This window comes from Sander lucioperca, chromosome 1 (genome assembly GCF_008315115.2).
Source record: "Sander lucioperca isolate FBNREF2018 chromosome 1, SLUC_FBN_1.2, whole genome shotgun sequence".
NCBI classification, from domain to species: Eukaryota; Metazoa; Chordata; class Actinopteri; order Perciformes; family Percidae; genus Sander; species Sander lucioperca.
In genome coordinates, this window is record NC_050173.1 from 33824189 (window position 1) to 33968367 (window position 144179).

General features: G+C 41.2%; 3 protein-coding genes and 2 long non-coding RNA genes across 11 annotated transcripts; 2 read left to right on the plus strand and 3 right to left on the minus strand.

Moving 5' to 3' along the window:
* Positions 1–316: 316 nt before the first annotated feature.
* LOC118495441 lies at positions 317–24292 on the minus strand. The gene is made up of 4 exons (XR_004897858.1): positions 24179–24292; positions 23438–23597; positions 1369–1452; positions 317–835 (listed from the first exon to the last, which is right to left on the minus strand). It is a non-coding gene; the product is annotated as an uncharacterized LOC118495441 (long non-coding RNA).
* On the plus strand, positions 16667–26330 carry fgf18a (fibroblast growth factor 18a). 2 transcript variants are annotated; one of them, XM_031303451.2, is made up of 5 exons: positions 16667–18307; positions 21863–21902; positions 22044–22221; positions 23932–24038; positions 24202–26330. In XM_031303451.2, the coding sequence occupies exons 1-5, from the start codon at positions 18276–18278 to the stop codon at positions 24472–24474; spliced, it is 630 nt and encodes a 209-aa protein (XP_031159311.1). In that variant the 5' UTR covers positions 16667–18275; the 3' UTR covers positions 24475–26330. The 2 variants fall into 2 exon arrangements, with proteins under 2 accessions (XP_031159311.1, XP_031159310.1); XM_031303450.2 differs by having other exon boundaries at positions 16669–18307; positions 22041–22221.
* Positions 26331–37501: 11171 nt separating this feature from the next.
* fbxw11a (F-box and WD repeat domain containing 11a) lies at positions 37502–56002 on the minus strand. Of its 4 annotated transcripts, none has more exons than XM_031303245.2 (14): positions 55824–55975; positions 53328–53432; positions 50106–50174; positions 49005–49224; positions 48314–48500; positions 47914–48004; positions 47119–47256; positions 44417–44535; positions 40914–41163; positions 40485–40603; positions 40131–40241; positions 39972–40047; positions 38983–39147; positions 37502–38804 (listed from the first exon to the last, which is right to left on the minus strand). In XM_031303245.2, exons 1-13 carry the CDS (start codon positions 55860–55862, stop codon positions 38986–38988), a joined length of 1686 nt encoding a protein of 561 aa, XP_031159105.1. In that variant the 5' UTR covers positions 55863–55975; the 3' UTR covers positions 37502–38804; positions 38983–38985. The 4 variants fall into 4 exon arrangements, with proteins under 4 accessions (XP_031159105.1, XP_031159104.1, XP_031159106.1 ...); XM_031303244.2 differs by having other exon boundaries at positions 39969–40047; positions 55824–55974; XM_031303246.2 differs by lacking the exon at positions 53328–53432 and having other exon boundaries at positions 39969–40047; positions 55824–56002.
* Positions 56003–56839: 837 nt separating this feature from the next.
* On the minus strand, positions 56840–65841 carry etf1a (eukaryotic translation termination factor 1a). Of its 3 annotated transcripts, none has more exons than XM_031303249.2 (11): positions 65664–65841; positions 65158–65268; positions 62830–63005; positions 62078–62217; positions 61804–61942; positions 61456–61646; positions 60332–60461; positions 60040–60213; positions 59863–59927; positions 59621–59768; positions 56840–58214 (listed from the first exon to the last, which is right to left on the minus strand). In XM_031303249.2, exons 2-11 carry the CDS (start codon positions 65241–65243, stop codon positions 58132–58134), a joined length of 1332 nt encoding a protein of 443 aa, XP_031159109.1. In that variant the 5' UTR covers positions 65244–65268; positions 65664–65841; the 3' UTR covers positions 56840–58131. The 3 variants fall into 3 exon arrangements, with proteins under 3 accessions (XP_031159109.1, XP_031159111.1, XP_031159110.1); XM_031303251.2 differs by having other exon boundaries at positions 65668–65809; XM_031303250.2 differs by lacking the exon at positions 65664–65841 and adding an exon at positions 65400–65656.
* LOC116052498 lies at positions 59253–59499 on the plus strand. Its single transcript, XR_004105596.1, has 2 exons — positions 59253–59382; positions 59417–59499. It is a non-coding gene; the product is annotated as an uncharacterized LOC116052498 (long non-coding RNA).
* Positions 65842–144179: the final 78338 nt, after the last annotated feature.

Sequence of the window (144179 nt, forward strand, 5' to 3'; positions counted from 1 at the left end):
CCCTTCTTCCCCTGTTTTCACTTAAGTTTATTCCTGTATTACCCAAAATCCCCCCACAGCCACATGTGGAGAGCAGAACCCAAATGTCACAAAGAAAACATGATACCAGCTGAATAGTTCAGCATTGCCCAGAGAGAGGTCAGAGTGTTTCTTGGGCTCGGCCAGCCTTTGGCCCTGGCTGGATGAGGACGTGTGTGTTGTGGCTGAACCAAAGGTAGGGACATTCTTAAAAAGTCTCTCTCCCTGTCTTTTTCCTCTGTAATGCAGACCTATGTCTCCAGGCTGATACAGCATCTGTGCTTTGTTAAACATACAGTATTACTGTTACGCAAGAATCTGGGGCAAAGAACAACAACACTTAAATATTTTGTTTATTGAAGTTAAAAATGCATTCAATTGCGGTCATGAATCCTGCTTGAGAACCCTTCACTCTGATTAATCATGAAAACAAAGCAGCCTTTAAAAGGAAAATAAACCCAAGGCAGGCCACTGGAGGAGAAATCGCCTTTGGTGTGTACCTGACTAGGTTTGGATTCGGGCCAGAACCAGGCCAGGAAAGCAGGTCAGAGGGTGCTGTTCTGTGGGAGATCTGTTTGGAGTCTGCTCTGTGTGTGTTTTTGTGTTTTGCATGGTTTAGCCAGTCTCCGAGTTACAAACATTTAAGGCCCCGCTGCTGCACTGTTTCATTTTTCATTTAGTCGCAGCCCAAGGCCATGTCCCAGATTGGAGACTGCTCCACAGCACACCGCTGCGCTCTGCACCGCACCAAGCCGCTTCCCCTCCTCATCGTCTGGTCTGGTCTGAGGAGATGAGGACCTGCCGGTGACCCCATAGCCTGCAACACACACTCACATTCTTGCACATTTCTATATGCACGCTCACACACACATAAACATAAGCAGAGCGCAGACATATTCCTGCTCATGCACTCAAACACACACAAGCGAGCCAAGAAAACACAGACAGATAGGCAGACAGAACACACACACGGAGACAACATACGGAACAAGCCATCTAATTCCACTAATACGAAAGAATCTGCAGAGGCAGACAGGTATGACACAGCAGCCACTACAAACACAAAGAGATTACAGACACTCTACTGCACAGTCGTGTGTTTAGCAAGGTTAAACTCACATAGGTACACACACACACTCAACACCGTATAGCCAGTCACATGTATTATACCACATACAAACACAAACATGTACAAAAAAACACAGATGCATGACCAACACATTTAAACCTACTCACACCAAAACAGAAATGTGTACCCACAGAAAATGTACACACACACACACACACACACACACACACACACACACACACACACACAGTAGGTACAAGTGTGTGCACACAAAGACACACCTGTGGTTTCAGACTCGAACACCGAACTCCTAAGTCTTCGAGCTGTCTGTCCCACTTAAAGTGAGCGCTGCTTGTGAAGAGGACCTGACAGACAGAGAAAACACACACACACACACACACACACTGTGATGAGTACACTGCTGGAGCAGAAGACCTGACTAAGCTGAATTTCCCCCTGCTCCCCTTTCCTATTTTCCATCGGCCTCAGCGGAGGAGAACCTGGGGAAAAATAATGCCCACCATACACACGCCACACTTTACTTTCTCTACTTGCTGTAACACTCCTTTAAACACACACATGCACATGCACACACACTGCTAATCCGCTCCCTCAATGTCTACAGTTTCCTCCTGCTTTCTATTCACTGATTTCTTTCCATGCAGCCTCTCAGTATTCTGTCTTCACTCATTCTCCCAATTTCCCTAAACCCACCCTTATCTCTTATCTCTCCATCTCTCCTCCTCCCCTCCCTCCATCCCTTTGTCATTTCTGTAGTGCTGTGTAGTTGACCAACAGCCAGGGAGAGACAAGTGCAGGAGTGCCGGCCAAACTTGCCTGCCTCTCCGCCCAAATTACATGGGACAGTCCCAATTACCCTGTGGCCAACCAAAGCATTTCCTGGGTTAGCGCTGGTGACGCGTGCCCCCCCTTTGCTGTGGTTACAGGGGGTGCCATTAGACGCTTGTTTTACTGCAACCCCAAGAACGTGCCCGCCGGCCGCATCCACGCCACGGGAAGCACAACTGCAACGTTCCAATAACTGTGCCGAGCCTGATGGATAACAAATGGGAGAATGTTAGGGGTAACGCTGGAGCTTGTAGTAAATTCCTGCTGGCCAAGAGGGAGATGCAAAGGGAACATTGCAGGGAAAATAAGAAATTCTAGAAAAGCTACTATGACTTTTGGGAAGCTGATAAGTGTAAGCTGTAATGTTTTGTGGGATTCAAAACACTGGTAATAAATATAAAGGGCTTTTTGGACAGGTTATCCCTAATGCTATGCAAGTAAGATACATTTCACAAAACAGGTTGCAATAAAGCATACAGCTGTAGGAGATACAAATTATTTGAATGATAAGAAGGCAGGAATGTTAAAGATAATTTGAAAAGGAGGATATGTTATGTTTTAGGCCCTTTACAATGATCTTTATGCATACATACAGTACAGTAGGTGTCCATAGATACACATATTTGTGCAGGTCCATGAGTGAGGGCGCATGTGCAAACAACTAGTAATAATTACATACTCAAGTACTAAATACAATGTTGACATACTTAGCTTGAGTATTTTATGTCACTTTGTACTTTTACTCCACTGCTCCATAGAGGACAATATTGTCCATTTTTAACTGACTACATTTATCTTGCAACTTTATGTACGAGTTACTTTGGAAATTAAGTTTTTATATTCAAAATATACCACCAGTTTATAAATATGACTCTATATTATATGACTCACTGTTAAAGATTTAACAGCCCCAAATTTTATAAAGTACATCAAATTAACTTCACCTTAACCAGCTTCAGCATTAAAATGCTGCTTACACATTAGTAAATTGGAAATAATAATCCAATAATAGCATTTATTTAATAATATTATATTTGACTAGGGCACGTTCTGCATAATCAAGGATTTTACTTTTGATACGTTAAGTTCACTTTGGTAATAATACTTCTGTGCTTTTACTTAACTTGACTTGAACTTTGAATGCAGGACTTTGAGTATTTTAAAATTGTAGTGTTACAGTACTTCAGGATTTGAGTACCTCTTCCACCACTGCATGTGAAACTGCACAGATGGTACAGTGTTTCAACGTAAAAATCAAAAACATAAACCGAAGTTCCATTTAAAAAAAATAATTTTTTTAAAATTAGAACCAAACCAAGAGTGAGCGTAGGGAAATGAGAGAAAAAGAGAGAGAGAGATGGATCTAATGCAGGAAAGTAGGCAAACGGAGAAGGGAAAGAGTAAGCGACTGACGCACAGAGCAGGATGAGGGTTTGGAGAGGGGGTGTCTGGCGAGAGGCAAAGTGACGTAATGGATGAGAGGATAGAGGGATTAGCTGGGTGACAGAGATGAAGGGATGCTCTCTGGTGTCACCCGTCTTCACTCTCACTCCGTCCATCATTCATCAGGAGCATCATGGGGCTCCAGAGTGTGTGGCAGTTGTGCATGCAAGCTGTGCGCAAGTGTACGTGTGTAATCAATTTGTTTGCATACATTTCAAAGTCTGTTTATGCACGTGTGTATTGTATGTATTAATAATTCTTCTGTCAATATTAATGTGCACCATGTGTCTGTGTACATAGTTTGTGTTTTGTGTGTGTGTGTGTGTGTGTGTGTGTGTGTGTGTGTGTGTGTGTGTGTGTGTGTGTGTGTGTTTGTGTTTGTATCTACTCCTAGTTGCCCATCTGGTGCTGCTATGCTGTGCTGCTCAGCCAGCTCTCTAATAGCTCCAATAAGCCTGTGGTTTGCTGCCTCATACACACATGCACACATACACACACATATATACACACAGATATGCACACACTGGCGGATGAATACACACACACACACACACACACATATGTGCACAGTTAACACAAACCTTTACACACATGCTCCTCTCACTGATATTTTTCTTCCAAGAGAAAGAGGCCGAAAAATGACCATTTATTTACTTTGAGCTCTGGGGCTGCGGCAACACAGCCTGCCAGTACCAGAAAAAAGAAAGAACGAGTCAAAGAGCAGAACAGAGGAGGGAGTAAAAAGGCAAAGGTAGACAAACAACAGAAGAGGACAGAGGGAGGAGTGGTGGACGAACAAGAAAAGAATGAGCCGGAAGGAGTTACAGGTTGAGAGAGAAGGAGAGAAATTCCTGGTGGATGTGGAGTTGCGAGCTGTGGTTTGGTCCGGTGCAGCATTTGGTTGTGTTACAATCTGGCTGTGGCTTGTGTGGGTTGGGCTGAAACGAGCAGGGAAATACACCCGGGCAAGAAAGTAGCTGAATTCACTCTGAGCACTTGAAAACACATATTAGAAGTGCTTAATAAATGTATCTTTCAAGTGATTTCCGTCCACATTGAGGTTGTGAAAGTGTTTGAGGAGACAAATTAAGGTTCACCTCATACATTTCAAATATTTTGAGCTGTTTATGTTTGTCCAGATCTGCTGGAGGGAGCACTTTGCCCTGCCCAGCCTGGCCCGGCTATTGGATCTCCGATCAGTAGCAGAGTGTCTTTCCAGCGAACAGCCACTCTGGGTCTAGTTCCTTATTTACATTCTGGAGGGAGGGAGGGGGGGAGTACACCTTTTCAAATATGCCTTATAAGTCATTTCTACCCAGATAAATACAGAGGTAGAAATGTAGAAAACACTGTAAACAGGACAAATTGTCAACTTTACTTTGACGTGAATCCCCTGGATTTGGTGGATTACGCTCAGATTCAAAGCCAGGTTGTTCCAGTTTATTCAACAAAACAGGTCTCTCTTCAACTAGATGTTTATTCGAATCCCCTTGGGAAAAGCCAGGTGTTGCCAGTGTACACAGGCCTAATGTGGTTTGGGGAGTTTACCTTAGAGTGCAGACTACAGGTGCTTATAGGAGTGTGCTGCACTGCTCCGAAGATAAGATGCTGAGATGGGAGGTGAGCATGTGTCCCACGACCCCTAAACAATATGGGCCGAGTCAGCACGGAGATACAGACAACCAGATTGACTGACAGACTACACACACACACACACACACACACACACACACACACACACAGCTCTACTCTGAAGGCCAAGGTTGCCACAGTTACCTGCTCTCTTTCTGTTCCTTCTTCTGCCTTTTTTTTTTTTTATCCCTCTCTCTCTCCCTCCCTCGTCTTCTGTTAATCTGTTACAGAGCATTGTGATCACATGAAAAAAAAAAAACATAGCAAGTGCACATATTTCCCCCTTAGCCAAGAGTGTGTGTGTGTGTGTGTGTGTGGGGGGGGGGCTATGATGGAGAGAAAAAAAAGTGAAATAAACTGTTTATTCAAAGGCAGCGCTGAGCCCTTTTGTTGTGGTGGGGACCTGTCTTTTATTAGCAGCCTGAAAAGCCTTCAAAGGCTGGAAAGACAGAGGACATGCCAACAGACGAGTGTATACAAGGCAGAGGAGAAAGTAGGGGAGGGGGAAGTTGGGAGAGAAAGGGGGGACATGAAGGGGACAGGGCAAAAAGGTTTAGAAAGGCAAACGAATAGGGTCTAGGGACATGAATGGGTAGAAAGGTCTCGGGGGGTGGTGGAGGAGGTGACAGAGGGTTGAGAACTTGAGATTGTGCCACTGGCATTGAGGACACAGAGCGAAGGCCAGCGCAGGAGGAAAAAGGGGGTGCTGGGACAATTCCAGATGGACCATAATATGGGGAAACTGTTCAGAACTGTTTTCATATGTTTTCAGCTTTTTACACTGGCAGGACTTTTACAGTTTGTCAGTGTGTGCATGTGTGTCTGTTGGGGAGGTTAAGAGGAGAATGATGTTTTATATCAGATCTTGATAGTTAAGAAAACAGTTCTGGCAGAGATTATTTGGTGTGTGTGTGTGTGTGTGTGTGTGTGTGTGTGTGTGTGTGTGTGTGTGTGTGTGTGTGTGTGTGTCTATACATAAATCTGCACACAGTTATGAGTGTGTATTTGTCTGCATGCTGTGTGAAAGGTGTTTGTGTGAATAAACGTACATGTGTGAGGGAGATAGATGTATTTGGGGATAGCTTGGAAAGGCAAAGGAGACATTCCCTCATTGCGTAACTTCATCTCTCTTATCTCTGCTCTCAAAGCAAACTGTCAATGCTGCGTTCCCATCTCTCCCTCACTTTTTTCCTCTCTCTCTTTTCTTTCTCTCTTTCTGGATCAAGTCTTCAGGGGCACAACCTTTTTGCTTTCCTCCCCTCTCATCCTGCTTTCCATCTCATCTACTGAGTATTCAAGCTGTTTGTCTACTTTGGAAAAGTGCTGTTAAAGTACTGTGGCCACTATGATCCAAGCACTGTGTGTGTGTGTGTGTGTGTGTGTGTGTGTGTGTGTAGGCTCAAAATATGCTGATGGTATGAACCGTACATGTACGTATATGCATAATGCGTGCAATCTATTTTAGTGGTTGTGTATTGTGTGTATGCGTGCGCACAGTGACCGCTCTTGAAGCCAAATCAAAGTGCTCTGCTTTCAATAAGAGTCACAATCAGCAAAGTGGCAGCAAGCAATGACATCACTGCAGCTGGGTCCCCAGCTGGAGCACAGAAAGGACTTTGGCAAGTATGTGTGTAAGAGTGTGGACGTATGTCTGTAACAAAGTCAAAGACCACTGTATGCATAGTTTATTTGTGATATGCATATTTCATACAATTCGTAAACTCTGTGGTGAAGCAAAATGCAAGCAGGTCCATGCCAATGTAGAACCTTTCCTCGCAGCACTCGTGTGTGTGTGTGTGTGTGTGTGTGTGTGTGAGAGAGACTTCCAACCTCAGTCATCCCCATCAGTCTCTCTGCACATTCTGTGCCTTGTTTCTATTGGAGCAGACAGTGCTGCGGTGAGAAAAACAACAGGAATTTCATCTGTCATTGATTAAGCCCATTAACGGTGGTGTCTAATGTCTTTTACACTCATTCCACACACACCAACATGCAGCTGCACTCACAAACACACAAAGTTACACACACACCCTGACTACCCCCACATTGTACCGCTACCAAGACTACCATACAGTAACGGACACACCATGGAATATTATCAAGATACACACCATTTGTGTGTGTGTGTGTGTGTGTGTGTGTGTGTGTGTGTGTGTGTGTGTGTGTGTGTATGTGTGTGTTTTGAGTGTGAATGGATTTTCACACGCTAAGTCATGCAAGCCGGAAAATACTGATCATAAACTTCCAACCAGCATGAGCAACCAACAACCCCACAGAGAGCCAACACACACACACACACACACACACACACACACGCCATGCTACTGGACGCACAAGCTACTGACACGGTCTACACACACACACGCACACACACACACACACACACACACACACACACACACAAATTGTAAACTGCCCTCATATGAACAAACCATGATTTCAAACACACACACACACACACACACACACACACATACGGCACAGCCACTGAAAACACACTGCTACTGAGCATACCGCGCAACCAGACACTCCAAACTCACTAAACAAATGTCTGATGTTGTCACTCTGGTATTTACCACTCCACCACTGTCATTTTATAAGCCAGACTCACTACTTTGAAAGTGCAGGCATTGTGATTTTAGCTGCATGCTGAAAGTACAGCTCACATAATGTGACAGTTATTGGTTAAAAAAGTGCTACAATTTCACTACGTCGACACGGTTTACATCGCAGAATAAAAACAAAGGTGAAAACTTCATGTTTTAGTGATATACCTGAGCACCTGAAGTGTTGATGTAGACATTGTGATTTTTGTCACAGAAGACACAGTCCTCTGTCTGTTCAACACAACAAAAAAGTCAGTGACCTTAAAGTAAAAACACCTCCCTGCAACCTCTCCGCCACACATAATCCTAAAATTCAAATGATTCTGCTGTTGTTCAAACAAATACAATTTTACAAAAACATCTTAACTCAAGGTCCACTTACTTTGTATAGAACTTTCAACCACATCTCATGGTCTTCTTCAGCAGATGGCGATGGCTCAGTTCTCACCTCTGTCTGGAACTTCAGTCTTCAAGTGGTTGTTGTTCAAGTGGTTGTATACACAACACAGACCGTAACTCATGTCGCTGTTCAGATATGTTCTTTGTCACTTAATGATATCTTCATGTCAGGCAAACTCTTTCCACTGAGGAAGTGTGCAACTGAAAGCACCAGAACAATTAAGTGAGTGGACCTTGAGTAAAGATTGTTTTGTCAAACTACCATTTCCAAGTCAAAAATTAACTTTTCTATTATCTGTCATGCAGAGTACAGGAAACTGTGTATTAAAAGATGCATACGATATCACTCCACTTGATTGAATGCTGAAGCCAAAAAAAAAATCATCTTGGGTTTAATATATTTTATTCAGCACTGTAAATGTATGAAATAGTTGGCATTGAAGCTGTTTCAGACTCTAAACTACTGGAGGGATGAACACCGTTCTACCAAAAGATGTTCCTCATTTGGTGTTTTGATGATGGTTCTGGAGAGTGCTGTCTAACATGTCAGTCCAAAACCTCCCACAGGTATTTAATTGTGTTGAGATTGTGACTGTAAAAGCCATAGCATATGATTCACATAATTTTCATGCTCATCAAACCATTCAGTGACCCCTCGTGCCCTCTGTGGAAACATCTGCATCCGTTATGTTTCTCCATTCGTTTATTCAGGTTTCTTTAACTTGTCACTCGTCTGTATATGGAAAATGTCAATTATCAGTTTTATAGGAATGTTCAAAAAGCGACGAGGCTCGAGTAGCTTCTTAACTGCTGTGCAACCTTTGAAAATGCGTGGGAATATTCTCTTGGCTTTGCACAATAGAAATGAATTTCAAGTAGATAATTTAGTTGTGTATATTATGAGTTTCTCTGTTCCTTTTCCATTTTCAGTGTTTTATCCAATATGTAGTTGATTAGGTATTTATAGCCTCTGAAATTTCCTTTCACTTCGGGCAGCGCAGTTCTCACAGATCATTTGGGTAGTAAATAGGATAGTTCCTTCATAATAAAAATAATTTTCCTCTATCCAAGCTGAATACAGGCCATTGAGCTGAAGAGAATAATTTTAACCAAGTGGTTGTCCACCAGCTGTCACTGCTTGATTTATTCATTTTTGTATTGCAGAAGCAATGGGGAGTTATTACTTGCAAGATATAAAAATAGAGCTTTCAGAACTCATGAATTTAATCATCCAACTTTGAGCTTCAAACCAGTCAAAGCCAACAATTATCTGTATAATTGCTCTAGTTAGTCATACTTTCAGCAACAGAATAGAATAGAATTGAGCACACAAAGCATATGGCAGAACAGGAGAGTGGAGTAAAGCCAACAGCAGAGACCTGGGGGAACAGACCAGTGATGAGGGACGGCTACCAGAGACACCCATCAACTCACATGGGTGTGCACAGCAACCCACAAACACCAGTGCACATGGGCCATAAAGAACACATGATTATACATATAGATACACAGGCCAGGAAAGGGCAAGCGTGCAAACACACACAAACACCAAGCCACACTCTCAAGTACCTGCACACATCACACCTGTATTGCACATGCATATCCACCTTTGTTTCGGTGCACATTGAGCACATAAATTCATGCTTGATCATGAATGTTTCCTCTCAACTTTTTCTCTGTGCTTCCATCTTTGTCCTTCTACTTCTATTAAATTCCAGAGATCCGTCACATTCCATATTTCCATCACAGGAGACAGCCCCACGGCCCTGCCGCTCTCCAGAAGTCCAAAGCTCTGTCCAACACACCAGTCTGACTCCAGAATCCTGACATGTGCTATAATTTAGCTCTTTCCAGAGCACTTCACGTTCCCTCTGACTGTCACTTCCCATATATCACTGTCATTCAGCTCATCTGTCGGGGGTCTGGGAAAAGGGCTATCGGTAACTGAGCTGAGGTGTCATCAGATTCCTGTCTGAATCTTTTTTTGGTTGTTTCCTCTGCTCATAACGCACACACATGTAAACTCACATATCTAACCTAAGTCTGAATGACAAAGGGCAGAGTGGAAAGGCAGGTGGGTGTACATGTAGTGAGAGGTTGAAGAGAGAAAGGGAGGAAGTGACAGAAGCCAACAGAGAGAGTGTGAGCAAGGGGGAAAGAGCGTGAGAGAAAGCGAAAGAATGAGAAGAAAAGGGAGAATAAAACAACAGGCAAAGTGGGAGAGAAATGGAGAGGGAGAAAGCCTCCGGAGTGCTTTTTCACTCCAACGGGACAAAAGGTTACAGCATGACGGGGGTAGGTGTCAGGTGATGTGTGACAAGTCCAAATTAAAGATGACATAATGGCAGGGGCCCGGATGGGGTCCTAACTTGGGGCTGACTGAGGGTGGGGGCAGACCGTGGCAACCAAGTCGAGCTGGGCCATGCTAGGCTGGGCTCGGCTGAGGCTGGGCAGCAGGGGGCTACCCTGCAGGCTCCTCCATATGGAACGCGTTAGCCTAGCGATTGCTAATGAAATGCAGGCTGACGTCAGGCAGACACCCACCCATTGTTTTGCTGCTTAATTCGTTATAATATTTGTCTTATAAATGAGGATTTTGCAAGGACAGAGGAAGAATAAGAGGCTACAGCCGCAGATGAACAGAGGTGGGCAAAGGGTATTACAGTAAGAGCCCAATATTAAGGCAGCAAATGAGGTTTGAGCATTCACAGTAAAGATAGAGAAAAGCTCTGGGACTTAGCATAAGTGCTAACACAAGAAGGGCCAGGGCCTCAGCTGTCTAAGTGGGAGGTACGTGACCTGAGGACTAGCATGGGTGGGTGCAGTGGAAAGGGAGGGACTGCTGTAAGAGGATGTGAGTATGTGTTAATTTCATATGGAAGTTTTTTAACATAAACAAACATTTCTGCATTACTCACAACAATTTGTGTTAGGAATGCACCATTCAGGCTACTCCTGTAGCTGCCTGCCTGTTTTATGCATCCTCATTTACACTCTTTCAGTAAGAAATAAAGAAAAGTAAGATTTTTTTATAAGCCCCCCCCCCTCTTACTCTCCTTCAAGCCCATTCACCCAGTTTCCAACATACAGAGAAGTCTTCCTAAAATAGGCTCAGTGGAGCAAGTTTAAGAATGCTTTTGTTATTCCAAAAGGAGTTGTGCTGTAATTGACCACCACCTGGGCATCTGGCAGAAGTCACAGTGAGCTGGAGAGAAGGGGATGCAGAGGGAGAGGAAGGAGCTGTGGATGGAAAGAATGAAAGAAACGACAAAACAGAGATGAACAAATGGAGACTGAGGACAGACAAGAAAGGAGGAAAGATTAATGGGGGAGGGGGGGTGAATGATGGAAAGTGTGTGTGCTATGTCCCTCTCTCTCTCTCTCTCTCTCTGTCTCTTGCTCTCCCACTCTGACATGTCAATTTGAAGGTGCTTTATTGGCATGAGTAATGATGGGAGGTGTTGCCAGGGTAATTACATAGCACATTAAAGGGTTTCATAAACATTACAGTTCCTCCTCTGCCCGGTGGCAAGGCTAAAGGGGCAGAAAGAGGGGAAAAAACAGAAATGGACACAGTAAGAGGGAGCAGAAGCAGCACAAAGGAAAGCAGAGAGGAGGATGGAAGAGTAAAGGGCACTTAGTGGAGAGGAGGGGGACGAGGAGAGAAGGGAGGAGTGTGGACAAGATGAACAGAAAAGATGACAGGAGTGAAGGTTACCATGATCATGGATTCCATCGCAGAGTGCTTGAACATGAAACAGGAAGAAAAAAAACATGCTGGAGCAGCGTCCAACACAAGCCACAGCTGCAATTCACATCACTAGGCATGGCGAGGGTAGGATAACTCTCTCTCTCTCTCTCTCTCTCTCTCTCTCTCTCTCTCTCTCTCTCTTTAACACACACACACACATGCATGCTGCAGTCATGAAACACACCTACACAACTTTGTGCATACCCTTGTTGATGCAATATTTGCATATACTTGTAACCATTTACACTATAGCCACAAACTCCACATACTCAGCTGTGCACATTCTGTCACTGAGGGTCATGACACTCTAACTCAAACAAACACACACAACCACGAGGACCATAATTACACAAACATCAACCCAGTCGCTGAGTGTTGCATATTTATGTACAACCTCATTGGTCAAAAGCAATTATCTTTTTCTTCTTCTCTACATCCTCACATAGCGCACTAAACAGCCCCTGCCAATCAGTGTCAGACAGCATGCAGTGCCACTGCTGCAGTAAATCTCTATCACACAGGGCTTTTTGTGTTTACCCTGCAGTGTTGTAACATCTTATCTTTAGTTTTGTGCATCTAAAAGTAAAATAAAATATTTAGATGGTGCCTAATAATTTCATTGGGATGGTCAGAGGTTCTTGAATTGTTGGTCCCTGCCTAAGGTTCTGTCATGAGTTCCTGATGATGCTGATCCAGGTGCATGAAGATGGCTCCTTCCAAGTTTGATGTCTTTATGATTTTTACGAACCACCTCATCAATGCAAACTGTCCAAACTTCAATAAGCGGCCTTGCCAGATGGCACCGAGGTGAAGATGAGACAATCTAGTTGCTGGATTTCAAATGTTGGCAAACCTCATTCACAACAATGACAATAAACTCCTGAAGCCACTGAAAAACTTCCATAATGAAAATTGTATCATGTATCACGCTAAGAAGGCAGGTGTAGCCCAAAGAACACAACTACCTGATTCACTCTGCAAAACCAGGCTTTGGCCTTACAATGACAAGCTAGATTACATGAATAATTACCCTGACACAAGTCCAAAGCAGCATCAATCCGTCCAACTTGAAAGTGTCAAAGTAAAGTTATTCCAGTGCTTCAGCTGTGTTATGTATAGAGACAACAGCTGCAATGGATTGTGCATCGGAGGAGAGTAAACGTTCATGCTCACTGGATTAATCTTGCAGGAGAAGGGAGCAGGCTGTGCACCACCAACATCGTCGCTAATAAAAACAATATTTTGCTTTTCTCTTCATCTCAACCGCGGCTCACTATCGCACAAACGACTCTCCGCTAATTAATTCCTGCTCTCACTTAGTTGCAGCTGTCGATTCTCTCATCTCGCAGACGCGGACAAGTGGCGAACAGGTTCTCATTTCAAAGCCCAGCACACTGTACGCATTCCTTGACTTCGCATGGGCCCCCCTGTCATCAAAGGGCCTTTATTAAGTGTCTCATACATTTACACATTGGGGAACAGTTTAAACTTGGCTGGTGATTAACAGAGTACGGATATCTATCCCAGAAGCCGATGTTAGCCTGACATCTCAACATCTGATGTGAAGTTTAAGGCCCTTGTCTGCAGGTATTAATCAAAGCCAAAAGCCTCTCTCCCTCCAGTGATCCCACATATACACAGGCCTGCTTCCCTGGTCCTTCCTCCCATTTAAACATATACAGCCAATACCTCATAGACACAGCTAATTGGACACAATCCACTGCACTTGACACATCTGAAAACTCCAAATCTGTGTGTCACCAGAATGATGGATTGCATTTATACTGTTCAAAGTTTTCACAGTGTCTAACACTTAAGAGTACACAGCGGGGATATTGCCTGTCTGCCAACTTGTATTTCACTACATCCAAACCAAGGATATCTAAACTTGACTCCTCAACCAAACCTCTACACACACACACACACACACACACACACAATTGTCATAATGAGCCAACAACTGGCCCGTGGCTCAGAACGCTCCGAGCTCTGCATTAGGTTCCACTCCAGTCACCCATAACATAGAGTCCAGCACACCATGCCTCTCATCCATGATGACCTTGGGGTCAGGCCAGAATGCTCTCATATAATGAGAGTGCTGTTTGGGGATTTGTTGGGCTGTGATAGAGAAAGGGCAAGCACACGCAATGCACCCTGGGTCTTTGTCTGGGTGCTGACGGTATTGACGAGCGCTGATCGATGTTAATTGCTAGACAGAATGGCCATATTGACCAGGCTCCCTGGATGAAGAAGCCTACAGGTCCAATCAAAGAGAGAGAGAGAGATACAAAGTAAAAGCGGCTGGGCCCAGACCTACAGCAGCTAGGGCCCCAGAAACACACACACACACACACACACACACACACACACACACACACACACACACGGCTCTCATTCACTTTAATGAGTCGAGAGAGGAGCACAAAGGCATAACGTCCATCAATGCCAAGTCTATTCAACACAACAGAGGGTATATGCAAAAAAATAGGTGTCCTGCTGTGTGTCTCTTTCTGTATGTTTGTGCACATGTGAGTGCAAGCATGTGTGCATTTATGAATAATGTGTGTGGCAAAGTTGGTCTACATGAAAATAAGATTTTTGAGGGCGGAGAAACGGAAAGGGGACATCCATGTGTTTGAGGATGTGTGTTGTGCACACAAGTTTGTGTGTGTGTGTGTGTGTGTGTGTGTGTGTGTGTGTGTGTGTGTCTTAGCTAGGGATCAATAGGCAGAAGCTGCAGAGGCAAAGACATGGGCAATCAATATGCTGGCTGCAAACAGAGGGAGGGACAGAGTGAGCAGATAAAAAACAGCCGGGGAGATTAAAAAGACAGATAGGGAGGACAGAAAATGAAAATGAAAAAGAAAGAGTGATGTGACAGAAGGAGAGAGGGAGGAAGAAAAGGCCTTGTGTGCCTGGTTGGTTTAAAAAAAATACTTCCCCCTAACTTTGTTCTTTTTTGGGTAAGGTACGTGAAATGTGATTTCCAAACCCAGGTAACATTTCTGCACAAAACTCCACAGAAAGAGCAAGCTATAAGTAATTTCTGAGACTTGCTGCAGGTTTGTTTAATGAGTAACCAATCACAGTTACAATTGAGGTATGAACAATATGTTATTATAACTGTCTGTGACTCCAGATGTGAATGGGGCTCAGTTTAATTTTGTCCTTTATTTTCTTTTTGTATTTCAACCACAACACATGTTCATACTGCTGAGCCAGATACACTAAGTCTTGTTTCCCAGAAGAATCCTAGTGTAACATAAATTTGCCAGATTTACAATGGGAAGATCATCTCAGCATCAGGATCCTTTTGGAAAATCTACTATATCTGCAAATCCACTACTACTGTTAAATCAGGCTTTTGTGCACAGTATGTGAATGGAGTTGAGCTATTCTGTCTGCTTTTTCTTACTCCAACATTGTACCAAGATGTGCTATAGTCCCTGTTCTGAACCCTTTCATCTGGGCTTAAGAGTACCAGACGGGCCTCATTCCTCATTACCAGAATGTGGTTCAAATCCCTCTCCACAACATTTACACTTGTGTCCCTTGCAGCAGTGCGGTGAGCAGCGAAAAAGCACACAGACACAGGTGCAAAGACACAGAGAGCCAGTAGTAGGAAAGAAGGCCAGAGGCTTGTCTATGGAGCATGACTGGAAAGGCATTCAACCACAGTACCCATACCCAGCCCAGCTCAACCCTGTCCAGTTTGTGTGTGTGTGTGTGTGTGTGTGTGTGTGTGTGTGTGTGTGTGTGTGTGTGTGTGTGTGTGTGTGTGTGTGTGTTGTGATTTGAAAGTACGTTGAAAAGAATAACCCTACACTTGGAGCCAAGATAACTGTCCCTGATGACTCTTTCTCTCTCTCTTTTACTCTATTCACTCTCTCTGTGCAGTGTGTGTGTGTGTGTGTGTGTGTGTGTGTGTGTGTGTGTGTGTGTGTGTGTGTGTGTGTGTCTGTCTGTCTGTCTGTCTGTGTGTGTGTGAATGAAAGGTATGGCAGGAGTGTTGTGTTGGCTTGGCTGACCGTCTGCGGTTGTGCGGCGGTGAGAGGGAGTTTTGGGAGCGCAGAGCGGGCGTTGCTGCCGAAATCCCTGAGAAATGTTCGTTTTGGATCCGTATCCGTGCTTACATACCGCCCTCCCGACTGTCTCTCATTCTCCGTTTCATTTCTCCCTCTTAAGGTTTAACTTAAAAGTTATGAAATGGGGAGTCAAAATACATCACTTGAAAGCGCTGCGGCTCTGAAGGGTGTGTGAGTGCACTGCCCTCCACCCTGAGTCCGGGGCCACTGAGGCTGCAGGGGTAAGGTTATCTTCAGGGGAGATAATGGAGGGCAAGACGTCCGCAAGACAGATGTTCATTTGACTGAGGCAGGTGTCTTTGTTTTGTGGAGATATTTAAAAAAAAAAAAAAAAAAAAAAAAAAAAAGATAAAGTTTTTACCTTCTCTTTCTGTCACAGACATTAATTTGCTCTGAAATCCACTTGAAAATCGTATTTTCTTGAAACGAATGAATTCCTCTCGATACTATGACACCATTCACATTGTTTCCAATGCATTTAGCCTACTTGTTTCAGGAATTTCCACAAACAAATATAAGTTGAAACAAGGCACAATAACATAACGGGAAAATGGCCTGATTCGTGAAAATTAAAGAAACAAGTTGATTTGTATTGTAGCCTAAACAAGTGAAATTATCTCACCTCATTAGCAGATGTTTTTCACAGAACGGAACGCTTGTTAAAATGAATATTTGTGCAGTGTAAGTTGGGTCGGCATCGCATAGCGACTGACTAATCCCATTTTGATCCAATAAGTGTGCATGTGCGTGTGTGTGAGAGGCAAAGAGAGGGGAGCGAGAGAGAGGTGGGAGGGAGTGAGGAGAGGAGGCAGGGAGGGAGGGAAGATTGATCCGCGTCTGTTAAAATCTTGTTCTGGTTTTTCTTGGAGTGAGGTCTGTGCCTGCCGACGCGCCTCTCCTATGCAGCCCCCTCAAGAAGAGCTTTTTATGGAAGAAAACATTGGCATTTTTGAAAGGGAGAAGCTGCATTATACCAGTGAAGTGGATAAAACGCACGACTGGGTTCTTTTTGCGTTCTCTCTTGCGTTTTCTCCTCTGGTGTCTGAATGAAACAGGGAGACAAACATAAGGGGAAGAGGGACGGTGCAGGTTCTGATCTGGGAGTTGATCTGTCATTGTGATTTTGGGTAGACACGTTTCCAGTGCGCACGTTTTAACTTTTATTTCTTCAGAAACTGGTGAGCTCGACTCCTCTCTTGCACCACGGAGTTCGCTTTTCTCGGAACGAGGAGACTTTCGAGTTTTTTTCGTCTTCGGAGAAACTGCTTAAACTTTCTACGTTTAAAAAAATAAATAAAAAGATCGGATTGCATTTTCCCCCTTCAAACATTTTTGAGGTGATGTCATCGTGCTGTGTTTTGGCTGGTATTGTGTCGAGAGGGCGCAGGGAGGACTACTGCAGCCAGGCGGTTACCAGCGGCTGAGGCAAGCGGGGAAGTCCAGAAAATCAGGTGCAAAGTGCGGCTGTCATTTCCTCGCTGTGTCGCGGGAGGCTGAGTCCGCCACCCAGTCACAGCTGTTCCCATCCTCTCCAGCCACCCCTCCCTCGTCTTTCTTTCCCCTTTATTATCCTATTTTCATTCAGCACTCTCCATATACCCCTCTGAGCTGGACCTCTCCGGAACCTTATCACCCTCTCTGTTGGACACTGTTGGTCGGTGTTACCTGAGCCACAGACCCGTTGAGCCAGCGTGGGGGCGCAGTCATGACCGAGGCAACCCTGCATTACCCTGCGCCCGCAGAGCCCCCGTCTCCAGCTCGCCGTTTGCTCCATCAGCCAGCCCAGGTAGCCCACCTCCAACAGCTCCTGACCCTGGTCTGCTGGGACTGAACCTGCCTGTTACTCCTGCCTGTGCCGGAACAAACACTCCACTTTCTGTTATCATCTCACCGACTACAGAAATTATTTTGGTGACCAGAAACTTGCTGTTGCGCTGAAACGTTACGCATTGGATTACGTAGAAGATTACGCCCGCACCGCATCTGTCCACAGGGCCGAGCATCACTCTGAGGGTCAACAAGGTCGATTGCAGTTGGTTATCTGTGACGCGTGAGCGCGCTTTCACCTGTTCCTCTCCTTGTCGAGGACGCGCAGCCTTTAAAGCCCTGACCTTCCCCCTTTGCTACCCCGCCCATTCGTCTCTCCACCGGTCTGGACAGCTGTTAGAGGTTGCCCGGCGGTCACAGTGGCACAGTTACCCCGACCTCACACCCCAAATTGCCCGCGCCCGCACATTTACCCACACCGGGAAAACCTGGGCACGCCGCCGCCGATGCCAACGGGAGTGTCCGCTGACTCTTTGACTCTGCACTACATACAGCGGATTCAAAACACAGAGGGGAACTCTCCGGACTGTCGGACTGGCCCAGACCGAGCGAGGAGACTGTCTCTGGGACAAGTTCCATAGTGGAGGGGGGAAGCAATGTGGCCCCTTCTTTCCACGCTGACCGTATTGTAAGTCACTTTTATCACTTTATCGTGTAATAATCGTATTTATCCACTCAGGTTCTATGTCTTTCTATAGTTGTTTGAACTAGTTTCCTGGCAGGTCTAACTACATACGAAGATGATGGAGAGGAAGGTTGCAGTGTCTAACGATTACATCACTCCTCATCAGTCCCCATAGAAAACATGCCATGGAAGGCCCTGTTTTGATTGGCTGACAGTTCAGGGTCACTGGGTCAGAGTCAGGGCCCTGTTACTCATAAAACCTGCCATAAACATCTCCATCACCATCTGCATTTACTTCAGGGATGGCCAGGCTGGCTTAGAAAAAGGCCATTTTCCCATCGCCAAGAAAATGCTTTTTTTTTTTCCTTATTGAAAATATTTCAGAAGTTGAGTCAAATAACACCGGCTTTATCTAGTGAGCTAGGAAAATGATAAAGTGCCAAGAGCAAATATAAGGGAGGAGGATACAGACTCAGGGGGCTTGAGTTTGCCCATTTGAGGTGTGTCTTGTTAAAAGCCAAGGGATTTATTTTTCTTTCTTTGTGTCGGCTGTACTTCTCCCAGATGGCAGTCATCTCCAGATACTTCTCATTCCTCACACAACCTGGACAGGGTGTGTGCTGCTGCTGCTGGTGTCTGCCTGACTTTCTCTCTCTTCGTGTGTGTCTCCCTCACACTCTCTCCACTTACCCACCTAACTGCCTACATCTGTCTTCCTGTCTTGCCTATACCCCGTTTTTCCACAGATACTTGCTCAGATAAAAAGTATGAATTAATAACTGATGAATGATGGCGCCCCTGGCAGTATCCGAGGAGGAGCAGTCTCACTGTTTAGTCTGCTGGTTTTAGTTTAGGTCTTTCAAAGCCAATCATCTTTCCATTCATTTCCTCCTTGCCTATCAGTTTTACCACAGCCATGTCACTTCATCCTTGGTGTATGATCATACTGAAAGTCTTTAGCCAGTGAGAAAAGCCAAGGGCCTTTTGCCCCAACAACCTGTTACTGCTCTTCTCATAAAGCCACAGCTCCATTATGAGGCCCTCTGCTTCTCTAACCATTGCTCCACCATAGGCCTATTACTGCTGATACATGTACCACTCACAAACCCACTAGCCTAACCACTATTCTTTACCGAGGCCCACTGCTGAACATCTAAAACTCTTACACCATGCTGAAGCCCACTGCTCCAGTGTTGGCCTACCACGCTAACCACTGCTACACACAGCTGAAACCACCGCTCTGTGCTGAGTCCCACCAGGCCGACCACTCTCACTCCATGCTGCTGCCCAGTCCTCATTGCTGAGGCCTGCTAGTCTAACCGCAGCCTCCATATGGTAGATCTGCTGGGACGCAGGTTTATGATGTCAGACCCTTGCTTGTTTTGGCAGTCGGCCAACGCGCACCGGGCTTTCCCTCTCTCCATACCTCCTCCTGTCTTTACTCTCCCCAACTTTTACTCAGCGCTCTTTTATTCTCTCATTTTCTCATCCCTCCCCCACCCCCGGCTGATCCTGTCTCCTTCTTCCTCTCTCCTTCTCTTTCTCTCTGTGGCTGGCATAATATGGAGTGTCTGTGGCTTTTGTGGGAGTGGGGGAATCCAGTGCGAGGCACTTTTCCTGCAGTGTCCTCGGTGGCAGTGCAGCCGTGGTGTTTTAACAGCTGAGAGTCCTCACAATGCACAGGCGCTCAGGTTTTTTCGTCTGCACAGGCAAAATGTGAGGGCCAACTCTCTACTGCATTGCCCAGGATATCTGCATCTATTAGAGTGACTCAGGGGCCAACACACCAGCTATGGGAAAGAAATGCTAAGAAACACGAGGGAAGGGAGAATATGTACAGTATATCTATATGTGTGTGTTAGTCAGGAGGAAGTGACATGTGTTACGACGTGCATGAGTTGAACCCCCCTCCTCTTTCATTCCCATATTTATCTTTTTGTCTACTTCTCATGCCAGACCACACTCTGTGGTTACACTACTGTCTCTCATTTTGCCACTTTTTCTCCTCCTTCCTTCAAGATGTAACCTTCGTCTTTTTTCACCCTCTCCTTGTCACATCTGTGCATCTTCTTTCTGATTTTATCTCTCACTTCTCTCATTATCTGTCAGCCTTCTCTTGCTTCATTTTACATTACATGTCATTTAGCTAATGCTTTTATCCAAAGCGACTTACAATTGCTATATATCAGAGGTCGCACGCCACCATCTCCCCTCTATTTAATCTTACATCACCTTCCTTCTCCCTATCCCTTTGTGTACCTTTCAGTCTACCCCTCTCTCTCCTCGCTATCGCCCTCTCTCAGAAGTGCATATGTCTTTCCTTTGGCCCAGCTGTCAGCTGCCTGCTCCTCCTGTACACACACATACACCCTGCACACATCGGCACATCTGTGTGCATGCCCATGACAGTGTGGAGGAGTCACCTTACTAACCCCCAACATAAAGGGAGATAGGAGGCAGGGAACGATAGGAGAAAGGTAGAGTGGACAGAGAGACAGAGAGGGAGAGATAAGGTAGGGAAGAGATAGGGAGGACAACACATCAGGGAAAGTAGAGAGAGAGAGAGAGAGAGAGAGAGAGAGAGAGAGAAGAGGCATGCAGAGAGATAGCACAAGACGAGGTGGGGAAAGACAAAATTCGTAGAATTGCTTTTCAGCCCACACACTTGGTTCTGAACTTCATCATGTCTTCAGCCACTAATTCAGAACAGTTCAAGGACTGCCAGAGTAGATTTTGCGCAACACTATCACTCCCTTACTAAAGTTGTGAATAACATTTGATACATCCAAGGTCTACACTTCAATTAAGCAATGTGATAAAGTGAGACAAATTTTAATTCTAACTGTAACCAGCTGTTTAAATCATAAATGTCCTGATCAGACGGATAAGTAAGTAATAAGAAATAATACACATGTTGTATTTTAATAAGGACAATACATATTAATTCTGCATGCTACATCACTGCCATTACTCCCCACCAATTGATTCCTCCATAAATTATTTTTCTACACGTTTTGGAAGCTCGTGTTCTCACTTATTCATAGCATCTCTAAATGTAACCACAGTCCGTCACTCTCCAAAACCACATCACAGTGAAGCCTACACCTGTAGTCCAGCCCAGCTGTCTACATACACAGAGCAGCCAAATAAGCCAGCCCAGTCCCTTAGATGTCCAAACCAAAACATGTTCTAGTTGTCTCGGCATGTTTGCCATTTCGCCATGGTCCAATCAGGTCATTTGGAGGCCAGATTTTGGTGTGGCGAAAGTCATGAACGGGTCAGAAAATGGGTTTGGACAGAAGGCTGGTAGCGTAACGATAAACACTGTTCTGGGTGTTTTCTGTCTGCCGATGCCTGGACATCTGCCTGTCTGTATGTCATGTCTCTGTGCCAGCCACACACCCAGCAGTGTGAGTAATCACCCAATAAGGAAAAGAGATGTTGAACAGAAAGAACGGCAGAGAAGAAAGAGATGGAAATGATGGTGTCACGCATAACTCTTCCAACATTCAATGTTGCTTACATATTTCTAAACTCATCTGTTTCTACTTTTTCTAGATGTATCCAGATGTTGCTGGTGATGTGCAATCCATTACAGGTAAGATTCATGAAAGTCGTGCATGACAAAGAGCAATCGTACATTATAAAGAACAAGTTGTATATTGGTAGTACGTGCAGTTCATTAAGCCTGATCGTAACTCTGGGTGTGTGTCTGCCTTGGTGTGTGTTCTCTCAGCAGGTACTTGGTGTGGATGGGGTCAACTTCAGTGTGCATGTGGAGAACCAGACGCAGGTGCGAGACACCATGAGTCGGCGACACCACCGGGTCTACCAGCTCTACAGTCGCACCAGCGGCAAACACGTCCAGGTGCTAGGACGCAAAATCAGCGCTCGAGGAGAAGATGGAGACAAATTTGGTAAGACACACACAGTAGAACACAGCCAAACACTTTGGTACATGTGAGTGTATGCACAGTTAGATTGTTTCCTGCACACACATGCACATTCACACAGACTAACGGCTGCAAGTACAAAGACTTGAAGGTTGACCAAGTGCATGCATGAATGGATACAGAATGCAACTGTGCAGGCACACTCACAAAAGCACACACACATGCCTCCCCAGGCTTTGGCAGAGGGGCAGTGGAGCTTGTCTTGGGAGTACAAAGACCTCATCGACTGGCTGCTGACTCAATGATTCACAAGAGAGCAAAAGAATAGAGAGAGAGAGAGAGAGAGAGAGAGAGAGAGAGAGAGAGAGAGAGAGAGAGAGAAAGAGAGAGGTGGTTAGTGAAGGTGTTAGTGAAAAAAAGTGTGAGTTAGCGGGTGAAGCCTGGCAGGTAGAGTGTCGGACCGAGTGTTAGAAACTCATCTCCTTCATCGATCCCTCCATTGATTTCTCATCCTCCCTGTTGTCTCCCCTGGATTTAAAACAGCAGGCTTCCTCTCCCTACCTCCCTCCCTCCCTCCCTCCATCCTCCCTCTGTCCATCCCCCACTCCCTCTTCCTCTCCACCTTTCTCTGTCTGTAATGATGTCTAACCCATTCTTAAACCCCACACAGAATCAATGGGCAGAAGAAAGCAAAGCAAGAAAGCAAGAGTTCATATTTCTGCATGTGCTCCAGCGGTGGCTCATATTGCACATCCCGTCGATTCACAAACATGTCAGGTTGCTAACACGCCACTTCAAGCCATAGATGGGACCGTAGATGCACAAGCCTGTCTGTTTATTGACAAATACCACTCTTATAGGGCCTACTGAACACTCCATCCAAAACTGACCAACTATGGCGATGAGATATTACACAGGGGAACCAAGTGCAGAGAGAAGAAATAAAGCAAAGAAGAGGCAGGTGCATGAAGGTATAAACATGAAGCAAAAGAGCAGAAGGGAGACGAGAGAATAGTTGGGGGAAGAGAGCGGAAGAGGGCAAGAGGGAGGGAGGTATTGATTTCTCTTGACCCCTTTTGTTGACTAAGGTCATGTAGGAACCATTTTAGGAATTTATTTTTAAACAGGCACAAGCGCTCTCTGAACATGTGTAGTTGGTGAAGCGGTATTGCCTGGAAGGATGAACATGCATGCACCTGCACACACAAATACACATAGGTGCACGCGCACATGCACTTACCTTTAAACAACAGTATCGCAGACACTCAGTCTGAGTGTTCTCCCGCTGCTCTCAGCCCACCGTGCTCCGTCTACTCTTGGCTGTTATCTTTTTTTATGAGGCCCATTTGTGGTCAGTGGCCTTACATCCATGTGTGTGACCAGGCTTATCTGACAACCATCTGTCCTGCCAGAGACATTTACATCGGCCTGTGATTTATCAGCACATTTAATAGCAACTATGAATCCTAAAACTGTGATTTAATGTGAATGCCTTATCTGGTTTTAAAAAGCCAAATTTTATTTATTGGTGGCTCGTAATCTGTGCAATTAGTGCCACACTACATGGCCATGGGCTTGTTCGTGTAAGCTTGAATGTTGTCTAATTCCTTTCTCTAATTTTTGTGTGATACAACCTAATAAACCTCTGAAATCCTGCAAACACAACAAACTTTATTTCTCTGTATTGCCTGCGGCTCTAATGTCTGTCTGTCCCTCTGTCTGTCCCTTCACAAGCCCAGCTCGTAGTGGAGGCTGATACCTTTGGTAGCCAGGTGAGAATCCGGGGCAAAGAAACCAATTTCTACCTGTGCATGAACCGCCGCGGCAAGCTGGTAGGAAAGGTAAGACTTCTTTCTTTTATCGACATTATCAAAAATCTAATTATCTTAGTTTTCTGACCAGCCTCTCTTTGTTTCTCCATGTGTGTGTGTGTGTGTGTGTGTGTGTGTGTGTGTGTGTGTGTGTGTGCACGTGTGTGTACCTGTGGTTTATCTGCTCTCTCAGAAGGCCAGTAATCGAAGTGATGACTGCGTCTTTGTGGAAAAGGTTCTGGAAAACCACTACACAGCTCTGATGTCAGCGCGCTACACAGGCTGGTATGTTGGCTTCACCAAAAGAGGGCGTCCTCGTCGTGGCCCCCACACTCTCCCCAACCAGCAGGACGTACACTTCATGAAGCGCTTCCCGCCTGGGGAGCAGCCCGACCTCACCACCCCCTTTCGCTTCACCACCGTCAGCAAGCGGGGCAAGCGGGTGCGTGCTACCGGGCCCCGCTAGTAGTGGCTAATGCTAGCACCCGCTGTCTTGTCATCTAAAGCCTTTACCAGAGCCTGCTAATGGCTAACCCAATCATCTCCTCTGTCACACACGACTGAACACCTCCCTTCGTTGGGACAAACATTGACCAGAAACTTGATGAATCATTCATGGGGTTTAGCTTTACACCTACTAATTTGCCACTAGTTAGTGATCATTCCTCTCAATTTTAGTTCCCTTACTGGACCAACTGGACCATTACTGGACTGGTCCATCGCTGGAAGCTCTATGGACCTGGTCTGCTTCCCTTCCTAGGCCAGAAATACTGACAGGGAACCTGAAGTGCAGCCAGAGTCCCAGGCTCTACGAAGGCCTTTATTCCACAATCTCAAAAACCACAAGGCCTTCATGTCTCCTTTTCTGGACCAGCTGGATAATGTCAAGTATGGGATTACAGCTGGACCATACAGAGGGAGAACAAGGGTGGGAAAGACTGACTGAACAAGAGAGTGGGTGCTTAGCCTACGGATAAAGGGAAAAAAGGAAGAAGAAGAAGAAGAAGAAGACAGGAAAACGGCAGAGTGGACAAAGGGATAGAGTGATCTGCACAGATCAAATGGACCAAAAATGGACTGTTGACATGTGACACACTTATTTTTGTCTCACTGCTAAATTGGTGTGAACCTGTGAGACTGTTGGATGAATGGATGACATAAAGATGCATGAGGGAATGATCGAGCAAGTGACTTACTGAATAAATGCGTTTGTAAGAACAAGACGATGAACTGTATGTAAGAGTGTGTGTGTGTGTGTGTGTGTGTGTGTGTGTGTGTGTGTGTGTGTGTGTGTGTGTGTGTGTGTGTGTGTGTGTGAGCGAGTGAGTGCACCAACAACCATGAGTGAAGCTCATGGATCACGAGGGACTCCGAAAAGGGACCATCCAGTCCTGCATGAACCTGTGACAACTCACTGCAGGGACTGAAGCTTTAGGAACTGGAATGTATAAAAACCAAGCTGCACCAAAAACAGCCAGCCAATCACAGCAAACCAAACCAACGACAACCAAAGACAACCCCCCCCCCCCCAGGACACTCTCAACTTATAGGTGCAGAGGATGACGAGCGCAGGGGCGAGGACGGCGGGGAGGGTGCCTTGTCTATTAGCATTGCTATAGAAACGACCCAGGGGATGATGCTCCCGTGCGATACCGTGGATACAGAATGCTGCTACCAGGACATTCAGTGGAACAAACCAAAGTCTCATGCATACACACAGGGGAAAAAATATTAAAGGGAACAATTTATTGAAAGTTATATATATATTATATATAAAAGAAGACAGAAACCCTAAATAAGCAATCTTACTATGATGGTTATTATAATTATTACGATAAAATTATTTCATTTATTTATTTCAGCTCTGTGTGCAGCAGTCTTTCTCGACTCAGTAAACCTTACAGAAACATTTCTTGTGTCTCCCAGCATCTTTAAACTGCTTCTCCACCTGCTTGATTTTCTGTCAAGGATAATATTGTAGAAAGAGATTCAAGTTTGTGATGTTGTGGGCTGGCTTTTTTGCTCAATTAGTTGATCGACACAAAAATAACTGGAAACTATTTTGATAATTAATAATTGTAAGTCATGTATCAAGAAAAAAATCCCAACATTTGCTTGTTCCAGCCACTTGAACATGAGTGTTTGATGGTATTCTATGTTTTGTAGCCCTCTAAATGGAATATCTTTGGGTTTTAGACTGTTGGTTAAACAAAACAAGAAAACTGAAGCAATTTCTTTGGGCTCAAAGAAATTGTGATACGCAGTAGAATTGGGCATTATGATGATATGTACAATGATGCAATATACATTTGTCAACCATCAGAGATTGTGCCATACTATTTATACCAAGATTTCTATCCCTTTAATATAATTGGTTGTATTAAGGCTCTGACACACCAACCCGACGGCCGACCGTCAGCAGAAAAGGCAGTTGGACAGATCAGTCGGCTCCCCGAGGTCAAAAAAGTGCCTCAGAACACACCGCAGCGACACCGACTTGAGCGTACGTTCTGCGCGTATTGTCGCCCAAAAAATTAAAACCAGAAATGACGGTACATCTCTCTAGACCTAGTAAACACAGAGCACGCTGTCGTCAGTCATTGTTTTCATCAGAGAGTGTTGATAGTAGTCAAGAAAGATTGTTGTTGTCATTACTAGCTGAACGGAAGAAAATACGATGGCTAGTAATAAGAAGATACTGCCGTTGTCAGCTCCGGTTTTCTTGTGCACTGATCGCCAGTCAAGGGCTAGCACTCCACCAATCAGATTGGTCATTGAGTCCGACTGCCCACTGGCCGATTCAACATGTCAAATCGGTCAAAATGAACGCCAACAGTTCCTCTGACTGACAACTGCACGGAACACACCAAACAGACTCGAGTCACCGACCTCGCCAGACTGTCCGACGGCCGATAATCGGGTTGGTGTATCAGCGCCTTTAGACCATTGCTGGCAATATTGCAATCAATCAGTGTGCAGGGATAATGTATGGCAATATTGGGTTTGCAAGAGTTTTGCATCAGTGTACCTTCATTTTTCAGGTATTTAATTCACTTTTCATTTGAATTCACAGAAAATTTACTGTATCACGATATGTATTAATAGTGTGATATTGAATTACATCTACTGTGATGGATTTTATCCATATCGCCCACTCCTAAAAGGCCTTTTCACTTTTATAGATGAAAATTGAAAAGACATTGATTAATTGAAAAAATATAATAATAATAATAATAATAATAATAATAATAATAATAGACTGATTAATTGCTCATGACATTTACTTAGTTGCTGCCCTGGCTGGCTTTAAAATGATTAGAAAACTACATAACTAATTTTGTAACCTCTGAAGTATCAAGGCCTGATAGCAAACTGTCACTGCAAAACTATGAATTCAGCATTTTCCACAAGAATTCATCTTACAAACTGGGAAAAGTTCCTAGACTACTTCAGCACTTTATATCAAACCAGCAGATTTCTTATAGAGACAAGGTGCAAGAACGTAAAGAAGAATGGATTCTGTGCTTTCCTAGTTCTTGTCGGTATGAGTTTAAGTGGTCACTGAAGCTCGAAATTCAGACATTAAATTGCTATAAGAAAATATAAAATATCTAATATGGACCAGCCTCACTCATGAACCCTTCAAAACTGCTGAGCACCAACTGTTGTGCAAAAATCAACAGTCACCTCCACATTTTAAAGTGTTGCCATGAATATACAGCATGAATGATCACAGTGGAAGGGAAAAATGCAGTAGTGGGATAGAATTTCATAGCTGCTTCTCCTCTCATCTATCCTGCTCTTATCCCCCCATCCCTCCCCTTCCTTCCCTATCCTAGCGGGAGGTCACTGAAGAGATGTCTCTGCCAAATGACCCAATCATGCCGGCAGACACAAACAGCTGACTCAGGGGGAAAAAGGGTTGTACCAGAGGATTCCTATTGCAAGGCAGCAGGAATCTGTGCTGAAGGGGGGTGGTATAAGGGGGAGACAGTGAGGTGGGAGGGAAACGAGGTGTGGGGGTGGGATAAAGAAGAGCGAGTAAGGGGTGGTGGGGTGAGTTGTTCATTTCTGGAACGTTGCTCCAGTTCCACTCGGGAATGATGGAAATATTCTGCTTAGCCAAACCCAGAGTGGAAGGTGTATGGTAATCATGTCGGGGAAGGAATGCCAAATATGTGCGTGAGAACGGAGCTGTGACCTGAGAGCTGCAGGAATTATGGGCCAAAATCCCACAGACCCAGAGGAAGCACACACACCCATATCCAACTCATACACACATCATATACTGATGGTGCTCCACCAAGCACAAATCCATCCCACATAACTTATTCCCAGAATTTGAAACATTCTACTGCACTAAACTAAACCCAGAAATTTAGGAAACCAACTCCCCTCCTTCTCCTTGTCGAGAGAATACACACTGTACAACCAGACAGACACATTTTAGAGCTCAATTATGCAAGCCAGATATTTGCTATAAAGGCACCACTCTAAGCATCTTAAACATACATTCCTCATTCACAGTTGCAGTGTTTACAAGACGGAGTATGTGATCTACTGTAACAGGTTGTTTAGACTCCAAACTTGGCTACCAAACAGTCAAAGCCAAAGTCTCATAAACAGATGAGAGATGTGGGAGATAGCTGAGTTTATACTCCCATCTGGTGGCCATTTTTAATACACTGACATCCCCCAATAGTTTAACCAACATTTGTTTCTTGTTAAATGACTTCAAGTCAAATTTGTTAACTAGAAAATGCATTTCCTGCAGAAAATGCTTGTGAATGCTAAAAAGCTAAATTGGTGAAGTAGTGAAAATAGTTGGAAAAGTGGGAATGGTTTTAATTAATATGAATTTCATTGAAATGTTGAAAAATACCAATAATGTATTAAACAAAAGTGGAATATTTTAAAGTTTTTGAAAAAAAAGTCATAGTATAGGTATGTTAAAAAGTCATAGTACAGGTATGTGGGAAAAAGTAATAAAAAAGTCATTGTATAGTATATCGAAAAAAGTAATAAAAAAAGTCATAGTAAAGTATGTTGAAAAAAGTGATAAAAGAGTCACATATAGTATGTTGAAAAAAGTGATAAAAAAAAGTCATAGTATAGAATGTTAAAAAAATCATAATATAGCATATCCAAAAAAATCATAGTATAGTATGTCGAAAAAGTGATAAAAAAGTGATGGTATACTATGTTGAAAAAAGTCCTAAAAAAGTCATAGTATAGTATGTCGAAAAAAATTATAAAAATGTCAAAGTATAGTATGTCGAAGAAAGTGATAAAATAGTCATAGTATGGTATGTTGACAAAAACTGTTACAGTTACAGTATAGTATGTAGAAAAAGTGATAAAAAAGTCAAAGCATAGCATGTTAAAAAAAATCATAATATAGTATATCGATAAAAGACATAGTATATAATGTCATTAAAGGTCATAGTATAGTATGTCGAAAAAAGTGATAAAAAGTCTTGTATAGTATGTCAAAAAAAGTGATAAAAAAGTCACTTTACTTCATATATTGAAAAAATCATTGTATAGTATGTCGAAAAAGTGATGGTATAGTGTATAAAAAAAACTAATTAAAAAGTAATTGTATAGTATGTTGAAAAAAGTCATAGAAAAGTCTTTGTATAGTATATTAAAAAAAAGTCATAGTATAGTATGATGAAAAAAGTGATAAAAATGTCAAAGTATAGTATATCTAAAAAAGTGATGAAATAGTCATAGTATAGTATGTCAAAAAAGTCAAAGCATAGTATGTAAAAAAAGCCATTAAAAGTCATAGTATGGTATGTTGACATAAAGAGTCACGGTATAGTATGTCGAAAATAGTCATAGTATAGAATGTTGAAAAAAAATGATTAAAAAAAAGTCATAGTATAGTATATCTAAAAAAGTGATAAAAAGTCATAGTATAGCATGTCAAAAAAGTAATAAAAAAGTGATGGTATACTATGTTGAAAAAAGTCATAAAAAGGTCATAGTATATGGAAAAAATTTATATAAAAGCCAGTATAGTATGTCGAAAAAAGTAATTAAAAAGTCATAGTATAGTATATCGAAATAAAAGTGATAAAAAGTAATTGTACAGTATGTTGAAAAAGTGATGAAAAAGTCATGGTATAGTATGTCGAAAAAGTGATGAAAAAAGTCATAGTATAGTATATCAAAAAAAGTCATAGTATAGTATGTCGAAAAAAATCATTGAAAAAAAGTCATAGTATAGAATGTGAATGATGGTGTAGTATATCGAAAAAAGTCATTAAAAAGTCATTGCAAAGTATATTGAAAAACGGCATAGTATAGTATGTCGGAAAAATGATGGTATACTATGCTGAAACAAGTCATAAAAAGGTCATTGTATAGTATATCTAAAAAAGTCATAGTATAGTATGATTAAAAAAAAAAGTGATTAAAAATGTCAAAGTATAGTATGCCGAAAAAAGTGATAAAATAGTCATAGTATAAATATGTCAAAAAAAAGTCAAAGCATGTTATGTAAAAAAGCCATTAAAAAGTCATAGTATAGTACGTCAAAAAACGTGATAAAAGAGTCATAGTATGTTATATCAAAAAAATCGTAGTATAGTATGTTGGAAAAATTGATAAAAAAGTGATATAGTATGTCAAAAAGTACCTACTGTCGAAAAAGGTCACAGTATAGTATATCGAAAAAGTGACGTTATACTATGTTGAAAAAAGTAATTAAAAAGTCATTGTATAGTATGTCGAAAAAAATTATTAAAAAAAAGTCGTACTATAGTATGTCGAAAAAAGTGATTAAAAAGTCATAGTATAGTATATTGAAAAAAGTGATAAAAAAGTCATAGTATAGTATATTGAAAAAAGGCATAGTATAGTATGTCGAAAAAAGTAATGAAAAAGGCATGGTATAGTATGTCGAAAAAGTGATCAAAAGTCATTGTACAGTATGTCAAAAAAGGGATGAAAAAGTCATAGTATGGTATGTCAAAAAAAAGTCAAAGTATAGTGTGGTATGTTTAAAAAGTAATGAAAAGTCATGGTATAGTATGTCAAAAAAGTGCTGAAAAAAGTCATAGTATAGTATGTTGAAAATAGTCATAGTATAGAATGTCGAAATTTTTTTATAAATTAATATATAATTATAGTATATGGAAAAAAGTGATATAAAAGTCAGTATAGTATGTCAAAAAAGTGATAAAAAAGTCATAGTGTAGTATGTGAAAAATAGTCATAGTAATGTATAGTATGTAGAAAAAGTAATGAAAAAGTAATGATATAGCATGTAGAAAAAGTGATAAAAAAAGTCATAGTATATTATATCGAAAAAAGTGATAGTATAGTATGATAAAAAAAACATGATAAAAAAGTCATAGTATAGTATGTCGAAAAAAGTCATAAAAAAGTCATAATATAGTATATCGAAAAAAGTCATAGTATAGTATGGTATGTTGAAAAAGTAATGAAAAAGTCATAGTATAGTATGTCGAAAAAATGATGGTATACTATGTTGAAAAAAGTCATAAAAAGGTCATTGTATATAGCATATCGAAAAAAGTCATAATACAGTATGTCGAAAAAAATGATAAAAAAAAGTCTAATCTAAAAAAAGTCACAGTATAGTATGATATGGTATGTTGAAAAAGTGATGAAATAGTCATAGTATAGTATGTCAAAAAAGTCAAAGCATAGTATGTAAAAAAAGCCATTAAAAGTCATAGTATGGTATGTTGACATAAAGAGTCACGGTATAGTATGTCGAAAATAGTCATAGTATAGAATGTTGAAAAAAAATGATTAAAAAAAGTCATAGTATAGTATATCTAAAAAAGTGATAAAAAGTCATAGTATAGTATATCAAAAAAAAGTCATAGTATAGCATGTCAAAAAAGTAATAAAAAAGTGATGGTATACTATGTTGAAAAAAGTCATAAAAAGGTCATAGTATATGGAAAAAATTGATATAAAAGTCAGTATAGTATGTCGAAAAAAGTAATTAAAAAGTCATAGTATAGTATATCGAAATAAAAGTGATAAAAAGTAATTGTACAGTATGTTGAAAAAGTGATGAAAAAGTCATGGTATAGTATGTCAAAAAAGTGATGAAAGAAGTCATAGTATAGTATGTCGAAAATAGTCATAGTATAGAATGTTGAAAAAAAAATTATAAAAAAAAGTCATAGTATATGGAAAAGAATTATATAAAAGTCAGTATAGTATGTCGAAAAAAGTGATTAAAAAGTCATAGTACAGTATATCGAAAAAAAAGTGATAAAAAGTCATTGTACAGTATGTCAAAAAAGTGATGAAAAAGTCATAGTATGGTATGTCAAAAAAAAGTCAAAGTATAGTGTGGTATGTTTAAAAAGTAATGAAAAGTCATGGTATAGTATGTCGAAAAAGTGCTGAAAAAAGTCATAGAATAGTATATCGAAAAAAGTCATAGTATAGTATGGTATGTTGAAAAAGTAATGAAAAAGTCATAGTATAGTATGTCGAAAAAATGATGGTATACTATGTTGAAAAAAGTCATAAAAAGGTCATTGTATATAGCATATCGAAAAAAGTCATAATACAGTATGTCGAAAAAAATGATAAAAAAAAGTCTAATCTAAAAAAAGTCACAGTATAGTATGATATGGTATGTTGAAAAAGTGATGAAATAGTCATAGTATAGTATGTCAAAAAAGTCAAAGCATAGTATGTAAAAAAAGCCATTAAAAGTCATAGTATGGTATGTTGACATAAAGAGTCACGGTATAGTATGTCGAAAATAGTCATAGTATAGAATGTTGAAAAAAAATGATTAAAAAAAGTCATAGTATAGTATATCTAAAAAAGTGATAAAAAGTCATAGTATAGTATATCAAAAAAAAGTCATAGTATAGCATGTCAAAAAAGTAATAAAAAAGTGATGGTATACTATGTTGAAAAAAGTCATAAAAAGGTCATAGTATATGGAAAAAATTGATATAAAAGTCAGTATAGTATGTCGAAAAAAGTAATTAAAAAGTCATAGTATAGTATATCGAAATAAAAGTGATAAAAAGTAATTGTACAGTATGTTGAAAAAGTGATGAAAAAGTCATGGTATAGTATGTCAAAAAAGTGATGAAAGAAGTCATAGTATAGTATGTCGAAAATAGTCATAGTATAGAATGTTGAAAAAAAAATTATAAAAAAAAGTCATAGTATATGGAAAAGAATTATATAAAAGTCAGTATAGTATGTCGAAAAAAGTGATTAAAAAGTCATAGTACAGTATATCGAAAAAAAAGTGATAAAAAGTCATTGTACAGTATGTCAAAAAAGTGATGAAAAAGTCATAGTATGGTATGTCAAAAAAAAGTCAAAGTATAGTGTGGTATGTTTAAAAAGTAATGAAAAGTCATGGTATAGTATGTCGAAAAAGTGCTGAAAAAAGTCATAGAATAGTATGTTGAAAATAGTCATAGTATAGAATGTCGAAAAAATTTTGATAAATTAATATATAATTATAGTATATGGAAAAAAGTGATATAAAAGTCAGTATAGTATGTCAAAAAAAGTGATAAAAAAGTCATAGTGTAGTATGTGAAAAATAGTCATAGTATTGTATAGTATGTAGAAAAAGTAATGAAAAAGTCAGTATATTATATCGAAAAAAGTGATAGTATAGTATGATAAAAAAAAGTGATAAAAATGTCAAAGTATAGTATGTCAAAAAAAAGTCTAAGCATGTTATGTAAAAAAGCCAATAAAAAGTAATTGTATAGTATGTCAAAAAACATGATAAAAAAGTCATAGTATAGTATGTCGAAAAAAGTCATAATATAGTATATCGAAAGAAGTCATAGTATAGTATGGTATGTTGAAAAAGTAATGAAAAAGTCATAGTATAGTATGTCGAAAAAATGATGGTATAATATGTTGAAAAAAGTCATAAAAAGGTCATTGTATATAGCATATTGAAAAAAGTCATAATATAGTATGTCGAAAAAAATGATAAAAAAAAGTCATAGTATAGTATATCTAAAAAAGTCACAGTATAGTATGATATGGTATGTTGAAAAAGTAATGAAAAAGTCATGGTATAGTATGTTGGAAAAATTGATAAAAAAGTCACAGTATAGTATGTCGAAAAAGTGATGTTATATTATGTTGAAAAAAGTCATAAAAAAGTCATTGTATAGTATATCGAAAAAAGTCATAGTATATTATGTCATAAATAGTCATAGTATAGTATAGTATGTCGAAAAAGTAATGAAGATGTCATTGTACAATATGTTGAAAAAGTGAAAAAAATAGTCATAGTCTAGTATGTCGAAAAAGGTCATACTGGGAATCAAAACTGGGTCAGAGTCTGCAGTTACAACTTGCTGGTGTTATTTGGAGTGATGTTAACCACTGAGCCACTGTGATACCAAATAGAAAAAGTTTAAAACAGTCATAGCATAGTATGTCGAAAGAAAACATTAAAAAGTCATAGTATGGTATATTGAAAAAAGTCATAGTATATTATGTCGAAAAAAGTGATTAAAAAGTCATATTATATTGAAAAAAGTGATAAAAAAGTCAGTATAGTATTTTGAAAAATGTGATAAAATAGTCATAGTTATTGTATGTCAAAAAAGTGATCAAAAAGTCATAGTATAGTATATTGAAAAAAGTCATAGTATAGTATATTGAAAAAAGTCATAGTATAGTATGTTGAAAAAAGTCATAGTATAGTATGTTGAAATAAGTGATGAAAAAGTAATTGTCGAAAAGTGATAAAAAAAAGTCATAGTATAGTATGTTGAAAAAGTGATTAAAAAAGTCATGGTATAGTATGTTGAAGAAGTTATGAAAAAGTCATAGTAAAGTATATAAAAAAAAGTCAGTATAGTATTGTATGTCGAAAATAGTCATAGTATATTATAGTATGTTAAAAAAAATTATGAAAACGTCGTGGTATAGTATGTTGAAAAAGTGATGAAAAAGTAATATTATAGTATGTCAAAAATAGTCATAGTATAATATAGTATGTCAAAAACGTGATGAAAAAAGTCATGGTATAGTATGGCGAAAAAGTCATACTGTGAATAATAATTTTAGTGAGCTTAAAGATAATTTTGAGCTTAATGATTTGTGTTTCCTGCAGTACTTCAGCTCAAATCTATAATGCAGAAATTTGTAACTCTAGGCACTGTACTGGCCTCAGATGAAGACACAGATAACACACTGAAAGAGACTGTAACAAATAGAGGGACAGTATCCAAAATGTGCAGATATATATCTCGCTTCTCCTGTAGTGGCATGGATAAAGGTAAATTACACTGGGAACGTGGTATGGGAAAACACTTACCACAAGAACAATGGGGCACTATAATTAAATATACAAATTATTTATCAAAATGTGTTAGATATAAACTTATACAGATGAAGATTTTACACCATACATAAAATGAACCCAAATATGTACTGGAATGGCTGTGGAGAAAGAGGAACTTTAATTCATAAGTTATGGTACTGCACAGAAATAAGAATATTTTTTGGAAGGAGTCCAAAATATGTTATGGGTTATAGTAAATGAGGAGGTATCACTATGCCTAGAAGTGTGTCAAAAATACACTGGAAAGTCTTACTGACAGGTGCGTAGAATCAAATGAATTTATAACGCATATAAAATGTGGTTACAATTAAAAGTTGACTGTGACTTAAAGCGTAACTCTCGCCAAAATGCAACCTAGGGTCTTTTTGTGAATGTACCCGAGTCAAACCTTTGTTTAAAAGCATATTTAGGACGGAAGCGTCACTTTTAAGATGTACCGTATTTTTGTTTTTCGGTCAAATGGCCTTTTGAATGGGAGTAATAGGGGCACTTCTATGATAACCTCAAAATAGCTATTTTTAAAACACTAAGAAGGCTCGACACAACATGAACCTTTGCTCGAAGTATCACCGGGAGCTCTACACCTTAACTACACCGGTGCACAAGGGATATACTAAATCTGTGGCTACTTGTTTTGATATCGACTCGTTTTGACTGCCGAGGTGGTAGCGGAAACGAGCGCTACGGTGAGTTGTTCAAAACCTTCCTTTTTAGTAAACTCTGGGTACACAAACAATGTTGTTAATGCTCGAGTTCATGTGTAGAGCCCCTGGTGATACTTGGAGCAAAGTTTCATGTTGTGTATAGCATAAAAGTGCCCCTATTACTCCCATTCAAAAGGCCATTTGACCGAAAAACGAAAATACGGTACATCTTAAAAGTGGCACTTCCGTCCTAAATATGCTTTTAAACGAAAGTTTGACTCGGTTACATTCACAAAAACACCCTAGGTTGCATTTTGGCGAGAGTTATGCTTTAAGTGCAAACTGGCCTTATTTTACTATTTACAACTTTTGACTGTCAAAAAAAGGGGAATTCTAAACATTTGACAATGTTGAGGTCAACTTTCATTCATTTGTGCCAACATATATTTTTGTTACATATGTATTAGAAAAATTATAATTAAAAAAATGGTGTTCTTCTACTTATATTATATAGTATGTGTGTGATGGTACAAACATGATTTAAAACTACCTACTTAAGTGCTGCTATCCACATAAATTCTACAGTTGACAAGAGGCTTACATATACTTCTCACCCATAGAATATCCTTTACATTAAGCTGCAGCCAGCTACAGCAAGTTTGTGTATTGAGTTCCATTTTGAGAATCTTCACTGATGCAGTTTTAAACCTTTATGACATCATGAGTTATTTGCAAATGGTCTTATGACCTGACATCAGAAATCAGTGAGCCTGTATCCTGGTGATGTGATGCTAACGTATTGTATGTCGTACATGATGGCTGAGATGGTGATAAATAACAACTGTACACAGATTATCAAAAACCTGGATACTGTTAGAAGCATGTATACAGGGATATGGATAGCCAGGTTTTGCATGTTCTGTGTAAACATCAAGATTAAAACCAGGATGAGACTCAAAACTGGGATAGTAGTGCCCTACATAAAAGGAGTGTGTTTACACACCAACACACTCCGTTTTAAGTGGAGCGTGAGCGGTCTTTCTTGACCTTAGAAACAGTTTGAACCAAAACATAAAATAATCTTTACTCAAGGTCCACTTTACTAGTTTTTTTTCCACCAATCTTTCAACCTTCCACCTTTGTCCTCCCCAGCAGATTGAGTTTGTTCAGTAGAGTTGCTGTCTGTTGTGTCAACTGAGAAAACTCCACTCAGGAAGACCACAAAATGCTGTGATCTCCAGAAAAACCTAGTAACTGGATGTTGAGTTGGGTTATTTTGTTTTCAGAAAAAAAACATCATGAATTCCACACATTACAAATAAATATCTAAATTATTTGTCTTTAGGACACCGAGCCACTGACTGGTTCGTCCAAAAGAACACAAAAGACGTACAAAAGGAACAAACTACAGAGTGTGGTATCTACATGTCAGATAGAGAGGCAGCATAGCACAAATCCACCCACACATGCACACAGACAGGAACAGACAGACAATTAGACACTCATTCATGTTACAGTTGGCTCAACACTCCACCACTGTCAAGTACTTTATTCACAATAAGGTCATTTTCTTCTTTAAAAAATCATTTTTAATATACAACACAATTTTTGACAAGACAACTCCGTTTACAGCTAAATTTGAGCTCTTGAGTTCCAGCTTCTCTCATAACCAAAGCAAGCACGTTGATGATTGGGGGAGAGAAAGATGGAGTGAAAGGGACAGATGAAAAAGGGTCGAAGTTAGACGAAAGAATGAGGAAAAGACAGTAAGAGAGGGAAATAGAAAGAGGACTACGCTTAGTATGATTTTTGTACTAAGAACCAAAATACTCAAATAAAATGAGAAAATAACAGTAATAAAAAACAGTAAGAAAGTAAGAGTTAAAGAGAAAAAAAAAAGCAGAGGTGTACCGGGATGCTGTATCCAAGGCAACCTCACATGCATGTCTGTCTGTTTGACGCTTCTGCTCTGTTCTGCCGTTTCACAAGTCCACATACACAAACACACACTCACGCAAACTTGAGTGTGTGCGCGCCCCCATATTCCAAGTGAGTGTGCATCTCTGGGGGTTAGAGGGGGAGGGGGAGGCGAAGGGGGTGGAGAGAGAGACAGGGAGGAGTGTGAGGGAGTGAGAGGGAGCAGGGAAGCGGTCCCCGACACATTTCCCCCTCGTTCACTCCCTCCATCTCCCATCCTTCCCTCCTTTCCTAGAGCTGAGTAAAGAGTCTCTGTCTCCCGCATCACAGCTCCGGTCATCCTCTGTCCAACTGTGCCATTTTGTGTGTGTGTGTGTGTGTGTGTGTGTGTGTGTGTGTGTGTGTGTGAAATACATGTATAAATATATATCTATAAGAGGTTCCATATCTTTGGAAACCTGGGGTTGAAAACTGAGGGGCAGAAGCTGCTTTAAGTTTGTATCAAGGGGACAAAAAGGGAGCTTGTGACTTATATAAGATTAATACTGCCATTAGTGTACTTTACAAAACATAAATTAGTAGTAGAAGGTGAACTTCTTGGGAGAGTTGTGTTGGTTCTGTAGTAGGGAGTCCTCATCAGTGTTGACCTGTGTGTGCGTGTCTGTGTGTGCATGTCACAGTACTGGCAGGCAATGGGCACAAGCTCAAGAGTCTGTCAGAACGGGCAGGGAGGTGGAGGTGGCGGGGGCAGGGTGGGAGGTGGACAGAGAGATGACGAGGAGGAAAGAGAAGAGATGGGCTCCTTTCCATGATGGACGCAGCCATCATCCATCAGCCAATAAGCCCTGGGCTCCTCCAAGAAAGGGTACCGCACCCTTTGGATGGCACCACCTGGGGGGTAGAAAAGAGTCTGCAATCACACTTGGATCTGCTCAACAAGCATAAACATATTGACTGAATATGATTCTCCAACTATGCACACATACAGAGCCTCATGTGTGATGCAGACGAAACATTTTTACAAAAAAGGTCTCATCAGCCAAGTGTGAATGTGTGTGTGTCTTTGTACCTGCTATCTAGAAATGTAGGTGTAGGTGCGGGAGGGAGACCGTCCCTCTGACTGGCCATTGGTCGAGACGTTCAGGAAGTCCCAGATCAGAATGGTGTCGTCGTGAGAACTGCTGATGATCTGGAACTCATCGAACTGGAGACGGAACACGCGGCCAGAGTGCTCCTGAAAACACAATGAATTAAGAGATTATATTAACATACTATGCATACAGGCAGACAATGGGCTCTAAAAAACATGGACACGTGTGATGTCACCAACAAATTGCATGCATTGGTTGCAGGTTGAGCGACCAGTGTCGGAGATTGTTACATTTCATATTAGCAGCTAACTGTTTTGCAGCCGACTCTCAATGTTCAGTGCTGTTTGCAGCACCACATCCCATTCCAAGACATCACAACTAAAGTATTTAAGTTGGGGAAACGCTGCTTATATGAGAGTACATTTTGAAACCACCTTCGCAGTCCAACCTCAGATACCATATATGGAGGTGTTTTGTCCACCCCATTTAGATCAATGAGGGTAGAGGTAAACACTGGATACACCTTTCAGTATAATACAACATAATTCAACAGCAACAAGGCCAGTGATAAGAAACTTTAAATCCCAAACTCAAACAGTTTCAACAAAAACAAAACATTATATTCGTTGTGACGATGGTAGGGTTTACTGCAGGACTATTGAAAGCATTTATTTTAGCTAATTGTACCTAAAATTAGCAAATGAGTAGTCCTTTCTTTAATGGTCACAAAATGACCAACAAAATACACATTAGAAGAACTGAAATTAACTATCAGTGACAGTTATAACTATTGTGAAAAATAAAAATAAATGTTTTGTGTTGTGACAAAGAAGGTAGGAGTTTGAGTAGAGATTTTTTTTACATCTAGAGTGCTTTAAAGAAACTGCAGTTTAAGAAACTTGTGCATAAGATCCATCAGTCACTCATGTTTCAACTGTTAGACCTGTAAATCAAAAGGTCTCACCACTAGAGTGCGCAGACATAATGTGCTGGCGGGGGCTCGTGGGTCCAGGGCTGCCTGCAGGTCCCACACCTTGATCTTGCTGCAGAGAGAAACATGAGACGACACAGTGTCAGAAACAAAATGTGCCTCTGTGGCAAAGCTGTGTGTGCGTGCGAGACTGACCCGTCGTAGGCGCCGCTGACAATCCTTTTGTTGTCGAAGCGAATGCAGCGCACCAGCTCCTCGTGACCTTCCAGCACTCGCAAACATGCCCCGCACTCAATGTCCCATAACCTGGAGAAAGAGAAGCCTTAGTAAACACATGAGACAACATACACTGCAGTATTTTTTTTAAACAATGACATCTGAGTACAGGGTTCACAAGTGTTTTTGACCGACTGGTCAAAACTGTCAATCCTCTTAGTACATTTAGAAAATTGTCAAACAGTTTAGCTTGATGTGATTTTAACAATGTACATTGAATATAAAAACTACATAACATACAAACCATATACATCTTTAATCTCACACACGTACCGGATTGTGTTGTCAGATGAGCCGCTGACCACCAGACGATCTCTGTACTGTAGACAGGCAATGCCCCTCTTATGACCATTTAGAGTGCGCACAAACTCACAGGTGCTGGTGCTCCATACCTACAGGGGGGCAACACAAAAAGCTTTGTGAAACAATGGCCTGGATTTATTCAGATGCGTACAGCTAACCAAAACATCCACTTTGAAACCACGTGGTGGGTTTGAAACTATAGAACAAGTCTGACATTTCTAGTTTCATTTAAAATGTCTTAGCCTTTATAATTCACAGTATAGTCTGTTCAACTATCATAAAAGAAATCCATGCGTGTGCTCCAAACTTTTGCTATACAAATAACATTTCATTAAACCCTACCCTGCAGCAACAATCAGAAAAATGTTTCCCAGGAACCACCTCTTCGTCTCTCGTTACCTTGATGGTGCGGTCCCCTGAGGCGGACACGATGTACTTGTCGTCAAAATCGACCACGTTGACAGCAGCCCGGTGTCCCACAAGGACACGGCGTAGGCTGATGTCAGTAGGAGAGGCCATGTCCCAGACGGCAATTGAACGGTCCTTGGAGCAGGTGACCATCAGGCCGTTGGCGAAGCGCAGGTGAAGAACTGCCTCGTTGTGGTGGATCAGTGTGTTCAGTACTTCACCCGTCGTCACCTCCCACACCCTACAGAGGATGGAGGAAGAGAAAAAAGAAGGACGGAGGAAGAGAAAATAGAAGTAGGGAGAAATGAGATGGTGGCCAAATGATAAAGGCAAAGGTGACAGAGAGAGGAAAAGAAAAGGCAGGAAAGGAAAATGGGCATGTGGAATGGGAGGGGAGGGGTGTGAGACAAAGGGAACAAATGACAAAGGGGTGAGAAAAGTGGAAAATGATAGGAGGAAGGGGTGAGTAGGAAAGAAAATGAGATGGCAGCGGAAAGAGTGGTCAAAATGAAAGAAGAGAAGGTTGAAGATGGAGAACGGAAAATAAATGTAATGGGAGAGAAGGAAAAGGGGAAACAATGGAGACAGGAGAGAGAATTATATTTATTAGTTTTACAATGGAGAGTAACTCAGAGTTCACAACTACTGTATGAAACACACACACACACACACGAGAGGGGCGGCTGTGAAGAACATGTTACTGAATTGCATCGCTGGGCATTGAGAGTCAAACGCAGAACACACTGGAAAAGCTGACAACCAAACCTACCAAACAAAGTGCCTGTCAAGCTGTTGCTAGGGAAGTGAAGTCATATTTTCCTTGGATACTGCACAACAAGTACAACTGAAGTGTGAAGTAATAAGATAATTAATGTTGAGCTTCTGTGTGCAGTAGCCAACCAAGTACACACACACACACACACACACACACACCTATCTCTAGTAATGATAGTAAATCTAACTCATAAAACGTCAACATTTATATTTCCCTTGCCAGACTGAGCAGCAGCTGTAGGTTGGGTAAACTGGGGACAGCAGTAGGTATTTTGGTCATGACTGGGCGGATTATAAGCATACAGTATGTGAAATGATAGACAGTGGCGTTTTTCCATTACATGGTACCTGCTTGACTCGACTCTACACTACTCGACTCTACTTTTTTGGTTTTCAATTATGAAAAAAAGTCCCTGGTACCTGCCAACAGGTACTTTTTTAGTATCACCTCCGTCGAGGTTCCAAGCGAGCTGAGGCGATACCAAAAGGTGACGTAAAAACCTGCAGACTACTGATTGGTCGGAGAGAATCGTCACTAATCACTGCGTCATCATTGCTAGCGACAGACGGGGGTGTCCTGAACAAACCCGCCATTTTTAAATTGTTTAGCCAGCTGTGGTTTTTTTTGCTGCCTCCAGCTTCTTTTGAAACTAAATTTGTCTTCTGGCTGTGGCCACATGCCGAGAGTCAGTGTGTCGCGTCAGGTCACGGCAGTTTCCTGCAGCGTCGCTATGACAACCAGCCACGCTTGCCTCACGCATGAGGCGGTACTAAAATCTGCAATGGAAAATGGAGGACAGGGCACCGCGGCTGAGTCGAGCTGAGCAGAGCTGGTACTAGCAGTGGTTAAGCGCCATAGGTCTACAGCCATAGTACTATACTTTGAGAGCATTGCAGGGCATAACAACCTTGGTGCAATATGGTTAGGAACGCACATTTTATATTGTTAATCAACTGATGTAAAAATTAATTTTCTACATTTAATATTAATTTATAATTAAAATCAACTGCACTTAACCTGTGTTTTAATTAACCGGGTTTGTTGAATACTCCATTGTGATTGTTCGATTACGGCATTCTACGGTCTGTTATTTCTGCAGACCGTTGCTATGGACGCAGTTCTAATCATAGACTCTCGAGGACTATTTTTATATTAGTAAAATCATTTTTAAATCAATATTTTGTGTCAAATGATTGGTTCCTTCAGTATGTAGCCGTGTAATAAGCGGGATAATGTAGAGCCTGCGGGTCATTATTGCAAATTGAACTTCTAATTCGCAATAATGAGCAGCTCGCTCTACGTTACATAGCAGAGGTGTATTTTGCATCAGATATTTGTATAAGGCTTTGAAGCGATAAAACACCGTTTCAGGTGATAAGAAAACACGTTGTCTCCTCATTCAAACGGTACAGTATGTAGTTTTGTACATTTTGCTCTGTGGATGAACTATTCATTATATTCAACAGATGCACTCCACTTGACTGAACAAACTGACCAAATCAAAAACTGAATAGCTACTACTGAATAGCGAAAGTGTGATCATGGCTTCTAAAAGTACATCTTTCAGTCAAGTGACTATTCTGTCATATAAATAACAATACTGCATAACATATCATCCAATAGTTGTAAAATGCAAGTAACAGCCATGTTGATTGCCCAAGTAAAGAGATGCTGTATGTTCAATTTATTAGCCAAACTATAGTTAAAGCTGCATATTTGTACAATTGTTGGGATGAATGTATTTAAATAGAAATAGTGGCTATGGAGCCAGATTGCTCTCCTTTGGCTGTAACCGCTAAATGTAGTAAAGTGAGAAAGTTGATTAGTTAAAGACTTTAGCTACTTTAAAAGTCAGTGCAGTCAGTCAGTCAGTCTATTCACTAAGAGCAGGGATGCAGCTTTTGGCTAAAACCAGTTCTTATTTACAAAGTTAAGCCATTTTTTTTACATTACATTACATGTCATTTAGCTGACTCTTTTATCGAAAGCGACTTACAATTGCTACATATGTCAAATGTCGCACCCCTCTGGAGCAACAATGGGTTAAGTGTCTTGCTCAGGGACACATTTGTTGATGTATCGTAGTGGGAATTGACCCCAGATCTCCCACACCAAAGGCATGTGTCATATCCACTGCGCCATCACCACCGATGTGTATGAAATGGTATCATTTAAGTATATCCTTGTGTATGACGCCCAAGCTCTAGTTTATAAAATCAACTATTCTGCTTTTGTACACTTTCGTACATCAAACAACCGTCTCATGTACTTGTGGCACCAATGCCTTCAACACTGATGTTGGTGTCAACTTGTATTTACAGCCTAAGTGAGTAATCAATTCAAAAAGAAATATAGAGATGCTGTTAGCTGCTAGTTTTGACTTATAACCTGACTGTTATACAGATTTTAGCATAGTATCTATTATTGCCCATTTACTATTTATGTCATTATGTTGCAAAAATTAACCAAGGATGTACCGTGTGTTCAAAACTAAAAATAGGTTAATAAAGATAAATAGATATATGATATAGATAAATAACTGACATCTGACCCAAGCATAGTTGGGCAGTAAATCCTCTTAAGTCCTCCAAACATCCAGCCTGATTAACACGGAGTAACAGTGTTACTTCATTTAAATATTTTTTTATCTTGCTGACACTACTCACTGGTCTTCTCCAAAATACAGTGTGTTCCTTCTGTAACAAGATGTGTGTCGTACCTGACAGTTGAGTCAGAAGACCCGGTGACGATGACCCTCTCATCATACTGCAGACACAACACTGATCCTGTGTGACCAGTCAGTATCTTCAGACACTCCAGAGACTGCTTATCCCAGATCTATCAGGAGAAAGGACAGGAGTAGAGGAAGATAGAGAAGGACACAGAGAAAGAGGAGAAATAAGTTTTGTTTTTAAATTTGGCTCATGCTAAGAATGGCCGATTCTCACATCAGTGTTCATGGCCCATTTCCCCACTGCTGTGCCATGCTCTACATGTGTACGTAAGAGCCATTCAGCTTTTCCCTGGTGTGCTTTAGCCTCCTCCAGAACAATAAGAAGACAAATCCGCTCTTCTCCTGCCTCCATCCTCCCCTCCTCTTCATCTTCTCCTCTTCTCCCAGGCCAGACAGATAAGTGGAACACGCAACATGTTTGGAGCTGAGCCCTTTTATCCTATATTCACTTGTGTTCTGTCTCAGTGTCTGCTGGATTAGCTCAGCGCCATAGACAATAAGATGATAAGCCATACTGAGCCAGAAGAAAAGATTTGATTCATAAATTAAATACACAAACCCAGGTAGGCAGAAAACAACCACAAAGCCAAGATAGCCCTAACTACTGTAGCCGAGGCAAGTGTAAGAAAATAAAAACACGCATGCTCCGTAATCTGAACCAGTGTGAACCAAGAAAAGCCCAACTTAAATTCACTCAGTCTTTTGTGAAGAGGCAACTCAATAAAATAGCTTACACTATGCCAACAACAAAAACTAGAGCCGTGAAGTGTAGATTTGTGCCTGATTGCACGCCTGGCTGTTCATAACAGCCACGTCACGCATTTCCCCGCGTCGGTCCGTGTGCCTGATCGCGTCTCGATGTAGACACAGCTGAGAAGTCAAGACAGCCAAAATCACCGTAAACTTGGGTGTTTTGAAATTTATTTCATTTTGTAAAGTATCCGGCTGCACTGTGGCCTTACTGTATGTGATAATGTGCCTGGCTTGACACATTTGCTCGCGGAAGAAATAGAGGAGACGCCGTAACGATTGCTGCAGTGCACGGGACAGGTAATGCTGATCAAAGAAAAGGTTGAGACTAGAGCTGGGTGATATGACGATATACATCGTCAAAATGATATACAAATGGCCTAACTGCGCAACAGCAATATTTATGGCATTTGGGCAACACTTTATTTTCTGATTCTTGCATGTTATGTTTATTTTGCAGTAAAAGTAACCAATGCTCGATTCAATATTCGATACCGCATGTTTAAAACGTTACAATCTTTGTTAATTGTACATTTGATAGTATCGAAAGTATCGACGCTATAAAAAAAAAAAAAGATCTACATTCAGATTTTCAACCCAAGGCTGCACAGATTATATCAACTGGTCCTCAACATGTGGCTGTTACTGCATTCCCTCCAGCCACGAACCACCACATGACTGGAGGCACAAGCTGATTCTGTACCAGCAGGTTGATCATAAAAAAAATATCTTATATATCTTTTGTGTCCCTAGGAAATTTTCTTTTTGGTATTGAAAGAGCTATTGAGTATCAAGTGTTTTTTTGTGTAAGTGACTGATGGGAACAACAATCTATGAAATTGGTCCAGTATTAAGCGAGAACACTGAGCCAGCAGCCGCAATGCTGCAATGTAATCCTATAAGGCAAATGTGCATCGGCAGTTTTGTCCGCTTGAAGTGCTGTTTTTGCCACTGACAGGCTCAGATTGTTATTATAAGTGTCTGACAACATTATGGGAAGGATCCCTACAGATAAAGGCCTTTTTAACCTATTTAATACCTTTTTGTTTAACCAGAAACAGCTCTGAGATCGCTAGTGCTAAACCCACCAGACTGCCTGTCAATGGCAAAACAAACACTTTTGTGAACGTAAATTGAAGGTGCGCAATTGGCCCATAACTTACATTGTAGCTTGTTTGGCTAACTACTGACAGCAGCAGTCTTGCTTAATACTGGACCAATGTCAAAAATTGTTGTTCCCATCAGTCAAAAAAACAAAACAAAAAATCAAAGTTACCCTTTAATATACTATTTATTATTTGAATTACCAGAAAACATGCTATATCATGATATACAGGTATATCTCTAGAGATGACCTATATCAAGATAGAAGATGTTGGCCATATAGCCCAGCCCTAGTTGAGACTACTCTGCTCTTCAAAAAAGATGGGTGGGGATATATTTTGTACAGTGAATGCAGTTATCATTAACGTGTGAGAAATGTGGAAAGATGCGGTATAATGGCCAAAGAAGCAATAACAACTAACCTCACTCACTACTTTGCAAGCAACTGGTCCTGATGAGGGTTTCCCGCTCTGCTGCTTTGCTGTTGTACAGAACAGGTGCTACCAGCTTAACTTTTCTAGGCAATGAGTTTTTGTTTCCAGGAGCTGTCAGTGCATTGCCTGTTCATATATGGTCCACTTAGACAATGATGACAGGGGTGATTCGACATTAGAACATAAGGAAATTATACCTGACATAATAAACCAAAACAGCCTTTTATCAATTTTTAAATCAAAGTACCTGCTAACATGTCAACTACACAGATCTGAGGCAGTTTTGGACCAGAACGTTTAGAAAAAAAGCCAATGTGTGGACGGGCACAGTGGTAAAGACAACAATAAAGTGGGCCAAGCTAAATCACAGACTGTCCTAGATGTTCAATACACACGTACCTTGATAGAATTGTCCCTAAGGCCACTGATGATCTTGTCGTCGTCGTACTGGAGACAGTAAACCCCTTTGCTATTTTCTGAGCGACACTGAATCCTCTGCAAGTTGTGTCTGCCACATCGCCAATTTGCCTCAATAGTCTGGAGAAAAGAGGGAGAAACGATGAGAAACACAAACACAGAAAGCAACAATAGAGAAAGAGAAGCACTGTAGTTGAACAGAAAGAGAAGATGGAGGCAAATATGTGATGTAATGTTATTAGAGGGGACAGTAAAAGATGTGATCTGTTCATGAGATTATCACGCAATTAGAATAAGACTCAACGTTAACAATTAGTTGTAATCAACATTTTCTATGTGTGAATGAAGCAACATTTTCAGACCATTCTGTGTAAAAAAAAAAAAAAAGAAGCTGCTTCAAAGTATGAATACATTTGCTATATATTAAAACACTATTAGATAAACCAATGGGATATGTAGTCAAATTAGACTTTTCCCACCTGTTTTAAGGTCAATAAAAAAAAAAAAAAACACGTGTTGGTCAGTCATGCATATACTCTGAAAAAAATACATTATTTTTGTTTTTTATAGTTTCAAATGAGTCCATTTGAACCGATTCATGTTTTATAGAGTTTTAGCTACAATAATACATTCCCTGTAGCCAGCAAAGGGATTTTTAACAACGAAGGAAAAAATAATCTGATGCAATAATGAAAGCTGCTCTTTTTATTGAAGTCAATTCCTGAAGTCTACAAAACGTATTCAGTTAATACTGACATCCATTTCACTGTCTCTTACCTCTATGTCTTGGATGATCTTAGGATAAAGGGAGTGATAGTAGGAGTTGGGTGGGACTTCTGACGTGCGGTTCTTGAACAGATATTTCTCCCTGGGGGAAAAAAATATAAGAATGACAGCTGCTTTGTATCCACTAGGATTTCCTTGCATCTACAATAGACACTCAAGACCAACCAAGTATAACCTTACTTTCTCCTTCTCTTACTTTCCTTTATCCTAAATTAAATGCCAAAAACTGAAGACTAACAAGCACACTGAAAACAAATAGTTTACCTATATCCTCAGATAGCATCCTCTTAATTTCTGCCAGAGCGTCGGCCATTTTTAGATCTTAATGTAAAACCAAAGTAGGATAGCTAACCCTGTATGTGTGTGTAAATGGATCTATGTCCATTCTTACCACTGGTGTCTCTCAGACAGGCCTTTCCAGAGCGGGTCAGTGCGGACCATGCGTTCGATGAGCTTCTTCCACAGCATACCCTCAGAGATGACCCTCTGCCACTCCTTACACACCAGCTCTGCCGAACACAGCGAGCGTGCATCCAGGAAAGACAGGATGTTCTCCGCTATGTGATCCAAGCCTTGGGCTAAAAGGGAGAAAGAGAAGAGGCTGAGTGAGTGTTTGCAAAACGAAAATGATTTTCTCTGGTCAGTTTATCTGTGCCTGGGGTTCATTATTTTCAAAAGTAATCCTTGTTTATTGGTATTTATTTCAAATATTAAAAAATGCCTTAAAAAAAAAAAAAAAAAAAAAAAACAAACTTAGGTGAAAGTTTAAGGAAAACCTTTTGTAGTGCAAACTTATACAAAAACAAAAGTTATATTTTTGTTGATGTGTTCAGAAGGTCTCATTTACTCTAAACTACAATGGTCGTCCTTATCTAGCAAAAAAATACTTTTGGACATAAATCAAAATCACTTTGAAATAATTTCTTTTTCAAATAAAATTTAGCATTTTTAAGGGAAATCTGTAAAAAAATGAAATGCTGCTTATGTGTGCCTAACTGTCCAGTTACCCTGCGGTCAGGGGAGATGGGGGCTCACACTGGAGTGGTTGCTACTAAACGTTGCATTTATATCTGGAGTTGTACCTGGCAGCGCAGTGATGAAGTCCCTCTGCAGCATGGGTTTGAGGTAGGAGTTGATGTGGCCGTGCTGGTAGTGGCACATACGGGAGATCAGGCGCTCGACAAACTCCACCTGGTCGGCCTCCGACCACTGGTCAAACAGGGCGATGCAGTGTTCCTTCTCCTTCTCATAGTTCCCCTCTGACGGACGCTTGCGGGACCCCACAACAGGACCATTACTAAGCTGTAAATTTTGAAAACATACCATTTGAATTCAAATCTAGTTATTACAGTAACAAACACAATTTCCCCTCAATTACTCTAAAGTCTTTTTTCCCCATCCTTCTAAAGCCCAGTTCAGACCAAAGATTTGCGACCAGACAAAACCGTTTTAGAATTTCGCAGCGGTCTGAACTGGCCCGTCTCAGCTCGACTCGCCTGCGACTCAGCTGGTGAAGTTGCAGAGGCTGGTTTTAGAACGTAAGGGACGTCCCCTGTTTTAACAGCCAATAGAGAAGTCAGCTTGTAAAGTCAGCTACAAACTACAGAAATAAAATGATCCATAATCCATTTTATTTCTATGTTAAAAACTGTTAACTGGTTGAAATGGCAGCTAGACGGAGGCTTAACATGCGCCCGCAAGCACGTACGGTCGAGCAAGCTACTGTAGAGAGTGACTGAAGAGAGGGAGCGCCTAGGACAAAGTCGTGAATCAGAGAAATAAAACGCGTTTTTCGCCGATTCATCTGTCATCAATGTAACTGTAACAAGCATCTCACTATCACTAACGTTATCGACATTCATATTTAGACGCAACAAATGATCTATTCAGCTACAAAAAGCCTGGAAGTTAGAATGGAAGTACTAAGACTTGTTGCTATGGAGAGGATACACATTGCATTGGTGTGAACTGGCAGGTTTTAGAACGCTGCAGACTGGTGCGTTGCAAGTAGTTGCAAGTTTCAACTCGTCTCGTCGCAAATCTTTGGTTTTAACTGGAATAAAAGAAGATATAAGTCTGTGAAGAGGATCAAGAGGAGTCGCTTATTGTTGCAGAATGAACCAAGTTAAACATCAACATTCATTGCTAAGGGGTTAAAGCTCGTTACAGATACACAAACACACCTTGAGAACTGTGTTCTTCTTTGGCGACAGATCGTCCACGAGGTTCTGTGACTCCATCCCTGATGTGTTCTGTAAAAAAAAGAAGACAAAGAGAAGGTGTGCATTAGTGTTTTATTCTTTTTGTATCTGTGTTAAAGGCACTGTGGGAGCCAGGAGCCAAGGAAGGGTAACCATCATGACACCCGTGCGCGCGCGCACACACACACACACACACACACACACACACACACACACACACACACACACACACACACACACACACACACACACACACACACACACACACACACACACACACACAAAAAAACAGTGTTGCAACAAAAGGAATCTATTCGCTTGCTTGTCTGTGATCTGGGCTAAGTAGTCTGGACAGGAAATTAAACTGCAGCATCTTGGGTATGTCACTGGCAGCAGCTCAGACGTGACTTTAATGAAACTAAAATCAAATAGTAAAGCATATAGACAGGATAGAAAAAAATAACTGGGAGGTAACCAGATCCCACTCATTGTATCATGACTTAATTCTAGGAGTGTGACGAGACAACATTTTAACACTACAGTATTTTAAAGAAAACTTAGATGATGAAATATTTTTATTCAATCAAGTCACAAAACGAAAAATGAGCACTGTGAAAGGTTTTGCCACAAACTCAGATGGCTTCTCTCCTGTATAACTAACCTCTTCAGACCTAATAACTAAGGCGTCCCCCTCTCCTCCCTAACCCATTAATTAAAAAAATATTAATTTCTTAGCCTTACACTTTTATTCTTGTATTTGTATCTTATTCTTTTTTTAGCCTGTTTTATTATCCTAACAGTTTTTAATTGCTCTTTAATGTTTTATGTAAAGCACTTTAAATTGCCTTGTTGCTGAAAGGTGCTATATAAATAAAGTTCTCTCGGCTTCCCCTACAACCTCAGCCTGTCAGTCTGTCACCAGGGCATATGAATGTTTTTGTCTTGTGCCTGTCAGTCAGTCACCAGGGCAATAGAGAACACCTGTCTGTCTCATAAGTAAACATTAACTGCACGGCGATCTCACTATTATATTATATTGCAGTAAACGATGTCTGCGTGAAGTTTTGAAAAGTGTAACCACACCGTGACTCACTGTGACTTTAAAAAACTGCAGAGGCAAATGTAACTTTCGCTCCATCTGTGTGTGTGTGTGTGTGTGTGTGTGTGTGTTGGAGCTGAGCCCCGCTCTCTGTGAAAGATGCAGAGAGGACAGAGAAGCTCTCGCTTATGCGCTCTCATGTACCAAAATTTGGCACTGATTGAGTTAACGCGAATTTGTCCTCGTAGTACCGACGTAATTCTGCACTTTTGTAGGCCAACTGAGATCGCGAGACAACTTTTAACCTCAACGAGAAATATCGTAACGTTTTAATCTCTTCACACCTCCACTTAAGTCTCTTACAAAGTGCATTGCAAATAAGCTACAGAGACTTGAGTCATTTTACAAAGTTATAAAAGTTATGGCCCAAATCACTTGACTGTAAAAGGCTGAGAGGCTGACCATTTAGTCTGGCTCTTAACACTTAAATCATGAAATATAATAATAATAATAATAATAATAATAATAATAATAATAATAATAATAATAATAATAAGAAGAAGAAGAAGAAGAAGAAGAAGAAGAAGAAGAAGAAGAAGAAGAAGAAGAAGAAGAAGAACTTCTAAATAAATGGCAAATAGCAGGTTCATTATAGCATATACACTTCTTTGGGAGTCATGGACAGTCAGGCAGCAATATTATAATCTTTCATACAAACCCAACATGGAGTCCTTCATGTTTTAGTTGTGACTAAAGATACACTGGACTATTGATGTCAGGAGACCACCTTGAACCAACATGTTTGCACACTGTAAAATCAACATTTTCATCAAACGAGCTTATTCCTGAATTATGGAGACTCTTTAAAAAGGATACGCTGCAAACTCTCCAGAAATGAGCAGGAACAGCACAACTACATATGAAACACACCAAAACGGGACTATTGCACCAGTGCTATTATTTGCAGGTTCACTCCTAAGTTTAGATTTCCCCCCCCCAAAAAACTATGTATATTCCCTGTTTGCAGATATGTTAAAACTAATTTGGTGAAATGAGACACACAAGACCTTTTAGCTGGGAGAGGGTCAATGCTATTGCATATCTGTGTAGGTGATGACTGAGCCGAGGTCAGTCTTTGAAAACAGCTATGTTGGCGAAAAAGCTAGAATAGAGGTCTGTCTGTCTATTTATTTGAATAGCCTATCTGTTGGTGCTTCTCCAGAGGTGGAAGAGTTGCCATTGATGGGCAGAACCTGGGGCATATCTTAAAAAAAAAAAAAATTACATCTAATTATATAGATATTCTTTTCTCAGTAAAACCCAGAACCCCTGAAGAGCTGTTCCAGGTTTTGCTCAGTACAGTTATCCATATAACTTGGTGATGTAGCTACATGTGGAGAGCAATACCACCAAAAACATATCAGTGGTTGGCATTAACACAACCACACAAACAAAGAGACAAACGGCCAGGTACCAAGACCAAAGCAGACAGGACAAGAAGCCAGAATGGGCTTGCTGGTGTTGATGACCATGCAGAGCAGAAGAAGAGAAAAGAAGGATAAATAAAAACAGACAGACCAGGTTTGGCCAGGCAGAAAGGCAAGCAAGCATGTAGCCTTTCAGAGCTTGAAGGAAGACCCCCCACCTCGACCCTCACACCTCCAGGTAGAAGGGGAGAAAACATTACTCCTTAGTGCGGGGTTATTCTCTGGTACCCCCTCCATCCTTCCTCTACTCACACCAAATTACTTAAAAATATAGTCTACTATTCAAACTGATTGTAAAAAATTCCACTTTTCCTTATATGGCACAATCACTGTTTGACTTTTTAAGTGTTCTGGGGCCTAATTTAGATGCAAGAACTGTGATTTGACATGATTATAAGGAAGTCAAACACAGTTTATGAAGCTACAATTCTGTGTCAAGCAGAGAGTTTGAGGACGCACCAGTGAAGAACCTGAGAGCAGTGTGCTTCCAACAGGGAGGAAAGGACAACAAAGGTGAGGAGGTAGGAGGGTGACGGGGTGAGTGGGTGCTGTCTGCACCAAGGTGGTAATGGTAGTCATGTGGAGGGGGCGAAGAAAAGTAAAGGGTGAGAAGATGGAAAGGGAGGAAGGGAAGGGAGAGGAGGAGGAGCAGCAGAATTAAGAGGAGAGAGGCAGAACCTGGTTGTGAGCCCGGGTGGAGGGGATGCTCTGCAGGCACCTGAGTGCACACAAACTCTCAGCCACCGAGGAGCAGCCCAGCCAGAGAGAGCGAGGCACAGAGCACTGTGTGAAAGAGAGAGAGGAAGGGAGGACGGGAGGAGGAGAACGAAGTGGACAGGGTGAGGGAGGAAGAGAAAGGGAAGAGCGAGACCAGAGATGGGAAGTAAAGGAAAAGAGGAAGGGGGGTTGATGAGGGAAGGTGGGAGGAGGAAACCAAAGGAGATGAGTGAATGGATGGATCAATGAATGGACAGATGGATGGAAGTGGGGAGGAGTTGGTGAGAAACAGGACAGGTGGTGTGAAAAAGTGTTAAAGTATAAAAATTATGAAAAAAAAAAAAAAAAAAAAGGGTTAATTGAGAGGAGGTGGGTGTGTAACCACCAAAGGTGAGGAGAAGAACAGGGGAGGAGGTGGGGGATAGTGAGGGGAAAAACCAGTATTAGAGCTAGACACACATTGGCACAGTGAGCGCAGGAACACACTCTTTCACACACAAGATACAGACTAATAAACATACACACAGAAGCATTATTAGACACAAACTGGGCAGGGATAGGTGGAAGAGAGGGAGGGGAAATGGGAGTAATTGTCAGTTATTGTCACTCTTTTTGACAGAAACCCCACCCACTGTTCTGTCATCCCCACTATCATGAGTGGTGAATAACACTGGGACAATAAATAAAATCAAAATAAACACAAAGACACAACCCACACAAAATTAAAAATGTTTTGTAGGTCTGCAAGGTTCCCAAACCCTGCACAAATGTATATTTCCTCCATTTTAATATGTGTAATCATTCTTCAGTGAGAGGAAATAGATACACTGTATAAATCAATTAAGTCAATTGGCTACATGCAGTATGGGCTTGTTAGATAAATTACTTTTTATACTAATCTCTATTCATTCTTATTCTGTAGTAAGTATGGGTACATTTCTGTTTTCAGTCTTTCTATTTATTTATTGTAACTTAGAGACCAAAATAAAGATGAAACAACCAATGGAAGATTTGTAAAGCAATGTATCTAAAGTATTACATTGTAATAATTAGTCTGTCTTCACTGTGATTTTAATTGCTGTTTAAATTTAATGAACTTTTAAACACCTTCCTAAAGTCTGGCGAGTGTGTAATATAGTGGCTTTCTCCATTACTAATTTGGCACTTTAGTGCTATCTTATTTCTCTCAACGATGGTTATTCACGGTCTGTAAACATCTGTAGTAATTGTGGATACGACCCCCGAACTGCTCCCTCAGCCTGTGTCCCACAGGAAACGTACGGTCCATATAACGTTATCTACGAAACAACCTAAGATGCTAGGCCTAACTTTCTATGTCAATAGCAAGTGTGACAATACAAATGATTTGTTTGTTAGAGAAACAGAGGGTTTTGCGGTATTTCAGATATGGAGTAGGAGTTACGATACCTCCAAACGAATGGAAAGCCTACCAGTGTGTAAGTTAATTGACAAAACACGTTTGTGTTTTATCTTATTGGCGTATTCCTTGAGACCACTTTGACCCCTGTAATGTTAATGTTAGCTAATACGAAGCTAACCATAGCCTAGCTGGCTAGCTAGCTTCCCAAGATAGCTAGCGAATCATTTCACAAGAAAACGATGTTACGTGTAGACCAAATCTAACCGCCTATAGAGGAAAGCGATATTATAATGACAGTTCATGTTTCTGGTTAACAAAAGAGATTTTACCGCCCTGATCAATTGACTGTTTTGATATGGTAATGTCTGTCAAAGTATCCCCAGCATTTCTAGCATGCTAGCTAGCTATTAAGCTAATTGCTACCTCGCTAATCGTGGTAACGCTAACGTTATGTGAATGAAAAAGCAATACACTTCCTTCTACGCACTTTGGAAATATAAACAGAGAACCAGCACATAGTTAAGATTTTAGCAACATCCCGTTGTATTATGAAACCTATTTGACTGTTCCACATATCTATTATCATGTGGGTTGTCTCAATATAAACTACATAATATAACATAGCCGTAAATTGACGTGGTTCATCGCCTTCTAGCCTGCGTTAGCTGGCTGGCTAAGTATCAGACAGGGCCCAGTTAAAGTGGCGCAGCGTCACCGCAGTGAACGCTACCCCGAGAATCCTCGGCTGTCTTCGGCCGACGACTGAACATCAACATTTAAATTTCCCTGCTGATCACCAGTTTTATCCAAAACAAAATATGTTTTACATTTATCAGATGTTGAAGTCCAGGTCTTGGTTATTAATCCGACTAGTGTGCGGAGCATTCTTAGCAAAATGTATCGATAATTTCAGGCCCTCCCTCTGTTTTCTGGTCACCCCTCCTTTCTCCTCCACCTCTCTGAAAAGCCGCTTCAGCCCATTCCTGCCGTCGAATCGAGCCTCGGCGGTTCCACCAATATGAGAGTGATACTGAACACTTCGAATGTTCAGGATGCCATAATGAAACGAATCTTACCATCAGTTCCAACGTTTTGTCCTCCATCTCCGGCTCCATGTTGACGATCCCCCCCGAAACTCGCTCTGAAAATGGAAACCCAGCCCTGCGTCGGCGGCCCGCAAATGCAGAGACGTCATTCACTTCGCTCAACCACACAGCTTTGGTAGGGCAGTGTCAAAGGGGTGGGTGGAGGGATGGTAACGCCCATGCTATGAAAAAACGCGCTGATTGGACGGATTTTGTCAAGAGAGGAGTGATTTAACCGCTTTGCTTTTTATTGATTGGCTCACCGTGCTACCAAGACTTCCCCGGTGACTCCCCCAAACAAAAGGGCAAATGGATGAAGATGCTGTTGCTATCCTGAAGTGGAATACACTAAGGCAAAATCAATCATCCGCATAGCTTTGGTATGAGATGCTGCAAGATGTTAGCTATTTTTAATATGTCATGTGTGAAAGAAAAGGAAATAGTAAAACAGTAACATAAGTTGTGATGCAATGATTTAAGCTATGTGTTCGTATAGCTTTGTGATAACATGGTCAAATACAATTTTGAGAAGAGGTTTGGGTTGGTTCAGTACATTATCATTCAATTGCACATTTTAGTAAATACACACACGAGGATGCATGGTTAAAATGAATGCAAGTGAATAAAGAGAGTGACATAATAGTTACACTAGGGGCCTCTTGCAAAAAGCGGGTCAGAGTTAACGGGATAACTTTGAGGAGTAAAACATGGACCTACATGAACATGGATTGATGTAAGAATTCCCGTTTCAGGATTTAATCAACAAAGTAATCCAGAAAACTCCGTAACCCAGGTACTCCGGCACACTTTAAGTTACCGCCATCCTTTACCTTAGTTCACTCTTTCCTATGAATCCGATAGGCTGAATGTTAATGTCTCATAGCTTTAATCCTTGCAGGACATGTTTTAAAGCTGTCCTTCAGACTCAGTGCCTACTCTGAGAATGAATCAAGCCTATCTAAAGCAGTTTTCCTTCCTTAGCTTGTCCTGTGAATCAATGTGACTCATTTTTTTTAAAGAGAATGGATAAGTGTTTGATGTATTTAACAAGGCCATTCTTTAACAACTCCTTGGGTAGATCTGTCTTCAACATTTCTTCACAAAGCATTATGAATGAAAACTCACTTATCTTTTAGCTCAGTTCCCAAATACAGGAAAGCAAATGCCAAATCTCATTTTCTAGATGACCAACATATCACATTTTAAATTGTATCCGCAAGAATGGATTGACAAATTCAGATTTTAAATGGATTTCTGAAAACATGGAAGCGGTCACAGATTTACAAATGCAATCAAATATGTCACAGGTGGAATCTTGTAATTGTGATTCAGATTCTTAAAAATTTCATAAATCAATTTTCTAATCTGAACACATCTCCTGGTGTCAAGGGGGGACACTAATACATACCAAGAGATCTGACACCTTTGCTTTCTGCAACTCAAAATTAATTCAATTTCAACATAACGTGGATCTTGATGAACCAATTAAACATAATCCACTAAAAGCAGTTGTGCATACTTATCGCTCACACAGGACTAAAACAATATATTGATTTAAAGTCAGGAAAGCAGAGAAAAAGTCTGCCTTTCCAGGAAGAGGACAGAACAGCACAGGATTGAGACCACAGCAGATGAGGAGGTAGCAATGGTTTTCAGCAGTTCAAATTTAATACTTTGTCCCCCTTTCTCTACAGAAACCCAGGTAAAAAAAATCCCCCACTCTCATAAAATACAACAGCAGCAGTTACCAGTAAAAAAATGAAATGCAAAAAAAAAAAAAAAAAAAAAAAAATAGAAGAGAGAGAAAGCATAGGGGAAGAGAGGGAAGGGACATGATGAAGCAAGAAAGTAAAATATATTTTCTATATGTGAGGAGTGAGTCCAAAGTTCATCTTCAGACCGGGTTGGGGACAGCGACGAATCTGGAAACTTGCTGTTGTGTTCATTCAAAATGGAGGGGAGGAGAAAAAAAAAAAGAACAAAATGAGTCGAGTCCAATCCAACTAGGGGAAGGAACAAGCACTCTAAGGCAGGGATTTATTCAGGAAGGGCTTTCTCCCTCTCTGGATGAAAGAAAATCTCACTCCTCTTCAGCCTGTGTGATGCATTTTGTTGTGTGTACAGGTGAAATGTATGCGCAAGTTTGTGTATGCAACAGGTAAATTGGAAGGTGTGTCTGTCATATATATGGTCATCACGGTTGCACCTCTCACTTGCTGCAAGAGAGGTGGCATTTTTCTTTCCTCATTTCTTCATTCATTCCTTTGCTTTTTTTCTCCCAATATCAGTCCCCGACTACCTAGTAGTCATCCAAATCGAAGAACTCATCGTCCTCTCCTTGGTACTCCATGCCCTGGAAATCCACCCTGTACCGCAAGATACCTGAGGAACACAAAGATGATAGATTAGCAAGGATAATATGATGGCTGGCCATCTTATGTCCTGTTTGGGTAGATTGTGGTAGCATTAAAGGAAGAATTTGTATAAGTATAAGCTAATCCCTCTTAGCTATGGGGGTGGGAGTATTTGTATCTAAAAATTATGAATTCATGAAATACTTTTTTTTTGTAGTACTTACCAAATTAAATAACATACCATTTACTTTTAGGTTGAGGAGAAAATGTACAGGGAACTAGTATTTGTTGTTTCCTAATTTAAAATATGTACTGCCATTTAATTAACTTGCCATCACCAGCTCTACATTCTAGACCCTCAACGATTCCTGCTTAACGTGCAGAACGTTCGAATCACACCAAAGATTTTGCATGATAAAGGCCTCTGTCATGCCAACGTCTAGTGGACAACACATCAGTATGAAAAGGACTCGCATGTAGCAGGAAACCATGTTATATTATATTTTGAATACTTGTTTACTACTCTTTAGGATAAACAAGTGTTTGAAACAACCTTCAAACACTTGGAACGGAAAGGATAATGTGAAACCTTCATTGATCCCATAGGGAATTTCTACCTGTCCTGTCCTCAAAGGGGAGGACATACAGTGCAAATACAGGACAGTAACATTAGGAATTCAGGGTGCTTTTAATTTGCCTTCACTATTCCTCATTTCTTTACGTCCCCGTCCACCACGTGTCTCCTAAAAAAACTCGAGGTTGGCCAGAGGACACGAGGAAAGTAAAGAGAACCGAACTGAGACAGTCTGTCCCCTCTACTGTATCAAAATCCATATCAAGTGGCCCAATGACAACTAGCCTATTTAGTTAAAGTGCAAGAGTCTAGTACTTCACTCTGCTGTAGCCATGGTTATATGTAAACAGTTATTTCCTAAAAGTAGTCCGAAATGGCATCCTTTAAGGCAAATTAGTCATAGCCATAAACTACTATGTAAAGGTCATAGTCTTGAGTCAATGGAAGCAAGCCAATGATTATTATTAGCCTGTGACATTCTTGCAATCATATAGCCATGGCTATCACTGTCTTAATTGTTGCTAATCTCAGCATAAAATTATTTTTGGTAGAGCAGCTTTCCTGAAAAGACACTTGTATTAATTGATACAAAGCTGTTATGTGGTCGATACTGGAAAGGCTCGTTTCCTACACTGTTCCAAGCTGCAAATGAAAAGCACGGTGGAAACCTGAAGATACATGACAGCATGAACCTGCTCCCTCTAGTTTAAGAGCAGTACATTTACCCACTAAGTCACAGAAAAAATTTAATGAATGTAATACCACTGAACTACACATATCCTCCTTTCTTCCTAACTTAATGTTGTACAAATGTATAATTCAACAGTCATAAACCTTATCATAAACAACAGTGTCCTCACCCCCAATGCCTCCAAAGCCCTTGACAAACTGGGACCCTTCCTGGCTCTTGTCTGTGACTATCTCCAGCGTGGCTCCAAATTTCTTGTAGTTGTTAGCAAACCACTCCAGCAGTGGCATGCTCTCGATCAACTCGTGTTCCTGCCCCGTCTAGAAAAACAATCAGAGTCAGAGTCACATGGCATGACGGGTAGTGGATCCAATTTAAAATCAAAAGGATCTGTCCTTTTTTGGTAGTGCTCACCTCCTTGTCTGTAAAGTGAGACTTGTCTTTCTCCTGCTCTGGCGTCAAGTACAAAGTCTTCTCATCTGAAAACCAAAGAAGACGACACGAAGATTATAGCTGCATCATAGCATATTATTTCTTTTCAATATATTAGTTTCTCAGCAATGGTAGATGTGATATTTGTGGTTTGTGTACCGTTCTCTGCTCCGTTGCTCTCTGCCCCATGTACACGTAGAATGTAACGCATGGTGTCTAAGTTTTCGTAGACTATGAGGATCTCCACTGCTCCCATCTCCAGGGCTTTAAGTGTGTCCTCCACACCAAAACAGTACTTCCCCGTGTCCTGACTGATCTCATCAAAGTACCGCCCTGGAGAGACGGACAACCATTAAGAAAATCTCTACCACAACATAAGCTTTTGTTTCCTTCAGCAGTCATTGGAGACACCTAAAAACAGTTGCACCAATGTGTCAATAGGATGACTTACCTATGAGCTTCTTCTCCTGGATGAACTTGACGTTAGAGAGAACCTCTGCAGAGAGCTCAATAGCCTGGTTGAAACCATTCTCTCCACCATAGGAGATATCCACCAGCTTCAAAACCTTGGCCTGTAACCTCTGTAGAAAACAAACACACACACACATAGATAGGTTAAACACACTATAGAGATAACCACACACAGATATGTTATATACCATACTTACGTTACGTAGGTTTTTCTCCAAACTTGACAGCCTGATGACTAAATCTTGGCATTTTCACCAAGTCCTTAACATGAGAGCTAATGAAAAGACTGGATTTTGCTCCCACCAAAGATGTGGCAGGACATCTTCGGAAAGCTCACTTTACAGTTACCAATGTTAAGACTGCCAGTGCTCAGAGGTAAGCACACCCAAAGAACTGCTATCCTTAGCTCCCAATAAAGTCTGGGATCATTTTCAAACATGTTTGTTGTTTTTGTTGATCATGTAAATATTCAATCCTTTTACTAATACACTATGTACTTAACATGTTGTCCTATTTAGTATAAAGTGTACTGCCTAATAATGTATGTAAAGGTTATCGATGTTGGGGTGTATTGTGGTGCAAGTCAACCCACAGACAAGAGCAGATTGCACTAAACGGCACAGTGTAAATTATTTTTCAAGGAGGATTTTAAAACGGGGTTGATGGAGGTACTCTTCACTATACTATGGCTATATACAGTATACACACACAGTTTAAAAGAACTATTAGCATTTGGAATAAACTGCTACAAGTGCAAGAAACACCCAGTTAACCCCACTGCATTTACCAAGAATACAAACAGTCCTTTACCTACATGATGCAGAAACTATGTAATTCTTCACACCAAGTATTACTTTATGAGGGTATTCATAATATCTATTTATTGTTGTACAGCTAGTGGGTTTGTTTCCTAAAGCACAATATTAAGGTTATAAAGATAATGGAGTTGTAGTTGATTTCATTTTGTATTTTCGTTTGGTTGTATATGTGTGCATTTGTCTGAAATCAATGTCTTTTTCTGGCGACATTCACATTAATTAATTACTGATATATTACATAGTAAAAACTTAATTGGTACTGCTTTTTATCATAACACAGACTTACTGGGTCGAACATGTCCGATTGGCTGAGCTCGGTCTTGAAGTCGGCAGAGCCAGCCAAGACCATTCCTGCCACATTAACTTTGTCGTTGGACACAAAGAGCTGGACAGCCGTCTCAGCCACCTTTCTCACATAGTTGTGTCTCTTCTCCATTCTCAGACGAGCAAAACGCAGAGCAGACTGCCCTCCTCTGCCTGAAAGAAAGACAAAGAACCACAATCTTTTGAATGTTTCTTTATGGGAAAAACTAAGAGCCACAGACTAATACACAGTAATACTTAAGCAATGATCCTTACTGTGCAGTTGAAAATATCAAAGGTTCAGTGTTTTGTGAGTATTGTGGGTCAGTACCGTGCTTCTTGGGTAGGTCCACAGTGAACTTGTGCAGCACCTCCCTGGTGTTGCCCTGCAGCGTGCCAAACAGTGCCCCACTACCGTCGATCACAATAAAGCCAAACTTACTGTCATCAGAGAGCAGGGCTGTCAATGCCTGTGTTAGGGGAGAGTGATGGAAGAATGGATGATGAGAATGTGACAGAAATCAAGTGCAATATAGATACAAGAGAAGTTTATGTCTGTACAAGAAAGATATCTGTGCAGACAGAAACCAAACAAAAGCTCTCACCTCGGTGTGGAACTTATTGTCGCAGAGGTACAGGGAGGTGTTGATTGGCTTAAAAGGCTCAAAGTCAATATTGACTTTCTTCTCCTTGCCTTCCTCGGTCACAATGGTGCCACAGTACACGACCAAACCATTGGGTGGCACTGGCAAGAGAGAAAGGTCAGAGGCCAATAGATTAGACAAACATTAGGTTTTTGTACAGATAAATAAACAACGTACAGTTTCTTAAGGGGAGGCCAGCATCATCAAGCTTTCTCAAATATGTTAATTCACATTTTGCACTCTAGGTTCTGAAAGGCCACAACATAAAGGCCACAAAATACTGTGACAAAATGTCCAATGTCCCTGGAATGTTTTTCTATTATGATGTGATGTATGCACTGTACTGATAGGTACTACACACTATTCTCTCATGCTTATAACAACCTACTTTACAATTTAATGCTACAACCACCACATATTGTGGTAGAGGTGCATAATACACCATATATGCATGGTCAAAAATGTACACGCTGACAAAGATGTTGGACAATTACATTTATATAATTTCCAGTTCAATCTAGACCTATTGTGACTGAAAACCCAAAACCTGTTAAATCTGGACTTCTGTTATCGATTATTATTTAGCAGCTTTTGAAATATCTTTGCATCAGTAACATGACTAAATGTCATTCATTTTGTCCAGCTGCCCCTGAAAACAAAATCCCACATGGAATTCAGTAGGGTATTATGTGGGTTTTCACTGTAACACATACCCTTGTTGTAGAGTTTTAGTCTTTGCTGTACAGAGGTGATGGCTCCGAGAACAGAGAGCCTGTTGACTCGGCTCTTAATGTTAGAAGCGGTGCCAAACTCATCAGCCAACATCTTGGCCACTCTAGATATCTGGTCCTTGGGAGGGATGATCAGTGAGATCATACTGGTGCCATTACTAGAAAGACAGAGAGGATTTAATGTTAACGCTTACATAAATACTTAGGCACCAGGGATGTAACGGTTCAAGTAAAAAATCTTAACTGTATGGTCCGCTAGTCACAGTTCCAATATGATGCCGCATTTACGAAGACATAAGGCCAGTGTGTCCGTTGACAGAGCAAGGAGAGTCGGGTAGGAAAGAGTAACTGCTTCTCCCAGCATCATGTAAACAGCCTCTCCATGCAGATTCAGACAGGGTAATCCAATTCTTAACTAAGCATTGGGTGCAAATGATATGCAGTCATGGAGGACGCTGGATTTCAGCATATGATTAAAGTACTTATGCCGCGCTATACTATTCCCTCTTGCCGACATTTTAGCGACACAGTAAATCTTGAACTGTGTTTTTTTAAACGAAAACATGAAAATAGAATGAATAGAGCAGTGTTGTTTTGAAAAGAGTGTACAATGTGTGTTTGGGTTATGTTGCATTTAGTGTTTTATTCTTTTAATAACACTGTGGCACTTTTCCTTTTGATTAAAAAAAAACTCCAGCAATATTCCTTTCATTGTATTTAAAATATTGCATTTTATTTCAAGTAGAAAAACTAATATTTTTAAGAACTGACATGTTATAGGTTACTGTTATTAAGTGCTGTTTAAGCTTATGCTTCACTTAATGTTGATGGCCTCAGTCTATAATGTGGCCATTTTTATATTAAAAAAAACAAATCTTCATTTTTGTTTGCACCTATGAGAAAACCTATTCTTTTAATAAAGATTTGAGAATGAAGAAGTGTTTATGTTCCTTATGTTCTAAGCCAGAATTTTGTTAAGGCAAATAGTTTTGTAATTGGCAATGCCCTGCTCTGTTCCAAAAACATACCGAACTCAACCGAAAAACGTGATATGAACCGGACCGTGAATTTCGTAATCCATTTCACCCCTATTAGGCGTACATACCCAAAAGATGCTATGTGATGCAGTGTCAACTCACTATAAAAATTAGTGCTTTCCCATTTCAACAGTGTAACAGAATAAACACAGCAACATAATTCATATATGTCAAAATGACACTGAAACCATAGGTGTTATCCAAACTAGCTATATTCAACGTTCATTATTTTGACCTGCAACTTTGACCTGTTCATTTGTATTACCTTCAAGGTAACACCAATGCCTCTTGTTTTGTAAACAAACAACCTACCCATGCAAAGTATCACCTTGACATGGTCTGAAAGGTTAATAGACGTTTAGTTACACAGTAAACAATATCTGCCCTTGAAGCGATGACTGTTTCAGTTCCACACTCTCTCTCCATTCACTGCCAGTCAAAAGACAAAGCATACCAATACAGGCTGACACTGCACACCCACACGGGAGCAGGTAGCAGCGGCTGGATGAATATAGGGCAAACGGTCAACTGTGTGTGACATGGCAGACGGTGGAGCACAGGACAGCAGATTCTGCGCAACACTGAACGGAAAGCTGTCGCAGAGCAAGCTACAAGCAAGTGTAGTAACACCCACATTTCGTGTTTGATTGGCCATAATGTACCTACCAGCTGAAATTCTTTTCAACTGACCATTTTGTAGCCAGTAAATATTTTGTGTAAATCAGAGTAGCCCGCCTGCCATGAGGTAACTAACTTAGTGGAATAAGAGGCTCTGCATATAAAAAGGCCAGGCGGACTTCTTTGAAGTTGTGGAACGAGTATATCGGAGCATGTGGAAGTCCAACTGTAAGCTAGCCGGCCTCCCTCTCTCATCAACGTGCTTTCTTGTTAAAGACACCCATGGCGGCCTCATTCCAGATATGACGTCTATTAGCAACATAGCTAACAACACCGTTGGTAGCTTTAAACGCTTTGAAGGGATTTGAGGCAACAGTCTCCGCAATGTCATCCATGACACAGACATATCGAAACATACATTCTTCCATATTAACCTCCAGATAGCCTAAAGGCGACAGCAGTTAGGGTTTTAGCAATTAGCAAGCTAGCAGCAAAACCTATGGTAAGCTAAGTTAGCTATGCGCTAAGCTAACCACTCCCAAATTCGGCCCCACTTATCCGATCTCCAGCTGTTGTGACGGTCAACATTCACACCATCACCTTGTACAGGTGGCCGCGCCACTGAACTGGCTCACAGTTCAAATCGATCCCTTACCCACGGGCAGCTTCCAAACTTTTGATCAGCTTCTTGATTTTCCATATCTCCACGTTCCTGTCCGCCGCGCTGGGGTCGTCCGCCATCTTTCTGCTGTAATCTGTTCAGCACCTGAAAAGACGTGAAAAAAGAAGAGTAACAGTTATGCGGTAAACCGGCAAGTAAAGAGATTGGCCGATATTCACAGTCTTATTAGGCTGGCAAAATGTGTCCTAACCAGCTGGACTAGGTAGCTCTCCAACCTAGTGGCGCGGTGTTCGTTATGCGCCTGACCAGTTAGCTACGTTACTGGCAGCTGGGCTGACCGTGAGGGAGAGACTCTACCCGGGCTGTCTCTCTCAGTACAGTGCGCGGAGAATAACAGGCCTACAGTCTGCCAGGCCCTAGCGTCCACCATGTTCTTATCTAACACGACCTACTTTCTCCCCTAACTTTACTCCTGCAAACCAACTGTCAGCTTTTCATATGTTGAGTATACATCAGCATAAATGGAGCCGGTACAGTACCTGCCTCGGACAACGCCGCTCCGCTCCGCTATCTGTGTATCCGTTGCGCTACGTCGAGTCGGTAGTCCGAGGAGTGACGTTGCCTTCCCGACCGGTTTCTTTCCTCCACACGCTGCGCGTGGTGCTAACGGCTGTGCTCACATGTGGGAGGTGGTTTGAATTGTAGCGTTCACTTCCTGGAAACCACATAGAAACCAATAGCAGTTCTTGGCTAGTACGTCAATCATAAAAATCGAAGCAACAATTGGACAAAAGCTAATAACATCATCGACTTTTTTTTTTTTTTACACTGTTGCTTCTATTATAGTTTGTACTAAGCAGCTATCGATGCCTTTGTGTTACATTGTCATTAGCCTACTTATTATGTGAGAGCTGTCCATTTAGCCTATTGTGAAATGTGACATCTGCAGACCACTAAACAGGTTTGCCAGATAAACTCTACTTTTCAATCAGAAACAAGTATCCTACATCAACTGTTCAATTGTTTCATATCCTTACACATTTCCTCTGACAAATTACATTTTCTGAATGTGCTGTGGAGGCAAATTCCACATGTTGTTAAAGAACATTATTATAGGCCTAATCTTCAGGTTTGACTTGTCAAAAATACAGAAGCAAGATTTTTTTTTTTAACAAACAACATGTATCTCTCTTGCTGGGGTCCTTAAAGGATATAGGTTCACTGTGTTTCATCTTGCTTCCCACAATCTTGCTGATAACTTTTAATTTTGAAAAACCAAACACTTGGGCTTAAACATTGTCCAATGGGAGAAACATCTGGCCCTCAAAAACCAGCAGTAAACTGAGGGGAGAGGATAGTGACTCAGTTTTCTGACATATTGAGAAGTACAAATAGTCTCATGTCAATTAAAAAAAAAGTTTATAGCAGGAGTTACCTTTGGATGTATTAGTCATGTCTTATGTTCTCAAAACTGAATTCTACCCACCCACCTACTGTACACAACTATTTTGTGATGAGGTGTCTTGAATGTTTCCTTTGTATATTCAAGTCAGCAGGGTTCAACCATCCTTTTAAGCCTATGAGTGTTGCGACAATGTGGCTTCCAAACGGCTGAGTGGGCTCTTTCAAGCCAGAGAAAGGTTAGCTGTCCAATTAGTGTGACTGGTGGTATAGAAGGCTTTAAAGAAAAGCTAGGCCGCTCAGTAATCTTATTTTGTTGAGGTTGATGATGCAGATGCATATTATTGGGTGAGATGCTGAGTGAGCTATGTGTAAGCACAAGATTGCAGTGTGAGGATGGTGTAAGTATAGTGTGGTTCTGATTAGGGTTATAGGTCGCTCCGCAACACAACAATTAACTGCTGAGCCTTCTGTAGATATGGTGGGTCATATTTAGTGAAATATATTGGTTTGTCCTTTTTACTCTGAGAATATTTTGTCTTCAATTGATATTTGGTACTTTTTATAGGAGAAAAAAATATAGAAATGGTGTTTAAAGTGCTCATATTATGAAAAAATCACTTTTTCTGGGATTTAGGGTGTTATGTTGTGTCTCTGGTGCTTCCACACACATACAAACTTTGAAAAAAATCCACCCATGCTGTTTAGAGTGAGATACGGTTTCTGAATGTGTCCTGTCTTCAGTCTCTGGGTGAGCTGTTCAAAATCGGCACGACTTGTGACGTCACAAGTCGAAACGAGCAGGCTAACCGCAACCATTAGCTCATAGCGTTAGCATGCTAACGCTATGGCTAACGCTAGCATGCTAACGCTAGCATGCTACATCGTTCTCAATAGCAAAGCACTGCTACAACACACACAAGTTCACCATAATCTACAAAAGAACTACTTACATTTAGAAGTCTCGCAGCTAATCCTGCCTTGTAACTGACCGAAGTTGTAGAAACAGCCTTTCTTTTACTGTCTATGGAGCTAGCTAGCTGACATGATCTACATCTGAGCTACTGGGCATGTGCAGTGCAATCAAAGATAGTACAGAAGAAGAAGAAGAAAAGAGGTCTCACTCTGTAGCTAAAACAGAGACCAGCTGAAAAGAGGATCTGCAGCAGTGAGAGAGAGCACTGCAGTACAACACAAATATGGTGTTTTTTGAAAATTAAACCATGTAAACCTATTCTGGTACAACATTAAAATACAATTATGAACATGAAAATGAGCATAATATGGCTGCTTTAAAAAACTTAACTAAACAGTTTGAACTCAGTCAGAACATAACAAAAATCTGATATAACAGAAATAGTTTTAACTAAAAGGTTTCTGTTCACTGTTAATACCACATCTATGTTATTTTTAAAGTGTATGCTATATATATGTGTTGTGGTTGTAGTCCTATCCATCTTTGGACACCTGATTTTTAGAAAAATTAAGACGCAAATGTGGATGACATTTGTTGCATGTCTTTTTTTTTTCCCCCTCTTTGTCAATAACTCTCAGGGGAGTGAAGTGCAATCACTCTGAACATCAAAAGCCTATAGTATTTTCTAATCAACAAGTTGGCCTTGAGGACTGAGTCTGTCACTTTTCCTGATATGTTTCCATTTTTCACTATTTCATTCCACGTAGCTATGTTAAAGGATATGTTTACCAAAACAGGCTGGCAGTGAGAGCCTGCATCAGAAGCAAAAAGGCAAAAATGTATAGGGACAATACACTAGTCTGACATATTTCCCTTTTCAACATAAGATCTACACAGAAGCGACCTGCATATTTTCTTTTACATGGAGCAGTGGAAGAATAATATGGCCTATACACATTTACACCACTAGATGACAGCATTGGTTAAAGGACAAATGACTGGCTTCTTCAGGATCTGGCTTGTTTTTATTAGTTGATGAAGGAGCATCATATCCCTGGAGCTTTTTTTTGCATTGCTCAATGGGACACTCAAGTCAGGTCTTGTTGTGTATTTATTCTATTAATTGTGGCATGCAGTTTGTTAGACTTTATTAGGTTGCCATATGCTTGATATTAGTCAGTGTCTTTAGTGAATAATAATTGTTTCTATCAGAACAAACATCTGTTTTTGCATGAAGCTACAAACCCAAGAATTATCTCTGTGGTATTATCCATCTCTGCTGAACTGGAGGAGTAGGAGGAGGTGGGTGGAGCTTGTGTCTGGATCTGACACTCACAGGATAGCTACATCATTGAGAAAAAGTGATATTGCAGTTTGTGCAACTGCCTACCTCCAAAATTGTCCAGCACCGATATCAGCACCAATTCATCACCATCTGTCGACTATCAGAGCTGTAATGATCTGTCGCTTGGAAATGGATGGTGCTTGCTGTGCTGTGGATGAGAGCTGTCCTGGCCAGGGCCACTATTTCTCATTTCACCTAGTCGTCACACATGAGCATTCAGATGAGCAGAGAAGGTTGACAGGTTGTTGAACCCTCAGCATTTTAGCTAAATAAGACACTATTTCCTATTACAGCAGCAAGAAATACAATCAGCAGGGGTTTATATCAGGGGTTTTTAACCCCTTTTTGGCCCATATTTTAGGTCTGAAATATTCTCATGATCCCAGCAGTTAGAGTTGTTAAGTTTTTGTGAAAATTTGATCAAGTTATGATTTATTATTCTGTTTTCAAGAGCTCTGAAAGAGCTTCAAATATACAATGAAACAATGACATTGAAAACCTATTTAGTGTTTTTCAATTAAAAATATAGCAGATAAATCAACACAAATCATAATTGTCTTGTTATCAAGAAGAACATTTAAAACGATCCCAACTTAATTGCCTCATTGTCTGCCTATATGTGTAGTTTGGGCATGTATCTACATGTAAATACAAATCCCATACTCAGATATTTTATAAAACAGTTTTGTGCTTTTGTATTGATGCTTTTACATTCTGTCAGTTTGCATACCCTTGACCAGAATAGACAATATTTTATTTAAACTGTATTTTATGTATTTGTAATAACAAATAAAATAAACTTGAACATTGTGACACTACTTACACGCTCAGAACTGTAACCTCTAAGTTATGTTGTTATTGTGAATAGAGTACTTGTTGGGTAGTTCTTTAGAAGTGTTCCATAAATGTGTAGCCAATATGGCTGCTCTTCCAGATTGCCACACAGTGTTCTTGTATCAGAAAAAAACCCTATGCAAATATGCCCTATGTAGGTAATGATGTCATAGTAGGATTGACTAATAAGTCTTTGTTGTCATAGTGACCATAAGAAGGAAGCATTCTGTATGTTTGTGTGTGTGTGTGTGTGTGTGTGTGTGTGTGTGTGTGTGTGTGTGTGTGTGTGTTGTGTACATAGGTATTCATGTGCAAGAGTTATGGAGAGTGTGACCCAAAACAGATGCCACCAGGTTCACAGGGCCCTATTTTCCATGTATCTGTGACCATCTGCTTAAGTAGAGTTGAAGGGAGATAGGGATGAGTGAAGGTGGGACTCTCAGGGGTATTCAAGGACACAGTCTTGCTTGTCATCACCGAGAAATGCGAGTGGGGTAAAAAGACATAGTGAGTGATGATGCATCCAATTAGACACTTCCATAAAGAGGCAGGCGGTTACATAATCAGAGATACATAAACACATTGACATGGAAGTTGTGCAACGTCTTGGCTGCATATCAGAGAGAGCAACATCCTGGACATGTAAAAGTTAGTCAATAACTAAAAAGACATTCAACAAATCAAAGCTCTGTGATGCCTGTTTCCCTGACTCTTGCTGTCACTGACATGTTAAAGCTTTAATGCTTACCCTTACATGAAAACTTTATTTGCCCCTCAGTGTGTGCGGTGCAGCTCTCGATACAGACAAGGAAGGGAATTAAGCAGCACACATTCTCTGCTGACTAGCTAATCTGTGACTCAGTATGCGTCTGTCTCTCAGGCTCTCTTTGTCTGTCCTCCCCAGTGAAAAAGAGGATCATAATCATCAGCATTTCAAAAGCTTGCTTATGACTTAAACCAATCTTCTTAGGACGTGCTGTATGGGTTTGAGAATGTACAACCGTTGGTGTCCATCAGCTGTCTGCTGCACCACTGAGCTTTTGGTTCTGGGACAAGTGCAACAATTTGGGATTTCAGCAGCAGCAGCAGCAGGGGTGTTTGGGTGCAAGTATGTTTTTTTTGTGTGCAAATCTTAGAGTTGACATTCCTGTCACATCCCTGGTTCTCTCACTGCTCTCCACAGAGGCACAAGGAGATTTACGGATCTGCGTCCTAATATTAAGTGAATTAATCAGGAATGGAGAGTCGAGGTTGTCATAAATATAAATGAGGTCTTTTCAGGCATAGTGCGAGACACACTTCATGTCCACACAGCGAAGGCTATTAGGAGTTTATCAGTGCAGTGGATTAAGACCAATAACCTCAATCTAGAGGCCAAGACACACAGTCAATCTTAATGATGCATTGGAAAGGGGTTAAACCCAAAGGTAATATGGACCAGCAGGCCTGCCTACACCACTCACTGCCCCAAGGCATAATCCAATTGTCTTTCACGCCTCAGGAAGCGAGGAGTTCAGTGTATTTTGCAGTTTAAGTTAGATTTTAAAACTATTTTTTGCCACCTTTTCTGTAGACTAGTAAATATGAAAATAAAAGCAGAATTCCTTGAGCAAACATTGTGCTCCCTGTCAATGTTAGACTGGAGGATAGTACTGTGTTGAAGTCAACACATCCAGTTGATAAGGCCTGGATGCCACACATCACTCCCCAAGGAGAGATTACCAGATGCTCACATCAATCTCACATCTTCCCCCCAGCCTGACAATATATACTCTTTGCCAGCAATGTATATTGGAGAAACAGCATGAATGTATACATACATTTGTACATGCAGAAAAACACACATATCTGTGTATGCAAAAACTTACCAAATGCAGCTGTTCTGGAACATCTGTTCCATCAACACCTGCCACACACATAAACACTGCATTTCTTCATCTGATGGCTACATTCCTTTAGCACAATAAACAAAGATGGAAAATGAAGAGAATCAAAGTCACGCCTAACTTATTGTTAGTTTGGTGCTGTTTTTAGATGAATCTATACCATTTGCTGCGGTGGTATCTCTGGGCACCAGAGATGCTGAGGTCTTGGTCGTCACTCCTAGGGAAAATCAAGTTTTCATACTAGTGAGTCCAGTACATTTTATTTTTTTATTTTATATAAGTTTACTTCAGTCATTAAAAACCCCCCCCAAAAAAAAAAAAAAACTGAATGCAAACACAACATTTCAAGTCCTGAATGAAAAGGAGCAGAAAGAAGATTAATCTTATAATTTAATCTGCCCCTCTTTCACAAAACATGCATTAACAAAACAAATGTAAATGTAAGTACATGCAGTAATCCATGCCATCACTCATGCAGTGCAGCTTAAAACCAATCTGAAATCATTATTTTGGAAGCCACTACCATGACAACCTCACAGATAGACTGATAGGGAAAGAAAGATGGGAAGAGGGGATGAAACAGGGGAGAAAGGTGGTGGAAAATTGATTTTCTTCGAGCTGCATTAATCACATTGACTACAGAAAGGGCATTATCAGTGCAATGGATTTAATACAGCGTATTAAATGAAGACAAAGGCGTGTCCGGTGAAGCGGGCTTACTTTGAGGGATGATGATGGGAATTGATCAAAAGTCGATGCCATTTGGATGACATGCATACATCCCAAAGTGAAATTATTTGTAAAAATAAAAACTCTCCCAAATGCATTACTCACAATCAACCTATACATGTATAATTGTGTGGGTTGTGTAATGTATTCTTAAAATTATTTTTAACACACATAAGGAATAGACAGCTAAATTTTTAATTAATAGAACAAAAACCCTTTGCAAATGTGCCCATTTAGTATTGCATTTGTAAAAGACAAACCTGTAAAATGTTTTTGTGTTTGTGTTTATCATTGTGAATGTTTACATCTGTGTGTGCCTATAGCCCCAGGAAGAAGCACCTCATAGCCAAAGGGTAAAACAATAGCCAGGCAGGATATCATAGCTCACTGACAACATCCTGAGAGGGCAACAGAGAAGACCAGTCTGACTGTGAAGCTAAGAGAAGTCAAAATGGAATTTATACTCATTTGCTATATTTGTCTCTTACGTAAATTAGTGAATCTAACTACTCTTTCTAATTTGACTACTCAAGCAGTATTTTCCTGCTTGAGTAATAGTTTTATTAAGCGCTGTTATGCAAAGCACTTTACAATTCAACAGCGCAAACCCTACCCATTCAGAGGATTCTGGGATCCACTGTCTTGCTCACCCCCGCAATTAGTGGACGACCCGCTCTACCGGCTGAGCCACAACTTCAACTCAGTGTTTCAGTACTTTTTCAGCAGTGGTTATAATGATGAGATACTGATCCAAATGTATTTGCTATCAGCAGACACATCACTTCATATTAAAGCACCACAACAAACTAAATATAGTGCTTTACATTCTACAATACAATGTCTTTTACAACTGGTTCTTCTAAGCTATGTTGGTAAGATATGATAGAGACAAATGATATGATAAATATTCTTTGAGCGGACTCCAGAGAGAGACTTGAACTTGCTTAGTTAAACTCACAGGCAACAAGCATCAGACTTCTTCAAACAATACTTGTTACTCTTTCAAATTCCTATATTGCAAAGCCGACAGGTAAACACTGTTTCTGTTATTTCCCATTGGTTCCGTGTAAATATTTTTTTCAAAGAGGTCAAATTTGGTGGCAGACTGTCTTATTTATAAAGATTTTAGTCAGAGCATGACTTGGGTGAAAAAAGCTAGTGTTTTATTGGATTCATATGTTTTACAATGTAATAAAAGTAGCAATATTGGACTGCTCTATGTGTCATGAAATCAGCATTTTGATATATTTCCACTCTGAGCTTCGGAGAAAAAGAAGAAGGCCATATCACTGTGATCGCTGCAATGGACCAAAGCAGCAACAATGTCACCATGATCATTATCAAAATTAATTATCATCCTTCTGTGTTTTGCAAGATGTATGTACACCTTGACCTGCCATCCAAATTCCAGTAGCAGAGAAGAAATGCATCTTAAATCTTTCTGTTTCTTAGACTTTCTCCATCATTCAATCCATCAACCCAATTTGGAAAGCATCTCAGAGCCTAAGTGTAACAGTGATGCATCAAAAATGTAGAACCCCAAAATGAGCCCAGTGGTGAAACACAGAAGAGAGTGCATACAGTAAGCTAATATTTTCTGGCCACACAGACTGGGACCAGAGGATCTGACCATGACACACACTCATAGAGAGAAAAGAGACGACGGAATACGACGGGAACAATCTGAACAAATAAAAGGCAGATAGAGTAAAAGTGACAGAAAAAAAGAACATATCACATTCAGGTTTCAGCAGAGTTGAGAGCTAAGAGACATCAGTAGGCTTTAAGCTAAGTTATGTAAGGCTTTGTAATTTTTGCAAAGCAGTGTGCCTTGGTATTTTTAAGTTATGACTTATTGATCACAAAGCTAAGTACACATCTTATATGTCCTTGGATCCAAAGAGCACCTGTATTTTGAAGCATGCATTAGTGAAGTAGCACTCTTCAGCCAATCCACTTACATTTGTTCTCTCTATAGACAGCAGTTACTGTTGGATAATAAAAGAGTCTGTTCTGCTAATTTTTTAAAAGTTATAACGGTTGATCTAGAGGGCACATGAGGGTCACTCCAGAGATATTTAGGCAAAAATAAAATTATTATCAAAGCAAAAACATGAACTAAAGCCAAGGTAAAAATGAGACACTAGGCACACTTAATGAATGGCTGCTGGTCCTCAAAGGTCCACAATATCTTATCACTTTGGTACCATTGGTAATAAAAATGTTCAACTTTTGATACCGATATTTAGAATGTGTACATTTAGAACTCCTCCCAAATAGAGTCCACTCATCATCTGAATGGAAGATTATTGGGCAGTTTTAAGTTTGTGGACTGACTAAAATGGCTTCAAGTGTGTGCTGAGAGAACAGAGGTCCCTACTTGGCTAAGGCAGAGTAGATGAGGCAAAGCTACGAACACATCCAGTTTCATCCTCCCCCGCCAGGTCTTTATCGCCCGCAATAGCTCCTCTGGGGTGGATCGCTGTTTTTGTTTGCCTTACTCATTCTGTGATGACTCCTTCTCCTGGTCAACAAAGAGAATTACATCATCCTGGGTGCTAAAATCCCCAGATGTGTCCTGCTCCTCATCTGTAGAGAGACAACAGACTTACAAAGAGGCTGGCAGATTCCCTTTAGTTATTTGGTGTTTTTTGTGTTATAGCCAATATATAACCCATCATCATCTTGGGGGGAAACAGATACGAGAGTTTAAGCTCAGAGGTAAATAGAACACCACACACACACACACACACACACACACACACACACACACACACACACACACACACACACACACACACACACACACACACACACACCAAAGTAAATGGGTAGCAGCGAAAAGTTAATCTAATAAACCAAAGAGACCCAGATTTGTTTTTAGCAGTTGACAGACCAAACACAGGCAAAAGGTGAGTCAACACTGGACTTGAATTCAGCAGGTGAGTAGTAGGATTGAATATTATATATATATAGGATATTCATGTTGCTTCGACTGGATGTGCAAGCAATGTTAGAAAAATGTTTGCTAATATGCTTCCATCTTGATTAGTTCATGTACAGTACTATACTGTACGTAGTCTCGTTCCTGTGAGTTTGTTTTGGAGTCTTTGGGGCCCTCTAGTGGTCAACAAATGCATAGAGGACCTTTACATACTCATTACATAACATAATTACATTACATGTCATTTAGCTGACGCTTTTATCCAAAGCGACGTAAAATTAAGTGCTTTCAACTGTGAAGGTTGAAACTCCAGATAACAAGTAGTAAGTGCAAGTACATTAGCTTTAAATAAGCAAAGCTACAAAGAGACATATGAAAGTGCAGGTTCAAGAATTTTTTTTTTATCCGAGGTGTAGTCGGAAGAGATGTGTTTTTAGCCTTCGGCGGAAGATGTGTAGGCTTTCGGCCATCCTGATATCGATGGGGAGCTCGTTCCACCATTTGGGAGCCAGGACAGTGAACAGTCGGGATTTAGTTGTCCCTCGCTGTGAGGGGGCAGCAAGCAGTTTGGCTGATGCAGAACGAAGTGGGCGGGTTGAGGTATATGGTTTGACCATGTCCTGGATGTAAGCGGGTGCTTATCCGTTCGTGGCCCTGTATGTAAGTACTAGTGTCTTGAAGCGGATGCGGGCCGCAATTGGTAACCAGTGAAGAGAGCGGAGGAGAGGTGTAGTGTGAGAGAACTTGGGGAGGTTGAAGACAAGCCGAGCTGCTGCATTCTGAATGAGCTGCAGCGGTCGGATGGCACATGCAGGCAGGCCAATCAGGAGGGAGTTGCAGTAGTCTAGACGTGAGATGACTAGAGCCTGAACCAGAACCTGAGCCGCCTTCTGCGTTAGAAGGGGACGTATCCTTCTGATGTTATGCAGCATGTATCTACACGATTGGGTGGTTGCAGCAATGTTAGCAGTGAAGGAGAGTTGGTTGTCAAGTGTTACACCCAGGTTTCTAGCAGTCTTGGTGGGGACTACCACAGAGTTGTCAATTGTTATAGTCAGGTCTTGGGTAGGAGAGCCCTTCCCGGGAAGGAAAAGGAGCTCAGTCTTGTCGAGGTTGAGTTTCAGATGGTGTGTAGACATCCAAGAAGAGATGTCAGTCAGACAGGCCGAGATACGTGCTGCTACTTGAGTTTCAGAATCAGGAAAGGAGAGAATTAGTTGGGTGTCATCTGCGTAGCTGTGATAAGAAAAGCCGTGCGACTGAATGACAGACCCGAGAGAGTTGGTGTACAGAGAAAAGAGGAGGGGACCCAGGACTGATCCCTGAGGAACCCCAGTTTTGAGTGGGCAAGGTTCTGAGCTAGATCCTCTCCAAGTTACCTGGTAGGCTCGGTCGGCCAGGTAAGATGTGAGCAATGAGAGCGCAGAGCCTAAGACACCCAGATTTCGGAGTGTCGAAATGAGGATCTGGTGGTTAACTGTGTCAAAGGCAGCAGAAAGATCCAGAAGGATGATGATGGAAGAGAGAGAGGTTGTTCTAGCGATGTGAAGCTGCTCAGTGACAGCAAGGAGGGCAGTTTCTGTTGAGTGACCAGCCTTGAAGCCAGACTGGTGGGGATCAAGAAGGTTGTTCTGGTGGAGATAGGTAGAGAGTTGATTATAAATGGCACGCTCAAGAGTTTTAGATAGAAATGGAAGAAGGGAGACGGGTCTATAGTTATTTACATCAGAGGAGTCAAGTGTTGTTTTTTTGAGTAGTGGGGTCACTCTTGCCTCTTTGAGGGCATCGGGGAAACAGCCAGTTGACAAGGAGATGTTAATGAGATGGGTGAGGAAAGGAAGGAGGTCAGGAGCAATGGACTGGAGAAGGTGAGAAGGGATAGGATCCAGGGGGCAGGTGGTTGGGCGGGCAGAGGTAATCAAAGTAAGAATTTGATTTGGAGATAAAGGGGTGAAAGAGGAAAGAGTACTGGATGTGATGGATGGTAAGGTGATTTCAGAAGGTGTGGTGGAGAATGAAGAGCATATGTCATCTATCTTTTTTACAAAATAGTTGACAAAGTGGGTTGGTAGGAGGGAGGAGGGAGGAGGTGGACTGGGGGAATCTAGGAGATTAGAGAAGATGGAAAAAAGTTTTTTGGGGTTCGAGAAAGAGGATTCAATTTTGGTTTGACAAAAAGAGCTTTTGGCTGCAGAAATAGAGGCAGCGAAGGAGGAAAGAAGAGACTGATAGGTAAGCAGATCATCTGGGTGTTTAGATTTCTGCCATTTCCTTTCCGCTGCCCGTATAGTTGATCTTTCAGCACATACTGAGTCAGATAACCACGGAGCTGGGGAGGACTTGCGAGCCTGTCGTGAAGTAAGAGGGCAGAGAGAGTCGAGAGAGGAGGATAGAGTAGAGAGGAGAGTGTCTGTGGCAGCGTTGGGAGGCATGAGTAAGAAAGAGTCAGATGGAGGGAGGGTTGATAAAGTACATGCCGCCAGAGAAGAAGGAGAGAGTGAACGAATATTACGGCGGACAGGTATGGTGTCTCTTGAGATATGGTTGTGAGCATGGGATAGTGGGAGAGAGTAAGAGATGAAGAAATGGTCTGAGGTATGGAGTGGAGTAACAGTGAGGTTGGATGTAGAGCAGTTTCTGGTGAAGATAAGATCTAGGTGGTTGCCAGCTTTGTGAGTGGGTGGTGAAGGAGAGAGTGAGAGGGCAAAAGAACCCAAATAAAGTATGTACTTAACTTAATATGTAGCAGTCCAGTAGTCAGTTCCTTCAGAAATCAAATGCACTCTATGTTCTCAATGCAAATGCTCAATCTTCTCTGTGCCACCCACACATCGCTCTGTGATATATATATATATATATATATATATATATGACACACATAAAATACATTTGCAAACCTGCCAGTTTTATAATCTGTGCTCAAGTCAGTGTTGTGGTCTTGTGGTTGTGGTTGTAGTACAACAGCTGGGGTTGCCTTGTTGTCTGGAGCCATTCAGTTCTGTTGCTGTATTTGTCAAAACACCAACACAGCAAAAACAGAATAGAGAAACAAAAACATGAATGTTAAGCACAGTAAAGACTGATGCCTACTTTAAAGCAGCCATATTATGCTCATTTTCAGGTTCATAATTGTATTTTAAGGTTGTACCAGAATAGGTTTACATGGTTTAATTTTCAAAAAACACCATATTTTTGTTGTACTGCACCACTCTCACTGCTGCAGATCCTCTTTTCAGCTGGTCTCTGTTTTAGCTACAGAGTGAGACCTCTTTTCTTCTTCTTCTTCTGTACTATCTTTGATTGCACTCACACATGCCCAGTAGCTCAGATGTAGATCATGTCAGCTAGCTAGCTCCATAGACAGTAAAAGAAAGGCTGTTTCTACAACTTCAGTCAGTTACAAGGCAGGATTAGCTGGGAGACTTCTAAATGAGGGCGCACATGTAAGTAGTTCTTTTGTAGATTATGGTGAACTTGTGTGTGTTGTAGCAGTGCTTTGCTATTGAGAACGAGGTAGCATGCTAGCGTTAGCATGCTAGCGTTAGCATTACGAGCTAATGGTTGCGGTTAGCCTGCTCGTTTCGGTTTGTGATGTCACAAGTCGTGCCGATTTTGAACAGCTCACCCAGAGACTGAAGGCAGGACACATTCAGAAACCGTATCTCACTCTAAACAGCATGGGTGGATTTTTTTCAAAGTTTGTATGTGTGTGGAAGCACCAGAGACACAACATAACACCCCAAATCCCAGAAAAAGTGATTTTTTTCATAATATGGGCACTTTAAGGCTGCCATTCACCTTCAACAACATTTAGACATTTATTTACAAAGGCCATTTTTGTATTGTTTTCAGTAAGAGTAATATGCTCAGTAATAAAAGACTGGCCGATGAAACCTGTGCTAAAGATATCCAGTGTGCATGAGTTGCTGATTCCTTTAAATCTAAGAAAATAAAATGAACTGACCTGACCTGTGGGCCCTTTCCTTTCGAATCTAGATCATGTGTCTCTTGCTTTGGCAAGGCAATCCTACAATCACAGGAAGATACAGTTTAACAAAACAAAACACAGTTGTATCAACAAAAACAAAGACATTTTGATTTTCACTTTCATGCCTTGTCCACCGCTGTTGTCCTCTCCATACTTTTGCCATTTAAAGTATTGATTTAAACCACCATCAACCTCTTAAAATTGTCTGTCAAAAACCTGTCCATACTTACCTATTCTGTTTCATTCCTGCCTGTCTTGCTGCCCCTCTCCTCTTTCCATGTTGTACCTGTTTACCTTTCCCCATCATTCTTTCTGCATCGAGGCAGTACAACCACTTACGTTGTCGTCACTTTCTCTACAACTCCTGCCTTATCTGCCTCCTCACTGTTCACTACACATTCACTGCTGAATCTTTCATTTCTTCCTCCCTTAACTCCTCCAGCCCAGTGAGTATTTACAGATGGGCAAGATGCTGGTGTCAGAGTCTAGCGACAGAGCAGCAGATAGAGAGAGATATGTGCTTGTGTGTGTGTATTCATTTCCATGAATGACAATATCCTGAGAATCATGATCTTACTTAGATCTGGCCAGCATCAGACTAAACCTCCAAAAGTATTTACATAGCCTATACCTGCAGTAGAAATACATTAATTAAACGTATTACATAAACACAAAAGTACTATTGTTATGCAGATGACACCTGTTAAAAACCAGTAAATAAGGCAATTTTCATCAGTTATTACTTTATCTACCACACAAAAAATGCTGGATGCCAAAACCTTCTCCAGCTAAATGAAAACAAATCAGAAATCATTCTTTTTGGTCCTCCAAAGTCTATTCCAATTTAACAAAAACATTTCAGTTTTCCCTCACTACCCAAACCCCCGTCTGATGGCACATTCAATTCAAATGTTGTGGTGTCCCAATTTAAAAATGCTTCTCTGTCAAGTGATCTTTTAGCCTTCCCCTTTCCCTAAAAAAAACAAATCATTTTCACCACCACACTTGGCATCAAATGCAAACAAGAAATAGAAACAAGATGAACAGTGGAGGGCAGTAATGCAAAAGAAATTGCATGCCGTTATTACGGTAAAGTTCCCCCTGCCACATTTAAATAAAAGTTTCCCATTCCAATGTTCCCTTGTAACAAGTGGTATCTCAATTTATGGTCTTGTTATTTTACCACTAAATCCCGTATATTTTATCGGGGGTCCACTCAAAGCTGAGAGTGACTCAGAAATGTGGAGAAAGGTTAAGTGGGAGAAACTGGTACAAAGCCCTACAGACTCTCACACACACACACACACACACACACACACACACACACACCCCAAATGAACAGAGAAACGGAGAGGAAAAATAAACATGTATTCTCTTCCTTTCCTTTTCATTTAACATATAAACTCTCCTTTCTACGCAACACAGAAAACACACAATCTGTTGCAAAGTCTTGACTGTTACCATAGGAACGCAATCTGATAATTATACCTGACCTGCATATTTGGTTTGTGTGTGTGAGAGTCTCTTTGATCGGCAGCACTAATTGATAAACAAAGACGGCATGTGAAGAAAACACAGGAGTCACTCTGGGAACACAATGATTGATGACTGATTTTCATATATGTGGTTTTACTAATCTAACAACAAAAATGAATGAATAAAAGCAGTTTATAATTGAAACATTTCATATTCTTCCCAAATACAATCACAAATATGATTCAACAAAAAGTGCATCCGATAAGAACAATCTTAATTAATTAATTTACTCTCCGCTGCTCAGTAAAAGCAATTTATCTCAAAACATGATTTAAGTCGAAACACTCATTTTCTCCTTGACTTTATGGTAATGCTCCCTTCCGTTCTTTTTCCATTTTCTCCCTTTGACAGTCTTTTGGTGTTTGGACACAAACTCAATTTGTTTCACTTTGACACTCACTTTACCCTTTCCTCCTCCGATTGTCCTGCTGCTCTGACTTCTCCCTCTCGCCATCTTTGCCGCTCTGCTCTCTTTAGACTTTGCACTGTGGCCCACGATGAGTCTCGAAGGAACTCTGTTTTCTGTCTCACTTGGCGTGAACCAAATTGTTTTGGACAGAAACGGCTCTGCTGCCTGTGATGGAAGCCCTTTGCTGGGCACTGAGTTAGAAAGCCTGAGCAGAAAACATTTGCACACTGGGAGGCATACATACAAAGGGACAAGATGCACAGAGACAACATGTCCTGTTAACTGTTTCTGTTAGCAGCACAGCAGGGTCAGGCTGGCTTAAAGATGTCAGAGTCAGACACACAACTGACATCAAAGTTGTTCCACAGGGAATACATGGTGAACACTTGTAAATTCAGAGCACAAGGGGGCTTAGTGGTTCAGAGAGACCTTGAATACAGGGCCCCGTGAGGGGAAGCATTCACCCTGCTGAAGTCATCTTGAATGAGACACTGCATGCCAAACGGCCCCAAGGGGACTAGACTGTGGCTGATCGTGCACTATTACAGATAATAGAGCAAAAATAGAGTTCTGTACATGGATTCATGAATACATTAGATTACTAACAGATTGAAGAACTATCAGCTAAGGAATATCAGATTTTTTATATATTGGTCAATATTTGCTTTTTAACATTTAACACATAGCATGAACACACATTCCCTACATTTGTTTTTTAAATAATTGACTAGTGACTAAGCAGTACACTTAACAGTTGAAAGATAAACTTGTAGACTCTAGATGACAAAAAATATAAACCCAAATATAAACCCAACAGCCTTGGAAATTGTGCTACTTATACTGTTCAGTCTGTGTCACAGATGTGTTGATTTCAACTTCATGTGTATAGCTTCATGTATCATAGTACATATTGACAGTTCTGTGTCAGACACTCTTTCACCACCACAGCCATATACTGTATGTATGGTTACAATTAGGGATGCACCGATTCCACTTTTTTTTTTAAGACCAAGTACAAGTACAAGTACTTACATTTGGGTACTCGCCGATACTGAGTACCGATACAAGTACTTAATAATCCCTCTTGGGTCTGAGGGTGTTTTCAGACATACAGATGATTTTAGCCTGCTCTTATATCGTTGTCAATTAGAACAAAGCAGTTTTTTCAAAGTACTATGACTTTTTTTCTATTCAAAGCTCATTGTCCCTGATCTAGTGTCAATAAAATAAATCATATTATTCCTGATATCAAAATACTGAGTGAAGTTTGGAAAGAATGATATAGGATATGGTTATATGTGTCTTCCAGTGGCGCAAGGTAGTTGCGACGGGCCTCAGTGCATGCTAGTTCCTAGTTATGAAACACACAAACACACACACAAGTAGGTGTTCGAATTGCAGATGTGCTCAGGTTGTCAGTCTTCACAAAAGTAGTGCCTAAACTAGCTACCGTATATCGTATTGTCTCGTCACATGATCGAATAGTGACTTGACATTGAACAACATTAAAGTGCCCATATTATGAAAAAAACTTTGGGGTGTTATTTTGTGTCTCTGGTGCTTCCACACGCATACAAACTTTGAAAAAAAACATCCATGCTGTTTTCAGTGAGATATGGGTTTCTGAATATGTCCTGCCTTCAGTCTCCGGGCAAGCTTTTCAAAATCTGCACGGCTTTCTACGTCACTAGCCGAGACGAGGGGCCTAGGGGGCTAACAGTTAGCATGCTAGCTCGTTCTCAATGGCAAAACACTGCTACAACACACACAAATTCACCCTAATCTACAAAATAAATTGTATAGAACTACTTACATGTCCCTGTTCTGCAGGTATTCCACACAAAGTTGGAAGTGCACCCTCATTTAGAAGAAGTCTCCCGGCTAATCCTGCCTTGTACAGGCCGAAGTTGCACAAACAGCTAGCTAGCTCATGTAGTCCATACCTAGCTACTGCGCATGTGCGACTCCCAACAAAGATGTTACAGAAGATGCGAGGTCTCACTCTGTAGCTAAAACAGAGACCTGACACGGGGTGAAAAGAGGTTCTGCAGCAATGTGCAGTACAACAAAAATATGGTGTTTTTTGAAAATTAAACCATGTAAACCTATTCTGATACAATCTCAAATTACAATTATGAACCTGAAAATGAGCATAATATGGCCACTTTAACATACATATTACCTAGCAAGCATCATTTCTTATCTGTATATGACAAAAATACCAAAGAAAATAATAAATTATTTATTCAATTTAAGTTTGTTTTTTTCAAAGTTTTTATAGTTTATGTAGAATAAGCATATACTTTGTTATAGATTGCTATTAAACAAAAAAAATTGAAAACCATGACGGAGATGGGTTTGCCTTTTCGAGGGCATTTATGTAGCACATGTATCTCGTTTCATTTAACTCGCAAGGGCCCATTCTTGTCTCTATGGGCCCCCCCCCACCCCAAGGGTCCTAGTGCAACTGCACTGCCTGCACCGTCTATATTTACACCCCTGGTGTCTTCCTTGGAAAAGGCATGAGTAAACCTCAAGGCTTTGCCATGACAGTAAAGCAGAAGACAAACACCACATGTGAAAGAGCTTTCATAAAACAGGACAAGAGAGAAATGGTGAGGCAAGTAATTCATCCTTGCAGTCAAGAATGTGTAGGTCATCCATCCGCCCTTTATGCCGAAGTGTCACCATCAAATATAAGAATGGAGCAGGGAAAAGGAGAGGGGAGGATGACATGGAGATGGATCGAGCAATAGAGAGAGAGAGAGAGGGAAATGGGGAAAGGGAGATTTAAACAACCATAGGCACAGAGTGCTGGGTATCTGATTCCAACTATGCGTATTTATTCTGTTCCTCACAAATTCCTGGATTCAATTCTTGCCATATTATTTAAGTATTAAAAGGAAACCAGAATATTCTGAAATGAAAAAAAAAAACACTGACTGCAATTTTCTGCAGATTTAGCCTGCCATAAACTGCCATAAATGACAGAGCATTTTGTGAAGGTAAAATAAAGAATGATATAAATGCTCTCTATCTCGCCATGCGCTGTTGTATAAAATGTTGGAATTAAATTAAACTGTTCTACACTCACATTACGTGAGTCAAGATGTGTGCCAGTATTAGCAGTTACTGGGGAATTTCAGCTGTGACTAGTGGAATAGAAAAATACTATGCTGCAGTGAATGTTACTGTTTGTGTGCAGGGTTAACCCTGAATGGCAGGATCAAAAAGCATGTTTCTTACCAAACTGCATTCATGAAAAAACATGCCCACATGCTGACAGGCACACATATGCCATATCTTACTGACTAACAAAGTAATTATGGCACATTAGAAACCAATTGCCTACTACCAGTATGTGTACTACCAGACACACACCAACAGTAGCATTTCTTTTGAGTTGTGTCTCTTGCCACCTGATACATCTAAGTCCAACAGTCACTATTTTTTAGCTGCATTTTCATTTAAATATAGTAACAGTCTGTGACTAAATATATTAAAGAATATGATAAGAGAGGTAGAAAGTGGGGAGGAGGATAAGTAAATTCAACCCAGTCTCACGGCAGTTCGTGAAATGGTCACGTCATTTTTAATCTATTGATTCGTGTAGACGGACATGTTTATCTAGTTTTTTTCATGGTGGTCATCAGGTAATGGGAAGCATCTATACGGAGGTTGGGTTTAGGAAAAGAAGAACGGGGAAAGGAAAGGTCACACGCGGGAGACAGCTGCGGTCTCTGGGGGACACGGGACAACAACGGGACGGTTGTGGTTAGGAAAAGAACAACGGGGAAAGGGACAGTTGTGTTTAGGAAAACAACAATGGGGAAAGGAATCGTCACATGCGAGACACGATACCCGGTCTCCGGGGTGAAAGTCCTGTGTTGTTTGACCCATCCACCACCCCAACCAACCTCCTTGCGCGGATTTTCGGCATTTCATACTACTCGCTACCGTAGTTGTGCTGTGATCACGAAAGATGCTTCCCATTGAAATACATTACTTTTAAAAAAAAAGAGGAGATAAACGTGTCTGTGTACACGAATCAAAAGATTAAATAACGTGACCATTTCACGAACTGCCGTGAGACTAGACTGAGGCCATAATGGACTGTATATGGACTGAGTAGTGCAGGCGTTTGTGTGTGTGAAGGCATTTGTTTGTGTGTCTTGGGGCTTCACATGTACCCGGGAGGAAGCTGTGGTAAACAGTCAGGCAGGAAGGCTGTGTGTATCTCATCAAACACACACTATTGATCTGAGCCACAAGTCAGATATCACAAACCGGATCATGGCTGGGAATTACCCTCCTGCCTTTTCTTTCTTATCTCTTCCCTGCATCTCCCTCACTCTGTTTTTCATGCAGTATTTGTTAACTCAGATCCATAGGAAATGGCAACACACAAAGCAAAGAAAGCATATTAGCCATATGTTTCCTCCTCACTCACACATACATGCACATACACAATTGAGGTCCATTAGGCAGCCTTGTAGAAAGGAAGATGGACTACTTTAGAATGTAATTTAACAGTATAAATCTAATTTCAGATAAGTGAGTGGTTAGACATTGTTTGGATAGTTAGAGAAAAAAAATCCAATTACACAATCCCCCCAAGAAGAGTAATGCAAACTTAGATGGGTTATGTAAATTCTGCCTTTGATGACCTGTGACAAGTTTTACTATACATAATCATGCTTTGCAATGGCTTAGGTTTCTACAAACAGTTTCAGTTCCAAAAATTCTAATTCAAATCAACCATTTCTATCCCCGGGGCCATGTGTTTTCAATGTCCCACCTGGTAGATCTTCTTAAAGTACAACAAAACAAAAGAAACAAAAACTAACATCTTCCACCACATCAATCTCGGTGGTGATATGTTACGATCCCTCCCTTTTCTGTTTGCTGTTGGCTTCTCTGGCTTTCCTGGCTGAGCTGGCAGTTTGGGAGGGTTCGTCACAATCCGGCTCAACGCATGTGACAAAGAGGGGAGACCAGGCAGGTTTAAGGGCCAATGAATTGTTTATTGTTAACTAAACAAAATAACTATTTACAACAGAATCAAAACATGTGTGGAATCAATGGTATAAGTAGTGTGGGTGGTGTGTGGGTGAGTGAAAGATGTGTGGATAAATGACAACTGCAACAGAGGAGGTGAAACAAACCCAAACCAGGAGATGTGGAGCCTAGGAGAAGGAGAATGCAGAGAGAGAACAATGAGACATGACTTGTCTTGGTTGAGGCCTACCCAGGTGTCCACTAATTAGCTGACGAACCCTCCCAAACTGCCAGCTCAGCCAGGAAAGCCAGAAAAGCCAACAGCAGGCAGAAAAGGGTGGGGTCGTAACAGATGTTATCATTGTGGCATCGAGGCACAGCTGGCTGGCGTTCAAGGTGACAGAGATCAAAGCAGCTCATTGACTCTGAACATTATGTCATTTCACACTAGGCTACCAGCACAAACCCATTTTCAGGTGTCAAAGGTGGAAGAAGTTTTAGACATAGACAGTGGCAGTAAAACAGAGACATTAGGGGGGCTAAATCGAGATATAGCTGTTACAATACACACAACCTGAGTGAGTGTTAATAGCTACAAGACCACAGAGGGAAATGTACTATCAGCTTACAAGAGAGGAAGCCATACAACACTGGATAATAGGACGGTGGTGTAAACTGTGGCAGAGTGACATGTCCACCTTACCATTACGTTTGTGTGGATTTACAAAGACAATAAAAGGAGCCACTGCCTTAATGTGTGTGGTATGACAATGTTTGTGTTTTTCTAACTTTGCTAACTTACAGTAGATCAAGCCACAGTGTACAAGTCATTAGCATGTGTCTACAAACTTCAAAAGAAGAGAGCAGCCTTGTCTATATTAGGAGCCAAATGGGTTGTTTTTGAGCCACAGCTGGTGTCTGATGTGAACCTGATCTCACATTGCACTGCTGTTTACATGCTAGGTTATTACTGTTAAATCCCACTATTAAATCTGCCAGAGACATGATATCCGTTTTTTCTGATTTTGTCAGAACAATCACTAAAGCCCCTTTCACACATGCACTGCAAACCTAAAATGATCTACACATTACCCGGAGGAAAATAAATAACTATTGCAGAACAACGATGGAAAAAAAACGTTAAGAAGTGACAGAAGGAAAATGAGACCCCCACCCATACAATAAAGTTGTTAAAGCGTATTTATGTACAATCAAAGGAACAGATCCATTGGGAAGGAGCACTTCTTCATTTCCTTTCTCGGTGTGTTATACAGTGTAGGTTGTAGGAAGTCAAAACTTCACACAAGCAAAGCGCATCCCATTTTTGAGTGTGACAACCTTTCTCCTGATGTTTTGGTTTATTAATTTGGCCTCAGGTCCATCTATCAGTGCTCAAGGTAACCTGTCTGACTCACTGTGAGGGAAATGGTAACAGGCATGTGAGGATAAGAGACAGTGTAACACACACCTGCACAATCACATAGACAAATACCAACAAGTCAAAATATCCACATCAAATAATATATTCAAAAGAGATTCAGTGAAATTCTGAATGCAAAAGGTCTCTTTATGCAGCGGATTGAATGATGTCTGCATATATATGGTGAATAAAGTAAGCTAGGAAAAGTCAAATAATCAGTAAAGGAAGGCTAAGAAGAGAAATGACCGCATGACTGAACCATAACAGTGGGGAGAGAAGAAAAGATGTAGTGACCCTGATACGAGGAACAGGAGAGGTCAGGAGAGCGACAGGAGACAGGAGTGGGGAGGAAGGGTAAAGGGGATGAAGTGGCTCTGAAAAATAATAGCCAAGAGAGAGACGTGAGTTTGATCCATTTCAAACTTGAACTTAATTATAATTCCTGTATTCTTTATACTTCCTGCATTTCCACATTCTCCTTCTTCACTCATCTCTTTGCTTCTTTCATTTACTCTTCTGTTCTTTTTTTCTTACACAGATAAAAATAACAGTTTCATTAAAAAACCTTTACAATGTAATGACATTGTTCTATTGGCATTGACACTGGAAAATGTGGTGCCATAATAGAATTCTAGGACAGCGGTGGTTAGTGTTCAGCATTTCAATGAAACCGGGCCCTGTACAAAATAAAAGAAGTAGGAAGGATGCAAGTGTGAAATGAGTGTGACTCTTCGCCAGATGCTTTCTGGTAAAAAATATGATGAAAAGACTGCATGTCAGTGATACTGGCTTAAACAGTGTTGTACTCTAGGCTTTATGTGAGTGCATGGATTGCCATAGTAAAATGGTAAAAGGGATATAACCAAGATGGAATTGATAAATGAAGCCTAAAATAATCACACTGTAAGATGCTGGGTCTAAACAAAACAGCTCTATTCAGAGATAATCATCTGAAATGCATGTTTTAATTTGAAAGTTAAATTCAAAATTAACAAAATCTAACATTACATTTCTGTAGAACTACTGAGAATTCCAGCTTAATTGTGATTCAGTTTGCAGTATGCAGGGCAGCGCGAGTATGTAAATTCAGTAAAAATTCAGTATGGTGGAAATAAATAAATGGTTTGCTGCACTTCCAGCATTGCACATACACATCTTGTAATGTACTGAAAGCCTTTATTGTTGTGTGAGTTTATGATACAGTGCGTACAGAAGTTAATTGTAACCAATATGCATTCATTAACTTACAATTTGCTGAGTTGTTAAGTGTTGTTAAGTTATATGCTTCTACTACGTTTGTGCTGGCAAATGTAAGTATTACAGATAAAAGTTGTGTTGTGGTGTAATGCATGATGTATTTTGGGGAGTTGCAGGACCACAAATATGGGAGGAGGGAATGGAGATTTATGCAAATTGAAACTAATTACTCATGGCCGATTAACTGCAGCAGTAGGGGTAATTACATCTGTGATGGACTATCTGCAAAAAAACAACAACATGACATTTGAGGCACGGTTGAAGCCTTTGTGGCCATTAGAAGGATCATCAGAATAACTTTATGATCTGACAGCAGTCCAGAAGATTCTACCTGGAAGGTGGTGGTGGGGGTCAATAGGGACATACCTATAGTAACTGTTAGAGATATTTTGGTCACATATAGATGTAAATTAGAGAGGGATAGAGAAAGTAGTACAGTACAGTAACACGACAATGAATACTACATAAATGACAGCAGAAAAGAAAAATGCAAGTGCATTTTATGGGAGTTTTTTGTTTAGCTCCACAAAACTGCAGCTCAAACGAAAATACCAGCAATGCAATAACTATGATTTTTCACATTATTTTTCTGCCTTCTTGCTGTCCCTCATTTGCCTTCTGCGAGATTATGTATTTTTCCTGACATTAAGCAGCTCACAGCAGACCCCATTCAGTGTTATGATTGAATCTGCCAATCATGTACATTTTGTATATTGGATTTTTTCATGTCAGCAATCTGAATTTGAAGCTTTCATCATATTCATCATAGTTTTATTTAAACAATGGCAAACACAGAAGCAGGCACTGGCTCAGAAAGAGTCAGCACAGTCATTAAGTCGTGATGTAAAGCAGTGTGGGCAATGCTCATTAGTAGTAGTATAGTGGTACAAACACTTGTTTTTCACTGACTCAATGTTTTACCACACCTTATTTCAAACAATGATCCAATCTTCCCTTTTTTCGTTGCAGCAAATCTTCCAACCAGGCTTCTGGCAGAAAATAACACAGCAGCCCAAGCTTAAAAATGTCATTACACAAAAGGTTAACTGTGAAACCCCTTTCTCCTGCTAGAAACTGAAGTCATTTCTAAAAGAGGAGGATACGATGAAAAATTCTTCCTGGGTACTGGACGGACGCCAGCACTGATTGGATAATAAAGACAGTCAGAGTGCAAGACAACAGGCCACTTTGCCAACAAGCCTTTTCAGAGAGAAGAAGGTTGCCTCTAATTAATTGCTACAGAGCTGGACACGGGTCAGAGGGATGTTTTTTCGACACTGGATGTATTTTTGTATTTTACTTTATCTTTATGAGAAGCAGCTTTGGTTAGTTTAATAAAAAAATGTATGTTGCCAGTGAAGTCTTCATAAAGGTAGATGTGCATGTAGGGTACACATTTGTTCTGTGTTTGCTCATTGCTCTCTAGTGTTTGTTTGCCCAGCTCCTAATACCAAATAAACCACTTAAAATTAAATAAACTAGGCAACCGTTCCCAAATGATACATTACTGACTGTTATTAGAACAATGAGCATCTATTTCAGGCTTTGATAAACTAATTAAAAAGGTATTTCCTCTATTTACCTGGGAGGCCACGGAGAGAGAAAAAGAGATGCAGAGAAGAAAAAAAATAAAGACTAGATGTGAACAGGTCTGACTGTTTGGCCTGTGAGAGGCACTGTGATAACATGTAGGAATGATGGAGGGATGGAAGCACAAATAGAGCCTCTGGGAAGATAAACTGATGGAACAAATTTAATATCTAGAAAACAGTACTGAACATGGCTACTTGTGTTCCTGTGACCAAAAGATGTGAAGACCTTTGTACCTAATGTGGAAAAGTGTAGTTGTGACCACTAGATGAGTTTGACACAGGGTTGAATTATCACATTCATGCACAAAAGAGGTGTATCCACTTTTCTCTTTATATTTGCAATCACACTTGAACCACTAGCCTTTGCAATACATATACATATCAGGAATATTAAAGCAGACATAAAGAGCTAAGCAGCTTTTACACATGGATGCCATATTATTGGTCTCAAGCATCTCATAAATTGCTGTTCCAGCAATGTGTTTGCTAATCAATAGTTTCTTTCAGACACCCAGCTACAAAATAAACTCGACAAAATCTAAGGCAATGCCTTAATCAATAAATTGTCCTCCAATAGTTGGGATCAGCTGGCTGTTTGAACAGATCCCTTCAAGCGTGGTATTAAACTCATAACACAGAAGCTGAGAAATAACAGCCAACCTACATATACAGTAGTATTTGTATCCTACATAATTGAAAGAAATTGAATATATCCCTATATATTGTCTTGACTTCATAAAAATTATAACCACCAAAGTTATTAACATGACCTACAGTATCTGCTGCCACTTACCCTACAGTTAAGAATACAATCTTTGATTTTGCCAGGGAAACCTCTTTTAATTGCACATAGCCACAGGACTCTCTTTTTAGATCAGAAACATATCACTTGTCATTTTCACTCTCAAAGCAAACAAAATAACTTGCTACACGACAGAGAGCCTGCTTTGGATTTAGATAGAAGAGATGTCTGATCCACTTCCAATGGACAGTTAGTTATCTTGCACAACAAAACCAAACGTTTGGAGAGTTTTTTATGCTTCAGAGCTTCATATTTCTGCATGCAACATGAAAACAAAAGTCCACAGCTGGACGATTCAAGATGAAAGATTGGACCCTGTAGATCTTCAGTCATACTTGCAATTTTACATAACACTGTCAAAAAAGGTGTCTAAAGTGTAGCAAATTGTCATTTTTTGGCAAACACACACAAGTGAGAGAAGTGAATGGATCTATTTTCTACAGAGCAGTCAAAGGCTCATGACATGACTTTACCACTTATTCCAAAATCTATCCTTGTAATAGCAAATGTCTTCATCAAATTGACACAAATAACGACCCTATCTGCACTTTAAGCTAATGCAGTAAATAACTTATCAGATCAACAATTAAGTACACATTAGTTTCCCATTATACAGTACTGAGATCAAACTCATTCACCCTGCACCACTGAAGTGAGAGTGCACATGACTACATAATCAGGTATGTATTTAAAAAACACAAGGTCAGAGAGGAGGACACAATACTTTCTAGTCATCGACCGTCGGCACTACAGACTGTTCTATAAAGCAAGAGGCCTGTCAAGGTTGTGTCGATGTGGTGGTTGGTTTAGCCATTTGAAAGATGGATAAAAAGAAATGAGCTGAACTTGTGATTCTGTGTGTGGTATGTGAGCTAAAGACTGATGACTAAGGCAGGATTAACATTGTGTGCATTTCAGTGTGTGTGTGTGGGTGTGTGTTTGTGTTTGTGTGTGTGTGTGTGTGTGTGTGTGTGTGTGTGTGTGTGTGTGTGTGTGTGTGTGTGTGTGTGTTGTCATGCATGGATGTAAGTAGGAGGGTTATATCTTCCCTATCACACAGCAAGCTTTGATATCAGCTATACTCCAAACCCTTTGAGAGAAACAACTGACTCTCAGACAGACAAGGTTGAAGTGCTACTTTTACCTTTCGCTCAATGACGATGAAAAATTCATTGACAGAATACGAATGACTGATAATATGTTAGAGACTGCTTATCTGTGTGTTCCTGGCTAAACCGTGAAACATGTTGCCTTCATGCAGCTGGTCTGGCTTTGTTCTTGTAGTTAACTTAATCACTTCTATTCAAATCTCATGTTTATATCCAGTTGATTTCCTGCTTACGTGAACACTACTTTCTGGTACATTTATATCCATTTTATCTAGCAATATAATTACTATTGTTTAGGCTTTCATCTACTAAACTGATGACAACACAAGCTATTGTCATCAGTAACAATCAGTCGGCTAAACAGTTTTGTGGGTTGCATGACTCTCTGCCTGTCCATGAACACCAGCATTACATGCCGCCCTCTGTCCCTTCTATCTTTTGTCTGGCTGCAATAATCGGCACTGCATCCTTAATTAACATAATGCTAATCAGCAGCATACACACACTGCCAATGGGTCAAAAGATTGATTCTTTGGCACAGATGTAATGCCTCTTTTGCTGCTGGAATTCGACACTGCTAGAGAGCATGCTTCAACTCAGCCCTGTGTCAATTAAGGCACAGCAGTGTGACTGGGAAGCCATTCTGGCTGCAGGCTCTATATTTCCTCCAGAGATAGCGCAGGGCTTTAGGGCTGGCCTCCAAACTAACTGCAGTTACACAACTGACTGAAAATCTCTGTTTATCAGTTCTAGTTTGTTGCAACCTTTTCTTCCCCCTCATTTAACAACTAATAAGAAATACCAATCTTTCCAACACACAATTTTTTACTGTTGTTGCTTAATTTTGGACTGAACTTGTTATTGACTTTGGTTCTGTTCGTAAATTGCAAGTGCATGGCAGTACAAACCAACTGTACCTGACACACACACACACACACACACACACACACACACACACACACACACACACACACACACACACACACACACACACACACAGAGTAGATGTACTCACGTCCAGTGGTGGAGCAAAGCTGTCAGAGGATTTCAGGTCGAGTTCTGCATCAAGCTGCTCCTACACACACGCGTACACGTACGTACGCACACACACATGCACACACACTCTGCCACAAGCAAATGCATGGCATTCTCTTGGTTTGATTACAATTTAATTGACTTTATCTCCCTTGAGCAGTCTGCTTGCTCAATTCACAATGCCATATTGCTTCTTTTCTCTTTCTTTATTGTTACAGTGTGTGTGTGTGTGTGTGTGTGTGTGTGTGTGTGTGTGTGTGTGTGTGTGTGTGTGTGTGTGTGTGTGTGTGTGTGTGACTGTAGACTCCACTTCTCTGATTATATGTGTGACAGGGTAATGTGATGTGGGCGAGAGCCTGAGTCTAGCTCTAGCTTTGTTTGTGCAGTACTGATAGATGGCTGGAAGTGCACGCATCCATGAAGCAAGTAATAATAATTATAATCACTGTGGTCAATGTCGTTGGTGCTGATATTGAGTCACTGATTATAAATCATTAAAAGCAGAGAAGTAAATGGGTGTTATGCCTGACGAACAAGTTACAAACTGGCAAGACATTAAAACAATGTGATACATTTTTCCTCGCTTCATTTAATATTTCTGACTGTTCAGTCTGGTTAAGACTGTGATACAGAAATCTACTGAGTATGACAGATAGTACTACACTGTGCAATAAAGTTTTAAATACTGTGAAAATGAATGTAGAAATCAAGCCACCTCCTTTCTCCTTGACCTGGACTCAATGCAGGCAGCCATAAAATGCCACATCATTTCATGTGCAACTGGATTGTTACAATAACAATAGTGGTCTTCCTGCCATCAGGCAGATTGACAGTAATCAATGTAACTGATGCCTGGATGTGGCAACTACTGCTAACCTGCCAAACAAAACCAGTTTCACCTGATAGCAACAGCAACATCTGAGTGAGAGACAGCTGCTCTGCAGGTAAGCTAAACTGACACTAATTGGCCAGAAGAGTGAATAATATATTTCTCATTTAAGGTGTTTTGAAAAGAAAACAACAGTAATACGTTTTAGTGTGTATCAAAAATGTCTATGAATTAAGAAAAAAACATGAACCACATAACTGAATATACCAAGGACGCCCCCTTTTAAGAGTCGATGCATCGGTTAGAGTCAACTCTGAAAGTCCTGATTCAGGGACAGCCCTAGACTGCAATCAGATATGTCTTTCTTTCCCCACTCTTTCTATGAGCACATTCCTTTGTTCTGTTTGTTCTGGTTGCGTCTCTGTGGCAGTTTGACTCTCCTGTGCGCCTCTGGACTGGAAGTGATAATTGGGCACTGCCTGCCATGTGTAATCCTCCCTTTGACTGCCTTCACCAGATAATGCATTACAATCACAACTTCACAAATCTGGGTTCTCCCAAGGATTCTTCTTCTTTCCTTCTCGTCTCTCTATCTGTTGACTCAGGCTTAAAGGGCTTTTCAGTGCAACTCTCCAGCCATTACAGATGGGGACGAGCAGAAAATAATGCAGATCTTGAAAATAAATAAATAAATCAGAGTTTGATTGTGGAACTTGCGCAAAACTGTAGGACATCATAAGTCAGACACTGGAATACATACAACATGGGACCTCGCAATGGACAGAGTGGGTATAAATTAAGTGACTTTTAATGTGTCCTTGCATTTTTCTCTTTGCAGTGAATGTATAAGCTTGTTTGAGAATGAGTCTGTTTTTCTCCTCCACATAAATGGGAAATGAAGTAAATGTCAGCACACGGCTGACATTTTAATGACTACAAGGCAGCTGCTCCAACCTGAGATTGCTACAGTCAGTCACACCTGGGGGGCAGAGAGGAAGGGCAACCATGTGTGGTTTATGTGATTGTAAATGTGTGTATGTGTGTGTGCGTGCGTGCGTGCCTGCATGCGTGTGTGTATGTGCATGCGTGTAAGCCTTGTGCATAAATAGGTATGTTACAGTCAATGTGTGTGTAGAAGGGGTGGAATATAAGGTCATGATCAAATTGATGATGTTGTATTAGGTTGTAAAAACCAAATGTTAAATGATTTGGTCCCACCACTCAAAACAACAACTCCTCTGCCATATGACCATCCTCGTGAAGCTCAGTGACAGCGATCGTCTGCCCAGGTACTGGTCAGTCTTCAAGATCAATCTTGTGAAAACAGTGTTTCCTCTAAGGTTTGAAGACCTTATCTGACATTGGTTTCTTACACAAGCACTGAAGCCACAACAGCCATCGAACGCTCCAAAACTATTACAAATAAAGCTTAAATGTTTTTTCGGCTAATCATCACTAAAAATGGTCACAACTGTCCTATTTGTTGTGTGTTGGATCAGATGGTGTGTCTGTTGCTTCACAGTCAGAAGGTTAAACACATCCAGTTATTTCAATTTGAATATATAAAACAATCTCTGACCTATGTTTTTTATTGGTGCAATTTAGAAAAAAAGGAACAGATTATGCATACATTTTGGGCCAATAACTTAAGTTATTGTGTTCAGGGTTGAATACAAATGAGAATGAGAGTGTGCACTTGTTTGGTCTAATGAAGATTTAAAAGCAGCGCATAAGAGGCTAATGAAACAAAACTAGTGAGATATTAATGAGAAAACCACTTTGTTCAAGTATGTGTGAAATACATGCAAATAATTATCAGCTAAATCCCACAGGTTTTGGTATGTTGATTCACCATCATCCATCTACTCGAAAATAATTTTAAATGAATCTAAGGGGCTCAATACATAAAACAATTGGAAGTTTTTCAAAGAAAAGAAGAGAAGACACATAGAGAAGTGTGGAGGATAATAAGCCAGAGAGGAGATGAAAAACAAAAAAATAGTCAGAGAGGGTATAATCAGATATACAAGCAAGAAAATATACAAAGAAAGAGAGAAGCCATTAGAAAGGACAAAGTCAAAACTCAACTGCAGTAAAGTTTGATGTTCTACAGGGACAAAACATTTTTGTGTTATTATCTGTTTTTATTTCTCATCAATCCTAAAAGACTCAGAGACTCTTTAATGATTTTAAGTTTTTTAAGCATATTTTAAAGTACAAAGAAATCTCTAAAGCCCTCAATAGCCGTAGAACAGCAGCAGTTCGCTATCATCACATACTCGGTGGAGTCAGTAAACACTTCATGATGAACCGCACTAAGGAGATGAGGGTTTGCTTCCAACATACTGCGGGTTGTTGGTTAGTTGTCTGCTTTGTGAATACTAACTAAAATATTTTGGAACCAAGCTGAAGCAGAAAATGAATCAGATGTGCAAAACAAGAAAAAAACCTTGATTTAGTAAAAACAAAACTGTGACGGAAAGTTCCTGTTTAAACAGAAGCCCCGTGGATTAAAATTTAGGCCTAGATTATGATGAAATGATAGAACTAATAACCACAAGAACAACAAAAACCTGACATGTAAATGGTACAAATACCCTGGTGAGATGGAACATACATTGAGTAAGATTACTTATTAGTTCAAAGTAGGGATGTTAATGATTAACTAATTATCGATCAATTGCCATAAATAATTTAAAATATATTAACCGATAATGCAGAAAACGGTGGACATGTTGTGATAATGTGTAGATTTCCTAGGTGGAGCCTCTTATTTTTCAATAAAAATTGAGTTACAGTTGTGTTTGGTTACTGCCACAAACAAACGCGCCTCTCTGACATCCAAGGAAGAAAAAAGTCGAATGCACTTAATGAACTCTATATCATAAAGTTATTTTTTAGTGGCTAACACTAAACTAGCATAAATGTATGTTATTTAGTTTATCATTTAAGAAGGAAGGTGGCTGTTGCTTGTTCTTTTAACTCCTAATGTGGCCTATAAGTTTGCATCGAACATAGGTTATGTCAGTGGTTAAAACAGTTTTTGAATGGACAAAACGTCCAACTTATTTAATAAATTATTAATGAATAATCAATGATCGATTGTTAAGGCGGCCAACTATCGAATAAAGAAATGGCTTTAAATTTGCATCCCCAATTTAAAGCACTAGTAATTGATTTGTCTGTTTCTTTTCACAACTTGGGCGCAGCAGTAAAAGCTATAAACACTATGCTGACATATGATCACCTTACAAGGTTGACAAAGCAAACAGTTTCCTGTTTACACGTCCAGCAGATACAGAGCATCATTAGCATTCATTTGGAGACGTGTTTCTCCAGTCCAATAATCACTCTCCTTTAAGCTCTGTTTTGGTTTCCACCCACTCCTGAGAGAAATATCTGGCCTTTTTAAATATTTAGCTTTTAAATGTTCACCCGCTAGTGGTAACTTTGTTCGTTGTTTGGTGCTGGGCAGATAGTGTACAGTGGGTTTTAAAAACGTTAACTTAATTATCTTTATATCAAACATCTTCTTTACTCTCACTGAACACTGTTATGGGAGAGACTCTCTTTACAATCTGCCATATTTCAACTATAGAGAGGCATTATGGGAAGGGGCAAAAGGGTCTATCCATAATGACACAAATTATCCTCTTCCCTTAATTATGTCTCCTCTCCAGCTCTGTTCATTTGCCACTTTCCTTACTTCAGCAGAAACTGTAAAGGTGAATAATGACACATTGCTTTAGTCTTATAAAGGAGCTCAAAAGACTTTACTTTGTAATGACCTTTTATAAGTTACAGTCACTTTCTCCTCACCGAACCATGTCCTTAATTTTGCTCTATTTAGAGGAACTCATCATTTGAAAATGTTATCTGTGATATTCTATAATGATAATGATGATATAATGGAATTGTCATTAATATAAGCCTCTATGTGGTGGAGTATACACTTTTGGTTTTAGTTTTACAGTAGTTTTAGTTTTTTAATAGGGCCAGGTATAATGTCTCAGAAGAATATAGCTACATACAAAATACATGGTTGGAGAACTGTGTAGGAATGCACTTAAACTTAATGTTTAGTGTTTAATCTTTGTGCTACTTTAGTGTAGTGTAGTTGTAGATGTGAAGCATTGCAGCACAGTGCCATCTCCTGGAATGTGAAGTCTGTTTAATTTCTGTGATTTAATGTCATGAGAATTGACGGAATGCTGTCATGCTGTCTCCTTTTATAATATTATCGCTAAAAAACTGTTTATTTACTCTGGCAATATATTTTCAGTTTAGTATTAATGTTTCTTAAACGTTTTAGTTTTATTTAATTTCAGTTTACTAAAAATATTTTTCACTGCTTATTTTCGTTTTTGTTTTAGTTTATTATACTAACCCAACTTGCCTAGCCTAGGGTGTGAGGCGCCGGGCGGGTGTGGGGATACTCACAAGCCCCCGGCTGAGCGCCGCTACGTTGGAGTTTACCCCGGTGGACGAGAGGGTCGCCTCCCCACGCCTGCGGGTTGTGGGGGGGAAAACTCTGACTGTTGTTTGTGCGTATGCAGTCCTGTATGGGGCTCCAGTGGGGGACTCCATAGTTCTGCTGGGGGACTTCAACGCGCACGTGGGAAATGATGGAGACACATGGAGAGGCGTGATTGGGAGGAACGGCCTCCCTGATCTAAACCAGAGTGGTTGTTAGTTGTTGGACTTCTGTGCTAGTCATGGATTGTCTATAACGAACACCATGTTCGAACATAGGGATGCTCATAAGTGTACTTGGTACCAGAGCACCCTAGGCCAAAGGTCAATGATCGATTTTATAATCGTTTCATCTGATCTGAGGCCGTATGTTTTGGACACTCGGGTGAAGAGAGGGGCAGAGCTGTCAACTGATCACCATCTGGTGGTGAGTTGGGTCAGAGGGTGTGGGAAGACTCTGGACAGACCTGGTAAGCCCAAACGGGTAGTGCGGGTAAATTGGGAACGTCTGGAGGAGGCCCCTGTCCGACAGACTTTCAACTCACCCCTCCGGCGTAGCTTTTCGTGCATCCCTGTGGAGGCTGGGGGCATTGAACCCGAGTGGACAATGTTCAAAGTTTCCATTGCTGAAGCTGCAGCGGGGAGCTGTGGTCTTAGGGTCTTAGGTGCCTCAAGGGGCGGTAACCCACGAACACCGTGGTGGACACCGGTGGTCAGGGAAGCCGTCCGACTGAAGAAGGAGTCTTTCTGGGATATGTTATCCCAGAGGACTCCGGAGGCAGTTGCAAGGTACCGAAGGGCCCGAAGGGCTGCAGCCTCTGCCGTGAAAGAGGCAAAGCAGCGGGTGTGGGTGAAGTTCGGAGAAGACATGGAGACGGACTTTCGGTCGGCACCAAGGTGCTTCTGGAAAACCGTTCGCCACCTCAGGAGGGGGAAGCGGGGAACCATCCAAGCTGTGTACAGTAAGGATGGGACGCTGTTGACCTCAACTGAGGAGGTAATAGGGCGGTGGAAGGAGCACTTTGAGGAACTCCTAAATCTGACTAATACGCCCTCTATGGTAGAGGCAGAGCTGGAGGATGATGGGGGATTGTCGTCAATTTCCCTGGTGGAAGTTGCTGAGGTAGTTAAACAACTCCACAGTGGCAAATCCCCAGGGATTGATGAGATCCGTCCAGAAATGCTTAAAGCTCTGGGTGTGGAGGGGTTGTCTTGGTTGACACGCCCAATTACAGGGGTATCACACTTCTCAGCCTTCCCGGTAAAGTCTACTCCAAGGTGCTGGAAAGGAGGGTTCGGTCGATAGTCGAACCTCAGGTTGAAGAGGAACAATGCGGATTCCGTCCTGGTCGTGGAACAACGGACCAGATCTTTACTCTCGCAAGGATCCTGGAGGGAGCCTGGGAGTATGCCCAACCGGTCTACATGTGCTTTGTGGATCTGGAGAAGGCGTATGACCGGGTCCCCCGGGAGATACTGTGGGAGGTGCTGCGGGAGTATGGGGTGAGGGGGTCCCTTCTCAGGGCCATCCAATCTCTTTACGACCAAAGCGAGAGCTGTGTCCGGGTTCTCGGCAGTAAGTCGGACTCATTTCAGGTGAGAGTTGGCCTCCGCCAGGGCTGCGCTTTGTCACCAATCCTGTTTGTAGTATTTATGGACAGGATATCGAGGCGTAGTCGGGGTGGAGAGGGGTTGCAGTTTGGTGAGCTGGGGATCTCATCGCTGCTTTTTGCGGATGATGTGGTCCTGATGGCATCGTCGGCCTGTGACCTTCAGCACTCACTGGATCGGTTCGCAGCCGAGTGTGAAGCGGCTGGGATGAGGATCAGCACCTCTAAATCTGAGGCCATGGTTCTCAGCAGGAAACCGATGGAGTGCCTTCTCCAGGTAGGGAATGAGTCTTTACCCCAAGTGAAGGAGTTCAAGTACCTTGGGGTATTGTTCGCGAGTGAGGGGACAATGGAGCAGGAGATTGGTCGGAGAATCGGCGCAGCGGGTGCGGTATTACACTCAATTTATCGCACCGTTGTGACGAAAAGAGAGCTGAGCCAGAAGGCAAAGCTCTCAATCTACCGGTCAGTTTTCGTTCCTACCCTCACCTATGGTCATGAAGGCTGGGTCATGACCGAAAGAACGAGATCCAGGGTACAAGCGGCCGAAATGGGTTTCCTCAGGAGGGTGGCTGGCGTCTCCCTTAGAGATAGGGTGAGAAGCTCAGTCATCCGTGAGGAGCTCGGAGTAGAGCCGCTGCTCCTTCGCGTCGAAAGGAGCCAGTTGAGGTGGTTCGGGCATCTGGTAAGGATGCCCCCTGGGCGCCTCCCTAGGGAGGTGTTCCAGGCACGTCCAGCTGGGAGGAGGCCTCGGGGAAGACCTAGGACTAGGTGGAGGGATTATATCTCCAACCTGGCCTGGGAACGCCTCGGGATCCCCCAGTCGGAGCTGGTTAATGTGGCTCGGGAAAGGGAAGTTTGGGGTCCCCTGCTGGAGCTGCTACCCCCGCGACCCGCTACCGGATAAGCGGAAGAAGATGGATGGATGGAACTTGCCTAGCAACAAAACCTGATGGTAGTCCATTTGACCTGTTGTTCAGTTGCTCAATATCAGCTTGTCTTTGATTGTAAGACTAAAAATATCTATGTGCATGTCGACTGAAATAAGTCACCAGTGGAGTGTCTACTCTTTGTAAGTTTCAATAATGTTCAGGTATGTTCCCAGCTTGCTTGTACTACACCTGCACCTATACTTTGATATATATTTCTGATCAGTTGAGAAACATTCAAAATGCCCTTTTTCCCTCCATAACTCTAACTTTTCAATTACACTCAGAATTGGAATACACCTGAAATATAGTATATTCATTGAGCCCTCATATTCTCACTTCTTCCAATTATTGAATAATCGCTGTTCGCTCTTCTAGGCCAAGGGATCCAAAAGCATATACAGTACATTAAAATATGTCGTCCTGAGAGAAAAAACACAGCAGAACAAAACCGAATTTATACAAAAATAAAGACAGAGAGAGACAGACAAAATGTGTGTTGGCTTGCCTAATTAAATGTGTGCATGCAACTTGTCTATTTCTATATATGCATCACTGGCTTATTGAGAATGAAAGTAAAAGAATGTCAGTGAGATGACAAGATTAGTGCAGCTGCTTTGGAATCTCTTAACTGTCTAGTCCCTCTCTGTTAATGAAATATTTATGGAGCCTTTAGGATTGTAGCTCTTCATGAAATATTCATCCCTCCAAAATCGTTATTTGTAATGCGTCAACAAACCACACCATGAGACAAAATGGACGCCAAGTGTCGTTAATGTTATCAGGTTAAAACACCAGGATTATGCACAGGCATGCAGAAGATCCCTTCCACAGTGTAGCGTGCACAGGGCATAATCGTTTTGTTTTCCTGACTGAGATGGCTTTTGATCTAAAACACACACACACACACACACACACACACACACACACACACACACACACACACACACACACACACACACACTGTGACAATGACGCAGCATGCAGTGATTTGTGCTGCTCTCATCTGTAATCAGCTCGGCTTATCAGGTCCAGCAGTTCAACAGAAATGTAGAGACAGACTGCAGTGATTTGTTCACCTGATTATCTCCCCTCCCCAGACCGCTGATCTGTCCCATTGAGATGAGACAAATCGCAGAGAATTAGCCTCCAATTACACTCTGCAAGCAGGCTAGCCTCTCTTCATCTGTCATCCTCAATTAGCCCCACAAGCAAATGTTTGAAGTTAAATACTGAATAGAGGGTTGTACTCTGAAAATGATTCCCCTCTCCACCCACCTACACAGCAACCCTCTAATGTAGCTTTTAATGCTGTTTTTCCTCCAAAGGCATAGTGTTGGTGTAATTGCAATCAAATTGGAGTATGATCAACGTGTGTGTGTTAGCACCAGTATCACTAATACATCACGGTTTCATGTTGCATGTGCCACGGATGGAACTTTGTCAAACAGACGTGTACTGTGATGTGCTGTAGAGTGTGGGACTAAATCTGTTGAAAATAAAGGTGGGTTTTGCTTCCCACACATTTTGTTTCATTCTCACTCACTCACTCAGACACACACACACACACACACACACACACACACACACACACACACACACACACACACACAGACACACACACACACACACACACACACACACACACACACACACACACACACGCACACACACACACACACACACACACACACACACACACGGACGGACGGACGGACGCATGCATACAGTAGTGTTTGTTTTTTAACAGCTGTTTTGCTCTAGCAATGTGACAGCCAGCTCAGAAAACACTTTGATACCCTCGTGTCATGCCAGTGCTTTGGTTTTCACAATGCTGCCGGGCATGTGCTTCAGGAAATAAACTTCTTTTTTATCCACAGATGGATCCAAATCATTACCCACAGCTAAAGGCCCCCTAGTTCATCAAAGTGGCTCAGTTGGCTTGAGCCAAGTGAAAAAGCTCTCCCTCCTACTGAGAGACAACAAAACAGCTCAGTCAGCCCCCAGTTCTGCCTTTTCATAGTTCACTACCCAAAGCTGCTTCAACTCTTCAGGCTGTTTGTCGTTGCCTTGCAAACTCTCTATGTTAGGACTCAGTTTTGAATGTCTCTTACCTTAAACATCCCCCATCACCTTTCTAAAGCACTGCTTCTTTAGCCCAACCTTTAACATGCACATTTACACTGACAGCCATGCAAATAGCACCCCCTGAACAAATATACTGCTACCTGTTCACCCTGGGGCCAAAACATTTTTTTAACCCCACTATGACTGGCATTAACACACACACACACACACACACACACACACACACACGCACACACGGATGCATGCACGCTTCAAGTAGCACAGCGGATAGTAACATGATATTGGCCCCTTTTCCATAGGCTCAATATTACACACTTTAGTCGCACCATGCTGGCCAAGCATAGGCGTTGCCACTGTGCAGATAGCAGAGCTGACCTGTGATATTATGGTCCTGCTCATGAACACAACTGTGACAGACGCTACACTCAACTGAGCAGTGTAGTTGTCCTACACTGATTGGTTCAACATGTGCACTCATGCAGGTGACTAAACAGAAAGCAACATCTTAAAATGCCTCTGAGGTTTGGATTTCAGTTTACTCATGCATTCCTCTTCTTACAGCGATAATCATTATTATTATCTTAAAGATTATCATCTTTCATACAACAGACAGTAGTCACACGTTTTTCTACTTTAGAAGCTGTACCATACTTGTTGTGTTAAGCCTCTGCTAATGCAAAGAGAATATTTTCTGGTTTTGCAGGGTCACAAAAGCTTTCAACAGTGGAGAGCTTTTATTGTGAAGCAGCTACCTGAAAAGCTGTGTTACTGAGGTTAGCTGTCGACTTCTTGTTTGATTACAACACTTCTAGCATTACAACCCTGATTGAGGACTTGTTTTGGTCAGAGGTTCAACTTTAAATATGGTAAGGGACGAGTGTTAAAAGGCACAAAGCCACTAACCCATGAGCTGGTTACATAAACAGGTGCAGCTTTTAGCATTGAGTTAAGCAACAATTTTTACAAAGTTGTCCTATTGTATGCAAAACAGCTCTCACTGTAGCAGAATAATAGGCTCTGATCAGTGTTGCTCATGGAAGACATGGTGCCAATATCCCAACTGTATATATACAGTTTACAGTATATCTGAACCAGATGGTGTTACCATTCGAAGGATCTTTACCTTCTTTATTAAATCACAAACATAGACAAATTACAAGAAAAGAGAGATATAGTAGGATGAAATAAGTGGGCAGGGGCGATTCTAGGATCAGACCTTTAGGGGGGCTCAGCCCCTAATGAGAATGTGACACGGATACAGTGCCTTGCAAAAGTGTTAACCGCTAAATCAGTAATTTCACTGGATAACAATTAATATATGTATTTATTATTAAAACAGAGGATAAATGCAAAATATTGAACATATAAAAAATCGACGATAGTTCCTTTATGGACTACCAGAATCAAACGAAATGATAATGAGGTATAAACAATAAATAAAGCCCCCCTAAAAAGGGTCTAAAATCGCCACTGGTGGAGAGAAAGATGAATGCATAATGATGTCACAACAGATCAGGGTTAGGGTTAGGGTTAATCTACAAATTTAACTAAACAAGGGAGAATTGCCTCACCGAGTCAGTAGTCCATGTCCTATAATATGCAGCTTCTAAGGTTTTACGCTGATTTGTCAGTGTGTTTGTATGTCAGTGTGTGGACAGCAGAGGTTCTGAGCTGTTGCCTGGTTTCCATTTCAAACTCCTCTATAGCATACTGTTAATCATGAAGAGTTTTGTGATGTGCGTGATGTGTATGTGGACCAATCCATCCATCCATCTTCATCCGCTTATCCGGTGTCGGGTCGCGGGGGGAGCAGCTCCAGCAGGGGACCCCACACTTCCCTTTCCTGAGCCACATTAACCAGCTCCGACTGGGGGATCCCGAGGCGTTCCCAGGCCAGGTTGGAGATATAATCCCTCCACCTAGTCCTGGGTCTTCCCCGAGGCCTCCTCCCAGCTGGACGTGCCTGGAACATCTCCCTAGGGAGGCGCCCATCCTTACCAGATGCCCAAACCACCTCAACTGGCTCCTTTCGACGCGAAGGAGCAGCAGCTCTACTCCGAGCTCCTCACAGATGACTGAGCTTCTTACCCTATCTCTAAGGGAGACGCCAGCCACCCTCCTGAGGAAGCCCATTTCGGCCGCTTGTACCCTGGATCTCGTTCTTTCGGTCATGACCCAGCCTTCATGACCATAGGTGAGGGTAGGAACGAAAACTGACCGGTAGATTGAGAGCTTTGCCTTCTGGCTCAGCTCTCTTTTCGTCACAACGGTGCGATAAATTGAATGTAATACCGCACCCGCTGCGGCGATTCTCCGACCAATCTCCCGCTCCATTGTCCCCCCACTCGCGAACAAGACACCAAGGTATTTGAACTCCTTTACTTGGGGTAAGGACTCTTTCCCTACTTGGAGAAGGCACTCCATCGGTTTCCTGCTGAGAACCATGGCCTCCGATTTAGAGGTGCTGATCCTCATCCCAGCCGCTTCACACTCGGCTGCGAACCGATCCAGTGAGTGCTGAAGGTCACAGGCCGATGATGCCATCAGGACCACATCATCCGCAAAAAGCAGCGATGAGATCCCCAGCCCACCGAACTGCAACCCCTCTCCACCCCGACTACGCCTCAATATCCTGTCCATAAATATTACAAACAGGATTGGTGACAAAGCGCAGCCCTGGCGGAGGCCAACCCTCACCTGAAACGAGGCCGACTTACTGCCGAGAACCCGGACACAGCTCTTGCTTTGGTCGTACAGAGATTGGATGGCCCTGAGAAGAGACCCCCTCACCCCATACTCCCGCAGCACCTCCCACAGTATCTCCCGGGGGCCCCGGTCATACGCCTTCTCCAAATCCACGAAACACATGGTGGTGGACCAACAGTTCAAATAAAATTCCCAGTTGGAATTTATAAAACGTATATGTTCAAAATGTTTGTAAAAAAAATATTTGTGTTCCTGCTGTTGTTGATGGTGGTCATTCACTGTCTCTCAAAGATGCCAAAACAATTATTGCTGCTGAATTCAAAGTGAAGCCACAACTGAGAATATTGCAATCCCATGACCATATCATATATATAATTGAGTGACCTCTTCCCTAAGAAGTTCAACACAATACAGAAATAAAGCATTTATACAACATGTGTATTGATAATACTTAATGCACCAATTTATGGCTGACCAGCTACCCAAACCTATGTGTGCTATGAATTTAAATCAGCAACATCTCCCTAACTCTGCAGTAATGGCTCCTGATAACTCCTCTACTGCACTGTATTTCACTAACAACATACTACACCACCAAATATAAACAAAGTGGTTTTATTTGACACCGTGTCCTCTAAATGGTTGCAGAAGCAGGAGGGGTGAAGGCCACACAGATGAAAGAAAGGTCAGTGATTATGATATACTGTATGTCTATCAGATATATTACAACCCCCTGCTACTCATTCTGAACACTAAAGTCAACCCAGAGATTCATTTAATGGGAATCTGGTTCTGAGGGTGGTAGTGGTACCACCTCATGCACACGCACACACACACACACACACACACACACACACACACACACACACACACACACACACACACACACACACACACACACACACACACACACACACACACACACACACACACACACACACACACACACACACACACAGACACACACACATACACACACACACACACCATGGCTGCAGAAGCCAGATAGCGTTATTTGATGTGACATGTAATTCCAAACACATCGAGGACAAATTATACAGGCTGAAAGAGAGCAGCAGAGAGAGAGGACTATAGAGAGAGATAAATTCCAGGAGAGAAGAGACAGGCAGCTTCCTCTCCTTCCCTCATCTATTTCTCTGCCTCATATATGTCCTTACCAGTGGACGGTAACACAAAGCTATGAGCATGACACATTATGCCAATTAAGCTGCTCTTTAGGAGCAAGCTATTAAGAATAAATAATTGATGGTGTGTCTGTGCATGTATTAGAGAATGAATTCAGAAATCATGAGAGTGAAATCTGTTAAAAAGAAAAGATTATTTAAAAATATTTTTCATCTTGATTTCTGTACCATTTGGATGTTCCGTTAGGGCTGGGTACCGAATTTAATTTGTTTCTACCAAGATCTAATAATGCTGGTGATTGGCTGTCTAATGTTATACATCGTAGAGGCATGCAGAAACAACTCTAAGAAGTTATGGACTGAGACTGGGCTCACGTACAGTAGTAGGAGCTGAAAAGTAAATACAGGATTTATGCCGTAAAATTGGTATCAAAAAAAGTATCAATAATCAAAGTCACTGTACTGGTATCGGTATCGAAAAATTTTGAACGATTCCCAGCGTACAATCTTGCTGGTCAATGTTGACTTTATCGCCATGTGTAGAGTATGGCAAAGCTTTTTGCAAGCTCTCTTCAAACAAACAGACTTTCTTACAGATGTACTCCAGCAATGTGGCATTGCATTTTCATTAGGTTGAGGGATTTGCAAAAGAAAGATTAAAATAAGTATGGTCAACATTGATGCAACAGAGGCTGAGATATCCTGACTTTTAGTCCCTTTAAAATAGGTCAAGCTCCAAAAACACTGGGTCCTACAATTCCCATAATGTCAATCAATACCCTCTTATGCCCCAAGTTCATAACCCAGACTTTCAACAAAAAGTCTCAGAAAAGGACATCACTAGGATTATTTTCTTCGACTTTCAAAAGCTGCCTTCAGAGCCACGGACAATGATGCTTGACTGAATTCCTTCACTGTGGAACTCAGATCCAGCACATGACTGCAGCTGCAGTGCTATTGTTTGAGATGCTGGTACAACTTTCTTAACTACTCCATGTTACAATCAGCCCTCTTATTATTCCATCTTAGTCTGAAAAAATGACCTTCTTTTTCCCAGAACCTCATTAATATTTAAGTATGTTCATTTCAAAAGCATTAACTTAGTCTTCCTTGACTTCGCCCCTGTGTCACTCAAACACTTCAAAGTGATTACAAGAATATAAAACTCTTTTGTGATCGTATCATCTTTTTATTGCTGCTGTCTATTTCCTCTTTCACAACTAATAAATAACAGAGTTATGTCCGTGTATTTCATCCCTCTCCCTCCAAAGCCTGGATAGGGAGGTGTGAGACAGATTTAAAATGCCATCAAAATGAATGATGCATTTTTGCTATATTGTTACATTACAGTCGTAGGAGGTCAGATTTTTGAAACACAAAAATGGCGAAACACAAGACAGAGACAATCCACACTTGCAGTTAAATTATTGACAGTCTTATAGTCTTTGCTGTAATGGTTATAGAAATTAACAAAATTAACTATAAAATGAACTATAAAACGTAGTCAGCAATGGACAGTGTGTACAATTAATTAATGAACTAAGGGTTTAACGACACATTGCTATCCTTCTGTCATTTGTCTTGTGAGGCCATGCAGGAACAAATACCATATATGTGAAACAGGATATAATCATTGAGTCGCACAGGATCGGATCAAATGAATTAGACTGCGGAGTGCTCTTAACCCTAACCCAACTTTCCAAAGCAAAAGTGAAAGTCATTACGGAAAGTACATAGCCTATGATGAGTGTATTAGACACTTTGTGTGCCCAGTGTTTACACAGAGACAGGGCTTCAATCATTGAGTTGTGCCACTGATTTGTATAAGCCAGATGGCACAAATGACATCCATCCTGTGTTTCTGCAGGTAACATGCATCCGTTGCATCCTGGCAACAGCTGCTGCATCAGCTGGACAGGGTATCCTGGGATACTGTGGGGAATATTTCAGTCCTCTGTATCCATTAGGTGATAGACTGGTATGAGCCATTTGGTAGTAGCTCATTCGCTGCCTTCATGGCACAGCTATTAGGCAGATTAGATTTGGAGATGTGACTGGATGGATTTGGTCGGATAGATGACTGGATTTCACAGCGTCTGGCTCGAACAGCTGCAGAGACGCTAGATTAGAAAATGATCTTCCCATAAAGGATACTTCATTAACCTCAGAAACTCTGTGTTTTTACATCACTATCACAAGCACAAACTAAGAATGTAGACGCTGAATAGTTTGAGGCTTTATGTATTTTATTTATGTATTATTTTGCACTTAAACAGTATGTATTCTGTAGTGTGTATTTCTTACGGATGCATTAAAGTGTGCTCATGAATCCAGATCATACCAGTGTGTGTATTTTCTTTAGCATAATAACTATAGTAAATCATCTTTAAAGAAAACCTTTTTTTAAATTGATTAACTGACACATTTGTCAGAGACTGTATACATGTTTGTTTGTATCTGTTTTTTGTGTGAGTTTGTGTCTTTGTTACTGAGCTTGTGGCAAACATGAGGGAGAAAAGACAGTGAAAGCCAAAATCTGGGTGTTGCTGTGATGAAAGTTTAATGATTGTAGACTTGAATTGCCTCAGAGCTACATAATTATTATAATAAAACACACACACACACACACACACACACACACACACACACACACACACACACACACACACACAGATACTCTCCTTAGCTTAAGGAGGCCACTAATGAGTCATTACAGTCAACTATGACTCTCCCACTAAGTGGGTTACTTACTGCGCAACTGCACAGTACAAATTAGGTCTCTGACATGTGATGTTAATCATACTGTTGTCTAATATAACCACTGTAGTTAGCAAGACTTTGCAGAGCAAGAGATATATCACTGTGGTGGGAAAAATAGCACTTGATACAATCTACAAATCCAATTCCACAGCAACATATCGTATCATATGCTGAGGCAGTCTCTGGTTATTTAAAGTGCTCATATTATGCTCATTTTCAGTTTCATAATTGTATTTAGAGATTGTACCAGAATAGGTTTATGTGGTTTAATTTTCAAAAAACACCATATTTTTTTGTACATTGCTGCAGCTACTCTTTTCACCCTGTGTGCTGAGCTCTCTGTTTTAGCTACAGAGTGAGGCATCACACTTCTATCCCATCTTTGTTGGGAGTTGCACATGCGCAGTAGCTAGGTAAGCACTGCTAGCTAGTCAGAAGCAGAGTATGAGGGCGTGCCATGCTAACAGCTAGGCGAGCATTATAACATGTGTTACAAAGTGACCCACGTTTGTCACGGAAGTAAAGGCTGGACTACAATAGAGCTGTTTGGAGCAGTTTGTGAACAGTGTTTTCTCTGGAAGATGGTAAGTCCCTTGGGGTGGACTTTGGGCTTTTTCACTTTGTAAACCTATAACGTGAACAAAAAGATATATAACACAATAAAGGAAAGGGAAAAAGCATAATATGAGCACTTTAAAGTTTAACACAGTACAAACTTGTGGGTATACTGTGAGTGATGACGCCAATATATTTGTGTTGATAATGCAAGAGATAGAAGAGCTTTAAATCGACAGGAAACTTGATTTAGAATGAATCACTTTTACTACATCAATATATTGGTATACATGTGATGTATTGTACAAAGCATATGAAGTTACACAAAATGAGTTGTGTCAATTTTGCAAAGCCAACAAACTGTTTAATATTACGTGTCCATAGAGGTCCACAGAACAACAATGGAGGTGCAACATCTGGTTTTCCAAGCCTGGATTCTGGTGTGTTCCTAGTTGAAATTCCTGCTGACTATGAATGTCCTTTTTCTTCCTCACTTGGAATATGTTGCTTGGAATTTTTATGGTGAAAATGCCATTTAAATGTATGGGGTTTACCTTTACCCACTGTCTAACGCTAAACTGTGATTGGTAAGTTGCCATTATCTGAACTCCAACTTTCAAAATAATATCTTGTGACCAGCAACGGACAGGGTCAGTTTTCCATATTCCATATGTCTAGGTTTCTATGCTATTAGAAGACACCAAGTAACAGTTATTTACAATCACCAAATTTACAATTTAGACGTTTTGCTTAAAGGGGAGATACTGTATCATGAAGAACTCACTTTATTACATTTTTATTACACCTCACACATTAGGGAGTGTCTACCGACCCACAACCTGTAAAATAAGACAACCTAGTCTGTTTTGTATAGGCTGATTAGATAAGAAAACATGACATGGATATTACAGGTATATTTAGACAGACAGTATGAGAAAAATTATGTATTTTTTAACATAAAAGCATGTAAACATATTCTAGTAGAACCCAAAATACAAGTATGAACCTGAGCATAATATGTCTCCTTTAAAAAACTTGTGTATCTTAACCATTTCCTCCTACAATCAAATGGAGGAAGAATGAAAACTTCTCTTCTCCTTTCTGTGCTGTACACAATTATGTAACATGAGGTCACACATTTTAAACTTGCCCAACTGCATCATTTGAGGAAAACATGCACTTATTTTATTTACATGGGTCTGCAGCTTTGCCAACTCCTTCCTCTCTTATATATTATGAAGCTATAGAAATGAGAGCGAAAGAGAGAGTCTATGTGGAGGAAAAATAGGCCAGCTAAGTAAATGGAGCACAGGTAAGGATGTACAGAATGAGGATGGTGAAAGAATAAAGGAGCTAAATGAAGGTTAAAAGAAAAAGGAATGACAAGCAGGACAAAATATACACAGAAGGAAACAAGAAAAAGACTCAGGTCAGCTCAACCTTTTGCAGCATTTGACAATGAATCAGAGACTGTAATAAAAGAAAAGATCATGTTGTCTTCTGGGTAAGTGGAACCATTTTTCTGTACTGGTCAAGCTGGTAAAAGCTCTCTTCCACTATTAGTATTTCTCCTTCTATATATGCCTCAAGTCCCAGCATGTTTTGTGTGGGTGTGTAAAAATGTAGGAAATCAACAAATGAAGTACAGTAGAAGAGCAATATTGAGGGAGAGTACCACAACTATAAAGGTAAAGTGTTTGCACTGATCACAGATTGCAAATGTAAATTAAGAGTATCTGTGGGGGATTTTTTTCTTCTATTATGGCAAGTGAAACAAGTGGCATTTTTCAAAAAACTCAAAACTGGGTGACTGAATTCCTGAATTGAATTACTTTGTATTAACATTTATTGGTTTGATTTTCACCCACAGATCACAAACTGCACATATACTGGGTGCTCAGATCATTCAAATTCAAGGTCGTTTCCCATCCATGCAGCCCTATAGAGGAGAGGTTTGAGGTCACCTTTCAGCTGCCATTGGCATAGCCACTGCAGGTAGAGCTATGAATAATAGATAAGACAGCATGCCTCTCAATTAGCGAGTTGCTAGGAAAATCCTGCTGCCACTGCCTATTTAAGATGGAGGGAAGAATAGAGAAGGGTGGAAGAAAGACAGGAAAGAAATGGGAAGGTGAGGGAGGGTAAACATATATGGGTGGACAGATAATGAGAAGGCAATAAAGGAAGGGAGAGAAGGGATATTTTAGTGACTATTAGAATGCAGCATCACAACACTGGCAAACAATAACATGAATAGGCAGAAAAATTGTTGAATTTCTGACAAATAACTGAATTATTTGACCAAATAGCTATGTCAAGATTACTTCCTACAAACAGAAACAAGTCTGACTGAGTTTGTACAGGTGAGAAAACAGTGACAGTAGAATGCTCGTAGTGCAATCTCTTTATTGTTTTCCTGTCTGTGTGCTGACCTATGTCTTTCTCTACTAGGCAATTTAGAAAAGGTTGAAAATGATTCAAAGTTGTGCATGTTTTAATTTTGTTTTGGCTAAATGATTATTAAAGATTCAAAGAAAGGGTCACACAAAATCAGTGAGAATACCAGAGAATGCACTGCTTTTTGACACAGAAAAACATGTACACTCACCTTGAAGATTATTAGGAACACCCTACTAATAGCGTGTTTGACCCACTTTCTCCTTCAGAACTGCCTTAATTCTTCGTGGCATTGATTCAACAAGGTGCTGGAAGCATTCTCTAGAAATGTTGGCCCATATTGATAGGATAGCATCTTGCAGTTGATGGAGACTTGTGGGATGCACATCCAGGGCACGAAGCTCCCGTTCAACCACATCCCAAAGATGTTCTATTGGGTTGATATCTGGTGACTGTGGGGCCCATTTTAGTACGGTGAACTCATTGTCATGTTCAAGAAACCAATTTGAAATGATTTGAGCTTTGTGACATGATGCATTATCCTGCTGGAAGTAGCCATCAGAGGATGGGTACATGGTGGTCATAAAGGGATGGACATGGTCAGAAACAATGCTCAGGTAGGCTGTGGCATTTAAATAATGCCCAATTGGTACTAAGGGGCCTAAAGTGTGCCAAGAAAACATCCCCGACACCATTACACCACCACCACCAGCCTGCCCAGTGGTAACAAGGCATGACGGATCCATGTTCTCATTCTGTTTATGCCAAATTCTGACTCTACCATCTGAATGTCTGAACAGAAATTGAGACTCATCAGACCAGGCAACATTTTTCCAGTCTTGAAAGGTCCAATTTTGGTGAGCTTGTGCAAATTGTAGCCTCATTTTCCTATTTTTAGTGGAGATGAGTGGTACCCGGTGGGGTCTTCTGCTGGTGTAGCCCATCCGCCTCAAGGTTGTGTGTGTTGTGGCTTCACAAATGCTTGGCTGCATACCTCGGTTGTAACGAGTGGTTATTTGAGTCAAAGTTGATCTTCTATCAGCTGGACGTTTTTCCTTTTTCACACCATTCTTTGGAAAATACTCAAACCAGCCCATCTGGCACCAACAACCATGCCACGCTCAAAGTTGCTTAGATCACCTTTCTTTCCCATTCTGACATTCGGTTTGGAGTTCAGGTGATTGTCTAGACCTGGACAACACCCCTAAATGCATTGAAGCAGCTTCCAAGTGATTGGTTGATTAGATAATTGCATTAACGAAAAATTTAACAGGTGTTCCTAATAATCTTCAAGGTGAGTGTATGTGTGTATAGAACTAGAAAGGTGCACTCAGAAGAGTGCAGATCTCCGCCAGGTGTGTCTCCCTCTTTCTTCACAAACAAAGAAGAGTTGTATCTCACTTAATTGTTCCTCTCGACTCCCTCACATTCAAGATGGCTGCAAAGACAATAAAAACAGGGATATATTCATCTCGTATCGTGCCTAATTTTAGTGGATCATAACATAACGGATATGGAATTAATCTGCAGATGCTACGGTTCAAAATGAGACCAACCCTTTCTATGGATGTCAGTTTTTAGCCACAACAAAGGCCAAAATGTGGGTCTAGCTGATTGCCAGTCATTTTGTGGAAAACTGTGAATCACCCTAACCATGAGAGGTCCTTGAGCTTACGCCTGGCGAAGATAATAAAACAAACTGCTATGTTGTAGAGATGGGTTTCCTCAGCCCATGTGGCCCAGGATAGTAGCTCAAATGGGCACTGAAACACAAAACAAAATATTAATCATGCAAAATATATACTATGTGTGAGGTGAACTTTATCAGTGAGCTAGCAGCTAGAAGATACTGAATTGAGTTTACTGCTGCTGAGGCGTATTGGCGCCACTGCTAACAGCCTCAGCTCCCTGCTCAGTTCTTACACATTGCTTATATGGCTGTGATGCTTCCGTAACCTCTCCATGGTGCCAACAAACAAAGATGTAGCTGTTTGCCTGTGTCTGCTCCTGAAAGAACTCAACAGCTTGCTCTGAACATTTCTGTTTTCTGTTCACTCTCTCTCCTCTAGCTGACAGATGCTGGTATACCATCACTGCTGAGCACGATATAGATCTTTAGAGTAAAAATTATAAGTTGGTAATAGGCCTCCTGTTTCTCCTGTCTGTGATTGTGTGTGTGTGTGTGTGTGTGTGTGTGTGTGTCTGAAAGGGAGTGACTGAGGGACAGACAGAGAGAGAGAGGGAGCGAGAGAGCGAGAGAGAGAGAGAGAGAGAGAGAGAGAGAGAGAGAGAGAGAGAGAGAGAGAGAAAGAGTATTACCATTGTGCTGATATAACTGTCTGTCAGGCTTTTCCTGAGTGAATCAGAGAAAAGAAGACACAAAATGTACTTCGGGCCATGGCCAAGTGTCACACTAAACTCTTTACAAAGCAGTTTTGCTTCTAAGCGAAAAAAGAGAGGGAGAGAAGTACAACTTTTTTTCAACTTTTGGGGAATTCTTTTTTTTTTTACTGTGTGGGCTTTGCTGGAGGTCAAAGAAATTGTATTTGCAGTAAATGCTGAGCTCAGCCTGAATCCCGCCCAGCCAATATTTCCTTGTCTTTAGGAACTGTTAAATGAATAATTGTATTCATTAGTTATTTTTTGTTAATGATGTAGCCTACAGTACTCTTAATGATCAATAACTAACTGCAAGTTTAGAACTGTGTAACAACAAGTGTGGAATTCATTTTACTAACCCTCCTTTTTCAATGTATGGTCCCCAGAGTTTGAGCAACAGAGAGAGATATCATGAAGATGAAGTGCTTGCTGGTAGCCATGCTTGTTGAATATGAAAGGGTATAATGAAAATATGTGTTACAACTGCAAACTGAACAACACAACATTACATTTTACAACATAAAGTAACAAGGATTTCCTCAGGAAACCGAACCTCAGTGTGTGTGAATGTGTGTGCATATATGTAGGTAAATGTCACCAAGCACTATGTTTGTGGTACGAATGGACGATAGCTCAAAATATTTTATCGAATGGACGATAGCTCAAAATATTTTATGAGCGGACGAACCACATCATGTCTGGCATGGATGTGGTTAAGTGTACAATTTGTTTAGACAATTCCTAGTATATATTTAAGCAATAGCTCATGACAGGTCGTGGTGTGTTGTGATTATATCACAACTAAGGGCCGTTGTTCGGCCAGACGGGAAGCATCAAGGTAAAACGGTGAAAGTATTTTAAACATAGCGTAGACTTAAAGGGATACTTGGCCGATTTTAAACCAGCTCTGTTTCATGGCAGTGTGTGTGCAGATGAACGGCTCCCCTACCGTGGCACTAGCTATCAGTTTGTTTTTCTAATGTTTTTTTCTTGGACATGGAGTGATACTTGCAAAGGAATTCGAATTATAGCCATTGTATGTGATTATTATATCACAACTATGAACCAATCAGATGCTTTATTTGAGCTACCCATTTTATAATAGAAAGCATTATTTTCCTTTAAACCAGCATATACATTTCATGTCTCCATCTATTCACTGGACAAAATAATCAAAGATTACTGCCAAAAACAATGGCATGAGTCATCTGTACTTTTTCCTAATTAGCCTTAATGAATTCCTTGACCTTTAAAAAATGTAGCTTAAGCCAACAGAATCATAATTCTTAGACATCTATAAGATGGAATACTGGAAGTCATCATTTTATGGTAGCCATTTTTAAAATTCCAAAGTGATGTGTTGACATCTGGCAAAATGTCAATTTGTTTCAGTGATATTTCTCCACGGCCAGAGACCAGAAAGATGATGTTTACAGCGTGTAAGTTGAATTATTCATAACATTTAAGAGAAATACACCAGTAGTCCTTCTTCGTAACCACCTTTTCATCAGTCCATCCATCATTCTAACCATCAATATGTCTTCCCCTCAACCTCTCTGGTCTCACTGTCTCAGTCTCTCTAATACAAACACCACTGAGATGCTAATGAGCCCTATTGGAATTAGACTTTCCCCATTGGGAGATCTGAGTTAATAAAAAAAAGTTTTCATGAGTTACTGTTACTATAGAAACTATAACTCAGCAAAATCTTTTTGTGATTACATAAAAAAGCTTCAGGCCAGCATACGAGCACAACAATTCCACACAAAGAGAGCTTCTTTATGACCGTCACATCCTCTCTCATTAGGCTTCCACACACAGACATGTTTGCTACCAGCACAGCATCCTGAGGTAGATTACAACAGGTGTCTAATTGGAAAGTGCCTCAGGCCTGATTTCATTGTTTTATTAGGGTTAGGGATTATTTATCTGTAGCTGAATTAAAATTTAGCCACATATCTGCTATATACTGATGTTTTAAGCTTTTGTCACATTGTTCACAACAATACAGATCTGCAACCCAGCATCACAGATCTATAGCGCCACAAAGACACGCCATGCACACAGAAGAAGTAGTCAAAGTGCAGTAGCCCAGATATGCTGATGCAGAGGAGTGAATGTGATCAAATTGCTGCTTTTCTTTCTAAGGGCCGTATCTTGCACCCAGCGCAATTGACTTTGTACACTGACGCATGTAGCATTCCTATTTTGCACCCGACGCACAGCGGACCTTTCCCTCCACAGACTCACGTCGGTAAATTAGGGAATGAATTTGCGCTCCCGAGGGCGGTTCAGCAAAAAGAGGAGGCGTGTTCCGGCGCAAACGTTCCCTAGTGCTATTTTGCAGTTTCAGAAAACAATTCCGCCACAGACCAGGAAAAACCTAGTCTAAAGTCAGTGGTGCGTTATTCAGATGGTATTTTAGGGGCGCATGCTTGGCCATAATGTGTGGACACCGCGCATACACTTTGCTTCTCTCATCTCACGGACCCAGCACTTCCCATTTTTGCAAACCATACATAAATACAAGGACAAATATGACCTTGCTTTACACAACATTTCCATGAATCATGGATCTGTTGATGACATAAATGAGGAAATATTAGAGGACTTAAGGAGATGTGATGTTGAACTGCATGTGCTGATGCCACTTAACTCAAATGCCCCAGCAGTAGCACGGGAGAGGAGAGACAGAAGAGCTGCATCGTCTATAGTGAGGTAATCTCGGTCTAATGTTAGACTACATTGCAAAAATATCACCATGAGTTAGGGTCCTGGGCCCCCCCACCAATGCGCTCCTTAAAGGTCCCCTCCACCTCCACCCCCCTCCCACCTCAGTGACGACTGTCTCCATCCACGGGAGGGACGTCAACAAACTCTTTAGGAGACAGAATCCCAGGAAAGCTGCTGGACCGGATGCTGTCTCCCCATCCAGCTTGAAGCACTGCACTGATCAGCTGTCTCCAGTGTTCACAGACATTTTTAACACCTCACTGGAGACATGTCACGTGCCAGCCTGCTTCAAGACCTCAACCATAATCCCTGTCCCCAAGAAGCCAAGGACTACAGGACTTAATGACTTCAGTACCGTCGCACTGACCTCTGTGGTTATGAAGTCCTTTGAACGCCTTGTGCTTTCACACCTCAAAGCCATCACCGACCCCCTCCTGGACCACCTGCAGTTTGCCTACAGAGCCAATAGGTCTGTAGATGATGCAGTCAATTTGGCCCTCCACTACATCCTCCGGCACCTGGACTCCGCAGGAACCTACACCAGGATCCTGTTTGTGGACTTCAGCTCTGCCTTCAACACCATCATCCCGGCTCTGCTTCAGGAGAAGCTCTCCCAGCTAGACGTGCCTGACTCCACCTGCAGGTGGATCACTGACTTCTTGTCTGACAGGAAGCAGCATGTGAAGCTGGGGAAACACGTCTCCGACTCACAGACCATCAGCACCGGATCGCCCCAGGGCTGCGTTCTTTCTCCTCTGCTCTTCTCCCTGTACACCAACAGCTGCACCTCCAGTCACCAGTCCGTCAAGCTTCTGAAGTTTGCGGACGACACCTCCCTCATCGGACTCATCTCTGATGGAGACGAGTCCGCCTACAGGTGGGAGGCTGACCACCTGGTGACCTGGTGCAACCAAAACAACCTAGAGCTCAATGTTCTAAAGACAGTGGAGATGGTTGTGGACTTCAGAAAGAACCCAGTCTCACCTGCCCCCATCACCCTCTGTGACTCCAAAATTGACACTGTGGAGTCTTTCCGCTTCCTGGGAACTACCATCTCCCAAGACCTCAAGTGGCAGCTGAACATCAGCTCCCTCGTGAAGAAAGCACAACAGAGGATGTACTTCCTGCGGCAGCTGAAGAAATTCAACCTGCCAAAGACAATGATGGTGCACTTCTACACAGCCATCATTGAGTCCATCCTCACATCGTCCATCACCATCTGGTACGCTGCTGCCACTGCCAAGGACAAGGGCAGGCTGCAGCGTGTCATTCGGTCAGCTGAGAAGGTGATTGGCTGCAATCTGCCGCCGCTCCAGGACCTATACGCCACCAGGACTCTGAAGTAGGGATGAGCGAGTACAGCATTATCTGTATCTGTATCTGTTAACCATATGGATTATCTGTATCTGTACTCGGACTGGGCGGGGCCTAACCCGGAAATGGGCGGGATTTAACCCAGAAGTGGGTCGGTTTGTCTTGAAATGGGCGGGGCTTTAACCGGTATGTTATTTTAAGCATGCAATTGATATGGGTTGATCAGAAATTGTTATATTTATTGCTGATTAGAAAACTATTTACATGACAGCATCAGCATTGAGCTTCAGATCAATGGTTTTGATCACGATAACAAACAAACTATATACAGAACAAGAACTATGAATACAACACATGCGGTTGCAATTATGAAGTAAAATGTAATGAACAAGAGTTTTCATACTCAACATTACTTTCTTTTTTTAACTTTTAATTTTTTTATGATCTGTGTGATTTTTTTTTTTTGGGTTCTTTTTTATTTTTTTTATTTCCACACCAGGTATATGTGTGTGTGTGTGTGTGTGGGGGTGTGTGTGTGTGTGTGTGAGAGTGAGTAACAGAGAGACAGAGAGAAAGAGAGAGAGAGAGAGAGAGAGAGAGAGAGCGAGAGAGAGAGAGAGAGAGAGGGGGCTGTTTTTCAGATCTGTTTAGAGCCAGCTGACGGTTTAAAAAAGAAAAAAAATCTCCGACAGGCAGAGACGCAACGCGAGTCGCATTCTACCAAGCACCACGTCTGAACAAACCCCACGTTTACCAGAACTCTACTGGTTAATAAGTAAGTACTACAAACCGAAGTAAAAAACAAACCTGAAGCTGAAAAAACCCTAAACGTTAACGGAAAAGACCCGCGAACCTGAGTGACTGAGGGAGAGAGAGAGAGAGAGCTGTTCTGTGTGAGTGAGCAGAGCGGGACACAGCAACACAATACATCTGTATGTGTGTAGGGGAGGGGCGCTGTGACCACTAGCCTATCACAGAACGCAGACACAGTCAGCTACCCAATGAAGATTTTTATTCAATCCGAGCACAGATATTGACTCGTATTACTCGTATAATACTCGTACTCGGCAAAAGTTCTTTATCCGTACTTATCCGGCTCAACTCTACTCTGAACACAGACAGTATATCCCGTTGCTCTGGACGGAGACCAGTGAAGGCCATTAGAAGCACTTTTCCGGTGAGCGCTGAGCGTTACTGCGCAGCCTCCAACTGAGAGAGACGGCGTAAATGTGCCATGAGCAACGTGTCTGAAAGTTCTAAGTCTTCTGGTAGCTGTGCCAAGAGAAATCTCAATCATTCCCGAATATTGCAGAGACGGAGAGCGTAGGTATATGTAAGGAGATAACATAGGCACAGGCTAATTATTGATCACTAAAATGATAGTTAACATTAGTAATTACACTTAAACAGCTAATGTGAGACAAAACTGCCTGCACGCTTCTCCTGTACTATACGGTAATTCCTCTACTATGCGACAGTAAGTCGCTTGGTTATGACACAATAGTTAGCCTATTTTTACAAAAACGTCTGCTACGGAGCCATAACGTGAGGTACAAGGTAATGGAGCCTTTTGTACATTGTCGTGTTTCTTTAGAAATAAACAATGGACAAATAGAGTCTTTAAACTCTTCAGATGTAAAGTTATTCTCTGTCAAAGTGACGTCAAAATGAATGGCAGTCAATGGGATGCTAACGGGGGGTGATCGCTTTGTAGCATTAAAATGGCGCCATAGGAGGTTCGCGGTCCGAGGAGAAGCTTACCCCCTTGACTCTGAAGCGTGCTGGAAAGATTGTGGCTGACCCCTCCCACCCCGGACACAAGCTCTTTGAGCCACTCCCCTCTGGCAGGAGGTTGAGGTCCATCAGGACCAAAACCTCACGCCACATAAACAGTTTTTTCCCCTCCGCCACTAGCCTTCTAAACAAGGCCTGGAAACCACCCTGACTCTCTCCAAACTACACCTCTGGCTCCTCATGCCACTGTACCTACTCTGCTGTAGCGTTCCTTTTTACTACTGTTTAACTTATTTTACTATTTATTTACATTTATTTTATCGTTATTAATACATACTGTGTGTATATGTTTATACTTATATTGTTTATATTCTTTTTATCCTTCTTATATTTGAATGTGTGACATGCTCCAACAACACCATGACAAATTCCTTGTATGTGCAACGTACTTGGCAATAAAGCTCTTTTTGATTCTGATTCTGATTCTGATAACCTCGTGATTCAGTGAGAGTGAGCCCAAAACATCAAAAAGTATGTTTTTGTGACATTTCTTTATTTACATTTTGTCAAAAAGAAAAATCAATAGCAAACGTCGGACTCCTCGGCTGTGAACCGCTCCTGGCGTGCACCCATGGATGTATTAAGAGCGTGCGCTTAGCAAATCCGCCATTATGACAGCAATCTGCCATGGAACAAGCGCGCCTTCTTTTAAAGGGAATGTGAGATAATGCTCTGATTGGTTTATTGCACGCCCAAACCACACCTATGAGTAATGTAGCTACTTCAGACCAACCCATTTTAGATTTGCGTCAGGCGCAAGAGTCATTAATCCCGCCAGTATAATAGCAAGAGCGCCCGAGATCTGCCCACAAAGCTACTTGCGTTTGGCGTTTCATACTTGCGTTTCAGATCATTAAAGTGCCCATATTATGAAAAAATCACTTTTTCTGGGATTTAGGGTGTTATGTTGTGTCTCTGGTGCTTCCACACACATACAAACTTTGAAAAAAATCCATCCATGCTGTTTAGAGTGAGATACGGTTTCTGATTGTGTCCTGCCTTCAGTCTCTAGGTGAGCTGTTCAAAATCGGCACGGCTTGTGACGTCACAAGCCGAAATGAGCAGGCTAACCGCAACCATTAGCTCGTAGCGTTAGCATGCTAACGCTAATGCTAACGCTAGCATGCTAACGCTAGCATGCTACCTCGTTCTCAGTAGCAAAGCACTGCTACAACACACACAAGTTCACCATAATCTACAAAAGAACTACTTACATGTGCGCCCTCATTTAGAAGTCTCCCAGCTAATCCTGCCTTGTAACTGACCGAAGTCAGCCTTTCTTTTACTGTCTATGGAGCTAGCTAGCTGACATGATCTACATCTGAGCTACTGGGCATGTGCAGTGCAATCAAAGATAGTACAGAAGAAGAAGAAGAAAAGAGGTCTCACTCTGTAGCTAAAACAGAGACCAGCTTAAAAGAGGATCTGCAGCAGTGAGAGAGAGCGGTGCAGTACAACAAAAAGATGGTGTTTTTTGAAAATTAAACCATGTAAACCTATTCTGGTACAACCTTAAAATACAATTATGAACCTGAAAATGAGCATAATATGGCTGCTTTAAAATATGGCCCTAAATCTTTTTATTGAATGTTTCTTTAAAATATTTTTTTTGGAAGACAACAAGAAGCAAGACTACACAAAACAAACCGCCTAGTCTCCCCATCCTTCCCTACCCAATGTCCACTTCTTATCGACCCATAATCCCACGTTGACATGTGTCAAGACACCGTAGGCATGCAGGCTGTTATGGTCAGAGGTTGGCATTTTTGATTAGTTACCATGTTTCAAGAGAGCGGGTCTTGTGAGTGGGCCTAAGTGGAAGACGCCAGGAGAGACAGACGAGAGTAGTTTTTGTCTGCTTCTATTTGCTAATCATACAGTGAGCAACACTGTGGGGAACAAGTGGAGTAATGGCGGACAACAAGTTGAGCTCACCAAGGTTTCAGGTAAGGCCTGCATCCTTTTCTTGTTGAAAAACAACCAAGGAATTTGGCATATGTGTCGCCTCTTAAAAGCTGGAACAGCCATTAAGCTCAGTGGTAATTATACCCCCTTGGCTTAACAACAAATTGTTTTACCAGTACAACCTGTGCCGTGACAGGGCTTACATAGAAAACAATGGTTTCAGGTGTTTTCACGCATGTCATGATGTGAGTTGCTCTTTTTGGATATACATCATTTGTTGGAGATAAAAAAAAACTCTACATACCTATCTCCAGGGGCACAACTACCCAGTGTCAGAGGGGTATGCAGCAACAATTTTGGTTTAAAAAAAAAAAAAGTGTGCCGGACATCATCATGTATGGGCTTTAAATAATAAAGGTTTATTTTAAAGTATATCAGCGACATGCCCAGTTGCCCTTGGCAACCAAATTGTGACAAGTGGCAACCTAATCATCACCCCTGGTTGATGTGATTTGAGTGGTGAGTGGCTTTCCATCTCTGTCTGCACTATTTTCCCCCCAAAAAGGACACAGTGAATAGGTTGGTCAACAGAACTTCAAACCATACTGGACATTTAGTTTTGTGTGGTCTAACTAATAGAACTCCTACCTGATGTCATCACTGGTCTCATCTCTACGTGATGTCATCGCTGACCTCATGTCTGTCTCATTCACTCCTTGCATGTGTTCTTCTCCACTAAGACATATTGTCAAACAAACATTATGTAATAGATGTTTCATTAGTTTTTCCATATTAATAATATTAAGAAATGAATATGTTGGTATCAAGTGGCTCCCCCTACACTTCCACCTAATGTTAGACCTACCTGTTGCTACGTCCCCTTCTAACGCAGAAGGCAGCTCAGTTTCTGGTTCAGGTTCTAGTCATCTCACGTCTAGACTACTGCAACTCCCTCCTGATTGGCTTGCCTGCATGTGCCGTCCGGCCCCTGCATCTCATTCAGAACGCAGCAGCTCGACTTGTCTTCAACCTCCCCAAGTTCTCTCACACTACACCGCTCCTCCGCTCTCTTCACTGGTTACCAATTGCTGCCAGCATCCGCTTCAAGACACTAGTACTTGCATACAGGGCCAAGCACGGATCAGCCCCAGCATACATCCAGGACATGGTCAAACCCTATACCCTAAACCCTATATATATTGATGCTGCACTTTCATATGGCTCTTTGTAGCATTACCTATTTAAAGCTAATGTACTTGCACTTACTACTTGTTGTCTGGAGTTTGCACCTTCAAGGTTGAACGCACTTAATTGTAAGTCGCTTTGGATAAAAGCGTCAGCTAAATGACATGTAATGTAATGTAATGTTGCCTTCCCCTGTCTTTCCTGATCCACCATCCTCACACCTGAATGAAATGAACTCACTGTTAAATATAGCAGCCTAAATTCAATTCTTAAATCAGCCTAGTGATGGCATCAGATAAGACTATTAGCAACTATTATGCAGTAAGGTTGTGCTGCTGTTGAAATTACATTAACATTTTTGTATTTTAAATATTTATTTATTTTTCTTCTTTGTCATGTATTGTGCATGCTACCTTATATTTACCAGTTGTTATTTTACCTTAATAAAATTGAGATATGTTATGCATGGGATTGGTACCATAGGGTTTAACCAAAATCTAAATGTAGCTATCAGCAACATTGGTTTGCATTAAGTTAGCAAACACTAGCCAGTCTGTTAACATGAATATTTGCAAGTCTCCAAGTTTGGCAAATCTATGCATGATTCCATGGTAAACCAGAGTTATTGCATTACTTATGTTTTCCAGATTCTCGTCATTTATTGTACATGCTACCTTATATTTACCAGTTTTCAGCTCAGCAACCTCGGTTTTGCATATTGTAAGCTAGCCGTAAACCCCCATTTGGCTGCTACATTCCCAGTGTTAGCAAACGCTAGCTAGTCTGTTAACATGAATTTTTGCAAGCCTCCAAGCACAGACGTCACACTTTAAATCTTACCTGTTGCCTTTCACCATCCACTTATTTAACTGCTGTCGCATCCCTTGACATGCCATCTCCTTTTCCCTCTTTCTTTTTCTATTTTTAGCCCCCAACAGCTGTTTTGCTTTATACATCTTTTTCCATAGATGACAACTCACTACTCGTACCTGCTTGCTCGACGCTCCCCGCCCCCCGCTCCTCGCTCCCTCTTCTATGTCAACATTCTATGATGGAATCTTATGAGACAGGGCGCCTACTCTAGACCGTTAGTCCTCTAAAATGTTATATAATAACATTGAGGAAATGCAGAAATGATTTAGAAATGCACAACAGCAGCTACATATAGAAAATACCAAAGAAATATATATATATCTTTTGTTATTATTTTTTACCATCGCTTTGGCGCCCCCCCTGGTGTTGTGCCCCTATGCGCCGCATATAGCACACACACACTTTTTGCGCCACTGACTGTCTCCTAAATAATACAAATCTGGCAAAGACAATATCTTTGTTTAAGTCAAACAGCATGTATACCACTAATGCAGGCTGCAATTGGCGCATAATGGAGTAATCAACTCTTGAAGTTTTGTTTAAACTTCCCATACATTAACTGTATATCTATTATCTGTATATTATTGTATGTGTTTAGGGTGTGAATTAGGGCTGCACAATATGAGGAAAATATCTATTTTATTATTATTTTTCTGATATTGCGATTGCAATATGATTCACGATATTGAAGGGAATGATCATGTTTGTATCATTATTCTCATTTTCATTGACTAATGTTAAATCTTAAAAAATAAAAATGAGTATAATGTGATTTTTGCGAGGATCTGTACCAAACAAAGATGTTTTCTGTAGTCTGTAGGATAGGATTTGTAGGCCAGGATGTCTCTGCAGCACCACAATACTTCATTCAGAATGGTTTGACACATATTTTGCCTTAAACAAATATTGCGCCCCCTCTGACACTAGTCCATATTGCTATTTCGATAAAAATTTGATTAATTGTGCATCCCCAGTGTGAATTACTATTCAGCACTAGGGATGTAATTGTACACATAATTCACAGTTCAGTTCAGTTCAGTTCAGTTCAGTGCAAGTTCGGTGCATAGGAAAAAACTTAAAATGCACAAGGATACATTAATTTCCATTCATAACATAATTTTTACCAGACAAAGTCCTCTTGTTGGGGACTGAGGTAACATTTTGCCCAATGGTAAACTATTATGTAATCAGCACATTTGGGTGATGCCATGTTGGATGTTTCCATTCAGCAACATAGAGACACCGTATTGGTCTTATACACAACTCTGTTGCTCTGTTACAGTAGCTCAGTGGTCCTCAACCTTTTCGAGTCGCGATCCCCCACAATAATGAGGTTAGGGGCCTTGACCCGCCTACCCCCATCCACAACGAGTGAAAGAGAGCTGCAAACTGGTGTAAACTGCTGTTTCTACACGCCTCCCCCTGCTGATTTTAAGTAATTTTTGTGAATGCTCTGATTAATACATTTAAACAAATAATGATTTGCGTTAATGGCGGTTTAGTTTTAGTTTTAGCAGCTAGCACCTAGCCTTGTCCATTGTGCTCCAGACTGTGGATTTTTGATGCGTTTGTGACCTTTCTTCTCCCCTGACCCGCCTTCATACCTCTTTCTGCGTTCCAGGACCTCCTGATTTATAAATGAAACTCTGAATATGACGCATGAAATGAACCAAACTCACACAGTAATGTTAAAACCATTAACCAGTCTAGAATACATGTATATTATTTCATTTTTTTTCTCCCCAACCATCTGGTGACCCCCAGAAATTATCTTGCGACCCCCTTCGGGGTCCCGACCCGCAGGTTGAGAACCACTGCAGTACCTTATCGGGAATCCTCCAGCGTTTCATTTGTGCTTGCTATAGGGGGAATGACACGCATGCCAACCTCCGTTGTGCTAACCTCAGCATAGGTTGCTAACAGCTCACAGTTAAAAGTGCCCAGACAGAACTCACGCTTGTGAACTCTGGTTCCACACTATGTGCATCAATACAGTGTATTCTGCCAGTGACTGTGTGCATCGGACTGTGACAGTTCGGTATGAATACATGAACCGGTACAACCCTATTCAGCACACACGCATGCTGTCTGACACTTCAATGTCAAAGTCACTTTATAAAGCAATGTGTCAACAAAGAGCAAATGATTGTATGGGGTCATTTTTCCATCTAATTTATAAAGAGCAGTCCAGCTGCTCACATGGTTTTCTATTCACATTCTTGAGGCTTTCTCTTCTCTGCAGTATAACCTTCATCTGTGTTTTCAGTCTGTCACACTCAATTATTCTCTCTGCAGAGGATAATGAGAATGTCAGTAAAATATGTAAAGCACAAGATTAAACAGCAAATAAATATTTTAGCGAGCCTATAGTGCCTTGTGTGCAGCAAACAAACTGTTTATGTGCTGTGGGGGTGTTGGGCGGGGGGAGACGCTCTGCAGCAGGGATGCATATATTGATCGTAGTAGGTATAAAACACATCATCCTGTTGTCAATGGAAACACAATCACACTGTTTTACAGATATTAATGACCAAAACAATCTGAGGTTTTACTGCAATGTGCAATATCTATCCTCTTCCGGCTCAGCAGGTACCATCAGCAGGTTTACCCTACAGTATAATGATAGATGTAAACTCACTTAACTCAACTTCTGGTCCACTGAATGGAGTGGATTATGGTGGACTAAATGTCTGTGTGTTTAAATAATGCTGGACCTATATGACAATTGTGCAATCACACCAGCTTTAAGGCATCAACTTGCCTTTTACTAACCTACTTTAATAACCAAATTCAGATTTCTAAAAATTGCTTGTAGATTTCCGACAAAGCCATCTTTTTAGACTTGATCGATATGGCCAAAAAAACTAAGCTTGGGGACCATTCACAACTATAATATGCATTTCCCCCCCCCTGCAAAATGCAGAAATAAAAGACCTGAACCATTTCCAAGGCTGTCATTGTTAGGCATATTTAAAATGATATACATTTATGGCCTGTCATTACCATACGCTTCAACTAAGTAGATCACGGGCATCCAGCCTGCTCATTCACTAATCTGCTCCTGCTCTTCGTGTTTCTTAGCATCAGCGTAATATCTCCAAACATCTATTTAGTTAGTTTTAGCTAAGAGTTACATGGCAAAGAACAGACAGAAAAAATCGACCTCTCATAACCAAGCTCAGATCAGTGAGGATCTTCTTGTAGACTTCATTGTTAGACAGCGAGAGCCAGCTAGCCACCTGGAGTCGCAGTCCCCTGAACTATGGTGCGTGCATGTATAAAACGACTGACACCAAGGGGAACAATACAGCCTTCCTCCCTTGGGAATGTGCCTCTGTGTGTGCTTCTAGGACAGTCTATGGGATCACCAGTGAGGTCTGTGGTTTTATGAGACTAATTCTAGCAGGCTGGTGTGTGAGCCAGTCAGCTCTTTTACAACAACCTCTCTGAAGCTGGTTCTTCCTCTCTGATCCTGGTTGAATTATCTCTAATCTATTAAGCAGGGGAAGACTGAGGAGGAAAAGGGGTGAGAGCCGCTCTAAAGACTGCAGGAAGATGACAGGACATTGGACTGTTGCAAGGAGGTCATATTCTCACTAGAGATAAAAGGCAAGCGAGGACAAGGAAACCAGCAGCTATGATGGAAGAAGCTGAGTAATATGAGTAAATTCAAATATGTGGCGCTGACTTTGTTCTCTAATGATTTTGACATTGTGTACTCTTAATGTGATACATTTAAAGAGAGCAGAAAGGCTGCTCCTCTCCTGTAGGATTAGAGTTGACAAGTTATGACATGGGATTTTGACAGGCATCAGAGCTGCACCAGACTGGAAAAGGTCAGATATTATCAGGGCTCAAAGGTAACATTTTATTCTCAAAGCAATTTATTTGCCTGTGGTCTGGTTTGCAATTCTGAAAGAAAACACACTAAATAAAGATAAACTATGGAAACACATTTAGGTCAGATTAAAATAGATTATTTTTTCTCTTCATTTTTTTACTGTAAACAGGGGAAACAAAACTAGGCTTCAAGCACTTTCAGATATTTTATTTGATTAAGTATGCATAGTTGTGCTGGTACATCTGGAGAGTAAATCTGTTAATAAGAAGAAGAGCAGTAATCACTTATCTCTAATTTTACCAAATTAAATATATATTACAATTTACATATTTGTAACAAATCAGTTGCCTTTGTAGAAATAAAATGTGCCTGTACTCCCATCTTTGTTTGCGCTAATGGTGCATTTAAATTTTGCTTTGCTTTAAATAATGAAACTGAAGGACACATTGACTAAATTTCTTTATGAAGCTGTCTCTGTTCTATGAAACTGGCTTTGCAATGGTTGGGAGGGGCGGGATTACAGGATGCCTAACTTGAGCAGCAGAAGTTGCTGCCACTCCACTCTGCGCCCATATTAGTTTTCTATCATTTCATATTGTTGCAAAACACTAAAGTGCATTAAGAGCAGAGAGGTAAAGTGAAAGAAAAGCACTACGTTTCCTTAGGGAGGAAATGCTGAAAAGCTTGTTTCCTTATGAAAGCTAATTAGACCAAAAGCACTATGTCTGTGTTTGTCACATTTTTGCTGTCTCCAGAATTTGCCGTAGTTAAAGCATTTGTGTTCTTTGAATAGAAAAAAACATCTTTTTGTTTTTTCTACAAGGCAATTTGAATATCTGCAATCAACCCCCATACATAATGTCGATAAAGCCCTAGATCATGTCATTCAAATTCAGAGCAAAACTGGATATTGACTGTTTATTAACAAAACAAAGTGCCATAAAGTAAGTAAAAAAAAAAAAAATCTGCATTCAAAATGAGCTTCTATTGCTCTATTTATAATATTCTCTGCAAGAATATATCGTAACTATAATTATACTATGAATAATATTAAGTCGTACAAAAACCAAAGTATAAAAAACATCAAGTTCACACACACACACACACACACACACACACACACACACACACACAACAGTGGAGAAGTTTGTTTGTTTCATTCATTCTGCAATCTTACTCTATTTGTGTTGTTGTCCTGTGTAGCAATGACATTTTTAAGGTTATAGAGAGGTAAAGAAGGGATTATTAGAAGAAAAGTTAAAACCACATAATGCCTCTCACACAAACACACACACACACACACACACACACACACACACACACACACACACACACACACACACACACACACACACACACACACACACACACACACACACACACACACAACTTTCATTTAAAACAGCTCCTTCCAAAATAAATGAACGAACGACATGATGGAAACCATCCAACTGGCTCTGAAACTGAAAACAATGTTTCTGACCAGAGAGAAAAAAATCACCAGTGACATTCAGGCTGCAGGCCAAACAGTTCAAATGCTCTACCCTGCTTATCAGTATACTGCACTGTATAACCCCCCCAACACACACACACACACACACACACACACACACACACACACACACACACACACCACAGACAGACAAGAGACCACAGTAACCTGAGTGTTTATGTCTCCCTTCTTTTCTGACTCACAGCCCTGGGTGAACCTCATTCTCCTGCTTAGAGTTGAGAGCTTTACAATTTCAGCCAGTTAAGTGCCCTATTGTTGTTGATAACGAGGAAGATGAGGGTTTGGGAGGAAGGGCCTAGGGTCTAGAAGAAGCCAATTCAGGACTCATAATAAATTTGTATGTGTATGTATATTCTAACTGAGAACCTGAATGCTTGGCTAAGCTGCAAACTTGAGTTAAAAAATTCAATTACACAGCAGTTCAAAACTCCACCTGTGCATCTGAGCCTGCATGAATGCACATAGCCCCAACCTGTACCTGTATGCATGTGTGTGTGTTTGTTTGACTGGTTTTACATGTGAATAAGAGGACAGAACAAATAGTTGTGTATGTTTCAGTGTACATGTGTGAGTATAATATGACATTTATTTTCTGAAGACATATAGACTGCAAGAAAAATTAGAAAGTAAACAAAGCGTGTGTACATACTGTACATCAATATGTGCTAATGTTATGATCTCATCAAATGAGGTTAAGAGAGAGGAATGGTCAACCAGCTACTTCTCTAAAATGAAGTGTTGTACTTGTCAAGTTTAGTTATTTTAACTAAGAATGTTGTCTTGACTTGGCTTGTGAAAGTGAAAGAGAAAACACAATGATTACCACAAAGTATTACTATAGGGTACCCTATATTAAATGTCAGCTGCAAGTTCCTCTAACAAAATCAAACTTAAGCATGGCTTCCACTTTGAGACTGAGAAAACCCTGTAATCAGTAATAAGGCACATGCCGGTGACATGGACCAGCCCCTCCTATTCATACTTTAAATCTGCCATATCATCCATAGAAAACAAGAAGGTCGGGAAAGGAAGAGTAGTTGAATAGTTGATAAAATGGTAGACATGGTGATAGTTGGGAAAGAAAGAAGACAAGCTGAGCTACTGGAGGGAAACCAGAAACAAGTGTGTGTTCTCTAAAATGTCATTAATTGAATCCCCCGTGGAAATGATGCAGCTACAACCCACACAGGACAGACAGCAGACATCCCCCACTCTGCTTTGCTGTCCCTCACACAGTTTAATTACCATTCATTACCTTACATGGCTGATGATTTGCAATCTGTTTGAGGCCTGAGGTCAGCACTGTGTCTTTCTGCAGGAGGACTCATTTCTAGCACTAATGACTTTGCTGGCTCTTAATGGATGATAGAAATAACGGAGCTGTCACTGTCAACACTCAAAACAAAGTCCTCTAACAGACATAGCAAAAATAACAATTTAGTATTGAGTTCAGACTGTCCTGTGTCTCTGTCCAGATCCAGATATTCTTCCAACCAGGATGTAATGTTCGGAAGTTTATTCTTGACCTTGGTAGTATGTGTGATGATATGATCTCAACCCAACAGTCCACTTACTTAATTTGTCTGAGCTTCATTAGCGAATAGAGCTGGCTCAGGTTTAATCAAGTTATCTACATGTGGATCTATAGTCATGGAATAAGTGCTCAAAGTGATTTTGAGTACTGAATGCTGTTGAAAATCATAAGATGCTAGCCTGGGAAAACCCTGACAAACTTCTGGCAAATTTGAGATTTGCTCTGCAAGTCAGTCTGGCCAAGAGCCCATTCAAGCCCATTTCCAATTTTTCCAAATCGAGGCACTAATCACAACTGTTGAGGCGGGCTTTACACGATGACGAATGTGCAGCGACGGCAAGCAGCTTTTTGTTTACATTCAACATGACGGCCACCGAAGCGCAGCAACCCGTTGATGCCGCTGTCGCTGCTACGTCACCCGGATCGTTGGTCTGATTGATTGAAGGACTATCCAATTGTGCCCAAAGGCATTTGAGCGGCGTCCGTTGGTGACGCCCATTTGGAAATGGGCTGTGAATGAACCTTGCCCAGACCCACTCTCAGTTACAACTGAGAAGGGTCTGGTGTCAACCAGGCTAATAAGATGTAGTTATAATCTCAGAAAAAGCTACCAAGTGGACCTTTGAGTTGAGATAACTTTGTTGAACAGGATATGATATGGTTACACCTACAATTCATAATCTATGCAGAGTAGTGACCGAGGCTGTGTGTTTGTACTCCACCACATTTTACATTATTCATTTGACTCATTAATGCTAATTATATTGAACGGGTATATGTTCAAGTAAATTCAGTTACAATGCACCAATACAAAGCAGGCAAAGTCCTAAGCACATTAGTGTATTGTAATGACATGTCAAATCAAAGTAAAAACTATGATCATTAACTCTCACTATTCCATTAGGAAGTACACGCATCTTTCACACAGACGCGTGCATGCACGGACGCACGCACGCACGGACGCACGCACGCACGCACGCACGCACACACTAATGTGCATATCCTCCATTTTACATGAGAGAAAAGATACAGCCCTGGATTTTGTAAACAAATCCGCCTTGTGTGTCCTTGCGAAAAAATAAACCATTCATCAATCTGCGAGGTAGAATCATCTCTGGGCCACTGCTGTCCATCAATCAAACCACTGGCCAGCTGTCCAATGGAAGGCAGAGTGACAGTGATGACCCCGCCCACCTGGTCGACTAGGTGACCTTTGAATTGTCATGACAAGGTGATTGATATCCTGTGTCACAGAAAATGAAACATTTCCCCTCCAGACTGCAGATGAGCTGACAGTTATAACTCTGATAAATTCTGCGCTCTCTGCTACAACCAGACAAACTTTTACACATCAGAATATGAGACATTTATAGAGACAGATGTACATAACCTGAGAGCATTTTTACAGAGTGTGATTAAGGTTTTTAAAGTCCAATTAGAAAATGATGATTAAAAAGAGCAATGAGATATTCAATGTTTAATCAGAAAATGATGATTAAAAACAGCAATAAGTTACTTCCCTCAGATTCAAAGTGCTTCTATTGATTAGCAGAATCAATGGGACGCCAAAGGGAACACAACTAGCCACAGCTTCCCTCTGTAAAAAAAAGAGATCTGCGCTGCTCACACCACTGAGAGCTACAGCCATTTATCACTGAAACACACACACACACACACACACACACACACACACACCTCTTTTGTTGAAAAAAAGCTTTGTGCTTTTTATGCTGGTCTGCTGGATTAGTTTAAAGGTTTAGGATTTTCCATAAAAACAATGTAGGACGTCTGTGGGCTTTAGCAAAGAGCCTTGCTTTGTACATAACTACCGTGAAACAATCAGAAAATAGTAGGGGTGTAGAGATTCACTGATACGAATCAGTATTCGGTTGTATTATCACTGATACGACTACATTGATATGACCCCTGGACCGATCTAAATGGACCAAGATTCAGTCGATGACCCGGTTCTAACGTTACCAATCGGCTGATTGAAGTTTCGTTTTTGGAGTTAGAGGGGACAGGAATACAGTGGATATTGTAAACTGTACTAGCTGCGGTCTGTGAGTCATCCATCCATGTGTACGTTCATAAACATGTAGACTGATATAAATATTTGGGTGTGTTAAGTTCAAATTGATGTTTATATGTTCCAAGATGTTCAGTTACATTAGCATAAAAGTCCGCTAGCCGCATACTAACGCTCACAACAGTATTATTGTGCTCACATGTGTACTCACGTAATACTGTATATGATTATTATTGAAGTGTTCACAATGGCTGTGTAAGGTGGACCTATGTTTGACTGTCTCTAAGATTTCAGCAGCAAAGAAGGCTGTTTCATATAATACTGTATGTAGCTGATGTGGATATTGTTGGTTATACAGGCTAGCTAATTAAGTTGAAGTTATACTATTAGCATGTCCTTGTTATGGTTTTGTACATTTTCTGTTTTTTTGTATAATTATTCTGTATATTTCTGTTCCCTGTTGTGTCGTTGTATCTTGTGTCAAGTCTCTGTGTTTAGTTTATTTCATGTTTCCTGTCTGTTGTCCCTGTTTCCTGTTTTGTTTTGATAGTCTGTTTTCTGTCTTGTCTTGTCTAGCTTTACTCTGTGTTTTCCCGCCTGTGTGATTGTCTGATGTGCTCCACCTGTTCCCCAGCCCTGGTGTCACCTGTCTTGCGTTTACTCGTTACCCTGTGTATTTAGTCTTTGTGTTCCCCTTGTCCTGTGTCAGATCATTGTATGTGTATGTTAGTGTTTGTGTCAGTTTGCGGCTGTGCCCTGCCCTGCCCTGCCCTGCCCTGCCACCCTGCGTGTGTTCATGTCCTTCCCTGCGTCCTTTTGTGAGTTTTTCTGAGTTATTTTGTTCCTGTGGTTTTTCCAGCCTCTGTGCTGTGATTTTTAGTTGCAATAAATTCCTGAACTCAAGCCATCTCCTGCCTGCCTGCTCTCTGCCTTTGGGTCCTCAACTTCCAAGAACCTAACAGTCCTAACTTTACTATTCCCTGGTCCCTTTACAAAATATATATTCATTTGAAGGTAGGCAATGCTTCTTTTATAGAATTGGATTATTTTAATTTATAATGGAAAATGAATGTGTTTACATTAAATGAATAATAACTATCTATCAGATTAAATCGTATCTCATTGAATTTCACCGAATCGTTTCAACATCGAACTGAATCGCACTGAATCTATATTAATATGTATCGTCCCTGAACCCTATCGTAGCACATGTATCTAGATATGTATAGGGTAATCGTATAAGGGAGAGATGCACACCCCTAAAAAATAGCTTTTATTCCTCTGATGGCGATGGGCATTCCCTGTCTTCATTCACTTTGTAGCTTGCTCGACCACTGCTGTGCTCTCTCGCTCTCTCCTCTCTCTTTTTCCCCCCCTATCACTTACATTAAAATTGCTTTTTGACTGCTGTTTTAAGACAAATCAAAAGGTGAACCTATCCTTTAAGCACATTTCTTGGTTAATTTCAAGCCTCTTTTATTAAGCAAACTTATAAACAATAGATGGATGATGAACAGATTAGCTCCAAGAGTCACAGATTTGGACATTTAATGACCTTTTAAAAGGTTGCTTCTCCTTCATACATTGCTATATGAGTGACATCCAACAGTTTATACAGCCAGTGGATCAAACACCATCTGTTCCAGGTCCAGATCAGTTATCACCAACTTTCTCACACACACACACACACACACACACAAAGCTGGAAGGTCAGCTAGAAACATGACATGCAGCCAGCTGTTAACGCATCATAGAGTGCCATGTAAGTGGGGGAGGGGCTATTAACTGATTAAAAAGTGAGCATTGAGAAAATGCCGGAATACTGAAGTCAACCAATTCACTGAGAGTGGATGTGAAATTGAACAATTTTTCATAAGCTTGTTTATGAATTGTTATTGGGTGTGCCAAGCGGAAGCAACATACTTAAGAACACCAACAGGAGGTGTGGAGCTGCCCATGGTACTGTAATGTAATGTCTGCAGATCAGAAAAAAGAGATTTACTCCTTGTAGTGGTCTTTAGTTTTTTTGTTTTTTTTTGCTTGTTGGAAACTGATTAAAGATTTCATTCCTAGTAGGTAGCCAGTTAGGCAGCATGGGGGCCCAATGGTTAGCACTGTGGCCTCAGATCTGGAGTTGGTCCCCGGGCGCTGTAAATGGCTGCCCACTGCTCCCTTGAGGGATGGGTTACAGTTTTTTACGATCACTATGACACTTTTTTCAATACTTTTAACAACTTTCCTAAACTCTTAACACAGCATAACATCCGTCTTTGTAGGCTATACAATTAAGACATTTCTTGTTGCTTTGACACAAAATGCATACAGTTAACATACATTTAAAATGCTTGAACTTCTTTTACACACAAGCTCCACCAAGACCAAAACAATGGATTTTTATTGCCAAAAGTTTGTGTTTTGGAAGAAATATTTGATTTTGAGACATGTTGGCATTGTTTTGATAGACATAGTGTATTGTATTAGCTAGTGTATTATTGTATTTTGAAAATCAGTGTTGGAGTTTAGTTTACAATGTGTGATTTTGAGCATGAAATTAACTGTTTTGCCAATTGTGTGTCGTAGGTGTGTTGGTGCATTAAGAGTTATTGTAAAGTTGTTAAAAGTATTGACAAAATTGTCATAGCGATCGTAAAAAACTGTAAATGCAGAGAATGAATTTCGCTACATTTATGCATATGTGACAATAAAGTACCTTTTTTTAAAAGTTGTATTGGATCTTTATAGTCTGAAAATCTGCCTGATTTTGAAAGCCATTACCACTTTAGAGGAGTTTGAAAAAAAAGTGCTGTGACTGTTTGCTTGTGACTTTACAGTACAGTAGCTCCAGTCTACAGGGGTGATGTTAGGTATAAACTTTAAACACACATTTAGGTGTACACTTGGCAATATTAAAAATACCAAGAAGTTTAGCGTAAATTAAACATGCTTTAAAATCATCCTTCTTCCCTCTCCTCTTAGGTTCCAGCTAGGTACACACACACACACACACACACACACACACACACACACACACACACACACACACACACACACACAGATTAAATCAAGGCTTTAATCAAGGTCTGAGGCTGGGTAATTTTTCTAATTACTTATGGCTGACTCTAAAATATTTCATCCCAGGAACCTCAGGGTGGTGAACTTACTGTGTGTGTGTGTGTGTGTGTATGTGTGTGTGTTGAGATATGAGGCTTTTCTACTGGTCTACTCAATAAATAGTAATTGTGTGTTTTCTCCTCCCCTTGCAGGTCTTTTGGGAGCTGGCTCACCTGGGCTGATGAGCTTGCAAGGCTACAAAGCTGGCCAGTTCACTCTGCCTCTCTCAGCTCTCACCTGGTGATTGGTTCGTTTTTTTGTTGCCTTTTCTTTTAGCATGCCACACCATCTTACACCATTTTTCACTCACCCCAGCACTTACATACACCACTGATGTACTGATAATAATATTATTTAATAAATGATCTTACTTTTGACCTTTCAACCACTTCTCACTCTGTCTTGTCTGAACTATGGGTCAGTTCACGACATCACACTCTCTCTCCGTCTCCTTTTTGTGAGAATTGTACTCACTTATTACAGTGTAAGAGAAAGAACAAAAGACAGGAAACGGAACAAAATGAGGCACAGAATAATATTTTAATAGGTTGACAAAAGAAAAAGAGAAAAGCAGATAGTGAGACAGTCATTGGGAGAAAAGAGTAGAAGAGACAGAGGAAGAGTGAGAAAGAGAGCATCAGAGAAATAACAGGGCTGTATAATGTGGCAGCATTTCATCAAGGATTAGTGAAGCATGAAACTAGCGAGGAGATTAGAGAGAGAGAGAGAGAGAGAGAGAGAGAGAGAGAAATGATACAGGAGATGCTGCGCCCAGGTGTCTTTACTGTGTGCGTTTTGGTGAGTGTGTTCTGAATGGTTGGTTGTATAGCCCAGAGGAGTGATGAAAAATTAGACAAGAAAACAACCAGGAGATCTGAGAGTCAGGCATAAAGTCAAAAGTTTGTAAAATAGAAGATAAAAGATGAGATTGAGTCAAGACACTCATTCAAACGGGCGTAAACCACAAGTCCAGATACACTGTTCGCAGAAACAATACACAAACACGTGTGGAATTTTCTTTCTTTGCATTGTGACTCTAAAAAAACCTTTCTATCAGCACGCAGAGACACAGGGAGAGAAAGGAAGCGCTAGAGGATGCGTAGGAAGAAACAACAAAAGAGCTTGTCCTCCTCTCGAGGATCACATCAGTTGTATTTGTTTAGCAACAACAAGCTTTCCGTCACTGTTTCAACACAGAGAATATGACAAAAGATGCTGAAAAAGCAAAAAAAGGAAAGGAGACTGTGGTCCATTTGGTCCAAATCTGGTTTCTCAGATGTGCACATTCAAAGACAGACACAGCACAGTAATCACAACTGCAACACACATTTCTGGAGTTTCTCCTTCCTAAAATGAGCAAAAGCACCAAGGACAAGGAACATTTATAATTACATTGCACAAAAAAAGCTCAGCAGAGTGCAGTACCAGCTGCTCTGGGTGGGGACATACTACCTATTATTAGGCTCATACATGAGCTGTGACAGATTGACCCTGCTCACTTTGTTTTAAACAGCACAGCAGACAGCCATAATAAGACTCCCCCTACATGAAAGCTCTACTTGATTTAAGTTTATTGGGTCAATACCCTGGGTATACCTCAGCTGGGCCACACAGCTCTTCATTACCTCTACTTTTCCAAATAAAGTGCATACATTGGTACCATTCTACATTGTACTAGCACTGGACAATAAGAATATAACTGTCACAATACAAAAGTAACAAACATCTTTACAGTTACAAGAGTTGAATAAGTAATCATTAATATGGAATATCAAAGCTTTCTGAAATGAAACTAGCAATTGTAACTATTCATGCATATAAAATATGAATATATGGTGTATATGTTAGGTCAAAACTTTATCTTGTGCAATGTGCCAGTTACAGACATATACATATTACTAGGAGGGAGTAAGAATTTAGAAATCCTAGCACAACTGTTTAGTAGATATTGCCTAGGCGTTGATGATAAAAGTGAACACTATACAGTAGTATCTTCCAATCATGTTTCTTTTTACATTACGACATCAATCACGACAAAAAATCAAGGCCAAATTGTGAATCAATAATAAGCATAATAAAAACTATATTTTATTTGTTGCCATAACACCCAGCCCTACTTAGAGAGTCTACTAATATATTTTTTTTGTTGAAACTTACATGTCTTCCTTTCCAGGATCTGTCCTTGTTGTTCTGAGCCCCGTTAGTTACTGGACACCACCGTTTCTTCACTCAGCAAGAGAGACATGATAGGTAGCAGAAGGAGAATCTTCTGAAAAAAACAGGGATTAAACAAACATTGAACTAAGTTACACAAAACTAAACAAACGGATAACTAAGGAGAGAACGCTGCTTGACTGCAGAAAAGTTCTAGAGTCAAGTTACAGAATAGAATGCATTGTCATGTTCTAAAACTCTCAGCATGATCTGCACTGTTACAAAGAACAGTTAAAAGTTGGGAGGGCAAAGATGAGGGTTCGTTCAATCAAGACGCCTTTAGACCGCAATTTACCAAGCAGTTAGCTAATTTTGACCGTTCTCGTCTACTTCTGTTTCTAGATGTATTAGCGAAAGCCAAAACAATGCTGACAACTTTCTTTTCCAGGTGATTTCCAGGTGTTGGCCCCCATGAAGGTGATTCCACGTCATTGCATACAGCAAAATACTTGCAGGCTGCTTTTAATTCATGATATATGTCTCGAGACCATTTGGACCACTGACAGGATTAAGGGGGTCCCCAGCAAAAAAAAAAAACACACGTTTTGACCATTTGCTTCCTTCTTCCATAACTTTGATCTCCTTCTGCCTACAGGGATAACTGCACTGCCCCATTAATAGCTAAGTGCACACAGAACATTTTGTCAAATGGGATGCCATGTTTAAACCTTTATTAAATTCTATGCTTTGGTGTGACAAAACTTTAGAAATCCTCATGTTGATACAATAGTGAGATGAATTATGTATGTAGCCAGGTCCACAGACTGATGAGCTCTGTCCAAGGTGCTGACATATTACCATTCATATGGAGCCAGAGTGTGTCTCCTTCCAGTGATCAGTACCTCACTACAACCCTTGGTGTGCAGTACATTTTAATTATACCTTTTCATTCAGGCATTAACTGCAGGTAGCTACAGTACTACATAACCTGTAGCCTACAGTATAATGTGGTGTGACCCAATTGCCCTGCAATGAAATACCACCTAGATGAGGCTTATAATATTTAATGTATTGTTAAGATTGTGGTCAGAGTCAAAGTGTTCATTTACTCAAGTATTGCACTCGAGTACAATTTTGAGTTACTTGCACTTTACTTAAAGGAACATGCCGACTTATTGGGACTTTAGCTTATTCACCGTATCCCCCAGAGTTAGATAAGTCCATATCCTTCTCATCTCCGTGCATGTTGTAACTGTCTGATGCACCCACCTGGAGGAAACCGGCTCCATCTAACCTAATGCTCCCAATAAGTGACAACAAAAAAAAGGCGAAGCACTGCTACTTCTGCTACTTGGGTGGAGTGATTTGCTCGCAGCACCTGAAAAGCCCTGTGGTGAGGAGCAGAGAGTTCGCCTGGAGTTCGCTCAGAGTTGGAGTAATATCACTCCGCCCAAGTAGCAGTGCTTCGCCTTCTGAGAATATAGTTCCCAGTATGTATACGGTTAGAAGATGGCTGTCTCTCATGTGACCTTGATATTTGTACATGCTATGACTATACAAATCACAACATGTAAATAGGAAAATGTTGGCGTTATTTTGTCACTTATTGGGAGCAGTAGGCTAGATGGAGACGGTTACCTCCAGCATCTGTGCTAAGCTAGGCTAGCGGTGAGGGCGTCAGACAGAGTTACGACACGCACGGAGATGAGAAGGGTATGTATGGACTTATCTAACTCTGGGGGATACGGTGAGTAAGCTAAAGTCCCAATAAGTCGGCGTGTTCCTTTAAGTATTTCAGTTTTATGCTGCTGTGCATTATACTTCTACTCCACTACATTTCAGGGGCCAATATTTAGGGCTGTGAGTAACAAGAATTTTCATTCTCGATTCATCTTACCATTAGTTTCTCGATTAATCGCTTTATTATCCCTTGTGTTGTCCTTCGTGTCACGGGGACTTGTTTAGCTTATGTACTGTCCTACTACCCTGGCGTTGTGCTTCGGGTCCCCGGGACCCTTTCGTGTGTCATTTCGCGTCGACCGCCGTGGCCTCAGCCTTCGGGTCAACATGACCCCGGCTTACCATTTGAATTCATTTCGCGTCTACTGCCGTGGCCTGGGCCCTTCGGGTCTTGGAGACCCTCGCTTACCATTTGATTTAATTTTCTCGCTCCTACCCTGGCGGCCTTGTCCTTTGGGTCCCGGAGACCCTCGTTTGTTTGAACCTGTGTTCTATTGCCCTCGAGGCGTGGTCCTAAGGGTCCCTGAGACCCTGCGGGGTTCTCGGGTAAGTGTGTGTGTGTGTGTGTGTGTGTGTGTGTGTGTGTGTGTGTGTGTGTGTGTGTGTGTGTGCGTGCGTAACATCATCTCACATCTCACACAGCAGACACATGCCAAAGGGTTTTTATTCAAAAGATTTTCAACAGTGTTGTTCATGTCACTTTGTTGCACCTGTTCACATCTCAATAGCACACACTGTGTGTGCGTTCACGTCGCTCGTCTCTCGTGTTGTTCAGTGTCAGGCCGTAGGCGATTCCAGGTCGACACGGTCTAAAGCACGAGCGAGACAACGGGTGTGCACAACTCCCGGCGCACTTGTGTTTCGCTGTTGTCGTCGTCATCGATGTCGACGTTGTCGTCGTCGTTGTTGTGTTTGTCTGCTCGTTGTTGTGCAGAGCAAAGCCCAAGCCCAAACCGGCGCCGTCCGAGCGTGCATCTCCCGCAGATGTATCTCTTGCAGGCCCCGCACGCGGTGTATGTCTTGCGGTCCTTTGTCTTTGGACAGAGCTGACACCTCTTCCTCCTGCTGGCCACTCTGGGCGCCGTCGGTTCCACATCGTCGTCGTCGTCGTCGTCGTCGTCGTCGTCACCCTCTCCGTGCTCTCAAGCGGCCGCGGCCCTGCTCGTCAAGGCCGTGAGGAGCGCGGCGGACGCTTCCGTGCGAGGGAGACGCGAGCGTCGCTCGATGAGCGGAGTCACGAGCGCCCTGCCCAGCTGCTCCAGGAACACGCGCTGTAGTGGGAAATTTTATTTTAACATTATAGTTTGATATCTTACAAGATTCTCTTATATACTTTACAGGAGTTTCCTAATAATCTTTAATTTTGTTATAGACTTAGAGACTCCAAGGGAAGAAGCAACTGGCATCATAAAACCTTGAGCCTAGGTGAAGCTATTCTTTGTAAAGCTATTTTGTTTTAAGAACTCAGTCACTCCTTTTTTAGATAAGGGTGAAGAAGGGCCATAACATTTTGAACTGTGTCTCCTTCTGTGTCCTGCTTTAAAAGATGTTTAGGCTTAGTAGGGAGCAGGAAAAGAGGGGAAAGGTTGTAAAGTCATTGTGACTGTTTATAGTGTTTTTTCGTCTGCGTAGCTGCTAAACTTATCCTGGAGGGGGGTGTTTTAAGTGAGTTTTTACTATATAGATGTATGGTTTTCTAGCTGGGTCAGAAGACCCTTTCAGATGTGCCATGAGTACTTGTGAAACTGTTTTCTCTGCATTTGCAAATGTAAATAAATACTCAAAGACCAAACTTTGGTTTAATCCTCAAATCGTACTTATTTGTTTCATCTGGTGTTTTTTGATACGCACTCCTGCTGCTAACAAGAAAAACTTCCACTACAGCGCCTCCTGTAGAGCTTGCTGCGCATCCACTGGGGCCTGAGCTCTCGCCAGAGCACAAAGGCGTTGTAGGCGGACACGTCGAGGATGTTGTGGAACACGGCGAGGGGCCAGCGTGCCGTCTTCCTGCGGCAGCTGTACGTGCCGACGAGCTTGTCCAGGTTGTCCACGCCGCCCTTGGTGCTGTTGTAGTGCAGGATGATGTCGGGCTTGGCGTCCCTGGTGGCGCTGACGTGCGCCTTCCCCGTGTGCAGCATGCTCAGCAGCAGCACGTTCTTGTTCCTCTTGGGCACGTAGGACACTAGAGTGACGGTGGGCGTGAAGGCAAACCTGGACGAGAAGAGCGCACGGCCCTTGGTGTTGAGCAAGGCGCGCGGCAGCTCGGGCTTGTTTTTGCGCATCGTGCCCACCATGGTGAGGCGCCTCTCGATGAGCAGCCGCCGGGCCAGCTCGTAGGAGGTGAAAAAGTTGTCGCAAGTCACGTTGCGTGGACCCCGCAGGCCCTCGGTCACGTCCAGCACCACCGCGCCCAGATTCCTCTCGGGCTCGCCGCTCGCCAACTTGCTCGTGTACATCTGCATGTTCCACGCGTAGCTGGACGCGGTGTCGCAGGCCACCCAGGACTTGAGTCCGTACCTGGCGGGCTTGCTGGGCATGTACTGGCGGAAGGAGCATCGACCTTGTCATCGTCGTCGTCATCGTTGTCGTTGTCGTTGGAGGTGTTGGACGTGTCGTCAAAGAGTGAGAATGAGAAAGACACGGAAAAAGAACTCGAAGGAAGACGAAGAAGGGGGGAAGGAGGGAAGGTGAAGAAGAAGAATGAGATAGAAATTATAGATGAGAATACAAGCACAAGAGAAAAGAACAAAATGTTTAGAAACATCCGCATGCGCACACACACACAAAAGCACTGTAAACGACGAGTTGGAAAAAGACCAAGAAAAAGACGAGACAATTGTGCCACGGCGGCGAGAACAACAAACTGGAAACAAATTAGTCTAGACGCAATGTACACGCGCTCCAGAGGCAGCAAAGGTTACATGCAGTGGCTAGGCCAGGCTCGCTTGGTCTGTCTGGCTGTCTGGCTGTCTGGCTGTCTGCCTGGCTGGCAACTCTCTTCCGGTTGGAGGGCTTGCAAGCAGCCGCCGGAGAAACCAGTCTGTGGGCGGGCGTCGGTTCCGTGCGAATGCACCACTCGAAACCACAGAAGCGTTGCTCTGGTTGCTTGCAGGGCTGCTATCCTATCGATCTGTTGCGTGCACTGGGAAGACTGTGAAAGACCGCTGCTCTTTATCCAGCCACCCCTCGGATTGAGCCCTGCCAATGGCCAGTGAGTTCCCAGACCCGAGCTTGAACACGACGACGACGACGACCAC

Bases quoted from the DNA above. Each gene is read 5' to 3' on its own strand.
- fgf18a (XM_031303450.2), top strand. From the start codon at position 18,276: ATGTGGCCCCTTCTTTCCACGCTGACCGTATT. The intron at 22,222-23,931 runs GTAAGACACACA...TCCCTTCACAAG, and splicing joins AGAAGATGGAGACAAATTTG to CCCAGCTCGTAGTGGAGGCT. The intron at 24,039-24,201 runs GTAAGACTTCTT...CTGCTCTCTCAG, and splicing joins GCGGCAAGCTGGTAGGAAAG to AAGGCCAGTAATCGAAGTGA.
- fbxw11a (XM_031303244.2), bottom strand. From the start codon at position 55,862: ATGGAGCCGGAGATGGAGGACAAAACGTTGGAACTGATG. The intron at 40,604-40,913 runs GTAACGAGAGAC...GCCCCCCTGTAG, and splicing joins CAGGGGACCGCACCATCAAG to GTATGGAGCACCAGCACCTG. The intron at 40,048-40,130 runs GTCAGTCTCGCA...TTCTCTCTGCAG, and splicing joins GTCAGCGGCGCCTACGACGG to CAAGATCAAGGTGTGGGACC.
- etf1a (XM_031303249.2), bottom strand. From the start codon at position 65,243: ATGGCGGACGACCCCAGCGCGGCGGACAGGAACGTGGAGATATGGAAA. The intron at 63,006-65,157 runs GTAAGGGATCGA...CTGTCTTTCTAG, and splicing joins AGTTTGGAAGCTGCCCGTGG to TAATGGCACCAGTATGATCT. The intron at 59,769-59,862 runs GTGAGCACTACC...TTGTTTTTCTAG, and splicing joins CTCACTTTACAGACAAGGAG to ACGGGGCAGGAACACGAGTT.